The sequence below is a fragment of the Bactrocera dorsalis genome, chromosome 5 (genome assembly GCF_023373825.1).
Source record: "Bactrocera dorsalis isolate Fly_Bdor chromosome 5, ASM2337382v1, whole genome shotgun sequence".
NCBI lineage: Eukaryota > Metazoa > Arthropoda > Insecta > Diptera > Tephritidae > Bactrocera > Bactrocera dorsalis.
In genome coordinates this window covers 65,108,795-65,252,973 of record NC_064307.1, presented here as the reverse complement: position 1 = coordinate 65,252,973, position 144,179 = coordinate 65,108,795, and the positions used below count along the sequence as shown (strand labels likewise).

The 144,179-nt window shown below is 36.2% G+C and overlaps 1 long non-coding RNA gene across 1 annotated transcript; it reads left to right on the top strand.

Annotated features, from left to right (window-relative positions):
- Window positions 1-1,515: 1,515 nt before the first annotated feature.
- LOC125778716 (uncharacterized) lies at window positions 1,516-2,730 on the top strand. Its single transcript, XR_007422879.1, has 4 exons — window positions 1,516-1,643; window positions 1,704-1,805; window positions 1,865-2,346; window positions 2,487-2,730. It is a non-coding gene; the product is annotated as an uncharacterized LOC125778716 (long non-coding RNA).
- The last annotated feature ends 141,449 nt before the right edge of the window (window positions 2,731-144,179 follow it).

Below are 144,179 nucleotides of genomic sequence, written 5' to 3'. Positions count from 1 at the left end.
TGGGTATATTGGGGCTAGGTGAGGGTCTGGACGATTGCATTAACTCAATTATTTGAAGATAATTCACTCACTGATCAACATAATATTCGTTATAAAGTCAGCTAAAACCATTATGTTGTTCTCCAATTTTGCAACTATATACACAGTCACCCGGAAATTAACTCTTCTCGTTACAAACAACCGTCAGATGTATGTACCTCTGCTGCAACATGTTGCGAGAGTATAAAAAATAGAAGTATGTATATACTATCTCGTATAGACAAGTTCAGTCTATAAGAGCGTATGTACGTATTAAAATTTTTTTAATGTCAATGACCATTTTATCAGAATACTTAAGTATGTTACGTCAACGGAGAAGTCTTAGCAAATGATGATCAACATTGGAAGCAAATGGAATATAAAATTATGTTATGTATATAGGAAATAGGAGTCGTTGTAGTCAGATTTCGCCCACTTTCGCACTGTGATATAGGAATATGAGAAGAAAGCCACGTACTAAATTTAGTCCAAACCGGCCAGCCGGATTTCGAGATATGTGGTTTCACCAAAAAATGGGCGGTGCCATGCCCATCGGCCCATTTTCAAACCGGCTCCCTGATGCAATCTCGGTTGTTTTGTTTTTTCCTCAAAGCAAGTAGTAGTCTCATTGCCAGAAGTGTTACTGAACGATGTTCTCTGCGGTAATCTAACAGAAATGTTATTCAACGGTGATAGTAGCAGAAATAATGTGACTGCGCAGCTTTAAAAATGTGCGAGCGCTCTTAGCAACCTTCGATTTCGGCACATTCATACAAAGATATATACAATTACATACATAATTTATCAATTTCAGTATTTTTCAACAGCACTTACCTCACTGAATGCTCTGAAGCACACTCTGCTCCCCAGTTACATCTGAAACATATTTTATATACGACTTCTGGCATACTTTCATAATATTTAATACCATATTTAAACACTCACGCACTTTATTTCGCAATTTTCTGCAAAAAATTGATATACTTCCCTATACTAAACTCTTTTCCTTACTTCTAACAATTTATTTGGATTAACATAACATAATTAACATTAACATAACATTTTATGCACAACCACTGGCAGAGCTCTGCCTGCGCCGACGCTCTGCGCTCAGCTTCTGCACACACTTATTTTCACTTTCACTTTTAGAACACAAATAACAACGCCCGATTACTGTTTTAACTTTAAAACGATACAATTCACGAACTTCAACAATATTCTACTAAAATATACTTAATTGCAGCTTTAATTCCTAAATTAATTTCACTTTTTACACCGAGCTGCTTCATATGCGATTTACACGATTTACTTTACTTAATAAATACAAATATCAAATAATGTCTACGAATCATCTGTTAAGGTTGAAATACCGCGAACCACTTCCTGTCAGTGAAATGCGAGTTGCCAGATTATGCAACCAATGCTTACGAACTTTTCTTTAAAATAATTTCAAACACCATGATCACCCTGTTATAATCTGCATACAACAGTTTGAGCGCCTTTGTAAATAACACCGGACAGCTGCTTCGCGCATTTTTTGTGCGTCGTTCGGAAATGAGTTTACGGGTTGATTATACAAATTTGTTTGAATATACAAAAAAATAATCGAAATATAGTATAAAAATGTGAGTATTGCATAAAGTAATGTATGTAAGTTGTAAATAAACAAATGGGAGTGATTTTAGGAGCTAACCACAGGATTCAGCAGCAAATACATGCACAGCACAGGGCCTGCTGCTAAACATTGAAATATGCTTGCTATGGAGGAAGTCGTTACAGAAGGCAAGGTGGTATAGAGATATTTGCATATTACTATTTCGAAATTTACTTTGTGCTTTTATTTCAGCGAAATGACAGCTAGAACGCCACATCATTTACCGAGTGTATGTATAAAAGCTATTGCAACTCAATGTTTGTGTGCAAAACTGCCGAAAGTTGATAATTCCATACATTTTGAACTTCTTTTGTACAAATTTAATGAGGAACATTGCAAATTCAATTAATAAACGGCAAGCGGCTGGGTGACCGACCGCAGCCTGGACATCTGCAGCCTAGGGTTCGATAAAACACCATTTCAGGTTACATTTTGCTGCGGCATTTGTAATTTACATGTTAAGCATCACTCGTGCAGTGCCTGGTGATTGCAGTTTGCATAAATTAAACATCGTTATGAATTTTTATGATAATTCCTATGCACTACGCGATATATTTAAGCTGTGTTATGAAGAGCAAGTTGTTGCGGCAGTAATTAAATTGTACGGCTGGCGAAAATGTGCAATATTAAGTGCGGAATGTTTAAATTTATCGATTGCATGTGTAAATTAAAAGGTTTGTGGTTTTCATTAGTATATGGAACATAGATTCGTAAAATAGTATATTCTAACCTAAAATTTAAATTACTTAAGTTTTGTTATAGTTGTTTATTATAGTTGCAAATAAATTAATTTGAAGACACTTTTTATTTTCAGCGTAAAAATTAAACAAGAATAAATAAATGAAAAGTAAAATATTATTACCAAGGCTTTATCAGTTATACTTCAAAAAAATTACATCATATACATAGTTACATTACATCTATAAGAACATTTCATCAGCTCATAGTGTTAAGAAAATATCACGGTAAGTTTTAATGTTTGTTTTTTTTTTATAAATTTCTTCAAATATTTTGTAGTTATTGCCTAACACTCATGTAAATTTGCCACCTCACTGTTAGGCACACGTAATTCTTGAATTCGTTGAAAAGTATTTGTTTAAAGTGTTAAATTGTGTTTTAATTAATTTAATGTTAAAATCGTTAATAAATGCCAAAAATAGTGTCGTGAAAGTCGTAATGCATTAAATTCCTCGAAAGTACGAGTTTTTCTGTAAATTCCTTAAGTGCGTGTTCGGGTTTGTTCGCGGGTGTGTATATTAGTGTATGTACATATGTATGTACGATTGTAACAAACGGGATGTTACTTGAAGCGGTTCTCGGTTGCTTTACGTCGCGTGTGTCGATTTTTAAACTTATAAATCTTATAAAAAGTAGCGCGCGGTTGAATATAGCCAAGGCATGGTTAAAAAAGGTGAGTTTGTAATCAAATATTTTTGTTTATAATACATTTCTGAATGAATGTGCATTAGAGCGGGTCGTTTTTTTTTACTAAAAAATCGCACATGTAGGAAATTTTTTATGGGACATTCTGAATAATTTCGCTAAACGAATATGCGTCTAACACCGGTTTAGAACCAGCGATTTTTATGACGAATATTTTTTAGGGATTACATACCTACACCTTAAGGTGCTTTCCTGGCTTTGAATCCTGCAAGTTGCAAGACTGTAAAATGTTCGGTTGCACCCAAATTGGGCCTTCCTTACTTGTATTTTTTTTTTTAATTTTTTTTTAAATTATTATAATATTGTTTTAAATTTTTTTCTTAATTAAATTCAAATTTTTTCATAAACTTTTTTTTTATGTTAATTATGTTAATTTTTTTTTTATTTAAAACAAATGATATTTATTAATTAATTACTTAATTTAAATTAAATTTTTTTAATATTAGTTAAATGAATTTTATTTTAATTTGAACTTAATTTATTTTTAATTTAATTAATTTGATTCTTTATTGAATAATTTTTTAAATATTATTTTAATTTTTTTAATATACATATATTTATTTAAATTTAGTTTAATTTTTTTAATCTTTTTTTTTTTAATTAAACTAAATTTAATTAAAATTAAAAAAAAAAATATTTGATATTTCAAAAAATTTATTTAAAATTAATAAAATTTTTTAAATTTAATTAATTGCCTTTTTAGTTTTAATTAAATAAATGTTCTTAATTTAATTGTTTTTTTTTTATTTTAATTAAATAAATTTTTTTAAGTTTTTTTATTTTTAAATTTTTTTAAGTATTGTTTTAATTCTTTTAATATATATTTATTTAAATTTAGTTTTATTTTTTTAATTAAACTAAATTTAATTAAAATTAAAAAAAAATATTTGATATTTCAAAAAATTTATTTAAAATTAATAAAATTTTTTAAATTTAATTAACTGCTTTTTTAGTTTTAATTAAATAAATGTTCTTAATTTAATTAATTGCTTTTTTTAATTTTAATTAAATAAATTTTTTTAAGTTTTTTTATTTCTAAATTGTTTTAAGTATTATTTTAATTTTTTTAATACACATATGTATATTTATTTAAATTTAGTTTAATTTTTTTATATAAACTAAATTTAATTAAAATTAAAAAAAATATTTGATATTTCAAAAATCTTATTTAAATTAAATAAAATTTTTTTAATTTAATTAATTGCGTTTTTTTTTTGATTTTAACTACATAACATTTTTTTAAGGTTTTTATAATAATTTAATTTCTTTAAATTTAATTTAATGTTTTCTGAATAAATTTTTTTTCATTTTCTTATTTTTTAATTTTAAAATAATTTAGTTTTTTTATTTAAGCTTAATTATTTTTAATTTAATTTAATTTTGTTTTAATTACCTTTGTTTTTTTTTTGAAATTTTAATTTTTTTAATTATTTAATAATTTAATAAATTATTATTTTTAATTATTTAATGATTTAATAAATTATTTTAATTCTCTTTTAATTACAATTATTTTTTTTTAAGTTTATAAAATTTTTATTTCTAATTTTTTGAATGTGGTAGTCATATCCAAAGTTGCTTTCTCAATAAATTCTGCACTCGTTCGGCGTGTTTTTTCTATTTTTTTAGCAATAAAACGCAATCTAACAGCGTCCAACTACTTTTCGCTATGCAAAGAACTAATTAGCATGTAAATTTAAATCCGATCAGCTTTTGCAAAAGCTAAGTATGCATGCAAGTTGGGTGCCGGCGCATTAGCGCAGCAGCCAAAGGGAGTTATAAAAAATGCCAAAATAACAAAATTAATGCTCATTATCCTTTAACGTATTAGCCTTGCAGTGCACGCCCCGTGGCACATATTGTAATTGCAAGCATTAAGCGGGCTGCCACAAACATACATGCAAACACCGGGCGAGCGCATGGCAAAGCAGCCACAAGGATAACGAAATGCGCACCCACACACAAACGCATACACTTATACAAATGCATATGTATGTGTAGGTATGCGTGCATGTTTGCCAGTGTGCGTGCACTCAAGCCAAAGCGAATAATTGCCACAACCAAAGCTGCAGTCAGCGCGTTGCACACAAAGGACGCGTCGAAATGCGGTCGTAAGCGTTGCTGAGCACGCTGCCACCGCCACCGCTACCGCCCTTTTGCTGTCATTTTTTCCATGCCGCACATTTTTGCCAGTATCTGTTGGAATTTATACAAACTGCCACCGGAAGCACTTCAGCAACGCCTTTGTGAGCGCACATGGCGTGGCATGGCATAGCGCTGCATGGTGTGGCACAGCACCCACGCATGCACACATTCGAACACTTATGCGAGTTTGTGTTTTTTTTTCTTTCTTAATGTACAAATACTTATGTAATACGCATAAACGTGTGTGGGCGTAGCTGACATGCTCGCCGCTTTTGTGCGTCAGCTCATCGCTTAAGTGCATTCATTTCATTTTATTTGCGCATTTTTCTTCGCTTTGTGTTGCCATGCATTTGATCCCCATGCAATTTCCGACCCACAAATGCATGTGTTGTTGTGGCTGCGGCCCAAACACATGTGTGGATGCGTGCATATGTATGTGTGTGAATATCTAATTTCGTTTGACACGCATCAGCACCATAGTTGGTGTGGCTGTCGTTGTTGCCGCTGGAGGTGGCGTTGTGAAGGTCAGCAATGTGGAATTTAAATTGCGAAATTATATTAAAAAAAAACACGAAAATTGAAAAATAAAAATGTTGAAAACCATTTGTTAAGCTAACAAAGCTTTACAATCACTGCGTTTACTCCGTTGGAAAACTGCATTCCTTGTGACCTCTGCATTCATGCTATTAGCTCAATTTTCCAGCGCATTACACAAACGCAACGGCGCGTAACTCTAAAAATTTTGTACCATAAAACGGTTGGGTGGTGAAATATTTGTTTTTAAACAATCTTGAATATTTTTCTAAAAAAAAATAACTTTTGAATGTTTCGTATGCTTCCGAATCCGTTCTCACATCGAAAACTGCTTCGAAAACTTTATACTAAATCCCAAAGTTTTCTACATTTTGTTTCTCAGCGAACACTCTTCCAATTTACTTCGTATTCCGGCAATCTTCATGTTAGACGAAGTTTCTACGATGGCAAACGAAGCTTTTGAAGTGTTCAATTAGCTTCATTGAAGTGGTTGATACGAGGTTTGACAATTAAGTAATGAGACTGATTTGATTGCCGCGCTTGTGGTGTCCTTGAAATTCCCTTTCTCTTTTTTCGGCATCCCTCCCCTCTCCATTGATATACATATGTACCATCGCTCTAACCTGTTTAGTTCGGAACCCATTTTGAGTCGATTACGGACATCCAGGCGGCCGTGACGAGGGTACTCGCGGACATCCCAGTCCAAGCGTTTCCAGAAATGTTACGAAGCATGGAAAACGCGCTGGAATCGTTGTATAGCTGCCCAAGGGGACTACTTTGAAGGAAATGGCAGAGTTGTAGAATAATTTTAAAATATACGGTTTTTATGGAACCAGTCTCATTACTTAATTGTCATACCTCGTAACAGAATTATCAATCTTGAGATGCTGAACACTGTTTAAAATACTTTCACCTTGCTAGAGCCGATACATTTTCGTACTCAACTGGAGTTCTTCCATAATAGAAATAGAATTCCGCACATTCTTCGAGTTAAGTGAAGTTTTTGCGTCGGCAATCGAAGCTTCTAGGTGTCCAATTGGTTTCATCGAGCTGGCTGATAGCATAATTATCGATTTGAAAGTGATGTAAGTTGTTCCAAATACTTTTACCTTGCTGGTGCCAATACATTTTGGTACTCAGCTAGATTTCTTCATTATTCAGCTGCAGTTCTTCATTAATCAGAACGAATTTTGAACATTCTTCGTATTATGGGAAGTTTTTACGGCGGCATACGAAGCTTCATGGTTGAATGGTTCCTTCGAGCTGGCTGCTAAAAAAATTATCGATCTTCAATCGCTAAAGACCGTTAACGTACTTTTACCTTGCTTGGTCCGATACATTTTCGTACTTAACTAAGGCTGTTCGCTAATCGAACTCCAATTTCGAACTATCTTCATGTTACCATATGTTTTTCGTTTGTCCAACGAAGTTTCTAGGTGCCGATTTGATGTCTTTGAACTGGTTGATGACAGAATCGTCGATCTTGAAGCGCAAAGGATCGTTTTTGTCATTAGCTTTGTTGTAAGCCTCGTTCACCTGCTGTAGCCCATCGTCCATGTCTTCATTTTCATACGGAATATGTTTATCATGCCTTTTTAAGTTCAGACTTTCCGTTCAATTTTCATTTCCAGCAGCGTTTTCAATGAAAAATCTTCCAGAACTTCGCATCTAATCATTTTTGTCACTGCAGGCGTACCTCGGCTATTACCCATGTGCTATTCTATTTCCAGATCCGAAAATTTTGTTTATGATAAGAAAAACGCTACTCCATTTTAGTCAGCATTAATTCCGGAAACTATCCTTGATTTGGCTTCATTTCGAAACGAAAATACGAAAGGAGGTCCAAAACGACTTGGATGGCTGGGGTGCTAAAGAAAGACCGAAAAGTCTCAGGGATGTGCGGTACTTTTATCTCTATCGATAGTAAAAGCTTACTTCATTTAGTCTCAGTGCTCTTAACTTTATCGAAAGTTAACGCTTATGTATTTCTTTGAGGATCTTCCGCTTCGGGGAAGTCTTTATTTTTTAACAGAGCTTCCTGCAGGGACACGCGATCCACAACTGGAACTTTCAGCATCAAAAAGAACGGATCAAAATGGCTGATGGAAGAGGCGACGGGTTTTCTTGCTAAATCTTAGGCGTCCCTTCAAGTTGACCGAATACTGTAGTATCTTCCAGGTCAGCAAAGCTGTTAAGACAGCTAATAATGTAAGAACATAAATGATATCAGAATATATGACGAAAGCCAAGCGGTAATTAAAGCAATAGTCTAACATTGCATTGCAACGGAGAATGATCAAAGTGAAATGGAATCCCTTTCCCTTGTAGGATCGCCAAGATCTTGTGAACATAAGTAAAATACGCATGATTTTTACTCACAAGAATACAGGACGGTTGATTGACTAGTCATAGATTATAACTTAATTGCATCACATTCCAGACATATCTTTGTATGAACATTATTAACGATGACACATGAAGTAAAAGCCGGGAAGCACACATGAGAGAATCGCCGGGAACAATTTCTTTATTCTTTGCTAATTCGAAGTGCTTTGTAGTTCAAGAGATAGGATGAAGTATCAGAATTAGATATCAAGTCTTTATTAAACTTTGCTTCGTTGACGTCCGGGAAACCATAAACTTCAGCTAATATTAAACTGAATCTCCAAGTGGCATTACAGAGGACCTATAGGCCTATGATACGTGAGGGAAGAGCCGGGAAGCAAGCATGAGAGAACCACTGGGAACATCTTTTTTCTTTTGTTCGACCAAAACCGAGTTCTTGTTTAGATATCTAGGTGCTTTATAGTTTAAGGATTGGATGAAGTATCAGAATTAGATGTCAAGTTTCTAGTAAACTTCGTAAAAGTCCTTGAAGTTCTAGGCGACTTAAACTTCAGCTCATATTAAACTGAACCTCCATGGTATTATAGAGTACGTGTAGGTTTTTGAATAATGTGACAGCCACCAAGTATAGCCTAACCTAACTTAACCTAAACTGTGTTTGGACATTTCCACGTTTCGGTATTATTTTAATGAAAAGCTTATTATAAATGCATCCTAGATTGGCTGCAACAATTCCCTAAGCAACCAGGTACGAATGCCAATTAAGGTATACAACCAGCAAAACGTCTTTATAACAAACATAACCATTTCTATTTATAACACAATTAACTCGACACACATTAACACCAGCTCAAGCGCGAGCAAACTTAGAAGCCCTGAGATTGCTAATAGCACAAGTTCACACTGTTATTGGACAGTTAATTATAAAGTGACGGGTGTGGCAAAAACCGGTGGTATTACGTACAACAACACCAATTCGAACAGCGTGTGCTGTTAAGCGGGTGCTACGACGTCCTTGTCGAGCACATGGCACCAGAAACTTCAGAGCCAACGACAAAGCTTACGTAGAGTGAGAAACAAACGGCCAATGAGTGTGAAAAGCCAATGAAAATAACAACAAAAGTGCACTTAAAATGAAGGACATTCAAAACATCAATGATGAGGACACTTCAACACGGCGGGAGGAGGAGGTGAGCTGCGCTGTGGCTTGGCGACACTGGGGAATGAGCGGAAATATTAAATGAATTTTCCGCAGAATGCAGGATGCACAAGGTCAACAACAGACACAGTGTGCACACGCACACAAAAACCGAGATTATAAAACCGAGCAAAAGCGCAGTAACACCAACAAAGCAGAGCACAATAGCCGCCACATAGTTCAACACCCGGTTATATGTATGCTGCATGGAACGGAAACGCGGCTTGCAACATGGCGTGCCCCATGGTGTTGGTGTTGGCGGTTGGCGGTGGAGGTTGTGCGCTTCCCTTTTGTAAGCGTTGGATAAAACAATGAGCTAAAGGAAAACAAATCTTAATGACCATAAGCTCCGCAAATGGAATTACACGGGATTGGCGAAGTCAAGCGCTAAAGCATTGGCGGTTCGCCGTCGAAAAGACCACCGAGTCACCAACAAAACACAAGCAAATGTGGCAGCTACCACGCTGTCATGCGACCCAACGTCATACCAAGAGACCAACTAAAAGTGCCATGGACCAAAGACCAGCAATCTGTTTGTAGTTGAGGACAATGGGGTTTTATGCTAACACCTACTGTACACACTACACACATACAGAGAAATACACACACATGCGCTCAATGCCGTGCGCTTGCAACTGGCAGTTGGTGGCAACCGGTGGAAACAGGCCACAGCTGGTTTTACAGGATGCTACGCTATTGCCGTAATTTAAGCGTTGAAATGTGCCAAGACCCTGCAGAGCGGTGGGGAGAGCAGTTGGCTGCAAGTGTGCCCAATGGAGGCGACAGCAATGAGTCTTTAGTGAAAATAAGAGGAAATTATATTTCCTGTCATACATTTTCAATATTACGGCAAGGCTTGTGCGCAGTTAATACGTGGGGAGTCGGAGATTACGAATGGTAGAAAGCTGTGTGTTTGAGTAAAGGAAGTGTGTGAAAGACAGTTCTTAAGCGAGCGAAATTGTAATTTTCAGCGTTTTTAATTTAAGCTGCAATTGTCTACCAAACATTCAAGGTTCTGTGAGCTTTATTTTATAACAAACGTAACATTTGCGACTGCGACTGAAAATATGGATCAGAGAGAGAGAGGATCAGAAGATATGTCAAAGATTTAGCACATTCTCGAAGATTAGCTATCGAAAACTATCGATCAAATGATGGGAAACATGGAGTTCGCGTCGTGTAAGCGCTGTTTGAATTTTGAATCACGGAGAGCCGGCGCAAACGGTGAGCAAGCCAGGTTTGCGGCCCTAGCGCAACTTCGTTCTGGATACTGTAGCAGGTTAAAGTCCTACTTATTCAGAATCGACCCGACATACCTAATGTATGTCCTGCATGCAACGAGCCTCCGCATGACACTGGCCCCCTCTTTGCATGCCCAACAAACCCTCCCCATCTAACACCTTCCTCCCTTTGGTCCGACCCCGTCGAAACAGCACGTTTCTTGGGCCTACCGTTAGATGACCTCGACGACAACACAAACAAGCCTTACCATCCTAACGGGGATTAGCTAACCGTTTACAACAACAATAACAACCAGATTTGCGGATCAGCAAGATTATGCTATGTATGCTGGTAGGATTGGGAGTAGTCATCTCTTATGAGTTGGTTTTCTCTTCGGTCGAACTCCTAACTCAGACCTGAAGTTGTCAACAATTAGTCTGTCTGTTAGAAGCAATTGCCCAGACTGGTCAGTTTTGGGCTTTAGAAGCGAAATTGTGTTCCAGTAGGAACTCGGCTGAGGTACCCAGAGCTTAGTTGGGAGGATCTTAGACATCCGTCCAAAAGTCCTTCGGTCAAACTCTTAATTCAGACCTGTAGTGTCAATAACTGTTCCGTCTGTTGGAAGCAATTGCCCTGAGTTGCCAGATTGGATCTTTAGAAGCGAAATTGTGTTTCAGTAGGACAGTAGGCTGAGGCTCCTGAAGCTTAGTTGGGCGGTTCTTAGGCATCCGTGTAAAAGTCCGGACCTGGCACCAAGTGACTATTACCGGTTTCTATCTATAGTGATTTATTTTGTTGGTAAAAATTCGTCTCAAAGTAGGATTGTGAAAATTGATTGTCTCAGGTTTTAGCCAATAGAGACGAGGGCTTGTACATTGTGACAAAAAAGTAAAAGGGTATTGTAAATGAAATATTTAATTTATCAATAGTCTTCGAAACACTTTTCATAAGTACTCTTTGGGATGGTCTTCAGCTCCTGAGCTTCAACTTGATTTTTGAGCGGTTTCGGCGTGGTTTTTGAGGTTTCGGCTCGATCAAATTCGTAAGCCCTTATCCCATCGGTAGTTATAATGCTCTTCATGAATGTTGGATAGGAATACGTACGATCAAGCATGTCCAAAGAGACCTGTTTACGGCACTCTTTTTGAATAAAACTCAGCTTTATCGGGACGAGTCGAGCGAGAACGTTTTTCATACCCAAAATATCCACCAAAATCATTCGGACGGACTAGCGACAGATTTCGAGCTCTCTTGCCATCTCTTTAACACTTGCCGAACGGTTTTCAAGCACCTTCACTTTTTTAATATTTTCATCAGTTGAATATGTCGAAAGTCGTCCAGAACGAGAGATGTTTTCAAAGATCTATTGGCCGTCTTTTAGATCTTTGTACCACTCGTAGGATTGTGTTTTTGAAAGAACTGAATCACAGTAAGTCTAATCAAGCATTCGACATTTCGACACAGAATTCGATTTGGTATTTTATAGGCTCTCATAGAGAATGCTTCCTGTTTTAATAACACTTAACAACATTATTCATTTCATTCTATCCCTCCCTTTCTACACCGTGTTCAAAAAACCACAATTTATGATTTTCTTGCGTCACTGTCAACTCTTTATCACCAAACTTGCTATTCTTGCAAATACATTTCGCACAGTTGGTGGTCCCTTAATATTCTTGCACACTGTTAACTCATGATGTAAACCACTTTGCCCTGTGGCGCTACTCATGTGACCATAACTCCATCTCCTTTCACATTGTGGCTACAATTTCACAGCTTTCATAAGTCTCTTTATGCCACAATCGAAGTACTTCTGTCTCTCTTCGCTGTACGCATAGCACTGTGTCTGTCTGCTTATCGCTCGCTTCGACTATTATTTTTACAAGGACATTCACTGTTGTATGGACTCCATTTTGGCCTTTGTGCTTGTGCGGAAGATTTCATAGCATTTCCTTGGTTGCTTGACATTTCAAAAATTAATTAAAAACGATGATTGAGCCGCCACGCAAGGCTGATAGTCAAAGAAAAGAAGATAGGAACGACTTTGCTGTGGCTTACCATGAAGTCGCATTAAAGGGTTTTAGTAAATACATAATATATTGTAAGTTTGTAGAGGAATACGCCCGCGGGTGTCGTTAGCGGTTTGCTTGGTTGGCCTTCGCAGTCGCTTGTCTAAGTAATTCAATGACTGCATTGGCTTTCTGATAGTCTTTTCAACTTAAGTTCTGAAAGTTTATGACGAAATTCATGACTTAACTGATTATGTGCATTTGTTGTGGTGGAATCATTTCCTTTCATTTCTGGATACCAAATTTCCTTCTCGACTCATGTGTTTTGAGGTCCCTTTTTTGAATTATCGACCTTTCTTTGAGGTCGCATGGAAGAGTATGACTCCATCTGAAGCTTTTATATCTCGTTTGGTGTCTTTTGCCAGGATCTGATGATGTATACGGCTTTAAGTTCAAGTGTTGTTCAAGTTTCACAAAGGCTGGGTTAAGTTAGGCTAAGAAAGCGATAAAAGGGAACTCACTTGGACAGTTTCGGTTATGTCTCCTGCTTCGTCGTAGGTAAGACGGCCGAGATGTTTCAACCTCAGTCATGCAAAGGCTGAACAATGAAGGTAAAAGTGCCTGTATGTTTACAGCTTACTCTCTTCCATGCAACTTTGACAATTTGCGTACGTCAACATTTTTCTGCCTCACCGCATGAATGCCTATTGGACAATGTCCAGTAAGGGCTCCTATTATATCCGGCGTTTTATTAAAGGCCAAAAGAATCTTGAAGTGACAGAGGAGCAGATCATCGACCAGACGATTTCTTATAGAAAACTCCTCCTTCAACCTTTCCTCCTACCTTCGACCCATCAGTGAAAAAGCTCACTTCGTCTCTTCTCCTGGGATTCCTTTCCCATTCACATATTCCTCCTCAGTATGCGAGTAAACAAAAAGGCGCCAGGAATAGTCTCTGCCGGAATGCAGTTGAAGGAGGAGATAATTTCGGCATGTCTTTGTTCGCATCCCTTTTCGGTTTTATTTTTGCGATATATATGTACATTTTATCTGGCTTCCTACAGATAATTTCTCTTTGAGCTCGCCTGTTTGTTTTCCAAGATCGGTACTCTTTTTCTGCCACAACGAAACATCCCACAGTCTCCAACCGGATGGACCTCATCTGGCTACCAGGTCATAAAGGGGTAACCGGGAACGAGCCGGCTGACGAACACGCCTAAGTTCAAAAGTATCATTGGTATAACCTGTTTTGTAGACTGTCGGCCCTCGGATCTATATGTTTTGGTAGGCATTATATCTCCTAAAAAGCGCCTAACAGAATGTTGGAATTCATTAGATGATAAGGCTTTGTTAGTCTGTGTGAAAGAAGTTGGGGCACAATAGAGCTTAGGTCGCAGTTTAAACCTCAAATTATTTCTATTTTAATCTATCACTGCCATCTGCAAGATTGACCTTTTCACCAAAGGTTCCAATGGTATTATTTTACTGATTTTAGGCATGTTAATAATTACCTTATTCCTTGTTATTTCGTTCGCACATCAACAACCATCTGCACTTCTTGGAGAGTTTATGAAAGAATTAATTTAAGAGTTTTAGCTCAGCAGCTTTTCCTCTTCTACCGAAGAGATATTACATCTTTCAAAGAAGTGTTACCCTTTGGGTGAGCTCGGTTTTTATAAAACATATCATGCAAGTCTTTGGTCAATGTGATTATGTGTAGAATGGCATATAAATTAATTGCGGCTTGTGCTGCAATCTAAGGTCTACTGCGGCCTGCGCTATTTCATACGGACTCACGAAGGTCCAGTTTGATAAATTTCGGTCTACTGGGCACTATTGGGGAATGTGATCTCTATTCAGATACATATGAATATCTAAGGGCTTTGATCCTGACCTGTATATTAGATCTCCGAACTCGTTGACTTAAGCTTGGTATCCCTAGGAGTTTACTGCCTAATAATTATGAAAATAACTACCTTGAGCTAGATAGTTCAAAGAAATAATAAATAAATTTTGAACTTTACTCTCTAATAAGGTTTAAAAGTCATACGTTCCAAAAGGGCACTGTTATTGGCGTATTGTTTTTTTTCAAATATGCAAAGTAATAACTAAATTTCTTGAAAGCTTTGTTCATATCTACAACAGAAATAATTGAAAATCCTCTTTGAAATCAATTTCCAATGATTTTTACCATTTTTCAAAATACTCTTTCTGCTACAATTTCTTAATATTTCTTATTTCAGTCACGTAAGCCAATAGCTTTTAAAGGCATTTCAAATACACAGCATAACTGTAGAGAAATTGGCAGCGACTGTTGCAGGAAAATCGTTTCAGTTCTGCTTCGCTTTAGTAAATACACATTTTACAGCTATTTTACTGGTATTATGAAACAATGTGGAAAACTCAATCGACTTCATAAAAGTAAAGTGAAGTAAAGTAAACTTGATTGAGCTTTTTGCTGCTCGTCAATTCGGTTGATTTGAACTGCGAGTCGGCAACTTTTTCTATTTTTCGCTGCACAACAATGTTTTTTCTTCTTATTTTTTTCTTTTTTTCTTCTTTTTCCTTTTTCACCAAATACCCATATAAAATTGTAATGCTGCAGATTTGCTTGTTCTCGGTCGCAGCTTTCTTTTTTCCCTACCATTTTCCACTTCAAAAAATGCGCAACGCATACTTTCACTAGTTCTAATGCAATTTTTGACTTTCCTCTACACAGTTTTCAATTTTCGTACGCTTTGTGCCGTCAGCCTGTTTGATAGTTGTGTTTGTAAGTGATGTCTGTTCTTTTTTCTTTCTAAAAAAGCTATTTGATTATATCTGTGTTTATCTTCCATTCAAAAGTGAGGTTAGCTGCTGTGAGCATAGCGGCGGTTTTGCAACGCACTGCTGGCAACAGTTGGTAGTTGCCAAATAGTAAAGTTAAAAATCATAATAAAATGCAGTGTGCATTAAAAGTGCGGTCGAACTGCGAAAATATTGTTAATAAAAAACTTTCCATTGCAAGGCATGTCTGCGAAAAGTAGTCAGTTGAAAACTTGCATACAATTTCGCATTAAACGCTTGACTGTGAAGCGTATACTCGTGGTTTAAAAGCCACTTTATCTGCAATGTTATTTGAATGTGTTTTTAAATGATGCGACGTTGTGGCTCTGTAGGTGCGATATGCGTAAGCGAAATTGTGGTGTTTTGTGTGGGGTTTAACTAAAAAAAATTTGATAATGAAAGGTTGGAAAAATGTGAGCAGAATTTGCTTGGAACAACAGCTATAGGCCAATGATATCAATATCATCGACGTACGCCAGCAGCTGTGCACTCTTATAGAGGATTGGATCTTCTCTAAAAAGAACTGGAGCTCGAATTATTTTCTCTAGAAATAGATTGTGGGGTCTACCTTTTTGGATTGGGCAGAGCACACTTAAATTCCAATCGTCGGGCATGCTTTCGTCCGACCATATTCTACAAAGAAGCTGATGCATGCTGTTTTTCAGTTCTTTGGCGCCGTATTTGAATAGCATGACCGACCAAAACAAGCCAAACCATCGGACAAAAAGCTAAAGAGCTAGAAATGCCATCCCACAGTTCCCTTATACCGAGTTGCAAATGACTGCTCTCAGAGAGGAGGATCGATCGAAAATCTTTCGGTTGTCTGTTGTGAGTCAATGCTAGGACCTCGAAGTGTACGCACGTCAAAAACACTGGAGTCGTGTATTTCGTCTATCACAACGTGATTGTGGTTGTTTGGTTTAGTCATTATAGTAAGTTCACCTCGGAATTCGAGATACACAGCTGTAAGTCTGTAAGGTATAGTATGGTAGGGTATACCTACCATATGTAGGTTTTGAAACAACTTTAGGGTCTCAATATACAAGTATTTACAGACTTACAGCTGTGTATTTCGAATTCCGAGATTCTTACCTAATTTAAGCTTAAATGACTGGACTAGTTTTATTGAAAGAATTATGTCGATTTGACAGTCCTTGGCCGGATAAAAATCCGAGTCTGTTCCGGTTACGTAGACCCGATCTGGCGACAGCCAGGTAACTTGATGAATTTCCCTATGCTGGAATTTAGTAATACAGATAACCATATTTCGGGCTACGGCGTAGTCGATCGTTCTAAACCAATTTGGGATTTTTCATCGTGGAGGCTGAATTTACCGACTAGTGTGTCAAAGATAGCTTCCTTCCCACCTTGGCGTTGAAGTCGCCAAGCACGATTTTGACATAGTGGCGGGGGCAGCTGTCATAGGTGTTCATAGAAGGCATCTTTGGGCACATCGTCCTTCTCTTTCTCGGAGCGTAGGCAAAAATCAGCGATACGTTGAAGAACTTCGCTTTGATGCGGATTGTGGCTAGACGTTCATGCACCGGGGTGAATGACAGTACTCGGCGACGGAGTCTCTCTACCACCATGAATCTCACACCATCTTAATCCTTAATTCGTTTGCCATGGTCGTCATCAAAAGGGGTGTCTCTCAACCGAGGCTGATTGTTATTTTTCATTGTATGTGTTTTTTTGACGTGGCGGGTCCCAAACCCAGCGCACAACCCTGCGGAAGGGATGTTTCGCCTTCTCACTTTAGCTACTCAGAGGTTACTTGGTCTAAGGCCCGAAGTCGGGAACTGCATGAGCCATATGTAAAAAAACTACTCCCTTGCGTGAACTTCTATACATGTCTCCATCCTCCGTTGGATCATCAGTTAGATATCTCGTATCTTCGTCTACCCATTATACATATATATAATGAATGATTTTATGTAAAATCTCATTTTATTAGCAAACTAATTTCCACAATTCCTCATCAGCTCCTGGCACTCAGCTGGCCCTTAACTAAAATTGACTTCCGCAATAAACACCAACTTGAATCTATTTCCCTTTAAGTTTTATTATTTACAATAAAAAACTATTAGCTTTCCCCCATATCTCAAACGAAATCAATTTGCTCTCATTTCTCACAAAGTGTATTTACCTGCCTGTACCTTTGTGGAACATCGAAGATGCGCCCTGCTTCACTTAAATTTTTCTGCGCTAACTTTTAACTTCTTTCCTCTCAATTATTTACACATCTCGGCGCTGCTGCATTCCCTGACTAGCTGCCACAAGCCGCTGCAGCGCAAAAACCATTCCGAAAACCCATTTAAAGCCAGCCAAGCTATGTGCTCAACAACACGATTTATATTCCTAATGACTTATTTTCAACTGCCACTACCACTACATGCATATATTTTTACATACGATTACATAATCACACACTCATATAAGCACAGGGCTGAGTGTTTGCTAAGAGTCTGCCGTTTTTGCAGTTAGCTACTGCTATTATTGCTCTGCATTTCTCACTGTCTTGTGCTGCTGCTGCTTCGTCTTCGTCTTCGGCTTCTTCTTCTTATTCTTCCTCTAAGCACTAATGCTTCCGTCCGTAGTATTTGTAAACAAGTGAAGTTTTAACCCATTGACCTAATAAACCCCTATCATAACCCCGTTACGACGCCGGTGGCATAAACATTTCCTTTTCGCATAACCTCTACCACGTCTTTGCAGTGCAATCTTGCAGTCATCCTTCCTGCTTGGCGCTACTTCATCTAGCATGTGTGCGAGTGTGTGTGTGTGCATCGCTTATCCTAATTCACTAACTCTTCTTTGACTGTTGGCTTGGCGAGTAAGCAAGTAAACTAGCAGTAAGCAAACAACAAATCACTTGTAGTGTCTGCTACAACAACAACAACAACAACAATATCGGCCATCTAGCTGCATTCTCTCACAACTGGGTGTGTGTAAGTGCCAGCATGTGACCCGAAGGTGCCTTGTAGGTGTAGCAGCTTTGGGCGCAGCTGGCATCGCCTGTGCGTTCCGAGAATCCATTAATTATTTACACAACAATGTTAAAGTAGAGAATGGAAATGCAATCAACAACAACAACAGCTGCAAAGTGCATCAATTTATTCCAACACTTAAGCAAGTCGTGAGCGTGAAAAATGTGTCGCTTAGGTCGTTTAGCTGCCAGCCGGTTGTAGTGGCGGAAAATAGGATTACTAAACTATTTGCTGTAGCTTGTAGCGCTACTTTGAACTCAGTTATTTTCTTATTAAAAATTTTTAAACTATCTAATGATATCAAAGAGCCGCAAGAGTTTAAGGTCTACTCCGAAAATCTGTTGGATTTTTTGAGTGGTTTTTTCAATGAAAATGGCTTTTTCGTACCTGAGTTGCAGAAAATTGGCGTGGACAACCTTTCAAGTGGTTTAATCAATGAAACTGTGAGTTTGTTATTATCTGACGAAGTTCAGCTCTTTTGAGAATAATTTTTCGATGTTGTCCGAATCGAATTCAGGTTCTGTAGAGTGGTATGACTCACATCGAGCGTCAAATTTCTTTTCATTTTCATATCTTCTTTCGAATCAAAACTCTTACTACCGAGCGCATTTATCCGGGCTTGAAGCTGCTGCAGTTTGCTGAATCCGGTAGTAAACTGGTTGGAGTAGTAATTTGTAAGCTGAAAAATATAGACTTAGTCGATAAAGAGATTCAGTTTGAATATTTTTTTAGAATCCTTTTTCTGGATCCATTTTGACTCTTTTGAAATTGAATTAGTCGATAAAGAGATCAATCTTGGCGCTTTTAAAAGAATCCATATTTCAAAAAGCTCATCGTTTCCGAAATCCGTTGGTGTCTGTGATACTGTATCCCCGTCTACAGTCACAAAAAGCTCTCTGCCCTGCAGTTTCCCGATTTTGAGGCAGTTGCAATTTACTTAATCCGGTAATGAGCTGGTTGTAGAACTATTTTGTAAACTGAAAAACATAGTCTTTGACGCCGGAAGATTCACTTTAAACACTTTTTTGGAATCCCCTTACTGGTAATTGGCTAGTTGAACGAACAATTTTGGACTATTTAAAAAATGATTTAATCGATGGAGGGACCACTCTTTGAGGTCTTTGAATAATCTTTATTTGCGAAAATGCATTGTTTTCGAATAATGTTGATCTCTGTGCTATTGTATTGAATCCAAGTGTCTTCCACAGGCATGAAAAGCGTACTCGTCTGTCCTCTAGTTCATCGGTCGATCTTATGAAGTGATCATGGACCTTTTTGGATCATCTATGAGCAATCAGAGATTCCAGTATCCACCTAATAGTTCCTATAATTGAGACTGAGAATTGTTGTAGTACCACAGCCTCGGGCAGCTTTTAATTTTATCTTGTCTCCACCCTAAATCAAAGTGGTTACCTTACTTACTGTCATAGAGCGAAAGATGAATTTAGACGTGTTGGATGAGTATTTGTTAGTAGTTCAAAAGCCTTCAAGGATAGCCTCTGTATTGACTGGAAAACAAGATATATTGTAAGGGTGGGTTTTAGGCGTGTGGCTATTTATAATTTTTGACAGCTGTTACTTCATTTATACTCAGTTCGGCTTGATATTTCTTAATGTAAAGACGTACCCTAAAACAATGTTCGCGTATCGTGCCAATTTACTACCAAAATAATGGCTCGATTCACGCATCGCACGCTACAAATATTCGATTGTCATAACCGTCCAGCAGAGTCGGTACTTCAGGCAACCATGGATCAGTGTCACGTCACGTATACTCTAGTGAATAATACACATCCTCAGTGACGCTGTACAGTGCGAGCCGAAGACGTTATTGCCGAACCCAATGGAACCCAGCCGCAATAATTGGAGTTGTGTTCACCCGCCTTACGGCAGATTTTACGGAAGGATCTTACTCGTTCAAGAGTTGAAGAAGACAAAATTGTTGTTTGAAGTGATGATAGTCCATAAGTAATTTTTGAGACGGTGTTACATCATTATACCATCCGCCTATAGAGCACGCCATAATCACTATTTTGTGTGCCCTATAGGTAGAGGACACCACTGGTCCATATATCTTCAAAAATGAATCCGATGAGAAACGCTATAGAGTCATGACTAATGACTTTTTCATGCCTGAACTGGAGGTTGTGGACGTGGATAACCTTTGGTTATAACAAGACGGCGTTACATGCCGCATAGTCAATGAATTTGTGGAAGGAATCTTTTGGTGAGTGCATTATCTCAGGTCTGCCTGTGGCGTGGTTTCCATAATCGTGTAATTTAACACCGCTGGACTATTTTCTGTTGGATTATAAGAAACGCAGTTAAGCTTGAGACGGATATTGCCTTGGACATATGTCACCAATTCCTAAAAAGAGTGCGGAAATAGGGTCGCTCGGCTGGAATTTATAAAGTTAAAGCCTTGGCGATAACATACGGTATATATATCTTCTTGAAAACCCCATGTCTAAAAATCATTCTTTACAAATTACTCATTCACACCATCCATTTATGCAAGACTCATACTGCATGCAGTGTAAAAATCGCCCTAGGGGTTGCAGCATTTCATGCACATTAGTAATTTATGTTGCCATTAGATTGCACTGCTGGTATTTTGCACGATTGCGTTTCCGTTCTGATTAGAACGTCTAGGCCTGGCTTCCGTGTTAATGTCTGTACGGAAGTGAAGCAGTAATTCAAGACACATACTTGCGTTCACAGCAGCGTCACTCTTGCAAGTTTTGCACACTTGAGTGCAAGGGTTGAGTATTAAGGGCTAAGAAAGTTCTTGTTATAAAGAATATTGGTGAAAAGAAATAAGAAAAAAATAGTTTTTAACTAGACTAACGCAATGAAGAACCCAAAGGCATAACTGCTGCGAAAAGCTGGAAAAATTGTGATGAAAATAGTAGATTGAAGGCATCGTACAGAGCTGAGCTTAAAAGCTCTGGGTCTTAGGTGACTGCCAGCCTGTGCATTCTAAAATACTCGAAAACTTTGATTTTATTCCAAAATAAAGGGTGATTTTTTAAGAGCTTGATAACTTTTTTTTTAAAAAAAAACGCATAAAATTTGCAAAATCTCATCGGTTCTTTATTTGAAACGTTAGATTGGTTCATGACATTTACTTTTTGAAGATAATTTCATTTAAATGTTGACCGCGGCTGCGTCTTAGGTGGTCCATTCGGAAAGTCCAATTTTGGGCAACTTTTTCGAGCATTTCGGCCGGAATAGCCCGAATTTCTTCGGAAATGTTGTCTTCCAAAGCTGGAATAGTTGCTGGCTTATTTCTGTAGACTTTAGACTTGACGTAGCCCCACAAAAAATAGTCTAAAGGCGTTAAATCGCATGATCTTGGTGGCCAACTTACGGGTCCATTTCTTGAGATGAATTGTTGTCCGAAGTTTTCCCTCAAAATGGCCATAGAATCGCGAGCTGTGTGGCATGTAGCGCCATCTTGTTGAAACCACATGTCAACCAAGTTCAGTTCTTCCATTTTTGGCAACAAAAAGTTTGTTAGCATCGAACGATAGCGATCGCCATTCACCGTAACGTTGCGTCCAACAGCATCTTTGAAAAAATACGGTCCAATGATTCCACCAGCGTACAAACCACACCAAACAGTGCATTTTTCGGGATGCATGGGCAGTTCTTGAACGGCTTCTGGTTGCTCTTCACCCCAAATGCGGCAATTTTGCTTATTTACGTAGCCATTCAACCAGAAATGAGTCTCATCGCTGAACAAAATTTGTCGATAAAACACATTTCGAACCGAACACTGATTTTGGTAATAAAATTCAATGATTTGCAAGCGTTGCTCGTTAGTAAGTCTATTCATGATGAAATGTCAAAGCATACTGAGCATCTTTCTCTTTGACACCATGTCTGAAATCCCACGTGATCTGTCAAATACTAATGCATGAAAATCCTAACCTCAAAAAAATCACCCGTTACGTAGATTATCAATTCGCTGAGCCCAGTCTTGGCTGTCGCTTCTCTGCTTACACACATTCGTAAGAGGTATGGGATGGAAGCAACGCAGGAGGATAGGAAAGCGGAGCTTTTTTGTCGGGCGGATCAAAGCTTACGGGGAGTGCTGGAGGAAGAGTACACTGGCCGGGTCTTTCCACTAACTCCAGTTTTAAATTTACTGACCGCTGCGTCTTCCAAGTGGAGGTAGCTGCCGTAAGGGTAAGAGTAGATCTACAGCTCCGGAACGCAGCCTCTTTCCGAGTGATCACTATCCATCGCGATTGAGATTGTGTGTCTGGCAATGGCAGTATTTCAGGTCCGACTGCTCAACTGGTTAGGGCAGGTACTTAAGTTTCCATACCTGTGAAATGAGTATGAATAGGAGCTCCGCTGGCTTCTTTACTACTGAGCTATTTGACCTCAGAACAGCTCAGTAAGCGGTAAACTACCAGCAGCTGTGCAGTCGCAAGATCCTTCTGACCCACGGTAAATCGTAAGGGTTCTAGAGAATTTATCCCTCTTAGCTAGGTCCACTTTTCATTGGTTGTTTGAGTTCTAACTGAACACTGTTTGATCGAGATTCATGCCGTTAGATTGAACCTCTTAACGGATGGCAGTTTCATTAGGTTTTTGGAAGAAGTTGTGATCGAACCATCTCATCACTTTCACTGCCAAAAACATTTTGGATCTCATACTTCTCAATGTCCAGGTGAAATAGTGGGAATAAAAATGAAGGACCTTAAAATATTTGTGATAGGTGCAAAGCGTTTTTGCCGATAGATAGCTGATATCCGATTATAAAAGTTTTTCGTACGGCTTCACAAAGAACTGTGAATAACTGTCCAAGTGTGATCCTCCGTCTTGCCGAGGGTTCAGCCACCTAACCTAACCTGGGCTTGGGATTCTCTAATTCAAAATTACAAAGTCAAAGTCCACAATTCAAAATCCCTAAAAATGCAATACCCCAGGTCGGTCCTATAGCTGATTGTTCAAAGTTTTTTTCGCTCAAACTCTTTCTGCGATGTCGGTCCAACAGCAGGGTGTCACAATTTTTTTCGCGTTTAGCTCCAGTTACTCTAGCCCCTCAGTTTTTGAGATTTCGTTCTAACTTCTTTGAGAATTTTGGCATAGGTTAAACTCCAAGCCAGACCTAAATCTCCGAGTTTTTGAGATCGGAAAACTATAGCATATAGCTGTCATACAAACTGATCGGCAATAATCAAGATAAAATCTTTGTATACCCTTTTATGATATGAGAAGTGCACATGTGAAGGGTATTACAGTTGGGATTTCCTAACTCGAATCACCATAATCCACAATTAAATTCAAGTAAGAAAAACTTCGAGTTTTAGAAGGAAATTTTTATGAAATTTGACTTCTATTGTCAATTCAAGAGTTCAAGTTATTGAGAACTGTGAGAATAGAATAGAATAGATGTTCAAGTTATGGAAGTTCAACTGTATATCTGTAGGGTGGCAGCAGTGCTGCTGAATTATATACTGAACATTTAACGCCATTTAAATTTGCCTGCTATCACCATACAGAGTCGCAATTAATATGCTTTATAGATGTACATACATATATACATATATTATATAAATACCTTTACACCTGCATACATACATGCATGACACAGGTTAAAGCCTTTAACCCACTCATTACGGTGAGTGTCAGCACAATTGTGTTTACCTTATCGCAAACTTCAGCCAGTTGACAGGCGGCCGTGCTGAGAGCGCTCGGAAAAAAATGTGCAACTCACACACATACATGCATACATACAGCCTTCGTTTGCTTTATCGTCGGTCGTTGGCAGCAGCAACAACAGCAGCAACATGTCGTGGTAACGGATGTTGTTTTACGTTGTCATTTGCCGGTTGAATGTGCCCAGCGACAATTTCGTTGTTTTTACATATTTCGCATTTTGTTTTCATAAAGGGTTAACCCCCATTTTGTTTTGTTACTTTTTGTGCTTTCATTCCGATATATTCAAGCTGCCTTTTTGTTGTTTTGATTGCGTTGTTGTAACGTTTGACGTTGCATTGTGCTACATCTGACGGAAGCCGGAAACGGAAACAGTTGCTCATAATAATTACGTGGAAAATAAACAAAACCAGTGGAACATTAAGACAAACAAAAGCGCGGTGCTCGGTGGGTGTACCCCCACCGTAAAAAAAGTGTACAAAGTGAGCGCAAAATAATTGTGCGTATTTATGCCGGTTTAGTGGCGGCGAAAGCGGGTGAGAATGCGGTTGAGTGAATGGGTGTGGTGAGCGCAAAAGATCCCTGTATGAATTGGAGGAATTAAATGAATTTATTCTATCTACCAAACATCTGATGCAGCTGGTATCCGGTATGATATTCTTACTGCATGAATCTCGATCGGACTCTTACAACCACTGAAAGTTAGGACTTGCTGAAAGTGAAGATTTCCCTGAACCTCCTGCGATTTAAATTGGGTCAGAAGGATCATTCGACTGCATAGCTGCTGCTTATTTGACCTGAGATTCAACAGTCCAGTAGTGAACCACAGGAAGCTAAAGGAGCTCCTAACCGTTCCCATTCCGTAGTTATGGAGTCTGAAGTGGCTGTTCTAGTAAGCTCATCAGCCTTACAGCAATGCCGCTGTGTACAGGCACCCAAATCAGCCTTATCATGAAATAACTCGATGCTAGAGATACGAAGTCTAGACAACCAACTCTCACTGCCTAAGTATTATGGGATGAACGGTGTGGTTCGTAATGCATCACAAATACTGATAACAACAGTCCACTGAACACTTCCCAATTTTTTCGCGGGTATAGTGTTTTCCAGCGTCTTCCACCGAGCAAAAACTCCGTAGAACATTATAGGCTTAACTGTGGTTTCATAGAGCCAAAGAATTACCTTTTTTGATAATATCCACCTTTTTCCTATGACTCAACCGATCTTCCTTGTCCTTTCCTCGATGTTGGGTTACTACGAAAGCTTCTTGTCTGAGATGAGCCCTTGTTTCTCTGTCAGCAGGTCGAAGACCGATTCTTCCGATTGAGGGTAGATGCGCTTCCGATATTTTGTACTTCCTAGTGGTATAATCGGTTCAGTTTTGCTAGGATTTAAGTAGTCAATAGCACAGTTGCTTTCGTTGCTAAGGTACCCCTGTGTTAGCTCGTATACGGAGTGCAGAAATTTTCCTTTAACCAAGACAGCTTCATCGTCCGCGTAGACAATCACCCGGCAGCCGACTTCCTCCAGCTTTTCCACAGGATCACTGATCCAGAGGAGTGGCGAGAGAATTTTACTTGTGGGGTGGTCCTAACGACAATCCGTTGTGCACTGCCTCATTCTTCCGATCGCTCTGTCGCAGAGAAATTTGAAGTCAAGATTCAATCCCAAATCCTTCGATATCGAGGGAAGTTCCCACTGTAAACTCCTTGTGCCTTATAGACCTCTTAAGCCAAGAGACAAGAGTGTGCAAGGCAGTATCTGCTGACCTATGTACCTTTATAATAGGTATGCTGTGCCTATGGAAGGCGGTGAAAAGACTGATAGGTCTGGAATTTGTGGTCGAAACATGCGATCTCTTACCAGCCTTCGGAATGAACGAAGCTCTACCTTATCTGAAAGTTACTGTGAAACTACAGTACAATTTCAAGTGGATAGGTGCGATAGACTCCGAATCTCCGTCGTTCGATCTTTAACATGAAGTTTCGAGTAAACATTTGAAAAAAAAGTTTTCAAAACAAAATATCTACAGTAGCTAGAGTACAAGTATGGTCACACATCTTTTCTAATTTTGAAAGTGAACACATCATGAATTTTAAAACAGTCGACTCTGTATTTGAGATTAGTTAAATGCCTTTGTTTCTCTTACTTACTCACGGAAAAAATAACAATATTAACCATATTTTTGTCGAAACGTGCAGTAATGCTAGAAATTCAAACAAAATTTCGGCACTGTAAAAATTTTAACTCGATTTCCTACAGGGATGCCACAAAAAACAGTAAACGTGAGCATGAGAGAATGTGAGAGCAATGCGCTGACCGTGCGTATTTCATTATTTCATTGCATATGTGGAGGCGTTAAATGCTCTAGAATTTTTCCTGCCACAACAAGCACTTCCTTCCCGGACAGTTGCTCTGCGGTTATTTATTTTATGCGCTATGAGCACTGTTGTCGCTTTGATCTGCCGTTTATTACTCACACACACATACCCACAATTGTTGCTCTGTTTTCATATTGTAATTTGCAGTCCTTTTTCCGCCATACTCTCCAACTTTTTATTGTTGCAACTATATTTTTTCGACGGCTTTTCCTTCCGCCCCGATGCATGCCTGCCTTGGTGGTACTTTCATTTAATAATAGTACGCGGTGAAAGCATGTTCGCCCGGGGCGTATGTTGGCGTGCAATCAAATACCTTTGGCCAATGCAGAGTACGCCCCGCGCGCCACCGACATAGCTTTAGCATGCAGCACTTATCCGTTCACCCTGGTAATTAAATCGGTCACAAAGGCTACATATCAGTTACACTACGGGGGCGTGTTAACCTCTTTTACAGAATTTTTACGAGCAAATTGCTACTCTCGGCTATTGGCAAACGCCGTCGGGTTGCAGTTATTATTTTTGTATTTTTATGCTTTTTTAATAACGGCACTTGTAGTGCTATGAAAAAATTATAATGGATACTTTTAATTTGGTATTGTTTGCATTCTTTATTACGTTTAATGCCCTAAAGTGAGAAGTAATAAAAAATATACTTAATTGTATTGGATTTTCAAGGGTTAAAGTTCAACTAGCGATTATTGTATTAACTTGGTCAATGACCCACAGCGAATTTACATATTTATTGCAGCAATTACATTAAATTACTTATATCTACTTAAAAAACACACAATTGCTTCCAGGGCTGAGTGCTGTATAATAGTAAATCTATGATAGTCTCGATATCTCTTATCGATGAACAGTCTTGCAAAGCTTTAAGAGTGCGGAAATGCAATGAGTTCAATATGTGAAACCGTTTAGTCTACCTCGGTTTAACCGAGTTCTCTTTTAACCATAACGGATGTTAGCTTTCACTGTTGTATGAAAGTTCGCCCGTTATTCAAAGCTTTTATAGCAGCTGGATGGTAAATAAGAAAGCTTTACATTAAAGCTCTTTTCAAATTATTTAAAATTTGCTGAGTTTCTGCAATTCTGTATGATTCTGGATATAATGAAGCAACAGTACAATATACCTCAACAGTTTTGCAAAGCTTTCGGTATAATACAGATCAAATCAAAAACAATTTCTTTAAAATCACAGCTTTCAAGATCAAGAGTGGTCATCAGCTTACACTGCTGTGTTAAAGCTCTGCATTATTCAAAGCTTTTATAGCTGCTCGACGGTAAATGAGAAAGCTTTACGTGAAAGCTCTTTTTTTAAATTAGTTCTGGGGATCATGTAAGTAGCAGCAGCATTATTCAAAGCTTTTATAGCTGCTCGACGGTAAATGAGAAAGCTTTACGTGAAAGCTCTTTTCAAATTAGTTCTGGAGTTCATGTAAGTAGCAGCAGTTGAATTTACTTGAGCAGCTTTACAAAACTTTCGGTATAATACAGAACAAATCATCAATATCTTGTCTAAAATTACAGCTTTCAAGTCCGGGAGTGGTCCTCAGCTAACACTGCTGCATGAAAGTTCAGCAAGATTCAAAGTGGTCCTCAGCTTACACTGTTATGTTAAAGCTTTGCAATTTTCACATTTTGTAAAACTACTTCAACGTAATTGAGAAAGCTTTTCTCAAAAGCTCACCGGCAGTGAGTTAAAACATGCAAATTATCGCAGTTCTTGAGCTTATGTAGCACCAGTATAATTTTGTTATTTATACCTGAACAGATCATACTTAGTTTGCCACGATGTTTGTAAGACCCTAAAAGAAATGTAGGATCATTAAAGTATATAGAAATATATTTCTTTTGAGTCATCATGAGTCTTTTAAGCCACGTCCGTCTCTTCGTCTCTTTAAACGCGAGCTAGTCTCTCTGTTTTTGTCGACATTCAACATCTATTGCATATAGCTGCCATTTAAACTTACTCGCCTACATAAAAAATTCCATCCAACTATATTCACTGCAACCCTGTCCGCATGTCTAAACACGTCATTTTACACAAGCTCCATAAAAACTGAAGTGCATTTGATTCGAGTGGGTGTCTAATATGTTCCAACAGCTCATTCGATTTCCTTTATTTGGCTCAACAGCTGACTGAAGTCCCATACATAGCTATGCAGTGGAGTTGCTTATCTGTTAGCCTTCGCCATACTCAATGTCCATATGCACTATTAATGCATATGTTTGTAGCCATAGGCTTTGTCAAACCCTAAAACTGTCTAAAAACTCAAGTTCGTTTCCTTATCTATTGCAACTGTCTATTTGTTTGTCCGCCTGCAAGTCTATTCGTGGCCGCACAAACTTTGCTCGTATTTTTCTCTCTTTTTAAATGTTCTTTTTTGGGGGGGGTTTTGGAATTTTTCGTATTTTTTTTCTTACATCTGCTGGCTCTTGGTAAGCTATGTGCTCTCAAGCCGGATGTGACATCGGCTGGGCAATTGACCACATCGCTCTGGCGCGCCGGAGTCTTTTGAGTGCACTTCCGTGCTTAAATGCATTTATACACACACTCACTTATATCTACCATATATGTATGCATGTATCTGTGCGTCTGCATGTTTAAAGTACATACGTGTGGCTGAGTATCACCATGCGCCATATGGCAGACATTATCCTTCTGGGCATATGCTCGCCTACGTGTGTCATGTGCAGTTTATTTGTTGCTTTCGTACACTATGCAAGTTTTGCTTTGTTGTGTTCGCCGCAAGGGAAATTTTTTTAGTTTTTGCGGCTTGAAAGTTCTTGAAATTCGTAAAGTTTGCATTGTGATAGGCGAACTGAGTTTAACTTAAGTTTGACATTCATTTCTGGTGATAAAGAATTTGCTGTTTTTTTGGGTGATAAATTTGGAAATTTGTAGTACTGTTAGAGTGGAGAGGGTAGTTTTTTTCTTGAGAGGAAGAACTGCTTCAAAATCACCCATTATATGTAGATCTACTCCAGGCAACAAGTACTCCTTTGAGCAGGCTTAAAAGAGAGCAAGAAAAGCTAGCACTTTACAAATTTTCAACAGGCTTGACCCACAAGTATTATGGGGCTACTTATAGCTGATGATGGCATCATATATGATGTGTTGCATTCCAACGTAATACAGGGGAAGAGAACTTTTATGAAGAAAAAAAGAGGAAGAAGTTATGGAAATAGAAAGAGAGATAGAAATATAGAGATTTTCTAGGGTAACTTGGGAAAGAGAGAGTAGGAAAATGATCGAAGGTAAAAGAGCGAGTGGGAGACTGTTCGAAAGAATTAGAGAGAGAGATATAAATATAGTGATAAAGATATTGAGAGAACTTTGAAAAAAGAAACAGAGGGAAAAATGTAGCAACGAAAGAGTACTTCACATGCTAGGTACGCTCTCGAATATTGCACATTACTTTTCAGTAATTGATAAAGTAAAAGAGAGGAAGAAGGAGCGATAAAGCGTGGAAAGAAAGGTGGTGCTTGGAGAAAGGTCAATTGAGAACTAAATGCAAAGGCTTTGATAAAGATAGATTCGTTGATATAGAAAGGAAAGAGAAGAGGAACGAATAAGGGGAGAAAGAAAATGATATAATAATGGAAAGAGTGAAGCCTTTTAAAAAATACGTCTAATTTATTTCTTTGCTTCTTCAATATATAGAGAGAGAGAGAAAGTTGGGGAAACAAATAGAGAGAGGGGGAAAATATAAAGAATGAGACGGGCCGAACGAGTAAAGGAAACCAATTCGTAGTTTTATATATTGTATATACAGAGGGAGAGAGACACAGAGAGAGAGAGAGTTGGATATATAAAGGGAGAGAAGGAAATATAGAGAGTGAGACGGACCGACCTAGTAAAATAGAAAAACATAAGTAGAGAGATATTGTATTATAATGATGGATTAAGGAAATAAGGGAGAAAGAAGTCATCAAAAAAGTTTCTTTTGTACTAGAAAAACTCTCGGATATTGCACATTACTTTATAGAAAGTGATAAATAAAGGAGAGTCGACAAAGATGGAGAAGGAAGTGTACGCAGAGGCAAAGATCATTTGAGAACGAAAGACAAAGGTCTTGATCAAAAGAGGTAGATCAACAGCGAAGGAAAGACAACGCATTACAGGTCGAGAGAGAGAGAGAGAGAGATAGAAAAAACATTCCTTTAAAAGAAGTTAGGATTGAAAACATCGATTGAGAGATAGTTAGAGATTGATGAAGATAAAACCAGAAGGATAATGGATAAGCTGTCGAGAGACAAAGAGAGGGAGAGAATAATACATAAAGAGAAGATTAAAAAAATAATTCTTTATTGATAGTTTTAGAGAAAGAGAGAGAGGAGAGACAGTTAGGAGAGAGAGATGAGAGAGAGAAGAGAGAAATGAGAGAGAGAGGAGAGAGAGAGACAGATAGAGAGATTGACAGAAGGATTGGGGGAGAGAAAGACCGCTCTTACATATCACCGTTCTCAAAAACTAGCACGATTTCCATTTTGTTATAAGTATAAATGTATTTATAGTGTGTACGGACTTTTTTTTGTAAAATTTTAGATATTTACCGCATACTCTAAAATTTTTTTCCAGTTTCTTTATCTATGCTATCCAAATTAGTTTGGAGTATTGCCACATACCCCACTTACCATATGGCAGTTTAATTTGAGGTCAGCAACAATTATGTTTACCACTTTTTTCACATCAAACATACCATACAATATTCTTCAACCCACTCTATGGTTGCAATTAAATCCGCTTGCTCAGCTCTACAGAGCTCGAGTGGCGAAGTTCGCAACATGCAAGCAGCTTTCAAGTATCAGCTATTTGTCTACAAGATACACGCTTATGAAAGTTTAACAAAAGCCACAATTACCAGTACATACTAACCATTTGATGCTCATAACTTTGGTAGAAGCTTCTTTTTGCGGTATTTACACTGCACGAGTTGCACGTGTTATTGCAGTTGTTGTTGTTGTTCCCGGACGCTTGTAGTTTTTCGAAAACGAGCACCAGCTAATTAAAAGTTTTGAGGCACTTTTAACAACACTGACACCCGCTAAATGCCAATTCTTATATTCTACATGCACGCACAGGCAACACACTTGAGGTTTTATAAAATGGCTTAACTTTAGTTGGTATTTTTTGATAGAAAAATTATGTTATAAGTGTTTTTTGGTTTTTTTTAAGTTATTTATGTTTAATTATTGTTGTGTGTTTATATGGTTTTCTGTTTAACTTGACAAAAATCTTAAATATTCCTTTAAAATATGTTTCACCAACGGTAGTTTCTCAAAACCGCCTAAAGTGAGTTATAATATTTTTTAAATTATATGTCATGTTTAGGTGTGTTAAGGGTATATTGTAATATGCAAGTTTTCATGTTTGAGTATACGCTAGTGGTTGCCAGTATAACTAGTTAGAAAAGTAGTTGCAAAAGTAGTTCAAAAAGGTATAGTTGGAGAAACTGCCTTTCGCCACCTCAATAAATTTGTGCCAGGCTCAAAGTGCTTTATCGATTTGAGAGGATCTTATGATCAGTTATATAGTATCAGGGTTTTATGGTTCCTCAACGAACCACAACTGGACCAAGTGAGATCTCTGTATGGATCAATCTCTTAACCTTTCCTTTTAGGAAATTCTAGTTTTTGGATTAAATGGACTTTAAGATAATAATATGCAGCAACTAAATTACATCTTTCATATATCATAAAAGCTTCTTAGCTATACCGGATACATTAGGGACTTGAGAAGATCTTAGATTTATTCCTTAGCAGAGGGTTATAGATACTTCTTATACCATAAAATATTATATACTGGGTAATTATACCGGACAGCAGAGAGAGTATGTATAGATTATACGGCCAAAGAGCTTATGGTGAATCTTTGTCGAAAATGTAGCATACATCCCGGCGCCAATGTAATACATGCTGCTTTCCCACACAGAAAAGCTCTGATTATTATTGTTAAGTGGCGACTTTCGGCTTGAAAGTGTTGTTGGCCGAAAGTAACACATGTACTCTTATTTATATAAACTTGTAAATATGTATATATATAAATGTATGTATGCATTTCTACATATATATCACATAAACACTTCTAAATGTGCTAGTTTCGTGACTAACGGGTTAAGTGGCTAGCTACAAGCTAGCATGCTGCCCAATTGGGAGCAACATAAACGTAAAGCCATTAACAAAATTCCTAAATTCTTGAATGCTTAGCACTATGCCAAAGGAATTTAAAATGTAGCCAATGGACGCCGCGAGTTGTGCTAGGAATTAGGTGTGTGTCTGTGTGGCCTTCTGCGCTTGAATTAGTAGCTATTAAATATAAATGCTACCCGCTGTATATATGCTTAGGAACATCTATATGTATATATATACATATAATACACATTTATGCCAACTTTAAGTTTATTTGTGCTTTCCCGCCTGCTGTTGGTCATGGTCGCCGGCTGAAGCGCTCAAAATAGCGTTTTCGCCACAAAGTTAATGTTGATTATGGCGCCAAGCCGCTGCCAGCTCTTCGGCTGCCCGTTTGGGATTATTGAACTCGCGGGCACGTATTATGTGTGCGCACTAGCTTAATCAAGCAGCCAAGCAAGCAACCGCTATCTAGCCGAGCATAGCACCAACGCTCAGACGCATACATATGTATGTCAGACGAACTTATGTGCGCTCATAGATTTGTTTTTATGCTGAAATTCATACTAATAAGTCCACTTAAAAGTTTAGTGAAAAGTCATGAATGGCATTAAATACTTTGGTGCGTGCTTTTGTCGATTTGCCATTGGTGGATTTGTGCGGAGTACATGGGACGCACAAGTGCTATCATATCTATGCGCTGTAAAGCGTGTAAAGGGTGTTCTACTTCGAGGTTCCTACTAACACAGAAGCTTCAAATTTTATGGGAGATGTTTATTATAATTCGAAAGTATGTTCTTTGTCATTTAGTCTTTGAAGATTAGTTCTTTCAAATGTTGGCCGCGGCTACGTTTCAGATGGTCCAGCCTCTGAGTCCAATTTTCTATGACTCGTTCAAGCATTTCGACTGGTAACTGGTGAATGACAGGGGGGGATGTTTTGCTCCAAGGCCTGAATCGAAGCGGGATTGTCCGCATAGACTTTAGACTTAACATATCCCCACAGAAAAAGCCTAACGGTGTGATATCACACGATCTTGGTGGTCAATCGACCGGCCCAAAACTCGCAAGGCGTTCCATACGTCAGTCCGAAAACGTCCGATCTTCGTGGAACTTTTCAAGAGCCTATTGAGCGAAGCGATGTCGATCGGGAAGGTCTAGCGCCTTCAATTCTTGCACAAGCTGTATCTTATAAGCTTTCAATTTAAGAACTCGACGTAAAATGCGTTTAGTCTTTCCTTAGGTCAGTCCGAGTTGCTGGGAACGGCGCCGAATCGGCTCTTCACGGTCTTCAGGTACACTCTTAGCTACAGCTGCTATATTTTCTTCACTGCGTGCTGGATGTGGTCCATTCGGTCGAATATTATCCAATAATGAATGCTGGGTCTCAAAATGGGTTGCGCTTATGTGGACCATAAGTTGAGCGAAGCGTCTTGTTGGAATTAAACCTCCAATTCACGCCCGAAAAATCATTAATCCTGGCTTCATAGCGTTCCCTATAGACGGTTTCATTATGGCTGGTTTTGTTTTTGAAGAAATATGGACCAACTTTTTGACTCCAAATGCGACCACGCTGTTTAACAACGTACTTATTCAACCAAAAGTGAGCTTCATCGTTGAATAAGTTTTTCTTGTTAAAATCGGGTTTTGGGAGCATATATTGAACGTCCGATCTGCTCGTTCGGCTTCAAATATTGCACGAGTTGGAATTTGTAAGTCTGCAAACCAAGATCTTTCTGCAAAATCTTCCATAAAGTAGAGTAGCTCTCTAGCAGTCAAAAAGACCAATTTCAAAAGTATTACCTCATTGAAGACCCCTTGACTTAAAATACACCCTTTATATATAAGTATATCCATGTATTTGCTTCAGTTTTTCATCTATTCCACTGTATTACTCGGTCACGTGCTCGACATCGTAAATGTTTGGTGAAATGCGTGCGTGCGTTAAGGTGCAAAGTCAGGTATTTTTCTTACAGACATAAATTCAGTGTAAATTGTAGATTATCACGTGGTGTTGTGTTACGCTACTTATATTTGTGTGTATGTCTCTTGTATTGATTGCATTTCACCAAAAATAAAAACAAATAATTTGGACTTAAAACATTTCGAACAAGCCATATATTTAAGAGCGTTGCTTTCTTCAAAACAAATTGTGTAGATTTTTATTAAGTTTAAGTACAGGAAATTTTTGAAATCTCCGCAAATAATCATCAATAACAACAATATACTGCACTCTGCAGCATTCTATAATATATTATAGGCATATACATATATAATCATCTTGTATACCAACTTTTTAACTCATAATCTCAAGCCTAACGTCAATAGCACAGCCGATGTAGTCATACCACGTTCGCGTTTACTGAAAAAGCGTTATTCCGACTAACCTACTTTCAAATTTATTTCTATTATCGACCTCTTTTAAGCATCTATCATGCAATCGAAAGTAAAAATATGCTTACGTTTAAAAGTTTTGTGTGAGCTTTCAAAAGCTCTCTAAAGTTTACTGTTTTAACCAAGAAAGTCACCAATATCTTCGATACTTTGATCTCTCAGCTTCGCCCATGATATATTTGGTAGTTCATCATTGAAAGCTTTCGAAAGCTTAAAGCTCAGAAATATTGTCTTTTTGGGGTTTGTTTTAAGAAAATCTTAAATTTAGTAATTTTTTTCCCCAGCTTCGCCCATGAGATATTTGGTTTTTCATCATTGAAAGCTTTCGAAAGCTTAAAGCTCAGAAATATTGTCTTTTTGCGGTTTTTTTATGAAAACCTTAAATTTAGTAATTTTTTCGTTCTTTCGCTCTTTAAGCTTTACCGATCTGGTATCTAAGCCTTGAAAGCTATCGAAAACTTAAGGCGAAGTAATTTTTCTTTCGGGCTTTTACTTCGACTATATCGAAAATGAGTGAAAAAAGATAAGCAAAGTGGAACGAAGCTGCACTTCAGAGAAGGACATCTGTTGTTACCTTGATGGATTGGTTTCTATCAGAGTACAGCAACAGATGTCCTTCTCTGCTTCAAAGATACTACTGTGGTCTGGAAGTCTGAAACAAGAGTTGATTGAGAGCTCACAACAGAAGATTATCCCCCCAATTTTACACTTGAGCTTCGTTCCATCCGTGAAAAAACTCGCTGTGTCTCCTCACCGGCGACTCCGCCCCATCCAAATCTTCATCAGTGGTGTGTTCGCGGAGAAGTTGCTTCTAGAAGTTGGGGCTGCGGCGCCTTGGTTTAAGTCATCGGTGATGCAGTCGAAGCGAGAAAGGATTCCGGAACGTCCATCTCTAGCGTCTTTAAGGTGTCCAGTTTTCCGGAGTCCGCTAGCGACCTTCACAGCAACGCATCTGTCGGCTATGTCCACGGGTGCTATTTGTAGAATAGCATCAAGTGCCATCGTTTGTATTGAAGTGCCGATGGCACTGAGATTTACTCCTTGAACACTTTCTAGCTGTTTGGCGAAGTGGCTTTACCGAATGGCCTTTACCAGGCCAATATTGTATTAATATTAGCTAAACTACGGTTTGGAAAAGTTAGTGAAATACCTCACCGCTCTGAGATATGCATACTTATATCTCTTTACTTCTTGTCGCTTTAAAATGTCGAAAGCTTGTAGTCCTTGATGTCGGTTTGTCATTTTGAGCAAAGCGCTATAGAAAAGCATCATCATGACAACATTTCGTGTCACATTTCACATTCGGAGTTTGCAGAATAGAGTTGGAAAAAGCGCAGACAAACAGCGGCGACGCAATGCGCCGGCTGAATAAACATACCAGACATACATCAAAAAAAGTTTTAATGTTTACGCACTCGCATGTTTTGTGCTACACGCCCCCGTTGCACTTTTTACATGCACCCTCAAATATTGTAGTTGCATTTGTCTTATTGCCAACGCATAGTGGAAAACTCTGTCTGCGAGCGTAGAATAAATACATTAAAAACTTGCCAGTTTTTCTTTATTCTCCATCAAACTTGAGCTGCTTTTTGCTTGTGTCGACTTGCTTAACTACCTGTGTGCTTTATGGCTACTTCTTGAGCTTGTTTTCCCTTTCTTCTTTTAGTGTTCTTGCTGACCAACACGTTGCTGCAATTCGCTGTCACTCGTGCGTGTAATTTATTCTTTATTGTCCGTCCCATTGTGCGCACTTCATTCGAACAGCTCAGTCTCCCACTGGTCCATCAGCTGACCTTTCTTTTCCTTAGCTTGCATAATACTTTCGCACGCGCTTGTTGGTCGCACAATTTACTGTGATTTTAATTAAAAAGATTGTAGTTTACGCGAATCGCATGAGCGCTGCGTGCGCCTCGAGTGACCCAATTCGTGTACGGTATGACTTAAGCTGCGGTTCATCCTTGTAAGTGTTCGATTAAATATCCACATGTGGCTGAGTTACGGCGAAATCGCGCTGAGATTGCGACATTTTATCTGTGGTATTTTCTTATTTTTCTTTTGGTTGGGTTACATTATAAAATTAAGTCATAATTTATTACTTGGGATGCTAGGTTGATTTCTCGTGTTGACTGTTTGGTGTTTGGTATACGCTAAGATGATAATAAACTCGAGTTTATGATGGTTGAATCTCCATAAGCTCCCAAAAGTATTTTTTTAGTTTAGTTAAAGAAAAAGTTTTAAACTCGGTGTTCGTTAAACCCTAAAATGCCATTAAACTCGAGTTTATGAGAGTTCGGGATATTATGACGACTCTTCTTTTATTCAAAACATATCTGTACTTAGAACTTAGACTCTAAAATGACAGTAAACTCGAGTTTATGATGGTATTTTCGTTTTAGTTTAGTTAAAGGAAAAGTTTGTCGATAAACTCGAGTTTATGAGATTTCATGATTTTATCGAGATTTTTCTTCCATTCTGAACATATCTATACTTGCAACTTACACTCTAAGATGCCAATAAACTCGAGTTTATAAGACTAAGGAGATTGCACCTATGTAAACTCCCGAAAGTATTGTTTTAGTTTAGACACATTGTTAAACACCTCCGGCCTTTCTCTCTGCTTCATCGATCTAATATTTGTACATTGAAAGCTTTCGAAAGCTTAAAGCTTGGTACTTTGGCTTTTGTTTCCTCTATTTGAGTTTCTTTTTGTTTATGACTTAGTTTTGATGACTGCAACATGTCCGTCAGCTTTCTTCCTCAGCCTTGACCGATTAGGTATTTCATCATTAAGCTTTCGAAAGTACAAAGCTCAATCATTTGTATTATGCTTATACCTGAGCTTCCTTTAAGATGAAACATTTAATTGCGACCTATTGTTTATTTTATCACTAAAAGCTTTCAAAAGCTTAAAGCTCGATAATGTGGTTTTTAGAGTTTCTTTTAACAGAAAACTTTAGTTCAGTTCAGTAATAGGCTCGACCTTTTGCTCATTGGCTTGGTCTTTCTTCATGAGAAGCTTTCAAAACTTTAAAGCTCGAGAACAGGGGTTGTACTTAATATTTCTGCTTAATGAAAAGTAAATAAATAATTTTGATGGTTAAAGTCAGTAATACATCCGACCTTTTGCTTTCTCGGCTTCACCAATTGGCATTTCATCGTTGAAAGTTCTTGAAAGCTCAAAGCTAAATAATGTGGTTTTAAAGGATGTACTCCTTTCATCGAACACTCATTTTTGATAGCTAAGTTCAGTTAAATGACCGATCTTTTACTCATCGGCTCGGTATTTCTTCATGTGAAGCTTTCGAAAGCTTAAAGCTCAGTAATATAGGTTTTAAGAGGATTTCTTGATGAAAATCTTAATATCAACGGCTAAAGTTAGTTGTATTTTATTTCGCTTGCTCTTAAAATATCACTAATTTGGCATTTCATCATTTATAGCTTTGGAAAGCTTAAAGCTCAATAATATTGCCTTTTTTGTGATTTAATTTTCACTATTTCTCATCAGCTATTTGGTCAAGTGGTCGCCGAGTATTCTAAAACAAATCGGTTGAAAAGCTTTATGCTTTTATAACAAAAACAAAAACAAATTGAAGTAACATAAACGTCTGTTACCTAGATCTCTATTGTTTCAGAAAAAAATTTGCGTTAAAAAGCTATAGCTTGTTTAGTATATTATGGGGAAATGAGCGACTTTATTTTCAGTCGTCGAATTTGTCTTCTCAACAGCTGATTGTCAAAGCTTATTAGCGTCGTAACATTATTGCCCGCAGCTCTTCCAATATGGCCGCCACGCGTTTGATTGGGCTTTCGCTCTGAGCGCACAAACAAAGTTACATCTAAAAGCGATTGCTGTTAGCATAAAACTACTTTTGCCCCCACCACAAGCGCTTACATAATGTAATTGAATATTTCACTACTCTTACTCTCCATTTCTGCGTTTCATTTTATATAAGATCTACACAATTTTCATGTAACCATTTCAATTTCTTTCACTCGCTTATTATTATTTGCCAGCTTATCATTTGTACGTACGCTTACTAGTTGTTGTTTGTAATTCTCATGTACGCAATGTTTTCCTTATTTGATGAGTTTTTTGTTTATCTTTGCGCTTTAATGTTATTGCTACCTTTTCGTTAGCGCTCACAGCGTTCGCAATCTTTTTCTTCACATTATGAGTGCTATACATGCATATATAAATATACAGATATACATGTATATAGATATACGTACGTACAGCTATAAACAAGAAAACATGTTATTTCCTCATTCACCCACTGCTCGGGCACTTCAATCATGCCGGCTGTGAAAATATATCACAGCCTTTCAGTTTTCTCATTTAATTCTACCTCTATCATCCTTTTTCCTATCTATCTCTCTGTTGTTTGTTTTATTATACCCTGCATAGCGTATATTGAACTTTTTATAAATTTTTTAACCCTCAAAGGAATCGTCTGAGACCCTATATAGTAAATGATCACATTGGCGAGCTGAGTCGATTTAGCTGGGTCCGTGTGTAAATCTGTCTGAGGAACTGGAGGTTTTGAGATATCGATCTGAAATTTTGCAAAAGCACTTTTCTTCCTAAGAAGTTGCTTACTAGTCGGAACCACCGATATCGGACCACTATAGCACATAGCTGTCATACAAACTGACCGATCCATCTCAAGTCCTTGTATGGAAAACTTTTTTATTTGACAAGATATCCCTTCCAAATTTGGTACAATATATTTTCCCAGGCAACGCTATAATCTTCGTAAAAATAGTTTAGATCGGACCACTGTAGCATATAGCTGCCATACAAACTGACCGATCCATCTCAAGTCCTCGTATGGAAAACTTTTTTATTTTACGAGATATCTTCTCCAAAATTTGTACAGATTTTTCTTCCAAAAGAACGCTATGACTTCCGAATAAATTTTTCAGATCGGACCACTATAACATATAGCTGCCATACAAACTGAACGATCAAAATCAAGTTAAAGATCTTTTTATACCATTTTTGTTAAAAAAATGCTGTTTTTGTTATAAGAAATGCACCTGTGAATGGTATTATAGCAGCAGTGCAGAAAAAATCTAACGGTTTTCCTCGTTTTTCTTACTTCTCTCTAACTTGCTTGCCGTTACCTGTCTTAGATTACACATCAAATGTCAACATTAGACAGCTGCGGCAACAACAAAAACAGAAGCAAACACTAGACAGCTCAAAACCAACATCCTAAAGGATACTACGAATACAACAACAATAACAAATACAAAGTACAAATATTGTAAGCAGCACACTCAAGTGAATTGCAATTGACATTGGTTAGTTACTGACAACGAGCATTGAAATTTCTATGAGCAAATAAGCTGCGTTGTTGCTCTGTGTGTGTATGTGTGTGCAAATAACGCTGTGAAAATAAATGAAAGATGCGGGATAAGTATTGCTTGCGTTGGAGTTGTTATCGTAATGTTGAGTGCTAGAAGCTTTCTTAATATTGCTTGGCTTGTAATTCTGGAAATGAATGAAATCAGTGAAAATAAATGTAATGAGTTGATGAAATGAAATGTTGTTAGAGCATTGAAAATAATACTATCTCTGTTAATTTTATAATAAATACGAGATTTTCAGTATTTTTGCTGACAGTGAGCGTCCAAATGCGAGTTACGTATACGCAATGGTGTACTAGCCGGAGTAAAATCATATTTTTTGCAGAAATATGTGAATGTTAAACGATTTTGTAATGTTGTTGGGAGTAGAAAACATTCAACTTTTTGTTACTATAACCATGCTCTCAGCCAAAAGGCGTCAGGGGGGAAAACTATGTACATTCCATACAAATTGATTTGTTAAAAATAAGTTTTTGTATGGAAAACTTTTTTATTTCAAAAGATATCTTAACGAAATTTAGCACATATTACTTTCAGAAGCAACTATATAATCTCAGAAGAAATCGTTCAGATCAGACTATTATATCCTACAGCTGCCAAATAAACTGATTTTTCAAAATTAAGTTTTTGTATGGAAAACTTTTTTATTCAAAAAGATATCCTTACGAAATTAAGCACAGATTATCGCCGGAAGCAACGATATAATCTGCGTAGAAACCATTCAGATCGGACTATTATATCCTATAGATGTCCTACAAACTGCTTTGTCAAAAATAAGTTTTTGTATGGAAAACTTTTTTATTTAAAAAGATATCATTACGAAATTCAGCACAGATTATTGCCTAAAGAAACGGTATAATCTGCGTAGAAATCGTTCAGATCGGACTATTATATCCTATAGCTGCCATACGAACTGCTTTGTCAAAAATAAGTTTTTGTATGGAAAACTTTTTTATTTCAAAAGATATCTTCGTGAAATTTGGCCCAGATTATTGTCCAAAACAACAATATAATATCCGTAGAAATTGTGCAGATCGGACTAGTACAGCATATAGCTGCCATACAAATTGACCAATCAAACTCGATATAAAAATATTTAGAAAAGTTATTGTTTCCTTATAAAATATTCTTAATTCGACTATAAGCTTGTTTATATCAAACAAAGTTGTTTAAAATGACGTATGTTTGCGTTAATAAATGTCTATTTAATTTAATTATTTTTCTGAATTATTTTCTTAATTTAATATGTCAAATTTGTAAAAACTGCAATCCAACTCATCTACGTAAGCGTCGACAAGACAGCAGCATTTTGCAAAATCATACTTTGATCCTTCTCATGCAATGGCTTAATCTCATTAAGAACCATTTCAAATTAATTTAAAAAATCTGCATTGCAAAAAATTGTTTGGCCAACGCATTGGAAATTTCATAATTTAATCAGCTTAAATTCGTTTGGTCATTATCTGACAAAGATATGCATAAAATTAAATAAAAAATTGAGCAACGCACGCGTTATATTATTTGCACTATACTATACACGGAACTATACGAAACCGTTGGCAAGGCCGTGGACAGCAAACAAGCAACGCTGGCCGCCACTCAAACGCACCCGCATATCGGCGTATTAATTTTCACATCTCCCATGCACATATTTACACGCGCAACTACCTGCCGCGTGCATAACGCATTACCCGTTAATGTGCTGCCTGCACATGCTGCATGTCTTAAATCTGTTGTTAATTTATTTTGCTGAACGTGGGAAAAATGCATTTAAATTACATTACGTATACGCCGTGGATTACACAAAATACTCTATTGTGTGCGCTTGTGGATGTGTTTACCGTTGGTAAATATAAAAGTGTGAGCGCACGCTTAATGGCATTTCGGTATATTTATGCGTGGGCGTGGGAGTATGTGCGTGTAAATTTGTAATTTTATTTGAGGCTTTATCTGTTCGCCATCCATCAACTGTGTTCATTTGCGAGCGTATAAATTTACGTAATGATCATTGTTGCTATTTTTCATTAAAATAATCTTAACTGGTTTGGGTGGGATGGCAGAGAAGTAACGTGAAATTGGAAGACTATAAAGTATGTGTAGGAAAATAAAGAAAATAAAATAAAATGAAATAAAATAAAATTAAATTAAATTAAATTAAACTAAATTAAATAAAATAAATTAAATTAAAATAAATTAAATAAAATAAGTTAAATTAAATTAAATTAAAAATTAAATTATTTAAATTAAAATAAATTAAATTAAATTAATTTAAATTAAATAAAAAATTAAATTAAATAAATAATAAAATTAAATAAATTAAATAAATAAAATAAATAAAATAATAAAATAAAATAAATAAAATAAAATTAAAAAAATAAAATAAAATAAAATAAATAAAATTAAAAAAAAAATAGAATAAAATAAATAAATAAAATAAATAAAATTAAAAAAATAGAATAAAATAAATAAATAAAATAAAAACAAAAATAAAATAAAAAAAATAAGATAAGAAAAAATAAAAATAAAATAAAATAAAATAAAATAAAATAAAATAAAATAAAATAAAATAAAATAAAATAAAATAAAATAAAATAAAATAAAATAAAACAAAATAAATAAAATAAAACAATAAATTGAAATGAAATAAAATAAAATAAAATATACAAAATAAAAAAAATAAAAAAAAAATAAATAAAATTAAATAATAAAATGAAATGAAATAAAATAAATAAAATAAAAAATAAATTAAATTAAAAAAATAAAATATAATTAAATAAAATAAAATAAATAAAATAAAATAAAATAAAATAAAAAGAAAAACTATTACGTATACTTTTTCTCTCTAAATACCTAATTATTATTAATTGAGTCAATTAATTTTAGCTCATTTAATTTAATTTTCGATTCAAAATTTTAGAATACTTTAACATAATTTAAGTAAAATTTTTAATTGAGTCAATTAGTTAGAACTTATTTCAGTTCATTTCCGCTTCATGTCACCCCTGTACTTTTATTTCATTTTAGTTAATTATTCTTAATCCAGTTAATTTATTTTAGCTCATTTCATTTCTTGTTCGATTCATGTCATTAATTTTCGTTAATCATTCTTAATTGAGAAAAGTTAATTTTAGCTCAATTTAGCTTACTTTTGAGTAATGACGTTCCAGTACTTTAATTTCAAGTCAATTAGTTTAGCTCATGTCAATTTCTTTTACATTAAGTTCATGCGAGTACATTAATTTAATTTCAGCCAATTATTTATAATCGAGTCAATTAATTTTAGTTAATTTCGGTTCATTTTTGATATTTTAGTTCATTCTTCATAGTACTTTATTTTTAATTTAGTCAATTAATTTCAGTTCATTCTATTTTTATTTGAGTTTAATTTAATTTTAGTTAATTAATCTTAATTGAGTCAATTAATTTCAGCACATTTAATTTCATTTTAGATTCTTGTAATCGGGCGATTTAATTTAGCCTTAGATAATTGTTCTTAATTGAGTCAATTAATTTTAATTAATTCAATTTTCTTTCTTATTTATAGTGTTCGGTTACTTAAATTTTAATTTAAATAACTATTCTTAATTGAGTCAACTAATTTAAGCTTATTTCATTTAATATCTTGCGTGCACTTAAATTTAGTCTCAGTAAAATTTTTAATTGAGTCAATTAATTTTATTTTTGTATTCGAATTTTATTATGTTTTATTCTTCATTTAACGTTAGATGAAATATTTTCATATATTTATTCTTTACCATATCTAATTAGTACACAATTTTTGAAGAACTACATTCCGTTCCCCCTCTGCCGTTATGGAAATATTTCTATAAACAACCGTATATAGCCTTTGCCTCATTTTCAAATTAATTAGAAGTCTTTTATATCGAAAAATATTAAACCATGTTAACCCTTTAACCTCATTTCCACAACCTTATACAACATGACTTGATACTTTCAGTAAATTGCAATGATAATCCAACCCTTTCGCAATTTGCACACCCTCTCCATGATAGTCACATTTTGTGCGTACCCACTGGCAATGCGTTTAACTCACTCACTCTGGCATGGCGACTACAGACAGACTGCTATTAACGACATAATGCATGCTCGATTATATTAACGCACAGCAGACACACATACACATTCACACACATATATACTCACATAATATGGATGTATATTCTTGTTTATGCCATTTTACTTTAAAATCCATCACTAATGACTCAGCTGTGTGCCATTTCCAGTTAAGTACTCGTTCGTAGTCCTTTGAGTGTTGTTAACACAGCATGCTTGTATGGCCTTTGGGCTTCTATAAATGATGTCGTTAGCAGGATTATCAACAACGTTGACTCAAGCAAATCACGCCAATTACTCGTGTATCTTTAGATGTATATGTATGCTTCTGTGTGTGCGTGTGTGCGCAAAAGGCTGTAAAAAGAAAATTGAATATTTCGCGGAAATGTAATGAGTTGTTGGTAAAATGTTTGCAACCGTATTAAAAGGATATTTTGCGCTACAATAACAACAAAATATTATGCCATATTTTAAACAGGTCATAAAGTTGCAAGCATGTAAAGCGCTACCATGTGTAACTCATTATCGGCGCTTCGTGGTTCGGATAAATGACACTGCCATTGAATGCATTTTAAATTTGAGCAAAAAGTTTTCTTTGGAAAATTATTTACAATGCACAGATAATATTTCGAATGTGTATTTTGGCTACAGTAGATACTTCATTTTAGTTTAACTGTGTGATCTGACCCAGTTTCTTCTACATATCGGTCCTATATTGCTACCTAATTCATTGACCTTTGAGAGAGTACATTTCAAACTAGTCTGAAGTGAATCCAAGTGAAAGTCCCATTCTGTTGTAAAGCGGACTGCTTACGGGGCGCCTCCATTAATCTTTCGTAGTACACACGTACTGTCCTACTCCGCCACGACAGATCTGTCGCAAAGAAGACAATATATGAGCAACGTGAAGCTCGATTTGCCCTTAATTATCATGTCTCCCGGCATACTTCCCTTGTTATGCAGGTCGATAAGCTGCTTCAGCGTCTTCAATAAAATCGAGGCTGAGGCGGGATGTTGAACTCCTTGAAACTAACATGAGAGCGCTTTCTGGTCTTTGGAACCATCTCATCTTGCGTCCGCGGAAGATGCGCAGGTATAATGCCATTAGGTCCCGAGGTCTAGTATGGCTTGAACGTATTTAACAGCCATGTAATGTGGCATTCGTGCAGAAGATCAAAGTTGTCTGAAATCCTCCGAGGGGCACTTCTTCAGTGAGTTGGTTCTTAGAAAGTTAGCGACCTGGACTTAGTTTTAATGACCCATCGCTGCTCAAAGTCCAAACACCATCCTCATTTGTAAGGTAATCCAACGAAATAATGTTTTTTGTAAGAATGTGTCTAAGTCTTGAGGACTCGTGACGCCTCTCTACGTTTTTGCCGAAGCATCTCCATGAAATTCTCTGTTCTGGCGGGTTTTGTTGAATAGTCTTCAGCTTGAGGATCTGATCTCTGATGTCCATCAAAAGCCTTTGCATTTTTGAACTATCAGAGAACGTGCGCTTTCAAGGAAGGTTCTGCACGCAGCCTTAAAGACCTAAACGTACTCAGCTATCGGGGTAACTGGGAGGCCTGAGTCGCAATCTGGCGCCATCGGAGAAGCTGATCGAAACTTCTTGCACTTGAAACTATGGTGCAGATTGAATTTTAGACGCCTCTTACGGAGGGCGAGCAAATTTTGCTGTCGAAGGCGGCTTTTAGATCGAGGTGGTGTTTGTCGACCCTCCGTTCATGGGTCTTTTCCAAGATTTGACGCATGGCGAAAATCTGATATATTTTAGCTTTTCCAGGTCTAAAGCCATACTTATAAGATGCAATTAGTTTGTTGACAGTGGTCTTTAGTCTTTCACAAAGTACGCTCGAGAGAACGCGATGTTGAGGAGGCGGAACAGAACTCTCTTAAATTCCAAACGTCGGAATAAGCTGGCGTGTAAAACTTTTGATTAAAATCGTAAAATTATACGAACATGTTTTTAATCTCATTATAGTTTTACTTTTCTTCGGCCGTTGTCTTAACTTAATTTTTCTCACTTCATTTTTTTCAGAACTTTAATGAGGAGTGCAAGTATGTAAAACCAATGGCTGAAAACGAAGCAATTGCGGCAAACTTTGTCTAACAAATGTTTATATAAAAGTAAGTACAGTCAGCACTCGATATATGATTTGATGTATTTATGTATGTATAATGCAAAAAACCAAAAAAAAAATCCAGAAAAATATGGTCAAAAAAATTCGGACGGTAACATTCACATGACCGCCACTGTACACGCCCTTACACACCTTTGTTTTTACCAACCTAAACTGGGCGTGAAATTTGCATATTTTCCATTTCACCTAAGCGCCGCATTTCGGCATTGCAAGCCATAAAACTCGCCGCTTATTTGCATAAGCGTTCACCTTAACCTCACTTAGGTTTGTTAGTTTACCTTTCTGGTTGTTGTTGTTGCTGTTTGCCGCTATATTAGCTAACTGCAAATGCCTATCACCGGTGAGCGCTTGGCCTTTTAGGCATATTTGTGTTTGTATGTTTGTTTGGGACATTGCAGCAATGCAGCGCTGCAGTTGCAGCCGACGAGTCGAGGCGTTTTTCCGCTACTCAAAATTTTGCGAACCAAAATTTCCAACTCGTTTAGCAATATCAGCAAAATTTTGTAAGCGCTGGCTGTATATAACGTTGCAAGTTCTTGTATGTGTGTGTGTTTATGGGGCACTCGAAAAACTTAACTTCGTTGCAAGTCATTCGTTGCGAAAATTTTGCATTTGCCACCAACTAACCGCAAGCTGGGTGGATATACATATGTATATATATACATATACACATAAAAACACGCATACAATACATATACATACATGCTTACATACACATATAGTTAGGCTTACATATGCGTGTCAGCCGGCTCATTACGCGCATATGTGTGTGTGTGTGTGCGTCTGTACATTTGTTCGCTTATTTGTTCGGCAATTGAAAGTTGCATTAAGTGCCGTTGCGTTGCAGTTGCGGCAAATCATTGTTGCCACGTCCGTTGACCAAACCAACAAAACCGAAAGTGGCACACTCAGCTACTGGCCTACTGCCGCTCTAATAGCGAAGGTGTTAAGGACCTTTTTCCTGCCCTACTCGCACATTTGGTCGCACACACAAATACGAAAATATATAATTGTTGTTGTTGTTGTTGTAGTATTTGTGTATGGATTTAAGTGGGCCTTTAAGTGCCATTTATTGTGGTAATAGTTTTGTGGAATGCCTCATATGAGTGGTGGTTGGCATAGCTGAGAGGGGCCGCTTCTGCGGCGTATAGTCCTTGAAGTTAACGATATTATTGATGATGGCAAAAGTAGGTGGCATATTCAAGCAGTTAATGCGGTTCGTGTTGTTTCTGCTGGCAGTGTTGAGATTTCGTATATGCTTTACACGAGAGAAGGCTTAAGAGAGAGCTGAGTTACTTGGTTAATAATAAAATCTTTAAGGATTGCAGAAACAAGGAAGAAAGTTCGTTGAAGAGACCTTATACATTTCTTCCAAAAGCTAACATATCAACGATTGAATATTGGTAATAGAAGGATTGGATCGGTTAAGAATTGGGTCCAAACTCGCTAAACAGTTAGAATGCCTCCAACGAGCGGCTCTTGTAGGCATAAGTGTTGCACTACTTACAACACCAACGTTGGCACTTAACGCCATTCTTCATATAGCACTCGTGGATATAGTTGTCAGATGCGAATGCTGCTACCTCGGAGAGAAATGATGATGGGGAGGCGCCCTTGACAAAGAAGTGTAGTGAGCAGTTGGGGGAGGGTATTCGGGCGGGAGCGCTCAGTCACTTTTTGTTTCTCACTGCCAAATCAGCCTATTTACCTAACCTAACCTAAGTATTCCGAGTCTGAGGACACACTTCTTTAACTTGCTGAATGGGAGTGAAAGCACTATATATTCTTTACAAAAATACAGTGTGATACATACATATGTATGTTTATTTTTAAAAATATTAAACTTAAATATTATTATTATTATTTTTTTTTTTAATATTAAAATATTAAATATTTCAAAGTTATTGGTTTAATGGAAAGCTCAGTTATGGCTGTTTTCAAATGTAACGCAAATACAGGGTGGTTCATAATGAATTTTCAATTCAATAATTACAAACATAGTACGATATGAATATGCCCTTGTTTTCATACAAAGGAAATTAAGCAGAGAATGTTTATACAATATCTTCATGAGTTTAAAAATACTGGGTGGTTCATATTAAGTATTTTTTTTTGATGTTGAAAGATTGAAAACAAAACATTTTCTGATAAATTATTGGTTTATCGGCAGCTAAATCATGAAAATTCATGGTAAATATGAAAATACAGAGTGTTTCATAAAGTGATTTTTATTTAAGAATTACAAAACTTTATGAAAAATTATATATAAAAAGGAAAACCATAAAAAAAAATAAACAAAAATATTAAATTTTTAGCACTGGGCTGCTTTTTTGTCTCCTCATGCTCCAACAAAAATTTTTAGAACAAAAAATGTATACACAAATATTATAAAAAGAAAATTCGATACCACACATATTAAAAACTTATTGAAACAGTACACTTTATAAAAAAAAAATTCAAAATTTTAACCAAACCACTTAATCAAATTTACAAAGTCATTTTCTTTCACACAAAAAAAGTTTTTGAAGCGCAAATATTATATTTGTATACTAAATTCCATAGATTAATGTCAAAGTCAAATATTTAAGTAAAAATCAAATATTTACTAAAACCAATACTGTAAAATATTGCATTCACATATTGCATTTATTACGAATTTCGCGTTGAACCGACAAATTTTACGGTTAATAAACCAAATATGCCAAATAAATTGGCGCGACAAAATTCCAATTATTGCAAGCGATAAACTGAACCAAAGTGATGTGCAAACAAAAATTTCAATTTCATATGCAAATGCAAACAAGGAATACAATTTATTACAAAAACAACAATAAAGCTTGGGAATAAAATATGTGATACAAAGCAAAAACAGATATGAAAGAAGGGTAAAGAAAAGGATAATAAAAAGTAAGGGCGTTGAAATAAATTGCAGAATTGTGAGAGCAAGAAACTTGTAAATCAGTAATCATAAATAAAATACCGTTATATTATATTTTTATGCTGTAAGTAGCTTAGATAGCTTCCGATGAGAGTTTAAGAATTTAACAGTGTTTCTGAATAAGTTTAAACACATAAAATTGTCGTTGAAGTTAAGCTACTCACATAGGTAGCACGTGAAGAAAATCAAAGAAATAATCACATCTGGGCCCTATGATTAAAAAACAGCTCGAAAAAAAACGTAAAATTATACCAAAAATTTAATTTTTAGAAGTAATCGACTTACGAGGAACTTTCAAACTGCCAAATATATTCAGAAAGTGACAAATATTTCCAAAGAATGCTGCAAGTATATGTTTGATTGGAAAAAGCTTCGCCTAAAAACTGAGTATCTTTTCAGCATGAAAAAGATTTTATCAAAAAGCTGCAATTATATGTTTGATATAAAAAAGCTTCTCCTATGTATACATTAAAAAAAGATTGTCCTAAAAACCCTGCGTATCTGTTCAAACCGAAAAAGCTGCGCTTAAAAGCTTTGAGTATCTTTTCAAAACAAAGAAAGCTTCTCCTTCAAGCTTTGCATATATTTTCAATACAAAATATTATCCATTTGCTTTTTATTTTTTCTTCTATAATCCTTCATTTCTTTGAATAACTGACAATAGTCAGTTTCAATAATCATTATTTATTTTCAATACGAAACTGCTTCTCTGAAAAGGTTCGAGTACATTTTCCGCATTAATAAACTTCTCAAGAAAGCTTCAAGTATAAGTTTGACACAAAAAAGCTTTGACAAAAACACGGAGTATATTACGAAAATGTTACCCTAAAAGCTTTTCCTCTATAATCGTTAGAGCAACTGACTGTATTCAATAATAATATTATAATTGTACATTTTCAGTATGAGAATGCTGTTCCTAAAAGCTTCCAGTACAAGTTGGATACAAGAAAGTTTCTCAAGTATATGTTTCCTACTAGCTCCTCAAAAGCTTCGGTATATGTTTGATAAAAAAAAAACATTCGACACAAAAAAGTTTTGACTAAAAGCTCTGAATATATTTTTAATACGAAAAAATCCATTTTTCCTTAATCCTTTATTACTTAGAATAAATGGCAAATATCAAATTATATTAATTATTAACTATTTTCAAGACCAAAATGGATTTTCTAAAAGCTTCGAGTATATTTTTAATGCGAAAAAGCTTACACTTAAAGCTTCGAGGTGATACAAGATAACTGGTTGATACAAGAAGGCTTCGCCTAAAAGCTCTTAGTTTTTTTTTCAATACGAAACGATTGTTCTCTTAAAAGCTTTTAAAAGCTGTACATCATCTTACTTCATAGAACAACTCACAATAGTCAATTATAATAATTATTATCTAAATGCAATTAGAAAATGCTACTCCTAAAAGCTCCAAGTATATTTTCATCATAAAAAGCTTACCCTTAAAGCTTCGAGAATATGGTTGATACAAGAAAGCTTCGCCTAAAAGCTCTTAGTATTTTTTCAATACGAAACGATTATTATCTTAAAAGCTTTTAAAAGCTATATATTATCTTACTTCATAGAACAACTCACAATAGTCAATTATAATAATTATTATCTAAATGCAATTAGAAAATGCTTCACCTAAAAGTTCCAAGTATATTTTCATTATAAAAAGCTTACTCTTAAAGCTTCGCGAATATAGTGGATACAATAAAGATAAGCTTAAAAGCTCTAAGCATACTTTCAATACAATGATTAAAATAATTATTATCTAAATTGATTTACAAAATGATTCTCCTAAAAGGTTCGAGTATATTTTGACCATAAAAAGCTTACCCTCAGAGCTTCGAATAACTGTTCCCTTCATGAAAATTTATCCTTAAAACTCGAGTACATGATCTATACATAAAAAGTTCGCTTAAAAGCTTTAAGCATATTTACAATACGAAAAGGTTTTAATCTAAAAGCGTTTTTTCTATAATCCTTTGAGCTTCAATAAAATTTTTGCAAAATCTCATATTAAATGTTTTAGTAATTTTGATAATTTTTAAAATGTAGAAAAAATCTATATTTCGAAAAAAAACTCGCTTACTTTCCGAATTCCTCACCTCAATATGCCAGCAAAGCTCCCTGCCGCGATATGCTTAATTTCAACACATTCGCTAAAGCCGTTATTTCACTTGCCTTGGTAGCGTTTAGAAATTCGATAAATAGCACAAATTTCGGTGAAAAGTTTGGTGCACGTAACACACAAATTAGCATTTGCCAAAAAATACCAGGCAATCACCGAAAATAACGAAAGTTTAGCAGATATTAACAGCAATTGCCGCAGAGAAGTGTTATTCAACAACACTAACAACCAAAGTCAGCTAATAGAGCATGGAAATGCCGAAAGTTTAAATTATGCCACAAACACTAAGGCGAGCGAACTGATAAAAAGCACACGAGAACACACAAGGAAACCCCAAAATCGTTGAATCGAACTGATACCCAACCACCAAAGCCAACGAAGTCCAAACACGCACGCATGCCAAAGGATAATTATGAATGTGCGAGCTGTTGAGGGTGACGGGGCCAAGGCAAGGATGAAGAAGCGCAAAGTGCAAGCGGGTTCCAAATTTATTGCCGCAAAGTAATTGCTAACGAAGAGTACATATACACACACATATAGATTTACATAAGTAGGTGTATATAAATACCGCCGTATATGTGTGAAGACCACAAACCGATACCGAGTTGTGCCACCCAAACGAGATGGAGATAAGGACGAGCTGCGTAGCCTGATGACGGCAGCAGAAAATTGGAAGTCTGATTACCGGTTATAAGACAGTGTGTGCACAAAGTGCGAACCACATACGTGGCTACCTACATATATTGATATAGTAAGAGTATCTGTAGTTCATATGAATGTATGTGCATTTGTGAGAAACGCTTTCCGATTTACTCGCAGTGCCGGTTTGGCAATTAACTGCGTGCCCATTAGTGACTTCTGTGGCAAATGAAAGTACTCACTTGAGTGCCAAGCGGTAATTGAGGTACAACATGCGCAATAAAAGTGGAAATTGAAATATATATGCTTTATTGTTGTTGCATTTTAATTTTTTTTTAAATATCAGGCTTATAAGGGAGTTGAGAATTTTCGGCTTTAATACCAACTTCCAAGAGGGCAAGCTATAGAGGGAGTTTATGAAAATTTGTTCATTATGGAGAATACTAGGTCAGGACTTGGTAGGACCGGATTAGTTCAATAGTTAGTTTTATATGTATGATAAAATAATATCTAACCGAAGATATAAAAGAGCTTCTCCTAAACGCTTTTAGTACTTTTAGTATAAATTTAAAAAAACAAAGCTTTTCTTAAAAGCTCTGAGGATCTTTTCAACGCGAATATGCTTCTCGTTAAAGCTCTGAGGATCTTTTCAAATATCCTGAAAAGTTCATTGTATATGTGTGAGAAAATAATATCTAACCGAAAATATGAAAAAGCTTCTCCTAAAAGCTTTTAGTAAATACTTTTAGTATAAATTTAAGAAAACAAAGCTTTTCTTAAAAGCTCTGAGGATCTGTTCATTTCGAATACGCTTTTTGTTAAAACTCTGAGGATATTTTCAAATATCCTCCCAAAAAGCTTCAACTATATGTTTGATATAAAAAAGCTTCTTCAACAAGTATTTAGTAAACATCATATCTTTTAAATATCTTTTAAATTTCGCTCGTTAAAACATACATTACATACATATACGTACTGTGATGTAATTTTAAAGAAGAAACTCTTTATGAACCACCCTGTTTCTAATCTTTAAAAATAAACACCTTATGGACCACCCTATTTTTTAAACTCTCGAAGCAATGTGAATTCTTATAAGAATATACAAATCCTTTTTGACAGGAAGTATAAGTTTTTGTACTTATTTGTAAATTTTAAATAGAAAAGTTTTTATGAACCACCCTGTATTTATGTAATACCTGAGCACGTGTAAATTTGCGCTTTCATACATTGAATTAAATATTTTTTACAATTTTTTGTTTATCATAATTTGTTAATCTTAAAAACAGTAATCATATGGATCACCCTGTATTTTAAATTATCAAACCAATTTGAGTCCTTATAAGCATAAACAAATCTTCCTCTCCAGACGTGAAAATAAATACTTATTTGTATTGTGCTGTCATTTTTAAACAATAAACTTTTTATGAACCACCCTGTATTTATATAATTTCTGAGGCGTGTAGAATAGCGCTTTCGTACAGTGATTGAAAGATTTAGTAAAACTTTTTGTTTATTACAATTTTATAACCTTTAGATACCAAACAGTATATGGATCACCCTGTATTTGTTATCCTAAAGCAAAGGAATTTCTTGTAAAATTTATAAATCAAAATACTCTTACTTACTTACTTATTTTTATTAAGCTGTTATTCTTAAAATTAAAATTTTTATTTATGAACCACCCTGTATAAATGTAAGTATGCGAACAGCTATAATTGGGCTCTCAAATATTGAGTTTAAAGTTTTGCATAGTTTTTGTTTAAGGTAATTTTTTTAATTAAAAAAAACACCTTATGAATCACCCTGTATTTTTTAACTAACAAAACAATGCCAACTCTTATAAAGTGCATTATTCTTGCACAAAAATAAATACATATTTTTGCTCTGTGTGTATGTAATTTTTAAATAGCAAATACTTAATGTATCACCCTGTATTTATGCAAAATCTGTGAACGGCTGTAATTGGGATTTCGAATTTTGTATTTTATGTTAAGCAAAAATTTTCTTATAATATAATTTTTTTTTGACTTTTATAAAATAGGTCTTATATGGACCACCCTGTATTTTAATCGCTTCAAGCTCACATTCATATAAAGACATCAAAATCCTCTCTTGCATGTCAACAAATACTTATTCTATAAAATTATATTTGCCAGCTTCTTTCACTATTGTGCACAGGTGTGCCATGAGTTATGCCACCCTGTCGCCTTAAGCAAGATAAATATGCCAAACAACAACAAGTTGTGCGCATAAAACGGATTTCAATAGATTTAATATTTTACGTATAAATTTAAGAAAAATTTTGATTGCCATACAGTGGCTCATATTGTGGTTGTAAGCGATATATCAACACGGCAGCAGATAAGCAGACTTACCACAACAAAGGAGCAAATGATAACAATAACAACAAAAAAAATATGCCCTAAAATATCTGTAAACAACTGTAAAATGCTTGTACAAAAATGTTTAGTGGCTGTTGCCATTCACTGGCCTCGTATCAGCTTCCTGTTGAATATGAGCCGGCGTATTTGCATAAGAATGCAGATAGGAATCATGCGGGTATATGTGTGTGCATATGTATTATTTGCAATTGTGTGTGTTACACGCTTGATATTTTCTGCCTTGAGAATTTATTTCACAGCAGCGTGCATAAAATTTGCATATGAAAAAAGGCACACGCGCATGTGGCATGTAATGTATGCTAGAAAGATATGTAAATGCGTCTACATGTATGTATGTATGTAAATGTATACAAACATGTATGTGAATGTATATATATATGCATGTAAATTGTATATATATATGCATCTAAATGTACATATATACTTATGCATATATATCCCTTAGAAGTGTAAGCATATGCCTCTTTGTCAGTTTTGCTGTGGGATCCTTATACATATGTATGTAAGGCACACACATCCTCAAGCGCATTGCTTCATATTATTTGTTAGTTGTAAATATTTTTTTCACATTTCTCTTTTTTCAAATCTCTTATGCTTTTGTGTGGAAGCCTTTGCGTAAGCGTGTCCTTTCATATTTACATTTTAGATTTTTAGGTGTTTGTGATTTTCATAATTTCACCGAAATGATGTGCCGAAAATTGCACCTCATAAAAATGTCACATACAAAAACACAATGAGACACAATATGCTACGTGTATATACGTATACATATGTATATGCATTTGTTAATGTATGCACACTCACCGCTTACATTAACAAGGCAAATTCTTAAATTATTATGTTTATTGTGATTTTTCTATATTTTTTTCCAAAATTTGCATGAGAAAGCCAAGCATATTTCCTGTCGCTGTCAGTTTTGTGTTCATGAGGGAGTTTATAATAATTTTTAAACGCTTTTCGTCCTTCTGGAGCTATTCCCTCAGTTTTTGAGACATTCCTTGTATGGAAAGTTTTGTTATTTGACGAGATATCTCTACGAAATTTGGCAGCGATTATTGCCTACCATAGCGCTATAGTCTCCAAAGAAAGTTTTCAGATCGAAACACTATAGCATATGGCTGCCATACAAATCGGACCATCAAAATCAAGTCCTTGTGTGGAAAACTTTTTTATTTGATGAGATATCTTCACGAAATTGCACATATATTATTTTCAAAGACAGCTCTATAATCTCCAAAGATATTTTTCAGATCGAACAAATATAGCTTATAGCTTTCATATAAACTGAGCGTTCAAAATTAAGTTCTTGTATGGAAAACTACTTTATTTCACAAATTTTCCTTAAAAAATTTCGCACAGATTGCTATCCGGGATAGAGCTACAAGCTCCGAAGAAATTGTTCAGATCGAACCACTATAGCATATAGCTGTCATACAAACTGAACGTTCAAATTCATGCCTTTCTATGGAAAACTTTTTTGTTTCACGAGATATATCTATGAAATTTGGTGTGATTTATGCACGAAGATAACGTTACAATTTCCGGAGAAATTGTTCAGATCGGATCACTATAGCATATGGCTCCCATACAAACTGATCGATAAAAATCACATACTTATATAGAAACATTTTTTATTTCACAAGCAATCTTCACGAAATTTGGCACAATTTTAGGGTAAAAGCAACGCTTTAATCTTCTAATATATTTTTCGGATCGGAAAACTATAGCATATAGCTGCCATGCAAGTTGACCGATCAAAATCCAGAAAAACATCTTTATATACCATTCTATGTTAAAAGAAAGGTATTATAGCTTCACTCTAGCCAGAGTTAACTGTTTTTCTTGTTGTTCTTGTTTTGATTAAAATTTGAGTTATTGCTGCTTAAGCTTAAATTATAAAAATAATCGACTCCTCTCTACTAAATTAAAAGCGAAGAAAAATCGCCTCGAACTAGCATAAAATACAATAACATACTTATATCGTAACAGCAACAATGTAAGCACAAGTTTGATCTCAAATAATTGTTGCGACAAATGAAAAATCGTTACTTGCTCGCTAATACACTCGCAGTGCCATAAAGTCTATATGTTACGACTGCGGTTGCTCATACGTCATGTTGACCCACAGCTGTGGTTAACCAAGTTCGTTAGCGGCGCAGTTAATGGCAGCTAAGTTTGTTAAGTTAAGTTCAAGTAAATAAAATAAAGTAACGAGAACTTTATGAAGGGGTATAGTTGCAAGAAAAACAACAACAACAATATAAAGAAACACATTAAAAGGCAGAAATAGTAGTAACGTGCTGCCATACGCGCTGCTGAACACATGTGGCATATGTGCAAAAAAACTTAACACACGGCCTACACGCAGCACAAAACGCTTGCAAAAAAAAAAATAAATAAAAAACAAAAAAGTCGTATAGAAAAACTTAGTAGTGCCAGCAAAATTTGTGGCTTTTGCCAAACTTATTTGCGGAATTAAATGTCGACAAAGTAGCAGAAAAAGTTGCTATTATTACTTGCCACGATACACAAACTTACATTCTATATATTAATGCTGTTACACACTTGTTGAGGTGCCACGCCACGAAGCCTAAAGGATAAGCTATGAAGCGCAGGGCCAAAAAAAGTGCGAACAAATAAAACTGCTTTAAGCAGCGTGCAACAAATTTCGCAAATAGGCAAGTCAACGGCTTAAAGTGGCACATTACATGGACTTACAATGTTGTTGGCAAGCAAAGAAGTGCAGAAAGCGAAAAAGGAGAAGGAGGGAGAAAGCAACGTATTTCTTAGCTGCTTTGTAATTCTTCGGGCATTGAGTTGAGTTGCTCCGGCGTAAATAGCCTGTTGGTTGGTTGGCTTTAATGCGATTGGACGGGGCTTGTAGACGTCGTAAGCCGCACTGCTTTGGCGCTGGCAAATTTGTGTTGTTGTGCGTGTTGGCGTGCTTGAAGGGTATTTGTGTGGTGTCTACATAACTTTGCGAGAATTTACGTGGTTTGGCAATATTTTTTCTAATTTTAAATGTAGGAAATTATATAGTTTGAATTATTTTCTTGGAATTCGAGTGAAATTTGTTTTATACACGAATGTTGCTTTGCTTTGTGTGTGATAAAAGGAAGCTGTTCTTTTTCTCACATAAGTGGGGAGTTAATTTAATGGTGATTCTTCACGGTATTGAAAGAATGTGTTGTCAAATGTTGAAAAAATATTTTCGTGCATGAATTTTTAGAACTTTTACGAGATTATTTATACCTTTGTACCGTCTTTACTAGAGTTGTCGTGGCTACTTTGAAAGTGTTCTCTGTGGCAATCTACAAAATTTAAAATTTTTCTTTTCAATTATACTTAATTAGACTAAAATAAAATAAAACATTGCATTAAATTCAAAGATTTAAATATATTGTTTTTTTTCTTAAAATTCAATTTTATAGTAATTTAAAATTATTTTTTTGATGCAAAAATTTTTTGAATTGAAAGCTCTGTACTAATTAGTTATCTCAGATTTCATTACTTTATCCTCCTCTAAACTTCAGAAAACTGTTTACTAAAAATTTTTACTTTTTATGTTTACTGATTTTTTAACTAGTTTTATTCCTTAAAAAATCACCAAAAAACATGGCTTCAAAAATGTTAGCTTTTTTGTAGTTTTAGATTTTATTAGTGTATTTTTGTCACTGTAAAATTCAGCACAATATATACATATATATACATATGCATAGTCTTTGTGATTTCAGATTTTTAAACTATATTTTTTTCATTTAAAAAACAAAATAAAAATCTGGAATAAAAAATTTTAATTTTTGGTATTTTAGATTTTTTTTAAATAATTTTTCCCTGTAAAATTGAAAAAAAAAATATCGATTTTGAAAACGAAAATTTTTATGATTTTCATGATTTCAGAATTTTAAACAATATATTTTATCATTTAAAAATCAAAATAAAAATCTGGAATAAAAAAATTAAATTTTTTGTATTTTAGTTTTTTTTTTAAATAATTTTTTTCCTATAGAATTGAAAAAAATTATGGAATTTGAAAACGAAAATTTTTATGATTTTTGTGATTTTCATGATTTCAGATTTTTAAACTATATTTTTTTCATTTAAAAATTAAAATAAAAATCTGGAATAAAAAATTTTAATTTTTGTTATTTTAGTGTTTTTTTTTAATAATTTTTTCCTTATAGAATTGAAAAAATATTATGGATTTTAAAAACAAGAATTTTTATGATTTTTGTGATTTTCATGATTTTTGATTTGATTTTTAAACTATATATTTTTTCATTTGAAATCAAAAAAATTTTGTAATATAAAATGTCAACTTTTATTTAAAAATTCCCTGTAAAATTTTAATTTTTCACTGTAATAATGAAAAAAAATTATGGATTTTAAAAACGATAATTTTTATGATTTTTTTGAGTTTTTGATTTTCATGATTTCAGATTATTAAACTATATTTTTTTCATTTAAAATCAAAAAAATTATTTAAAATTTTTATTTTAAAATTCCCTGTAAAATTTTTAATTTTTCACTTTATGACAAAAAAAAATTTATGGATTTTGGAAAAGAAAATTTTTATTATTTTTGTGATTTTACTTTTTTTAACCAAAAAAATTATGGCATTCATTTAACATATTTGTAATTTCAGTTTTTTTTATTATAATGCTTTTTACAGAAAAAGTAATCTGAAATTAAAAATTTTTATTTTTAGTAATTTTAGATTTTTTTGCTATAATTGTATTTTTTTTTAAATCAAAAAAATTTTGGACTAAAAATTTAATCTTCAGATTTATTTGTTATAGTCTTCTCCTGTAAAATTAAAAAAAAAAAATCGAACTAAAAACGTACAATTTTCAGTAATTACAGATTTTTTGTACAATATTTCCTTTTAAAATGGAAAATTTTTCGCAAATAAATTATTTTTGTTTTGGGAAATTTTAAATTATTTTATTAAAATTTTTTTCCTGTAAAATGGAAAAAATGTTGGGATTTCAAATTTAAACTTTTTATTAATTGCAGAATTTTTATCCTCTTTCAATATATTATACTCGACTAAAAAGTTCTTTTAAGCCCATTGGTACCGAATATGTGGACCTCAGTACCTATAGTTCACATTTTACGACAAATATCGGTCAGTGTGTGCGATATATACAATTGAAATTAAGAGATAAATTTGTTTTCTTTCAATGGTATGTCTGTGTGCCAAAAATGGGTTGAATCGTGTCAATACTTTCCATATACCTAACGCAACGATTTTCGAACTTCCAGGTGACTTTACTTCATTTGATTGGTGACGTAACTTATTGAACCCAAGCGTACATTTTATTAGTATGTGGCATATTAATAGTATGTAGTTATGGCAAAAATAGATAAAATAAAAATCTTAGCCTTTCCTTATTTGTTTAGCATCATTTTTACCTTTAAAAATAAAAAATTGTGTACTTAAAAACTTAAACTTTTTAGTAATTTCAGGCTAGTTTAGAAAATTTGTACGCCTTAAAATATAAATGTCCACATTTCTCCATATCTCGGTTATAGACATAATTTTACAATTCAGTTTGTGCTATCCGGTTTTATTTATTGCAAAATTAAAGCAGACTTTTCAAGCAAATCCACATAAATGTGCAACGAGCAAAGTACTTTGTGTGCCAAAATGCCCTTCCAAGCAGGAGTAGTCGCCTGCAGTCGCCCATTTCTGTGTAAACCTACCTAACTACATACATCTAATATGTATGAGCATAAGTGTGTGCAAACACATATACAGGTTCTAAAATATTTAAACAGCAGCATTTACTGCCTTTCGTTCGCTTTTTTCGGTTTACATTCGTTAGCCATTTGTTTGCATTTGCTGCTTTTTAACATTGCGCTTTTATTTTGTTTATTTATTGTGGCTGCTTACGGTTTGCTGGGGTCACACGATATGCATACGTGCTGGTTGATTTGAAAGGCAGCGAAAAATCAAAGATAAAATAATAAAAAGTGAAGAAAAAGTAGAGAAAATGAAAAAAAATAGAAAAAAAGGAAAATGAAGAAAAAAAGGAGGAAATGGAGAACAAAATATAAAGAAGAGAAAAAATAATTCCTTATAAAATTTATAGCTAGACGGTGCGGCTTAAATTACTATACCAAAAGAGCTTAGAAGTAGAAAAAATATTTGAAATTTTCAAGTAATCATATTTAGTTTCCTTTTTTTTCATTTGGAATCGAAACACTTTAATAATCGGCGATTCATTTGGAAAAAATTTGCATTGCCTTGATATCATTTAGGATGAGCTCAAAAAAAAAGGTGTCTGGCGCTGACGCGCATTTTACTACTTAAAATGATCTCTAATACAAAAACCATTATACATTTTTATTAGAATGGTTAAATCGAAGAACTGGTCGAATTTTTAATTTTTGACATAATGGCGGCTTTCCAAAAAATAGTCTTTTTTGTGAAAAAATGTACTTTTCTTTTACTTGAAGAATCATATTCCTACCATTATTACTTGGCAAATATATCTAAGATCTTTCTGCTTTAGTGGCGTTGACAACTCCTACTTACCGCATATATGTATATCTAGGATGGTCATATAAAAACTTCAATCCGATCGATCTAGGCAGTTCGGATACATTTTCTCACCGATTCTGAAAACAGCGTTTCGAGAAAAACGCTCTTAAAGTTTTGGTAATCGATTCCACCAAGTTAAAAAATTCATTCAAATATGGTCATATCTCCGAAACTATGTGCGTGTCAACTTAAATTTTTTGGGGGAATATATTTTCAACTATATTTGCATTAGATATGTAAGCAAAAAAGTTTTTTATTTTCAAATCACAATAGAATTTTATATAAGCTAAAAACTTTTTATTTGTTATTCACAAGATGATTTTACCTCTCAAATAACATTTCATAGCAGTCACTGCGTATGAGTAACATTTTTTTCAACGAGCGTCATTGCGTATGAGTAACAATACTTCTTCCATTTATATCATTGAAGAAAAAACCTGTCAAAGCACATCTTCAGCTCAAAACGATGAAGTTCTTCGGCAAAATTTATATTCAAACTACAAAAAAAGCGTCTTGTATCTATTTGGAATTAACATTCTTCAGAAAATGCTTTCAAAAAGATGTGTTTCAAATAATTTCTATTAGCTTGTACTACGTAGAAGAAACTCCAGAAGTAAAGCTAACCACTGCGTAGCGGTAATTTGCAGCCGTTGCCAAGATAGTTGGGTCTAAGTAACCGGTATGGACCGAGTTTTAACTGACCAAGAACTGTTAACTCCACAAAATTCTTTCAAATTATTTCAAAAATGTTTGCTGTAGCTACAACAACAACAGAAATTTACAATTAATCTGGCATTAATGTCAAGAAAAAAAATCTTCAAATTAAGTCTTCAGCTCTAAGCGATAAATTTTTTCGAAAAAAAGGAAAATTATAAAACTAAAAGTGTTATTTTCTTTCGTTTTCTTTTACTAACTGGAATCTAAAATCTTCGAAAAAGGCATTTACAAACTTCAATTTTAAACGCTTTAAACTATTTTCAGTAATTGGCCACTGCGTATGAGTAACATTAAAACCAAAGGCAAACACTGCCTATGAGGCATACAATTCTTAAAATAATTTTAATATTTAGCAATATCACAATACGTGAATTTTATGTTCAGCTACCAATTAAAAGCGCTGTGGCGTTAAATAACAACAATCAGCCTAAGCGCCAAGCCTTAAATGAATTATCGCACCACACTCAGAAGGCACACTACAAAAAAATAATTATTGATGACAAACTGTGTATGTGTTTGTTGTATTGCTAGTGGAATTCAATAAATTTAGTAGAACTTATAAAAACGCTTAATGATACACAATTGTCTACACTCACTCACTTCATTGGTAAAGTGGTTGCCAGGGCGTATGAGTGACCTGCTTCAAAGCTGCTGCACTGGAATTGTTATTATATTATATCAATTGTTGCTGTTGTTATTATTGTAGCCGCGTTCAATATTGTTGCCAATCGCTTATTATTGTTGTTGTTGTGTCATACACTGGTTACCCACAGGTACATAAATAATGTGGACCACATCAAAACCGCCGCCAATAATAACCGACAATCACACGGTGTGCAACCGAATGACGTTGGTCAAATGAATACAAATGTTGTGCATGTTAAGTGGAAACAGATATGTGCATATATATTATTAAATAAGCATGCCGAGCAGCAGCGTTGTGTGTAGTTATTGTAGCAACAACAGCAACTACAAGTCAATTGGTATTGTTTGTGGCACAATAGCGCCAATATGCCAATATGTAGCATACAAGTAATGGGCTAAGCCGCTATTGTATACGCGCCACTAAGCGCTAAGCGTGACTACAACCGAAGCTAACTGTGCGCTTATGCATTATGTAAGGCTAATAATAGCGCGGTGCCCACATCGGGTAGCTCGTAAATCACAGGCAAAGCAATATTTGTGCGTCCTTGAGGAGTTTGCGTGCGTCGCGCGTGTGTGTGTTTGAGTGTACAAGCGACTATATTGCTGTGGAAAACTAAATTATAAGCATACAGTCTTATTGCCTATATTTAGGCTTTCAGTCTGCGTGTCTGTCTGTCATGCTGGGCGTGAATAAGCTGCCCATATGTAGCTCATTTCAACACTTACGCTGCGCACTTAAGTAACACCCACCAGCATATTGCTGGCAGCATAAACTGCTCAACTTAAAAAGAAATTCTTTCGTTGGTAGCGTAAAGCAAAAACAAAAACTCGTTTCGGGCACAAAAGCCAAGCGGTCACTTGGCCAACGCTCTGAAGCACAGCACACACACACTGTCTATTTATTATAACACTTTATTTGCTAACTTGACACGACTACAAATACGCACTTCCTTTTGCTGTGTCCTATACTTGCCGTTGTCTCCTGCTCATATTTGAATTTAGTTGGCGTTCTTTGGACCTGCTTGTGCTAAATGAAAAAGTATGGCTGGCAATATTTGTGCGTTTATTGTCGCCCATAAATTACAATCATCACATTTTAACACAATTTCTGATATTTTTTCGTTTTTGTCTTGTTTTTTTTGTAATATATTCGTTTGCCTGTGGAGTCTCTGAGGACTTATATATGTACATATGTATGCTAAGAAAGAGCTAACATGGCGTATAAGTAACTAAATAAGGAGGTGAAGAAAAGTGGCTTGATTTTTCTCTTTTATAATTTTGAGTATTGTTCCGCTTCTTTCGCAGCCATACACCGCTGTTGAAGTGGAACTTAGTGCACCACACATGCTGATGAGCACTGCCCGTTGAACGCTTTCGAGTTTTTTTTTGCAAGTGTTGTCTCTTCTAGAGCCTTCCACCACAAAAAGGCTTTATAGAACATAATTGGCTTGTCTATAGTGCCGTGGAGCCAGCGGACCACTTTCGGTTAGAGACCCCATCTTTTGCCAATGGCTCCTCTACAGCAGTACAAGGCAGTCGAAGCCTTTGCATCCAGGATGAGCTATAGATACAATATTTCACAGTTCACAGCTGGTTTTAAAAGTAGCGAAAAATTCTAAATTTGGTGAAACTGATTCTCGAGACATAGTCATACATATAAAGAGATTGTTTATACTAAGGTTGTTATAAGTTGATTTAAAATGTTATGTGATGTGACTATGATACAATGTGATGTTATTCTAAATTAGCTGATATGGTGTTGTGACTAGTTGTGATTTGTTATGGGTTGATTTAAGTTGTCATAAAATGTTTTAACATAGTACCATGTGTCCTTTTTACATAAGCTCTGATTTGGCTACATATTATATGATTTGATGTAAGAAGATGATAATGTAAGATGCGATATAGACTTATTTTGATATTATATGAGATTTTTTGTTTGATATGATATGATGTCTTGTAAGCTAATTTGATACAATGTGATCTGAATGATGTGATGTGATGTCATGTAACATAATTTGATATGATGTGATCTGAATGATGTGATGTAATCTAATACGACTACACGTAAAACATACGGTTTGATATGTGATATCTTATTCGATATGAAGTGACATGATATCACACAGATCTGATGTGATGTGGTAAAATTTTATAATAATACTATGATATGCTTCGATATCTATCTGACCTGATTACAATTACAAATATGGTAAAGACGATGCGATATATTATATATATTATATTGATATATAATGTAATATAATTTAAATGTGAGTTGATTGACGAATTGATATGATGTGATATGATGATGTGAAATTATGTGATTCGATATGAAGCGACATGATATCATACAGATCTGTGATGTGATGTGATGTGATGTGGTGACATTTTATAATAATAATATGACATGTTTCGATATGATATTTATCTATCTGACCTGATTACAATCTGAATGTGAGTTGATTGACGACTTGAATTGATATGATGTGTTATAAAGTAATGATGTGATGTGACACAATGCGATAAGTTATGATGTGATATAATGTGATACGCTAGCTTGAATCTGATATGATGTAATTTGATATGATGTGATGAGATATCCTATGATTTAATATGATTTGATGTGATATTTTTGGATATGATGACATTTGACGATTCGATGTGATATGACGATGTCAAGTGATATCAACTTGTATAATTTGAGGTAACATGCTCTGATTTTTTGATGTCAGATGATTTTATTTGAGTGGATGCGATGAGATTTGGTAAATTGTAATGCCTACTTGTGAAATATGTACATGTAGTGTGATTTGATAAAATTAGATTCGATTGATTCGATATGCCTTGACAAGGTGAAAAGTGGCTTGCAGTGAAGTGATATCGCTTTATGCGAAGAGAAGAGGTAATAAGATGTGACTTTTTTATATTATACACCTAAAGTAATTCATGTGATATATTGAAGTGATGATGTGCTGCCTTAAACTGACGTGGGGATCATTATATAAAACTGTTATGATAAATGCTTACTTGCTTCTAAGCTACTATTTTCTATATTTCAATTCATTTAACGCGACAATAGCAAATGCGATATGATGTAAAATGGATGAGATGTAAATGGAGATACGATTATAAAATTTTATTATAAGAAGTTGTTTAATATGCTTATGTAACTCACATGATTCAATGTATTTCACTTAGTTAAGCACTTTCCAAAGCTTTCTCCAAATTCGTCAATAAAACCAATGGTAATGGCTTACGACTCCACTTCAACTTTAAGCTCCTAATATATTGGTATTATCAAGATAAACAATTTTAAGTCGATTTCCAACGCCAAGCAAGGCAATCAGCGTAAATTTGGCTTGAAATTTCTACAAATTATTTGAATTGCTCTATTGAATGAAAGCCTGGCTCTAAACATCTTCATAGAAATGCCAAATGCGAAGGAATTAAAAAGTAAAGCAGCTTAATCACCAAATTGGCATAATTGCAAAGACGATTACGTCGCTGCCTCCACTCTTGGGTATTTTTTTTCTGCTCCCACTTGCCAATGACACGCAGTATAACGTAACAACACACAGACAAGGCAACATGTACGAGTACATAAATCCAATAAATGATGTTGTGAGTTGCTACTACGCATTTAACTAACGGCATCAGCTATCAGGTGACTACTGCTGCGATTTCGAATGTGCCATTGATATTCGTGCAGATATCTGCACATATAATTGTAGCAGTCTCATGCTCGCCATGCGTTTACGTCTGAGTATTTATCAGCTAAATACCGGCCTACAATAAACACATGGCAATGTAAGCAGCTGCAACAACTCGAAATGCTGAAGTTTACAATGGCGATAATGAAATCGCAGTTAAGCCATTCAAATGGCACGAAAACACGTCGCCAAAAGTGACTGCTGCCGGCTTTAGCGGGCTTAATACGCGGGCATACGTTGCGTATACGCAACATTTTGCACGTCGTCCACGCAAGCATACGGCGCGCCAGATAGGCACGCAGACAATTGCTTACAGTGAAAGTGCGGCGGTGTAAATGCACGTTAGCCGCCCGGAGCGTTTAGCGAGCGATTTAAGCCGACACTGTTGGCTTCGCTTGCCAATAAGAGCAACAACCACAACAGTGGGTGTAGTATTTAGAGATTACATATACCACCATTGCCACAGCCTGTTGCGACACACTCAAAAGTCAACAAATTTGAACCTAATCACAAAGGATTTTATTGCTATCATTACGTATTGAGCTGTTACGTGGCATACGAATGCGCCGAGATAAGGGACAGACATAAACAAACATATATACATATTTATATATATACAGACATTCATACAGTTCTATATACCAAGCAGCTTAAGTGCGTGCGTTTAGCCAGCGTCAGCGCCAGCCTGTTTGTATGTATGTATATTTGCAATGCTACGGCTATGTTAATTTTACTGGCATACAGTTGCTCTTACACCAACACACCATAAGCCGCTGGCTGCATACAAACACGCGCAGTGAAACACATAAATATGCCTTAGGAAATAGCAATATACTCGTATATGTGTGTGCTTTAGTAGTGTTGGTAGTGTGCTCTCAAGCGTGCTATGAGTTGGCTTAGTTAGCATCAGCGCCAATATTATAGCTGCTCTGCGCTTTAAATGCTATTTTCGCTGGCAATTTGGTGGCGCACATAGTCTGATGTACCTTCGTAGCCATGCTTGGTAACGAAATTCAATGAAACTGCCACAATTCGACACATTTAGCGCTGTTGGTGTGGAATTTCTGTGGCCAGCAGGTGAATTTCTGGACTAAGCATTGGTGTTTGATGTTGGGATGGAAGTGTTGACTATAGGGGCGCAAACCTGAGAGGAGCTACGTTGCATTGTAGATACTCTCTAATCTAATTTTTTATGTGATCTCAATATATATCGGTTTTGCAAGAATTTTGGTCTTCTTTTTGACACTGCGTGAAGTTATTAAGAGTTTTGGATTTATAGTATAAATTTTCTATTAATCAAGTTTATGATAAGCAAATATTAAAGCTATGTGAATATTATAGTTTTTTGTAATTATATTGCGGTTCTTCGGCCTGAAACAGCTTGCGGAAGATCTAAGAAAGTATACTCGGCACTTTTCATCGAGATAAATGTCGCTATTAATTGCGGCCATTTATTTAGATGGAAGCTTGATACGAATTTGTTAGAAATTACGACTAAAGCAAAGACAATTTTGCCAGAAAATACTACCTCTTATCAAGTCAAATATGAATCTAATCATTTAACTAAATACTCGCGCTCTTTATAGGTTTTACATTGTAATCTAGAGATGGTGAATAACTTGATAGAAATTTCTTATAGTCCAGTCATTATAGTAAGTTCACCTCGGAATTCGATATACCCATTTATATGTCTGTAAATACTTGTAGGTATACCCTACCATATGTAGGTTTTGAGACAACTTTAGGGTGTCAATTTACAAGTATTTACAGACATATAAATGGGTATATCGAATTCCGAGATTCTTACCTAATTTAAGCTTAAATGACTGGGCTATTAGAAAATATCACTGAAAGGACATATTTAACCAGAAAATACTTCCTCTAACCAAATAGAAACTCGAGTTAATTATTTTAGTTTATAGCGTCCTCTACAGGAAGCTTTCATTTTGAAATATGATTCTGTGATATGATTCTGAATTTTCATATTTGAGCTAAGCGATTTTAATTTAACTATAGAAAATAATGAAAGCTTGAATTTAGCCTTTGTCTGACGCTATAGGGGTAAATCACCAAAATGTCAGAACGCTGAAGTCTCCACTTATCATTTGCTCTGCTCTTCTAATATAAGAAAACTGAAATCTTTGATTATATATTAATTATGTTAACATCTGCGCAAACATACAGTCTATCAAGTAAGAGCGTGGTCGACTTTACCGACAGTTAATGAAGGATTTCGGTCTAATTCTTTCGCGAGCCGATAGAGGGAAGCTTTGTCCGTGAGACATTGTCAACAAAGGTTCAGTTATCGTTAAACGCCATGAGTGCTAAGTACGAGTTGCGTTACGAAACTGTATTCCTTTGCATCCACCCGAAAGGTCCCAAAATGTCGCAATCAGCGGCTGCTAAATATATGAGAAAGTCGAAGGCATTTGTACAGAAGTTGATACAGCGCTATATAGTGGCTGAAAATGTTGATGATTTACCAGAACGTGGTTCGATAGGAAAAGTGAACAAAAAAGTTGGAAAAATAATAGTGAATCTGTTTTCGCAGAATTGTGCTTTAACACTGTGGCAAGAACAAGCAAAATTAATGGCAAAAGGTTTAGATATATCCTACGAAACTATCCGAACCCTTCTTCATACTCATGATCTGAAATGGCGCAATACAATAAAGAAGCCTCTGTTCACTGAAAAACTTGTGACAAAGCAACTCGCTTGGGCGCATCAGAATATTGATAGAGATTTTGAAAATGTCATTTTTACTGATGAATATTCCATATGGGACCGTTCTGTCCTCACGCGAATCTGGTCAACTTCCACCAATAAGCTTGTTCAGTGGACCGTAAAACATGGAATAAAGGTGCGTCTTTGGGGCTGCTTCTCAAAGCAGTAATTTGGCACTTTGTACCTCTTTACTGACAACCTAAATGCCGATAAAATGATAAAAATCTACAAAAAAGCTTTTCTGATATCTTCCAAACGATGATTCATCAGAAAAAATGAAGATTGGATTCTGCAGGAGGACAACGATCCTAAACTCAACCTGGCATCGTTACATTGGATTGGCCGTCGCCCGATGCAAACCGTATTGAAAATGTGAGGGCATATATTAAACAGAATCTTCGTGGAAGACGCACATACACTTTGAAGCAGTTGTCTTACGAAATTCGTCGGATCTGGAGATTCTTGCCACTAGAATACGCTGTCAAATTAGTAGAAACATGCCTCGGAGATGCCAGGCAAGTCACGCCGGTGGTGACTGGACATATTATTGACCAAATTGCATAATTGTTTGGGCCAGACCTGCTGAAGCGATTCGAAGCCCAATTCATGGATTTTTGTCATCATTTTTACTGACTTGTGATACGCCTTGGTCAACTTCTTTTTCCTCAAATGAGGTGATTTCGTCCCTCAAATGCTCCAATAACGCTATGTAATTATCGCTGTTGATGGTCCTTCCATTTTCATGCATTCCAAAATGCAGACGCCATAACCTTGCCAGCCGACTGTTTGGTTTGTCCACGCTTTGGTGCAGGTTCAACGTGTGCAGTCCACTTGAATGAGTATTGATTGCACTTTGGAGTGAAGTGATAGAGCCATATTTCATCGATTGTGACATATCGATGCAAAAACTTGAATTTATTTCACTTGAACATCTCCAAATTCTGCTCCGATTCGTCAACTCGGGTTTTTTCTTTTAAAAATCAAGGCTTTATTAACACGCGAAACACCTTTTTATCGATTTTTTTTCACAATAATAAAAGTTACTTCACTCAGTATGATAAAATTCTGAAACTAATAATCAGACAGTAGTCAAGTTTATACACACGCCTTTTGAAGGTTCGGGCTAACTAAAAATCATGTGGATTTCATACTAGTAGCGCCATCCATGTGCCAGACTGGGGAGTTTTCAGTTGACCTATTAGCTGCCATACAAATTTATCCATTAAAATCAAGTTTGAAAAAAAATTTTCTTTGACCAACTTCTTTTCACGAAATGAGGTAGGACTTATTTGCCAAGTCAACGTTACGGTATTCGAATATATTGTTCAGATGGGGCCACCATTGCGTATAGCTGCCTTATAAACTACCCGACTATAATCAAAATGAATGCCTTCGTTAATCCTTTTATGCCGGAAGAAAGGTCCCTTTGAAGGATGTTATAGCTTCAGTGTGGCCCTAGTTAACGTATTTTCTTGTTTTATACTTATTTTTGACCTAATTTGTGAATTTTGTGATTTTATAATGTTAATTAATACCTTATTTAATACCCTAAACTCTAATTTAAAATTTACTAAAATCAGTGGAAAATATTTATGATTATGCTGTTAAAAGTGAAACCTAATATAATTTTATTAAACCTGTTATATTCTACCTTAAAAATTTCGCTATCAAAAACAGAACTCCAAATTTTATATTTCATGCCATATTTTATGACATCGTGCCAACAAATTCAATATATAGCCTTGTATATATGCATTTATATATAAATAGTTGTCGTGCGCCGCTTTGTTGTTTCATTTTAGTTAACAAACTGCCGTTACTCGCCAAACGCATGAATGCTTTAAATCCGGCGGCTTTATTTATTTGCAGTTATTCGTCGAATGCTTTGCGCATCGCGCAGCTTTGCTGCGAACCACTGCCATTGGTATTCGGCTGACTGATGCAGATTGGAGAGATTATAGGGATTTGTGCTGCCAAATTGTCGCTGCGCAAGAAAAATAGAACAGGAAGCGCTAATACTAATACGAAAACAGCAAAAATTGGCTATAAATGTAAAAAAAAAACCCACACATGTCTGTGTGTGCGAGTGTAGGTGTGTGTGCATGAACTCACAACTGTGCTACGCATATTCGGTTTTATCGCTTTTGGCAGCGAATTTTTTAGTCGTTTGCTAAGATGCTTATCGGCAAATGACTTTTTTGTTCACTACCAGCGCCATCACTCGAAATTGCATTCCCGCTGAACAATAACAATTGAACTCGAATTGCCTGCGTTCCGGTTTAGTATTAGCTGTGGCAGCAGTGTTTTGGGGGGGCTATAAACAGTTGCACATTTCTGGTCCAAAATAGACTTATGACTGTCTTTTTCTGTGTCGACGTGTGGGTGTGTATGTTTGTGTACGGCGTAGTGGTAACAAGTGGGCAGCTTATGTTAAAGCAATAAGGGCATTTAGGAAACAAAAGCCATTTTCAGCAATTTCCAGATGACTTCAATTCAAACGGTTTTTAAATGATACTATTATATAATTCGCTTTGGAAAAGTGGAAAATAAAATTGTCTATGCATTATTTGCCAAATTGATGGATTTCATAAATTGAGCGCAGATTGAAATCAAAGAAAAATTCTCCAATATTTGTCATTTATAAAAATTATTTGAATTTTGAATATTTATAAAATTAAGCTTATTCAAAATATTTTTTTTTGTCTGGAAATGAAAACCCTTGCATTTTGACGAAACGTTATATCTTAGGTTAGGTATCTGTTAGGTTCGATTAAAGGCTTTAGAAAATACTCAAAAAATGTTAAAATCTGATCCTTAAAAAAATCTGATCATTAAAAAAATCGATAATTTTCGATAGTTTTACAAATATTTATCGATTCTTAACGTTTTCTAAGAAGAGCTTTCATTAAGTTAGTTTGTGTGAATATTTTTTTTCTATAAAATCGATAATTATCGATATTTTAATGTATTGATCAATTTTTAATGCTTTCGTAGTAGAGTTTGTATTAAACTATAGTGTATAAAGAACTATTTTTTGAGAAAATCGATAACTATCGATACTTTAAAAATATTTATCGAATGTTATCATAGATCGATATATATCGATATTTTTTAAAAATAGTTATCGATTTTTAACATTTTCTAAGTAAAGCTTTTTTTAAGTTAATTTGTGTGAATATTTCTTTTCTGTAAAATCAGTAATTATCGATTATTTTAAAATATATATCGTTTTTTTAATGCTTTTATAGTTGAGTTTTTATTAAGTTATCTCGTGTGAATAACTCTTTTCTGAAAAAATTTATAATTGTCCGTAATTTATCGATTTTTATAGTTTTTGAAGTAAAGTTATTCTTAAAAGTTATTTTGTGTGCAGAACTTTTTTATGTAAAAATTTATAATTATCGATATTTTAAATACATTTATCGATATTTGACGGTTTTCAATGCTACTTTTTGGGTATAATTTTTTTTTAAATAAATTTGTATTAACAATTTTCGATAATTAGAAATATATCGATTTTAGTCGATACTTTATTTATTACTATTAATTTCGATTATATTTGTGTTAACGCCTCGAAACTTTTTGAAACAGTTGTAATTTTAAAAGAAGTCATGAAAATTTGTCGAAGACTTCTAACCTTATTTTCAGATAGTTCGATAATTATCGATTTTTGCCGATACTATGCTAAAAAAATATTTTTTAACTTTAAAAAGTTCGAATTTGAAATGGAAAGCCCAAAAAAATTTTACAGCGATTTAACTTCATTTTTTATATAATTCGATAATTGTCGATTATAGTCATTATTTTGGCATGGAAATATTTTTGTACTGAATTTATCTGCAGCACTATAATAGAAATTTTTTTACTTCGAAAACTTGCTAAACATTGTTATTTTCGTTTGTTTTTGTGTCTTTACTAATTCTATGAGGCCTTGGTACTTACGATTATAAATCGATAGATAATATGAAAGAAAAACACAAGAACAGTTACTTTAACTCACTATAAGCTAGTCGTAAGTCACGTTATCATTTTCTTCAAATTCATTGCTCACATCCGATATAAGCAGACAAAACTTTAAACGATTCTTTTTAGAGATGCCTGCGCAATAAAATTTGTTACGTATACGCCATGGTATGCCAAATAGGAGTTTACTACCTATACGTCGCTGCAAGCTTGCTGAGCGCAGGTGTTTACGAATTTCGTACACATTTTGTGCATCAAAACTTGAGAGTAAGCAATAAAAACGGGTTATAAATGAAATGCCAACAAAGAAAGGGGAAAAGACGCCAGCTATAAAGAGGACATATTTGCAGGTGTCAGCGGCAGAGCGCCGTTTTTCGAGACTACACAACAACAAGGTGGCACAAAAAGTATAAATGCTGTCTGTGATTTATTTTGCAGCAGCCATGAAAAACATTTCAAACCAGGTAGACGCAAAAAATACAAGAAAAACATTGAAGATATATGTATAGAGGGCGTTAGAGAGTGAGACAGACATGTAAAGAAAAAGAAGAGTATACTTAGCTGAGCAGACAGCAAAATAGTTACATATATAATTTGACATATGCATATGTGTGTTTGGCTGTGTAGTTGTGTGTGCGTGCATATAAAACGACTTTTGACTCACATAAACAAGACAGCTGGCTTTAGATGAATTGCCGTGCCGAAAGAATGGTGTTGAGAATCGCACGTCACAAAAGTCACACGAAGATAATAATGAGATTACTTGCTACACAATGATGATGACGTAAAGAATGATAACGAAGAACATGATAACGAAGTTACTCTTAAGTACAAAGGTGTTAAAGCAGGTATGTGTTCGTATGTGCACTTTTAACTTCGCCTGATTCTTCGTTTATTGCCTTCAGCTGCGCTTGGCATGCCTGGTTGAGCATATTCCAACACTTAAGGGCTGCTGAAAAGTGTGGAAATTATTTTGAGCACAGCCACAGGATATTACAAAGTTATGTGTGGAAGCGCAAGTGGCGCATAAGTGCGACAGCAGAGGAGCTACAGCAGAGATAACTGCCATGGCAAATAGATGATTGCAGAAATCGAAAATTGTTATTACTTTGTGATTGGCATACATATGTACACACATACATACACAAGCATGTAATCACATTTCGTGGGATCTAAAATAAAATATCGCAAATAAATTTTATCTATTGCCACGTTTGCAAAATGCAGACATACAATAAAACGTGCTCAATGACATTTGAAGCGCTGTAGGGTTTAGCTGCCGCGGGGAGCTGGAAATAGTAAGCGAAATTTTGGGCAGATTTTTTGCATGTAACCTGTAGTAGTATTTTTTGAGCACACTTGGGTGGGTCTTAATGTGTTTTTATGTGAAAAGAAATTTCGAACTTGATTTCGAAAAATTTTTTGAGCAAATTTTTTGCATATAACTATGTAGGTGTATGTTTTTTCTCATCTTAGGGTGGTATTTATTAGTTTTTTATGAAAAATAAAATTCGAATTCGATTTCGATAAAAAAAAATTCGAACTTCATTTCGAACAATTTTTTGGAAAAATTTTTGCGCACATAGGGGTTACCAAATAGTTTGTTTTTTAATAAATTTCGAACTTGAAAAGATACCGAAAGATTTTTTAGCAAATGTTTGCATAAAACTGTGTAGCTTTATATATTTTCGCACATTAGGAGGGTATCAAATAGTTTTTCTTTTAGTAAATTTCGAACTTAAAAAAATTTCGAAAGACTTTTTAGCAGATGTTTTCATATAACATTGTAGTTGAATGTTTTTGCGCATATGAAGGTGGGTCTAAATATTTTTTATAAAAAATAAATTTCGAACTAGTTTTCGAAAATTTTTTTTAACAGAGTTTGACATATAACTGCGTAGTAGTAAATCATAGCGTTAAATGGGTGGGTCTATTCGTGATTTTTTATGAAAATAGAAATTTCAAACTAGATTTCGAAGGCTTTTTAAGCAGATTTTTTCCATATAGTAACTGTGAAAGTAGTAGTACATCTTTGTTCACATTTGGGTATGTTGAATTAGGTTTTTTATGACAAAAAGAGTTTCAAACTTGATTTCGAAATTTTTTTTTAGCAGATTTAAAATTTCGAATTTATTTTGTAATTTTAATATAATTTTGTTAAATTTTAACCAAACACTTTTTAATCTTATTAATATTTGTTTAATTTTTTTTAACCATTTAAATTTTTTTTAAATTTTTTTTTCATATTAAATATTAAAAATTTTTTTTTTCCTTTTTTAAATTTCTTTTAAGCTGTTTTTAAGTTTGAAATACCATTTTTTCGAATGTAAAAATCGCATATAACTTTTTAACTTTAAATGTGTTTTAAGCGTTTTTAATTATTTTTAATTCTTTGTACAGTTTGTTTTTGTATATTTTTTGTCAATTAGTTTTTTTATTTTTTTTTTGTCAATTAATTTTTTTTATTTTTTTTATATTTTTTTTTTCAATTAATTTTTTTTAATTTTTTTTCTTTTTTTAATTTTTTATATTTTTTTATTTTTTTTATTTTTTTTTTATTTTTTATATTTTTTTATTTTTTTTTAATTTTTTTTTAATTTTTTTAATATATTTTTATTTTTTTTATTTTTTATTTATTTAATTTTTTTATTTATTTTTTATTTTTAATTCAGTTGTATATTTCCTTCAGCAGCCGCAGAGATAATTTAGCTCCTCCGAACTATCTAAATTTAAATTGTTTGTTTTTGCTGGCACTTCACTTTAAACCCTCGAAGAAAATTTAATTTTTCAATTGATTTTTTTTTTTTTGTAATGAATGCATAGAGGCTTTGCAAAAATATGAGTAAATGTCTTGTTAGTATTGTCAGTATGCAGTAAAAGCTCTACCCCAGCAATATGTAAAATACATGTACATATGTATATATGAAAATGAAGAGCAGTCAAGCCAACAGAGTTGCTTACATAAATTAAAGCATTTTTCTGACAGGCTATCAAAACTGATAGGAAAGCAACGTTGCTGCCTAGAAAATGAATGAAAAGATAGAAAAGTAAAATGCATTGAAATTTTGCGAAATTGTAAGACTGATGAAAAAGCACAAGAACATATTTTAGTAAACAAAATATCTAATTGCTTGCTAGTGGCTGAAAAAGTAATTAAATGCTGTTCAAATAACCTTTTTACATATTTTTACTTTTAATAATTTTTAATCCATAAAATACCAGATACCAAGAAAAAAATTGTTTGGCAAATGTTGCAACATTTTGTTTAGAGTTTGTGAGCTAGAAATTTATAGCTTCATAAGACAATCGGTTGGTTGGAAAAATAAGCATATTTTTCGCTCGAATTTAATTTTTCTTGATAAAAAAACTTTAGTCACATTTCGACAAACATTTAATCCGACTTTATCACTCATCAATTTATATCAATTGTTTCAAAGTTCTATAATCTAAAGCTTACTCTTTAAAAACTAAAAATTGACTGCCGAACTTTATCCTACCAAAGTAAATCCACTATTTTTTTATTATGATTTCCACATGCTAATAACTCGCAACCGAAATTCAATCACCATACTAAATTGCTGCCAACGATATGCTCCCACACTTGGCTTAACCAAAAGCGCGCATCATGCAAATCACGCGCTCAAACTTACACACCTATCTCCACGCTTATTGTGTATGGCTCTAAGTGATTTGAGTAAATCGTTTGTACGCAAGCGGCGTGGAACTTTGCCAATTCAGGCAAAAAATAAAAATAAAAAATGAAAATCAAAAAGCTGCTGATTTTTCACATTAAATAAATCCATTGAGTAAGCTGGCAAGCATAAAATTGATGAGAGAAATATTTGAGAAAATAGTTACACGAGTAGATAAGCAAACGAGCAAAAATAACAGCGAGCCAAAACGGGGTGAGTTAAAAACAAAAATAAATGCAAAATAGAATTCCTCCACTTTTGGCAGCAGTTATCGCAGGAAGAGTAACACAGGCAACAACAACATATTTTGGCAAGTCAGCGCGCTGCTAACTGGTTGAAGCGTTGCCGAAAAATATTGGCACGTGTTTGGCATTGGGCAAGCAGGATTTCACGCAAATTCGTAGATATAAAGTTTTCATAACTTTAATTTCTTATTTTTGTGGCAGGCACCTTGAATAATCGGTGTTGAATACGGAATTGAAAATAAACTGAAGTCTTGAAAATCCCGAGCTCAGTATTTTCTTTGTCTTTTTTTGTCTTTGTCTTTGGCTTTATTTTTATCTTTATCTTTATCTTTATCTTTATCTTTATCTTTATCTTTATCTTTATCTTTATCTTTATCTTTATCTTTATCTTTATCTTTATCTTTATCTTTATCTTTATCTTTATCTTTATCTTTATCTTTATCTTTATCTTTATCTTTATCTTTATCTTTATCTTTATCTTTATCTTTATCTTTATCTTTATCTTTATCTTTATCTTTATCTTTATCTTTATCTTTATCTTTATCTTTATCTTTATCTTTATCTTTATCTTTATCTTTATCTTTATCTTTATCTTTATCTTTATCTTTATCTTTATCTTTATCTTTATATTTATCTTTATCTTTATCTTTATCTTTATCTTTATCTTTATCTTTATCTTTATCTTTATCTTTATCTTCATTCTTATCTTTATCTTTATCTTTATCTTTATCTTTATCTTTATCTTTATCTTTATCTTTATCTTTATCTTTATCTTTATCTTTATCTTTATCTTTATCTTTATCTTTATCTTTATCTTTATCTTTATCTTTATCTTTATCTTTATCTTTATCTTTATCTTTATCTTTATCTTTATCTTTATCTTTATCTTTATCTTTATCTTTAACTTTAACTTTAACTTTAACTTTAACTTTAACTTTAACTTTAACTTAACTTTCTTAAACTTCTTAACTTTAAACTTAGACTTAACTTAAACTTAAACTTAAATTTAAACTTAAACTTAAAAATAAACTTAACTCAAACTTAAACTTAGCGTAAACTTAGACTTAAGCTCGAACATAAATTTAGACTTAGACTTAAACTTAGACTTAAACTTAGACTTAAACTTAGACTTTATCTTAGACTTAAACTTAAACTTAAACTTAGACTTAAACTTAAACTTAACTTAAACTTAAATTTAAATTTAAACTTAGACTTTATCTTAGACTTAAACTTAACTTAAACTTAAATTTAAATTTAAACTTAGACTTTATCTTAGACTTAAACTTAAACTAAGACTTAAACTTAAACTTAGACTTAAACTTAAACTTAAACTTAGACTTAAACTTAAACATAAACATAAACTTTAACATAAACTTAAACATAAACTTAAACTTAGACTTAAACTTAAACATAAACTTAAACTTGGACTTACACTTAGACTTAAACTTAAACTTAACGTAAACTTAAAATTCAACTTAAACTTAACTTTTGCATTACCTTAGCAGATACACATATGGATATACATATAATAGGTATACATTGTCAACACCAAACCCCTGCAGTTGCAATAAACTTAGCAAGTCGTCGAGAAATTCTCGTAAAAATACAATTTAACGACAGTTGGAAGTCGTTGCACTTGACGCATAGATTCAGCGTTTGCGGAGATACTTAAGCATTTGAGTGCTTCCACATGGCACCTTAAGCGTGGCAGGTGAATCTCTCACACGTCTCGGTTGTGTCTTTATGGCAATGTGACTGCGTCGGTGGTAAATTGCTCGCTATTAACGGATAGTTGTGACTCGAATGTTTTGCTGAGATCAGCTTATTGACTTTTTAGTTAGAGCCAATAGATTATTTATATGACTTTATTTAATAATACGAATGTGGGCTCCAGGTACCTTACTCTTTTGGTCGCCAGCACTTCATGCTGATCGCTCGAAGTAAAGAGTTAAGGGTTGGAATTGCAGTTCGGCCAAATTTATCCTTGCACTTCAAAGATCTTGACTTCAATTCAGACGGGTATCATCAATTCTCCTGTTACAAATTATCATGCTGAGGACAACTCAGTACCTTTAGTTTATTATATGTAGACATTTTCTCGTTATTCTTAGTGTAGAGTGGTCCCACAAATGGATTATCGATACTCAGCATTTAAAAGGTCCGCCAATAAACGGTACTTTTTTGTGAACACTGGTTCATTGTAAAACCTAAATACTTCTAAGTACTATATGCATAGGAGAGTCTTCAATAATCGACGTCACCGCTTTGAGGTTGCCATCTCGCCAATCATATAATCGGCGAACTTGGCGAATAAGCCTGAAACACAGCTTTGCTGAGGCAGTTGCTAGCAATTCGGACTATTTCGCCATGTTCGCCAAAGATAAGACTGCCGATGTAATAAGGACAAGATGTCCTCTGTTGTTGTTTTTGTAACAGTTATCTAATGCCTGTTAGGATGGTAAAGTTCAGATAAGTTGTTATCGAGGTCATCCAAGTGTAGTCTCAGGAAACTGTTTCGACGGGGTCGGACCATAGAGAGAGTAGTTCAGAAAGGACCGTTTGTTATTCTTAGGAGGTGATTTTGCCTTTCTACGAAAGCACCCCAGCAGAAACTGGTTGCAGAGGAGTTCATTATGTCGCTTAACTGGGAGTATACGGTCCTTACTGTATAGTTGTTCGATGGGAGACATCAAGAGGTATCCGGTTGTAGTCCGGAGTGCAGATCTAGATTTTTTAGGGTGCCCTCTCTTGCGAGCTCATCCGCTTTGTAATTTTCAGCGGTGAGGGTGACGTAACTTTGTCGTAGTTTCTAAACCATAGTAAAAAATATTTCCCTATTAACGTAAGGGCAACTCCATGAGTATTGATAATCTTCAGCAGGCAAAGGTGCCGTCCGCCACATCGAGGGTTGTGAAAGCTTCAGGTCATTTATCGTAATATAGGATGCTAAAATGCTTTATGTTCCATATGGTCCATGGACGAGTAGAAACCGGGTTTTTTTCGGTTACGTGGATCCGACTATCGCATTCCTGTACTTTGAATTGCTACCCTCTAGCGCTCGGCGAATGCCAGCTATTTTAGATTCTCCAGTTAGATCGGCCTTGAGTAGACCCGGATTTTTATACAGCTAAGGACTGTCCCAACGGCAGCGGTCCTTCAAAATGCTTCAAGGATGTTTGTTAGCGCCACAACAACAACGATAGAGAGAAGAGAAACAAGAGATCAGCCGTCCAAGCTATCGAGCATAAAAATGGCGAATCAATAAGGTCTACTGATACGTCTTCTCCAATATGGATTACACGCTGCTTTGCTACACATTTGTTGCTTTACCACATTTTGTTTTTGCTTTTATTATGTTTTTCTCATTTTAAAAAATGTACTCTCAAATCGCTTGCACTTTTCCATCAATTCAACGCCACTTGACTTTCCTCTCGGCAACGAATGGCACACGAGCGAATATTAAACACTATTTTGTAGCATACTTTCAGGATTTAAATTACTGTGAAATATCACGTACTGTTTGATGGACTTCCAGGAATATACGCTGTAGTTTATTGCTCGCTATGCGCCAGCATGCTTACGCCAAAGGACACTTACGCTCGTACATTGTACCCAACGCTCGCTCCCTAATATGCCGTATTTATTGGAACTGCCACACTCAGCATTTTGCTCGAACACATTCTTACCAAATGCATTATTTGCTTGTGTTAGTGGCTGCAACAGGAAGTTGCAGCTATAAAATATCCTGCACGTGCTTGGCTTACAAAAATCGCACCACTTTTGTGGCTCTGTTGGAAATTGTCTTGCTGCAATGCTGCTGCTTGTTGTTGCTGTTATACTGTTTGTTTGTTGGTTTGTTGCATGGCAGAGTTAGTAAAATTTATTATTATTAATTAGGGTGTTGAGTGCCATACCGTTGCAACGGCAGCCACAATAATTCCGTAGCGGATGCGAGACTCAAACGTACGCAGCTTATCTTCTTCTTCTTCTTCTCCAGCGCCAAGCGGGAGTTGGAGGGTGTGTGTCAAATAGTAGGGATTAAAATTGCAAGTGGAAGTTTCAAAGAAATGCATGAAACGTGCTTGCTTGAGTTTGTGGCATGTGGTATTGGCTGTAAGCGTATTTACTTAGTTACAAGAATGAAGTTGGATGTTGTTGTTGCTTCTTCATTTAGACGCTGTTAATGAACCTTTAGAGCTTTTTAGCACCTTACGTAGCTACTGCTTAAGTCAGTGAGTGCATAGAGATGTGTAAGCGAAAGTAAATAAACGGGGCAAAAGGAGGCTCACATTCAACATAATTACTTGTTAGCTTTGCTATTGAACTGACAGGGTTAATTATAAGATTATAGGGTCCTTTAAAGTCCATGATTTTTAGTTCTCTCAAAGCTGTATGAACCTTTTGGTAAGAACTCATGATGCACGACGCCCTTGTAAGCGAAGAAGACTTTATGGAAAACCTTCACATGCGATCTAATTTGGCGCGTTCATTTCGGTCTTGGCACATGCAGCAGTTTCCATTGGTTGATCTTTGGTTTCAACGTTATAACCATAAACCCATGATTCGTCACCACTTATGATCCTTTGGAACAGACTTAGATCGTCGCGTATAGAATTTTTCCCGGCTTTGGCTCATTCAGCAGCTTCCATTGGAATGTTTGAGCTTTGCTTTCGTCACCACTTATGAACCTATGGATCAGATCTGGAACATCGCGGATTGAGGTTTTTCGGTCTTGGCCCATTCAGCAACTTTCATTGGGATGATTGAGCTTTATTTTCTACGTCATAAGCATAAACCCATGATTCGTCATCACTTATAATCCTCTGGAGCAGATCTGGATCGTCACGAATTGAATCCAATATCTACTGAGCAACGAGTCCAAGCAACACAGCTGTCAAAAATTAACTAAACACTCAAAACGGCCAACCTTGACTAATCGATTTTCGGCCTCATTCGTGACAGAAAGCTACCATGGGAGTCCAATGTGGAGTACAGGGTGAGGAAGGCATTGAATGTCTTGCATTGTTGTGAAAGAGCTGGAGCTGTTGTTCTTTGTGCTTTGGCTCTACGAAACCGTCTTTAAGCCAATGCTGTTCTGTGGTGTATTTGTCTGGTGGAGCCATACTCACTAAGCAGCTAGAATATGTTCACCGAATGGCTTTGATTGACATTAGCGGTGCGCTAATTACAATACCAACGATGCCACTTAATGTCATTCTTCATATACCACCCGTGGACACAGCCGGTAAATGCATTGCTGTGAAGATTGCTAGCAGAATCCGAGACCTCGGACAGATTAAGGATCTCAAAGACGGACATTCCGAAATCCTCTCTTACTTCGCTTACATCCCTGATAATTTCACCTCTGCTCCGCGGAGAAGTGGCGAGGTCTGGGAAGCGGGACATATTTTGGGTTCCAGAGATGGATATTTCGAAGTCCTCTCTCATTTCGATTCTTTTAGAAAGCTATACATTCCTACCGATAGCAGTGCTGCTAAACAGGTATTGATCTCGCTGACAGTGTGCTCAAAGCTGGTCACGGATTGCATAAACTCAGTAGATATGTTATAGCTAAACTTGTCTGGGTGCCTGGCCGGAGCGGAATTGTCGGAAACTGTAACACCGAAGAAGAAAGTATGTACATTCTTACCCAAATACCATTAGTATAAGAATGAGAAGGTATTCCCCTGCCTTCGTACACTTGGGCGCTGGAGCTATGGGTCTCGCGCGAGCTCAGTAAGTGTTGATTAGAGATGAGCACTTGTGAGGTTGCGAAAACCTTCTGGCAGAGTGTGGAACGTAAAAAGTTCATAGAACTACTAGCTCTGGAAAAGGATATCTCGTTCTAACTGAATGCTATCTATTGGCACTCATGGGGTGATTTCGGGGGACGCAAAGTTTTAGGGAGGAAGTTGAGGTGGAAATATCTATACACTTTCTCCATTACTGCTCAGCTTTCGCCTGTCTAAAGTTAAAGCATCTTAGTTGCCATATTTTCTACGAATCCGGTGAATTGGATGGAAAAGATACTATTCGCCTCAACAAATTTGTGGCCGAGTTTCAATTTCAGGCATCAAATAGACGGTTATCGTCTTGAATATCTTCAAATTGCACTTCCTTCCAAATGTGGCAATCTTACTTGTTTACATAGCCTCATGAAATGGGCCTCATCGCTAAACAAAATTTGGCTTGAAAACGTTCGATCTTCTTGGTACTTTTCCATAGCCCATAGAGCGAAGCGATGTCGTTTGGGAAGGTCAAGCGGTCCTGTCAGTTCCTGCAAAAGCTGAATTTTGTGCCCTTTCATTTTAAGTCCGAGTTGTCTGTCAAAAAAAGTCTGTTGAAAAAACTACCTCCATTTGGATCAAACGTAATATGATTTTTAGCTGAAATACATTATAGCATATTGACCGAAGACTCGCCTATCAAAGTGTCAAGTGTCCATTTGGGCTGTCTTTTTCAAAGTAGCGCAGTAAAAACGTGTCGTGTGCGCCTCTCCAAAAATAGTAAAGTAATGAAAATTGCAAAAGAATAAACTTCTTGCAAAGGAAAATAGAAAAAAGTATTTGATTTTCCCCAAAGGCGGCAAATGTGACAGTTGCTATTTGAAAACGGCACTTCCCCTCGCTAAATACACATACACACATACCATACCATATGCATATATGAATATCCCTTCGGACTGCGCACATATTGCCCACGGGCGTTTCGTAAATTGCAAAAATCGTTTGAGAGAAAAGCGATTTTTTAGCTACAGTTTAGCGATGCGCTGCTCACCAACTCACTCATGCAGTTTTCCTCAGGAGAGCGCAAGCAAAAGTCAAAATAAAACCGTAACCAACAAGTGAAATGAATGCCGAAGTTTTATGCCTGCCGCTTGAAATCTGATATATGGCCTGAGTTTGAACAATTTTCATCATTTCAAAAGAGCGTGAAGGCAACTCGAGAAAATAGAGCTTCGAATATTTGTCGGAACCAAATTCGATTTTTTCGCTCAATTTGCATTTTACGGTCATACTTGGTATGCTGCATTTGTGCTGCTCACTGCTGTCGTTGCCAATTGAAAATTAACTTAGCCGGCTGAAGAAACGCTTGATTTTATGCAGCAGCACGTAGTTGTAGGCTTACAAAATGCCGAATTTGGCATGAAGTAGCGATTTGAATGCGTAAATCAGCTAGCTTGTTTTCGACGTTCCGTGAGTGAAGACCCACTAGGAATTGTCAAGTAGAAAAGTTGTCTTTTGAGAAAAGTTGCTGGAAGTTGGCTGAGTATTTGCCGATGATTCATGAGGTATTATTTGGTCTCATAAAATTGGCGCAATAAAGTTGGTGTGATTTTTCGAATGCAACGCTGAATATTGTCGGAGGGAAAAAAGAGTTCTACTATTATAGATTGAAGCTAGTTCGACTAAATGTATAATCGATAGTACAAAGTAAACTGCTGGGCTTTAAATATAGGCTTAAGAGTTTCACTGTTTGTGTCGGAATCAAAGAAAAGAGCTCAAATAAAGATTCCCTAAGCTTAAGGCCTGAGATAAGGCCTTGTAGGAAATCTGAAATCCTTTCGAAATTAAAACTGTTGATCTCGGATTCTCTCTGAATAGAATTATTGCAAAAAATCAGTTGATTTCGGTAATACCAAAATTATTTTTACCTCTATTCCCTTTCATTTCCTACAAGGCATGCGATTAACAACTCTTTCTTTCAACCGAAAGCGTTATAAAGCGAAACCTGAACAAAATTCTATTTTCCGTCATTCTTTGTTGACTTTTCCTGGCAGCATCTGCATTTTTTATGCGACAGCTATAACCAGATTCTCTTTTTTTCTTGTCATTGCCTACTGGGAACTTAGTGTGTGCAAGTTCTGTAAGTCCTGTGTATTGTTTACACACAGGAAATAGAACTCAGTGTATGTAGCGAAATTGAGCTATTTGAAGTGAGAAGACGGCACAATAGATACGACGTGAAATAAGCATCATACAGACACTGAAACGTGTGTGGTTTTTGGCAGGGATTAAAAATCGGAGTGGCAAGAACTGAAAATAGGTGAAATAATGCTTGTGAAATTGTGACCTGTGTGTGATTTGAATGACAAGTATTTTTTGCGAGAAAAGACAATTTTTGAATATTAAAAGCCTTGGCGTTCATTACAGTTTCTGATTTACAATCTAAGATTAAATAAGTCAGCTAAAAAATTCACCTCATTCAGAGAATTTGTTTAGAAAATTTTAGTTGGGCGGTTCCACATCATGTTGAAAAGTTGCCTATTGTCACACCCTACATTGTAGATTTTGTTAGAAACTTAATTGAGAGAAATTGATTTCCCAAAATAACCAGTTTTTTTAAAAAAGTCAATAAGAAAATTCCCCTCGTAGTCCAGTATTTTGTCGAGGAAATTATACATGGCGGTGTTTTCATTTTCGTCTGTTGTTTGAGGTTCACTTAATGTCTCACCTGCTATTGTAAATCTTCTTAAATTCAGTTTGTCTCTTGAATGGTTTATAAGAACCTTCACCACACCTGCTTACTGTATGGTCTTTATGCTTAAGAATTTCGCATTCACTTATCCCTTTCAAAAATCATAACAATAGTGAGGGGAACAACTAGAAAACAAAATTCACCACACCTGATTAAACTTCAAATTTGCTTAGAAAGGTGTAGTTGAACTTTCATCTTTTGCTTGAAAGTCACTTAATGTCTCTGCTTAGATTGAATATCGTCCGAAGTTTCAGAACGGAGCTAAAATGGCGCAATTAAAAAATTCACCACACCTGCCTAAAGCATTGCATTTTTTTTCAAAGAATTTGTTTTTCTCTTTAACTAATTTTATAAATTCGATTTATAATGGAATTAAAACTTCCGACGAAGAAGTCGTGTCTAAAGTTATGGAGACAACTGGAAAATTCACCACTTGTCAAAATCAGAAATTTGGTCCAAAAAATTATATTCGAAAGGGTTTGTATTTTCAGATAAAAATCAATTCATGTCCCAGCTTAGATTGAAAACTTCAAAAAGTTCAATTAGAAAATTCACCACACATGTTTAAGATTGGATTTTCTATTTAGTTTGACTCTAAGTCGATTTTTAAATATCAATTTTTAATGAAATTAGAACTTCCGTCGTGGTAGCAGTGATAGAATTAACTAGAAATTCACCGCACATCACAATCAGAAATTTTTTCAGATCTTCAGTCACTTCAAGTCCCAGCTTCGAATTGAAACCTCTCGAAGTTTCAGAGAGTCGCTAAAATGGCTCAGTTACTAAATTCATCACACCTGTTTAAGGCACGGTATTTTTTCCTAAAAGTTTTATTTATTCACTTGCTGCATATAAGTTACTTAAAATTTCAATTTATATTGGTATCAGAACTTACCATGAAGTAGCCGTGGCAACAGTGTTGAGAAAAACTGGGAAATTCATTACCTTCAAGAACTGGAATTTTGTTGAGGAATTTGTATTCGGTGGTGCTTGGACTTTCTTGAAAGCCACTTAATGTCTCACCTAACATTGAAATTTTAGATATTCCCTTAGATGATTTAATAAAACAATTCACCACTCTTCATATCTTTGTTTTTATTTTTTTTGAAGGAATTTTATTCGGTGGGGCTTGGACTTTCTTTTCTTGTTTGAAAGCCATTTAATGTCTCAGCTTAGATTGAAAATGTTCTAAAATTTTAGATATTTCCTTAGTTGATTTAATTGGAAAATTCACCACACTTGCTTAAAGTATAGTATTTGTTCCAAAGAAATTTGATTTCACATTCGCTTGACTTTAAGTTACTTAAAACATTGATTTTTAATGGAATCAGAAGTTAATTCCAAAAAGCCTTTTCATTAGTGACGAGAACAAGAACTTTCAACTCATCTCATTACAACATCGTATGATCTCTGATACAGTTATAGTTAAATGTATCTTATTCTTTATTTTCACATAGCTTACACTTAAATGCCCGAGGACCCGATTGCTTATTCTCTATATGCTCATATTTATTGAACTCTTTCTTTCCAGCTCTATTTTTCTCTATTTAATCTTATATCTGAATATTGGTTTCGAATTTGAATATGATTGACGAAATTAGATTTTTTTAAACCAAATTTTTTTTTTATTTATTTGTTGTATAAAACTTGTGTGCACATACGTATGTATTGCTGCCATCTCTTTGACCACATTCGGAAACTCGATTTAAGTGGTCAGCCAAAAACTCCAAAGAGTTCTATATTTTGTTGCTACTTCTTACACTATTTGCCAACATTGCAAACAGAGATTTAAAAATCTGTAAATTCGTTGAAGAATGCACACATACACATTTGCTCCAATAGCAGTGGTAAGCAAATAAGATGTGTTGTAAGTTGACTGCAGTGGCAGAGTGAGCAAAGAAGTGGTAATGCTATATATTTAGCTACGGTCAGACGCAAAATTGCATTGCTTTTATACTATATGGAATAAGTATATGGTGACGAAGGAAGCTCACTATTTGTGTTCAGCATGTGATTTGATTTTATTTACATGCTTGTTTTCTTTATACTTTGGAAAAATGTTTACCGAAATGCTTAAGTGTGAAATCGGATTAAATTGACAGATCGAAAATGTGACCTTACAAGCACTCAAGTGAAGCCAATGGGGGTTCGCAATGCACAAATATTTACCAAGCAGGGATAATATGTGCAATAAGCGTTAAATGGCAGCTTATGCGTATGTACCATATATCTAGTTAAATGTGTATGTGTGTGTGTGCCTGCAAACAAATTTGTCTAGTTTAGTTATCTGAAATTTATACGCTTGTAAGCTGCGCAATATTTTTTCCTTTCACTGTTGCAGTTACGCTATTGACAAGGCGGTATTGCTTGCTTGCGATGAGTGATGATACTTTAGACTGCAAACTATTGGGTTTCGATTTCTTAAGAGTAGGGATAAAAGTGAAACTTTGGCCGGATTTGAATAACTCGGCCGGCAATCCATCGCTTTGTTGTTCTTCAGACGGGTAATTGCTATTCAAACTTCTTCATGGTCGGGGTATTGAACGTCTGCTCCATCGTCATCGATTGGGTAATCGGGTTCACCATCTCCAGGTGTTAGCTTTCACTGCCATTCAGCAGGCTGAAGAAGTGTTCCTTTTATAATTTTAGTATGCTCTGGGCACCAGTCACTAGATGACCTCTGGGTGGTTCTACAAGAGTATGCTCCGGTTTTGAAACCATCTGTTAGTCTCCGCTTCGTTTCTCTTCGTAAGGAGCTTGAAATGACGTCCCACAGTTCCCTTATACTGAGTTGCTGGTGAGTGCTTGGAAGAGAGCGGGATTGCAAGTCGAGTAAAAAATCTTTTGACTGTCTGTTGTGATTGCAGCTTCTCGACGTCGAATCTGGATACATGTCTTCCGTCTATCACAACATGATCAACTTGGTTGGTTGCTCTTCGATCCGGAGACAGCCAGGTAGCTTGATGAATTTTTCTGTGCAGTACTACAGATAACCATATTTCGTCTCCCGGCAAAATCGATCAGCTTCAACATATTAGGGAATGTCTCCTCATGGAAGCTGAATTTACCGACCGTAGTGCCAAAGAAACCTTCTTTGCCCACCCTCGCGTTCAAGTCGCCAAGCAGAAGTTTTAGATCCTTGCTGGGGCAACTGTCACAGGTGAGCTCCAAACGTTCGTGGTCACATTGTCCTTCTCTTTAGACTGGACGTTGGCGCAAATCAGAGATATGTTGAAAAACTTCGCTTTGATCCGGATTGTGGCTTGACGTGCATCCTCCGGGGTGAATTCCAAGACTAGGCAACGGAGTCTCTCTGCCACCACGAATCCCACAAAGAATTTGCGCTCTTTTACATGGCCACTGCAGTAAATGCTACAAGGACCTTGGCCCGTCCATCGCATATCTTGGACGGTAGTGATGTCAGCTTTCACTCTAATGAGAACACCAACCAACTGGGCACCTTCCTAATTATGGGACCGGACATTCCAGGTGCATGCCCTCAAATCGTAATCCTTAATGCGTTTGGATGGCCGTCATCAAAAATGGGGTGTCTGTCGTCAAAGGCTGTTGTAATATATTTTCAATTTAATATTCGCAATAATTCAATATTCATGGCAACTGACAGCAAATAAAATGTTTGTTTGCGCAAATCGTTCCGACCTAATGAAAACAGCACGTCTTTCACTTAGTTATAACACACCTCTAATACCTGCTCGCCTGTCTATCCATTAAATAACAAAATATTAACATAAGCACTAAATTTATTATTATTTTGTATGTGCTTTGCTGCTTTATTACTCGCAAATATTTGTGCCTTACTTAACCAGGATTAAGCTAGTTCACGACAAGTCAGAAGTCAATTGTCCGACACGTATTTATGTATGTGTGCATAAGTAAGTGTGCACACACAGGATTATTGTTAATAAAAATTATAACGGTCCGCATAACAACGAAATCATTTTGTTATATGTATGTATGTATGCTTGTATCAAAGTCCAGTTGGTAGGCTTAGCGTCCGATTTGCACCTGATTTGCTTTATAAATAATTCATGCAACTTTTATGTGTGGCACGTGAGTGATAAAACTCACGAGGACTACAAACGCTCGCTCTCCATTACGATTTCGGCTTATATGCACGAAGTGTGTGTGTGTTGACGTTCATACAATGGCTGAAGTCCGACACACAATTGCTAATTGTGGTAATTAAAATTATCGCTAGTTTGTTTAATATTTGTTGTCGGCTGTTATTTTGATTTGGTCAACTGTTAAGCTCGTAAAACTCACTCACGCATGAAGACATGCGGAAGTGCGTCAAGCACAAGCCCTCTAGGAAAATATTTTGCTTATTAACTGTATTTATAATTATAATGCTATAACACAAAAGCTCATTATTTGGGTTCAGTAGGCTTGAGTTTCTTGTGAAACAATTATGGTAGCGTAGGAAATTTTTCTGATAATGTAATGAGTCATAACGCTGGTGGTTGAACCGTATATGAATCTCTCGAACAGTTCATTAAGAATTAGGGAAAAAGCTTAAACTCTCGAAAAACTTAATTAAGAAGATTATTTGTCCAAAGAAAGATAAAAAACTATTATTTACTATCGATTGTTCATTGCATTAGTTATCGATTTTTTTAACTGAATTAAAATTATAAAAGCATACAGTTTTTCAAATATATCGAAAATAAAAAAAATATATAGTTTGTTATCGATTATTCGCCGGACTAATCGATTTAGAAAATTTTTAAATACCTCATAATTTTTAAAAATCTTCCTAAATTATTGTTATGCGGCATACACGACTTTTCGATTCAATAAAAAAAAAATCGATTTTTTTACACCTCTACCTATTCATGGAAACATTGATTCATTTTAAATCGGTTAAATATATAACGAGAAATGCATTTTTGTCACTTCTACCTAATAATCAATTTTCGATAATTTTTCTATCAGCTAATCGATTTTTATATTTTTCGATAAATATATTATTGTCACTACTATCACCTACAAAGTTTCCAAAAGACTTTTCAACTTATTTTCGTTCTATGTAGAATTTCAGTTAACTTAAAATCGATTAATAATTTTATCGATCACTACCTTATGTTTAAATTTTCGATCAACATGCAAACGATTAATCGATTACTGAATTTTTTCATTCCGACTTCATGGAAAAGCCTAAAAGTTTTCTATTATACTATTTGCATTAATTTTTTAATAAATATACTATTTTATCGATTATTAAATTTCAAAATATTAATAAAATTGTTCATCGCTACCTCATAAAAAACTGTTAAAAATCTTCCTAAATTATTGTTATGCGGAACCAGGGACTCTTCGATTCAATTTCAAAATATTAATCGATCTTTTTACCACCTCTACCTATTCATGGAAATATTGATTCATTTTAAGTCGGTTAAATGATAAAATGAGAAATGCATTTTTGTCACTTCTACCTAATAATCAATTTTCGATAATTTTTCTATCAGCTAATCGATTTTTATATTTTTCGATAAATAGATTTTTGTCACTACTATCACCTACAAATTTTCCAAAAGACTTTTCAACTTATTTTCGTTCTATGTAAAATTTCAGTTAACTTTCAATCGGTTAATCGATTAATAATTTTATGCCATCACTACCTAATGATCAAATTTTCGATCAACATGCAAACGATTAATCGATTACTGAATTTTTTCATCCCTACTTCATGGAAAAGCCTAAAAGTTTTCTTTACTTATACTAATGCCTGGGATCATTGAATTTTCGATTAAATTTCAAACGATTAATTGATTATTAAATGTGCGCATCGCTATTTTATCACCGAACTTGCGACTAAATTTCAAAATATTAATATTTTATTGAATTTTTTCCATCATAACCTAATAATTAAATTTTCGATAAAGTTTCCATCGATTAATCTATTTTTATTTTTCGATAAACACATTTTTGCCACTACTACTTTTTGGAGCATTTCCAAAAGGGTGTTCAACTTATTTTCATTCAATGCGGAATCATGGAGTTTGCGATTCACTGTTAATCGGTATTCGATTAATACTGTTTTGCCGTACGAAATAATCAAACCTCAGAGCAGCCGACTAATCGATTATTAGAATAATAATTTTTTGCCTGCTCTAAATAATAATCAAACTTCCGATAAACCAATTAATCGATTATTAAATTTTTTTATCGATACTTCGATTTGATATCGATTATAATATTTATTTTCCTAAATAAGAATATCATCGCATTTTTGTTTCAATTTTAAACGAATAATCGACTCGGCTATAATCGCGTAAGCGGTGTTACGCCAGTAAAGAAGAAGAATCGAATAATAGATTGTTCCCATCCCTTCTTTATCGGATTTCATTAATCGATTATTAAATCTTGCGTTAGCTAATAATCAAATTTCGATAAACTTTAAATCGATTATTAGATTTCAACTCAATATTCTGGAAGCCTTCTATGCGGTATTATTTATTCTGTATAAAATTTTCTGAAGTTTATTAAGAATATAAAGAAATAATATCGCAGAATAATCCATCAGTTAATTTTAATCAAACTTCCAATACTCCTTTAGGTAGCTAATTATCTGAAGGCCGTGCAATTCTATCACTTAGTTAAGCGATCCTTTCTCTACTGGGCTTTCCACCCTACGAAACAAAAAGTGGCATACTTTGACTACCCCTTCCCTTCCACTTGTTTTGTTAGCTTTTATTGCGCCCACTATGTGTTGGCTTATGTAATTAGCGTGACAATGTGCTGGATTATAATGTGTTTGTTGCCTTTTCTAATAGCGCTAATAAAATACAGGACACGACATGTTAGCTATATATAAATTGCTAATTGGCTTAGATTGTGTATCGAAAGTATTATGCATATTTTGTTGCTATAAATTAGCTTTGTTGTTAATTAGAGTTTCATTACTTTGTAATCAAATGTCAAAATAAATAATAATTTATGAGCTGCTAGTTAAAATCTACTTAGGGAATTGGAAAGGTGGGTTTGCTATGTGTGATAGGATTGACAAATTAATAATGGTGCTTATATATAATGATATAGTGCTTGGATTGACAAATTATAGTGATCGGTTTGACAAATTACCAGTGCGGATTATGGTTACGTGTGTACAATTATAGCTACAATTTCGTCATATGATTCGAAGTCAAACTAGTTGTTGTTGAGTGGCCAGCTATTAGAAATTATCAGCACAAAAAAATCAGTACAAAATTGTTGTTGAAACTAATAACGCGTATCACAGGCTTATAACAATACGCAATATAATTTGAAAAAGCTTTGAATTTTTAACATAAATCATACAGTAATGTGCCTACAATTATTAGCATAAATTATATGCTTTCTCACCACACAACACAATCAGTACCTTCCAACTTCTTTCCTCACCTATGAGTACCCTCCAAATTTTAACTTCATTCATTTCTTGACTTCATAAAACATAAATTTGTTTGACAACGCTTTTGTCTTTGCAATAATTCAGCATTTATGTCAGACCTCTCGGAGGATAATCACTGTTCAAGTAGCTATAAATAATGCTAACAAAGCTAAAAATTATACCCTTTATCGGCTGTCTTTTGTTTGGTAATTCTGTAGTTATTTACGACTATGATTGAATGAATAAATTTAGTAATTTGAATAGCAAAGACATTTAGAGAAGCGTCATAAAGGATAAAGAGTTAACAAAAAATATGGATTTATGTAAATATTGTAATCAGTTTAGCACAGTACTGATACAAACATATGTAGGTTCCATATACATACTTATGTTAATATCATCACCTAAAATGGAAAACAAGGTATCATCAAAATAATCGAAACTGATTTTTTATTGTTATTGATTTAGGGGTATGTCTTCTCCTAAGTCCTTTATTTGTTGATATGACATTATCTTCCCTTTCCCAAAACTCTCTGCTGCTATGAGCAGTGCGGTGTGTTTCGCTGTTTGTTTGATCACTAGGAGCAGAAGTGACAAGTTCAGCATGACTTCAAGTGCTGCGGTTGGACAAGCGCGCATTGCCACTAAAGCGCAGACGCAGGCGAGTCTTTTCAGCTTCGATAGTTGAAGGCATACCGAAGACTGCGTTGCCCTCGATGCCCAAGCGACCGCACCATAAGTGACAATAGGCCTTACGATTATGGTATACAGCCACCTGATGATCCCTGCCAGGGATTCCCTGGCTTGCAGCCCCAGGATCTACCGCCTATCGTATGCATATCATGAATGCTTTGGTGTTGTCCGCGTGTCCATTCCACCTTAAGGTTGAGTCTAATGTCCATGCCACCAGGTGTTAGAGGCCTCAAACTCGGAAGAGATATTCGCTTTGTAAAAGGGTTGACGGTTGTTATAGACGGGTTGATATATAACCCTACCGTATTCCACCAACCCTTTATTAGAATTAAGCCCCTTTGAACTATGTTGTAGAGAAGGTTCTAAAATTTACTTCGTGCTATTATGACAATGTTATCGGTATACACCTGGCACCGAATTCCACTGTTTATGTGCAACTCAAGGAGGTCATTTACTACTAGAATCCATAGTAGGAGGATAGTTTCTTAGGTACTAGGATAGAACTCCACCTTGTTAGCTGCCCCTTGTAGGACCAAGACGAATCTTGTTCTCCCCACAGTGATTTCAGTTATTCTAGGTCGAAGTACAGCCTCTATTCATCTGCATATTGGAGCTGTCACGTTCCCTTTCTCCAGTGTCTTGATGACACTTGGGTGGAATGCATTATCAAAAGCACCCTCGATGTCAGAAAAGGCACTTATCGCAACCTTGACATTTTCCAGCTATTTCTGAAGTTCAACCATGAGTTGCCGTACAGCTGCCATATAAACTGAAGAATTGAAACCAAGAAAAAAAATTTTTGTATCCTCTTATGATACAAAAAATGCACCTGTGGAGTGTATTATACTTTTGCAGCCCAAGAAAACGGGGTTTCTGCTTTCAATTTTAAATTAAAAAAAATTCAAATTTCATCTAAGCCGTTCCCTATATTATTTTTGAGTGTATAATTGTGGTTTGATACCGTGGAAATTATTTCAACTTGCACCAACACAGCCTTATCATACTGTACTCTTTTCGTATTATAATATCAAATCATTTGGCCCTTAGGTTTATGACCGCCATTTTGTTTGTTTTAACGAGTTAAGGGCTCAGCTAGTTTTATCTTATTGCAGTCTTTATGATGTGTGTACGTTTGCCAAATACGCACATAAATTCAAATTTATAAACATTTGTACACATACATACGTTTATCTGCCTATAATTTTATGAGCCGGCAACGCCTCGGGTGTATTATTTATTGTTGTTTTTATGGCACAATTCATTGCCTTAGCTGCGAGCGAACTATTTAGAAATACAGCACTGGATATAAACTTATAAATACAGGTTAGACAGATATATACTTATACTTATACTTACATAGACACATATATATATACTTACGTACACATATATATATACTTATATGCCCATAGTGCGAACTTTTCTCTCACAACTTCAACCATTTGCCCTTTCAACTTATCAACTACGCTCTATCGGCTACACTGTTTATTACAGTATTTCCTTAGCTGCCACATCCCTAATACCCGTCGATAAAGTTGCACGGAAGTATTGTCAGTTTATTAGTTTTTATCACCCACTCAACGCCATTCGCCTCCACCCATTTCCTGTCAGCATCCAAACCAATCACCAAACATCATACCAACTGCGAGTGCGCTGCCAACTTGCTATCGCACCGCTGCTGCGGCCATCGTTGGCTTGCTATGCTCGCCAATAGCTATTTGCTGCTTTTTATTAGTTCGCTTGACGTTTTGCTGCACATTTTTATGACCATCTGTTTTGCTAGCGGAGAGTGGATAATCGGATTTATTTTATGCGATTTATGACAGCGATAAATACACAGATGCACACATACATAAATGTATATTCATACACATATATATAAATATATATTCATACACACATTTATATACAAATATATAAGCATATAAATATGTATGCTTAACGCTTAGTTTATATAAGCTAGTGCCGCAACTCGTATTTCTTAATTTGCCTCGCGGGCACACTCTACTTAAGCTGCTCGCGCTCTGAGTTTAATAAATATTTATGTAAAGCATTATGTACTTCATTAAGTGTTGATATAAAATAATATAATAGCTTGCTAACACGCGTGTGTTGCTTGAATGTCGTTTTCAAATATTTCTTTAGTGAAGTTTGATATTTTAGTAGAGTTGTTAACGAAGGGCTAGTCGAATTTTTAATATCAAAATAATCCTCTGAGTAATAAATGAAGCAAAGCTTTAGTTATTAACTCTTTTTTGCAAAATTCGGCGTTAATATAGTAACACGCACCTATAAAATATTACTTTTAAAGACAGTTTCGTGAAGGCATAAAAAATCACTAGCATACTTTTAGGCGTTTTTTAGTTTTGCTTCTGTGTGCTTTTATATTTGTTGTAGATAATTCCCTTCAAAGCAGACCCATTATGAAATTTACGGCTAATAATTCTCTAGTGCCTTTCAACACTCTCGCAGCTATGGAAATACATTTTTTGGCATTGGTTGTGGAAAAGGAGCTTAAAGCTTCTCATATTATTAAAAATTTTCTTATAAAATTTGACAATATTGATCTATGTAACTGCAAAAATATTGCGTTAATGTATAAAGTTTGAATTATTTCAGTTATTATCAAAAATTTGAGTTCGGCGACCCTATAAAACATTTATATATAAATGATCAGCGTGACTTGATTTAGCCATGCTAATAAATTAGTGCCTTAGTTTCTGAGATATTGGTCTGTAATTTTGCATACGTCATTTTTACTTCAAGAAGCTGCTAATTTGTTAAAATTGCCGATAATGGATTACTATAGCGTATAGCTGCCATACAAACTTATCGAATAAAGTCAAGTTCTTGTATAGAAATTTTATTATTTGCAAAGATATCATCACCAAATTCGGCATGAGGTATTTCCTTAGATAACCCTACCATATCGGAAGAAATTGTTTTGATCGGACTATTAAAAGATATAGCTGCCATACAAACTAACCGATCAGAATCATGACATTATATGGAAAACTTTTTTATTTGAAGATATATCAACACGAAATTCGGCAGGAAGTATTTCCTTAGATAACCCTACCACATCCGAAGAAATTGTTCAGATCAGAACACTAGAGCGTAGAGCTGCCCTACAAGCTGAGCGATGGGAATAAGGTTCTTGTATAGAAAACTTTTTTATTTGACGAGATATCTTCATGAAATTTGGCATGGATTATTGTCTGAAATAATGATGCAATTTCTGAAGAAATTGTTCAGATCGGATAACTATATAATACAGCTGCCATACAAAATGAACTTGAAAATTTCATTCTGGTATGCAGAACTTTTTTGTTTGACAAGACATCTGCTTGAAATTATTGCCTAATGCAACGTTAACATATCAGCAGAAATTTTCAAGATCGGATCAATATTTAATATAGTAATAATATAGTGATACAATATTCATATTTTTTTGCCATGAACTCTCTAGTCAAAAAATAAACATTATTTAGATAAATAATGTGTTAAATAATGTAAAAAATAATGTTGTGGAATCATTGAACATTAGGCTACAATACACTAAAACAGAGCCTATTATAAATAAATAAAAATTAAAATAAAAAATAAATTTTGTAATTAATTTTTATATTTACGCCAATTAAAAAAACAAATATACAAAATGATATCTAATTTTGTAAAAAATGCAAAAATTCGCTATAGAATAATTATACTAGTTTCCAGCCATCTTGCTAATTTTGGGTTGCTTAAACCAAAAATAAAATTTTTGAACTCAAATTCATAATCAGGACACCTCAAATACCCCACAGAGCTCTTAGCACATCATTCGCAAATTTTGCTTTCAGATTGTTTGAGTTGTGTCATCAGCAAGCTTCACTTTTAAAGTGGTAACTGTTTTACTCTTTTTTTACGAAAATGTTGCTTTGTAAGATCTTGTTAGGGAGGATCTTTAAAATTTGTGCCTAATATAAATAGCTTCTTTCTATATATTTTCTTTAAAAATTTGAATTTTCAAAACTTTAGGGTGTTATTCAAAGTTTCAGTTCAGTTCAGGAACAGTAGTCACTCTCATTCCATCCACCATGTAAAATGCTATCAACGAGGTAGGCAGATATAATTAATTGGTAACTCATACGCCGTGTTGGTCATAAATCACTCTATTACCCTTACTTGTCATTAAGTTACTCATACGCCACGTTGATCACATGACACTATCACCTTTAGTTATATTGTAGTTACTTATACGTCATGTTGACCAAATACAATATCTCTCTATTACTCTTCCTTGTAATTTAGTTGCTCATACGCCGCGTCGGTGACAATGTGATCCTGTTCGTGTTAAGTAGATCACTCGTACACCATGTGTGTACATTATGTTAAGTATACGAGCATGTGCATAGATGGGAAATATTAACATTTTCGTCTTTCCAAGTTAATTATTTTTTCTTTTATTTAATTAATTTTTCTTGTATTCCTCTTTAGTGATAAAACATATACATATACATATATATCCTTTCAGCACAAACTCTCTGCAGCTTATGTAAATATATTTTCTAGGCCTCCATACAATAACTCCTCAAATCTTACGTTAATTTAATAATAACATTTCCACCAGCTACTTTACGATATTTAACCATAAAAACCAAAATTATTATTTGAAATATGCCTTATTATGCCTGCAATGCGCGCTAATGAAGTGATCACCGGAATAGCTGCAGTTTATGGCCTTAAAAATAATTTCGCCTGCCACTCTAATGATATCTTTATAATTATATAGTTTTCATCTTGCATTCGCGCAAAAGTTCTGCTCATTTGCCCTGCGCCAGTTTAAGAGCTTAATTAATTTGAATGCAAGAATTCGCTCTACTTCAATTAAATAACTTTTATTTGTGTTTTGTAATTTCGGTGAAAGCTTGTCTCGCTTAAATAGAGAACGCACAAAGGCACGGCATAAGCGGAATGCGAAGGTAAATAACTTCTTAGAGAACGCACAGTGAAGGTATGATAATTATAAATGAGCTGACAAACTTGCGGAAATTTCGCAATTTAATGAAAATGTTTATTTTTGCAGTTTAAAAAGAAAAGGAGGGGAAGAAGTGCTAACTATGAAATGAAACTATTATACACTTCACGGGTGCACTTTTTATTGCTTAAAGGTGTATAAAAATGTCTTAATTTTGTGTTTGATCGGTCAGTTTGTATGACAGCTATAAGATATAGTAGCTCGATCTGAAAAATTTTCACGGAGATTGTAGCGCGGTTTTATGTTATGGATCATGCCAAATTTCGTGAAGATATCTTCTTAAATAAAAAAGTTTTCCATACAAAAACTAGATTCTGATCGATCAGTTTGTATGACAGCTATATCTTATAGTGGTCCGATTTGAATAATTTCTTGTGGGACTGTACCGTTGCTTTAGACAATGACTCATGTCAAATTTTGTGAAGATATCTTTTTAAATAGAAAAGTTTTCCATACAAGGTCTGGATTTTGAACGTTCAGTTTGTATGGCAGCTATATGCTATAGTGATCCGATGTGAATAATTTTCACGGAGATTGTAGCGGTGTTCAATAGAGTAACCCTTGCCAAATTTCGTGAAGATATCTTTTCAAATTGAAAAGTTTTCCATACAAGGTCTGGACTTTGAACGTTCAGTTTGTATGGCAGCATTATCTTATAGTCGTCCGATTTGAACTATTTCTTCGGAGATTGTACCGTTGCTTTAAATAATTCGAAACACAAAATTTCGTGAAAATAACTTGTCAAATAAAAAACTTTTTTGTACTACATTTTAATTTTTGTCAGTCAGTTTGTATGGTAGCTATATCCTATAGTGGCCCAATATCGGCGATGCCGACAAATGAGCAGCTTCAAGGAGCAAAAAATATATGTACAAAGTTTCAGACAAGTAAATTCTGTTCATGGTATAAATGTTGCAGTTTCACATTGATATATTAAGCAGCTGTGGTTCAGTTAAACTTTCAGTTAATTATTATGTAGTTTTCCAAATTGGATTCGTTCTTTAACGTTTGGGAAAGTATTTATGTGAAGAATGTGTTATTGTTATTGGAATAACTTAAATTCAGCTCTTTGATTTTTGGAAGCCGCACTTTTTTTCTGAATGCTTATAGCCAAATTAGACAACGAAAGGCGCACTACAATAGCGTACGACTGAACAGCTGCTGAAGTAACTTCCTCTAAATTTGTTGCACAATTTCGGGTAACTGTTCAATAGGTTACTAGGATCTTGACTTTATAGATTGTGTGGTATGCTTATTATAGAGAAGACACTTAAAAATATTGAGTGTAAAAAATTTATGTATGTCATTTCCGGTAAATTGTTATCTAATATATCTGGCTTGTGACCAAAACTAGACAAAAGTACTCGAGTTTTTAGTCTATTAAATCAGGCTTTAAGTCAAAAGTAAACAAAATACTCAATTGTTTTTGTGTTGTGGAGAAACTACCAGAACTTTTTTGTAGCTAAACCTAAACCTGCATTCTTGTATACCTTTCGTCATAATTATTTTTTCTGTCAATTTGTTGATATTTCTATTAGCTTGACTAATTATATATTGCATATACTTTATTGCTCACATAAGTAAGTTATACTCATTTATAACCGAAGTTATGAAGTAACTCAGTGTTGATTTGCGACAATTCACGCGAATCGCTTAAGACCGCATAGCTTACCTTACAGTAATAAGGCAGGAACTGGCATAAATGAAGGCTTTAAAGCTTTATGTGTGAGCCAAAATGTATGCTACGTGATATATAAATACACCCTAAATGTATGCTACGTGGTATATAAACAACCCTAAATGTATGCTAGGTGCGGTGCGCAATTAAGTCACAGCCCAAAAGTAGGCAGTACACGCAAATAGGCAATTTATTTGATTTGCCTGGCGGAATGCGCGACATAGATCATTTTAATTTATTTTTTACTCGCTTTTTATTGTTAATACGACTTTTATTTGCTTTTTTATTTTGTTTTGCCTTTGTATTAATATTTTTTTTATTTTTTCATTTTTTTTTTTATATTTTTGTTTATATTTTTTTACTTTTTTTTATATTTTTTTACTTTTTTTTTATATTTTTTTTTATTATTTTAGTATATTTTTTCACTTTTTTATTTTTTTTTTATTGCCTTCTTTTATTCTTTCCAGGCAGAAATTGCAAATTTGTACTTTGCTTTACGAGCTGCCATTTCTGATGACGGAAACGCTGCGTACAGCGCACGCAATTCAAAGCGAAATGTGCCTTACATCAAAAAAAGTACCGTTAGAACATGTTTGATATGTAAAAAAATCATATTAATGCCGGCATGTCGGATTGCTGTGAAAATGTGGAAATCATTAAAGGCAGCTTTGATTGCCACAACTGGCGTCAGTTGTTTTGGCCTACGCGGAGACCCCTGCAGCGTGCTCAGGTAGCTGTTGGCAGTTGTCTTTGCCGCAATAAATTGCGTGTTGAGTTCAAAGTGAGTAGTCAATGAAAAATTTAGATTAATAAATATTATGTATTCACAGACAAATATATTATTTATACGAGTACATTCTCATGTCTCATCTCCCAAAGAAAAGCTTAAAGACAAAATATTTAAATTTTTGTAGAAACAATTTTTTTTTTTTATTTTTAAGAACATAAAATGTTTAATGCCAATATTTTTACTTGCCATCAACAATATTTCAAAAGATTAACAAATCACGCGCCTGCAAGTATGCTACGCCATTAATTGTATTATAAAAAGCAGTTCATACATTTTCACGACAATGTTAAAAGCAAATGGCTTTTACAGCCCATAAACAACTTTGCTTGTAAATCATAATAAACAAAATGCCAGGAAATCGGCGTTTTATGCTTTGAAGGCGCAATGATTTGTTGTGTGAGTAAATATTTGACAAAAACGCTCTTAATTGTTAGATAAGAAGCATAAAAGTGAAAAATATGGCGGAAAAGTTGTTTAAGTCGTTATACCTTTTAGTACTTGCATATATGTATGTTTGTTTGTTCATATTTCTTCAAAAAAAGTTTTGCATACATTTATGGCGCACAAAAGTATGCTAATAAAATGCATTTGTGAGAATTTGACTCTTCTCTATACTTACTATTGCTATTTAACGATCCAAAAGGCGTTAGTTTGTCAAAATTCTTTTTCTCGATTCTCTTTATTTAAATTTGTTTGAATTATAAGATGATTTACAAAAAATTAAAATTTAATTTTAATTTAATTAAATTTTTAAAATCTAATTTTTGATCTAATTAAATTTTAACTACAAATCTTATTTTTAATCCTATTGAAGTTTTAATCCCAAAATCTAATTTTTAATCCCAACTTGGAATTCCATTTATTTATATTTAATCCAAAAATCTTATTTTTAATCAAAACATTGGACTTAGAAAACTAAAATTTAACTATTAATCCAAAAATCTAACTTTTAGTCCTTACTTAGAATCCTAATTAAATTTTAGTCCCAAAACGTAATTTTTCAGCCCTTTTAACTTTTGGCTCAAAAATCTGATTCTTAATCTCAAAGCCGAATGTTTAATCCCGACTTGGAATCTTGTTTAATTTTTTGTCCCAAAATGTAATTTTTAATCCCTTTTATCTTTTAGTCCCAAAATCTATTATATAATCCCAAAGTCTAATTTTTAATCTCAAAACCAAATGCTTAATCCCGACTCTGAATCTTATTTAAACTTTAGTCCCCAAATGTAATTTTTAATCTCTTTTAACTTTTAGTCCCAAAATCTAATATTTAGTCCCTAAATCTAATATTTAATCCCAAAATGGAATTCTTAATCCCAAAACCGAATGTTTAATCCCGACTCGGAATCCTATTTAAACTTTAGTCCCAAAATGTAATTTTTAATCTCTTTAAAATTGAGTTCCAAAATTTATTATATAATCCCAAAACCGAATTTTAATCTCAAATCTAATCAAGTCTAATCCAAACATCGGAATAAAAAATTAGAATTTGTATTTTAATCTCACTAAATTTTAGTTTAACTAAATTTTTAATTTAATTTTTAATCTTAATCAAGTCTAATTTTTAATCCCAACATCGGAAATAAAAAATGATTAATTAATTTTTAGTCCCAATTAATTTTTAATCTCAATTAACTTTAAATCTCGAATTAGACTTTCAATGTTTAATCTCAAAATCTTTGATTAAAAATTAAGTTTTAATTTTTTAATTCCTTGGTTGTGATTAAAAATGAGGTTTTTTAAATTAAAATTATTTGATCTAAATATAAAGATTTAATTAAAATTAAATTTTAAATCAATTCCAAAATTCACAATCATGGTCCCAATATATATATCGCAATTTTTCTCAAGCATTTTCCCGGTACTACAAAACTCGTCTATTCTCATATCAGCGCAAGAGTATTCCATTAAAATCCGTTACTTAACTAATTCTTCGTCGCTTTTGTAGGAATTTACCATTGCTTTCCATTTCTGTAACTCTTAAAACTCGTCTCATAGCTGCCTAAAGTCAACTTAAGCTCAGCTATGTTAAATTCCGTTACTGGGTTTCATTTCGAACATTTTCGTGCAGCTTGAACGTTACGCACCGGCTACTAACGCTATATTGGTTCTCCTCAGTGTATTAGCATCAGTATATGATAAGCACTCAGCCCTATGTATGTACCTCATACATACTAATGCTTATCAATTGGGTGCCACATTTTTAATTTCATCCTCGCCCTTGTGAATCACGTCGACATACATGTACCAGAAATGCTATCAGAAATGTGTTGACTAGCGCAGCTAGCACGTTGCGGTGAAAGAAGCAACACCAACTGCTTCTTCAAAAGCATCATCAGCCATATTATCGGCAAATACCATCTTTTTGTTGCCTAGTTTTAGGCGCAATTTCAACTCTATGCTGCTGTGGTCTGCAGCGCGCCATTTTGTAGCCGTTTACTCGGCACTGCATACTAGCCATCGCTCGTGCTAATGCTACAACTGTTCATTATTGTTGTTGTGTTTGTTGTGCGAGTGTTGTTTATGCCTTCTAATCTCGCAAATTGAAAACACATCTCGGTGAGTGTTGCCCGAGTGTGTGTTGAGATTGTATGGTCATCTGCTCGGTGTGCAATGGCATTGCTACAACGGCATTTGTAGCCTTTTCACCTCTTCGTTGCTGAGTTCCTTTTTCATTGTCATCCTTCATGCTACTTTACATTTGTATGGAGGCGCAAATAGCTTTGGTTGGATGTGTGTGCGCATTTGTGTAAGGTAGATCAGTGTATCTACATCAAGCTTTCGGTTTGCTCTCCATTAATCTAGCGGTAGTTCATTGGCCTGCCTATGAATGGCCGTCGCATTTTCTCATTCAGTTTTTATGCTGGAGTATTTTTTTCTCCTCTAAGGTCCTAACTTAATGGAAAAGTAATATACTTGTAGCTGAATGGTAAGCTATTTTTTAGCATGTTGTTATATGACTGAATTTGTTGCCTTTTTATTTCCGTCTGACTTACATAATTTAATGTGTAGCTATTGCTTCGTGTCTTTTAAATCACTCGTGTTGTAGACCAGCCCAGCAGTTTAAAGCGCAATAACTAAATACGCAAAGGCAGTACCAAAGTTATCTAGTATAAATCAACAATAGAGAGTTAAATCTGTTGAAATTTATACCAGTTTCTAAGTTTACCAAACCCAATAATTTATACCGGTTTTGTTTATTTAATTTTACCAGTTTTTTATGTTTTTTGCCAGTTTTGTATTTTATGCCACTTGCTGAAGTTAATACTAGTTCGTTGATTACAACCAGTCGCTTACCAGTTTATAAATATACAGCAGTTGCTAAGCAGTATACCTGTTCCATAATTTATGCAAGTTGTTAAGGTTTATACCAGTTAAGCTAATTTATACCAGTTTTGTTTTCTCTGTTAAGTCATTACAGTAAGTACAATAATCGCTTGCTATTCTTACCGCTGTTCGATTATATCTGTTTATTTGATTGAAGCCGGTATTTTTTTAATACCAGTTGCTAATTAACTAAAACCACTCTACGTCTTATATGAGTTCAATATTTTCTACCAGTTGCTAAGTTTTATACCAGTTTCATAATCTACACCGGTTGTTGAGATTATACCAGTTACAATAATTTATACTAGTGTGTTTTATTTTATATCTCATTAAAGTGAGAATAATAACCGCTTGTTGTTCGTATCGCCGTTCAATTAGATCTGTTTTTTTTATGGAAACCGGTCTTTTATAATTTATACCAGTTCCTATGTTTTAGTTTGTTTTACCAATTTCAATGATTAAACCTTTTCGTAGGTTTATGCTGGTTTTATCAATTTACACTTTGTTGTTTTTCAGTGTTATACCAGTTCACTAATTTATACCAGTTGGTAAATACTAGTGTTTTGTTTTATACTAGTCGAATTGATATATAATAATGTATTGTATTTGTACAAGACTTTTTGTCTATCCCAGTATGTTTGATTTATACCAGTTTCTTCTATTTATACAGTCTTTTCGTTTTGTACTAGTCCGTTTTATTTATATCTGTTAATTTTGATTGATTTACACTGGTATCTTTTATGTGTTACAGTCTCCTTAATTTATACCAATTTCTGTGAATCAGTTTCTCAAACACAATTACTTCAGTAATTTTTATTAGTTTCTCAGACTTATATTAGTTCACTAATTTATACCATGTTTGGTTTATACCGTTTCAATTGATTTGTAACATTGTGTTTAGTTTGAACTAGGCTATTCTATTTATTGTATTTATAGCTGTTAAATGATTTATACCAGTAATTTTATTTTATACTTTTTTTGTTTTAAACCAGACATTTTTGCCTTTATAAATTTCGTAGACTTCCACTAGCATGATTTACTAATTTCTCAAGTACATATCGGTTTCTTAGCTTTATACCAGTTTCTCAAACATATCAATTCTTAAATCTATATCAGTTTTTCAAATACAAACAGTTTTTTTAGATTTATACCAGTTGGACAAACATATACCAGTTTCTCAATCATATACCGGTTTTACAGATTTATACCAGTTTCTCAAACCAGTTTCTTTCATTTACACTAATGTCTTTATACTCTTCATATCCGTCTCTTTGAAAAATACAATAGCTTTGTTCGATTCGCCTATATCGAACATCATTCTCTCGATGCTGGAAATGGTGAAGGGTTTGACAGATGAAGTCACGTAAAGTCCATAAGTGGATTAAGATAAAATAATAATTTTTGGTTTCCACTGGACTGGTATAGATAAGCTTAAGCACACTAGTACCAATATGAGTACCAGTTCGAGTAGTACGAATCACACTAGTTCCACTGATTCTTTTTCTGTTTTCGTAATATTTAAATCTCTCATTTAAAACCATTCATTTTCTCCTACATTTCCTACCTATCCTTTCCAATCTCTACAAATCTACTTCTGGGTGGTTGAAATTTAAATAATAATAAACTCATGTTATGTCCAATTATAACTTCATTTAAATGTTTATGTATATGTACGTGGGTGCAGGTCCTTGTGTGAATCCAACAGAACGCAGTTGTGCACTTTATTACATGTGTGTTTCGGTGCGTGGCGCCGGCTGAAAGTGAGCATGTATATAGTATATCCTAAGGTAAAGGACAGCATAGTGGCCTTGCGATATACGGGATTTGAGGGAAATGTGTGCACCTTTTCGTTTTTCTTTGTCACTGCAGATAAGCTCGTAGTAAATTTAATTGTAATTTAAATTGTGTATTTGTAATCTAAAGGTTAAAAGGTATTCTATGTAAAGGAAACTGTGGGAATTTTCTCAAGCTGTGGCAGGTGACTAACTACTTTATTAGAATATGCAAATTAAAATAAATGAGTTGGCCTTGCTTCGAACGGAAAGGCTTTTATAGATTTCAGAAAATGTGACTTTTGGAGTTGTTTTTTTGAATCGAATATATAAATCTGTTCTATATTTTTTTTGTGAATTGTAATCAAAATGTTTTAAAAGGATTTTGTAATACAAGAACGGCTCGAAAAGTACTTTGGCTCACCGACCAGTGGCGACAGACCTGTTAATGCCTGTGTAAGTGAACTTGTCCCCAGATTTCGGAACAGTGGAGAGAGATCAGATGTGCAGAAAACGGCTCTTACAGCAGATAAAGTGTCCAAGGTCCACGATCCCATATTTGCAGAGCCATCCAATCTACCAGTTAAAGGTGCGCTAAAGAGCTAAGACATCTTTAAATATTTTGTATGAAAAAAATGTATGCATGTGTCGTCGCCATGCCGTAATTTTGAGACCGTGTGAGTAAACAGTATACAATTTTTCCTTCGGAGATCTTACACGTGATCTTGGTGAATCCCTTAAGGCATTCTGTCTCACGCTGATCCGAATATCAGCATTTTCGGAGATTGCATTGTATACGAACGGCACTTTTGGCAATCTCATGCGCTATTTCGCTTCGTAGAATTCCTTGGTAGCTACGATCTATAAAGTACTTGGTGGAATAAGATTACTAAGACCTTAATGTTGCGAAATCTGAAAGCCATGTAAACTAAATGTAATGCTTTGGGTTTGGTTTGCCATGTTTTATACCAGTTCATATAAATTTTGTTAACTAAGGCCACTTTTGTGTTTTAAACCAGTTTAGCGTTTTATACCAGTTTTATGTTTTATACCAGTTTAGTGTTTTATACCATTTAGTGATGTTAATGCCAGTTCATTAATAAAAATCGGTCGCTATATTTTATACCAGTTTAGAAATGTATGTAACTGTTATAAGTTTTATACCAGTAGTTTCGGGTCTCTATAATTGGAGACAAAAACTAAAGCTTAGTTGTTTAGTTTTTGGTGAGATCAGAAATTGTACATTCGGGAATTTAAAAGCTTTGCAGCTTTGCTGGATGCTGGACCAGTCTTCTTACTTCATTATTGATACACGTTTATTCAAAGAATGTAGTGTTATCTATATTAAAAGTCGGTCTCCAACGCTTGATGTTTTTTTTGTAAGAAAGTGTTACTTCTAAGAAATTCACTGACTAGTCAGCTTTGGCTTTTCAAACTGCTACTCCTGGAACTTTAGCTACTAACTACCACTTCACCGCCAGGGCTAACACTGCTTTCTCTCTCTTCCCTCATTTATTCACTATAATTTAGTTGCATGTAGTGCCGCATCACTTTAGCAAATTCCATGCTTTATTATCCATAATCAAGTGCTATTCATATGCGGCGTCCTGACATTCATGTGAGCATGATTTCCCCGCTCCCACCCGCTCTCGCGCGTCAATTGACTAATAACACTAATGACACAACTCATAATCAACGGGGCAGAGTTGCATTTCAGGCAAGTTAATAGACAAACAGCGCACAAAAGCAAATGCAGTCAACTGGCAGCTAACCAACAACGACAGCAACAACAATAAGGTATTCAGACAGCCGCCTAGCCATATTGGCTACTCTCAATCAACCTTATGCATTCATTCAACCTTCCAATCATCCATTAGCTACAGCGCATTTCATTACAAAGCCATTAAATGGGCTGACTAGCAGCGATATCCTCGAGAAGCAGCAATATACTGTAAACAAAAGTACACAAACGCACATCTACAAACATATATGTATATTGCATATGTGTATAGTATGTGCTGGTGGACAGCAGAGTCATACTTTAATCACTTTTACGAGCTGTTGTTGTTGCAACAAGCGCTGTGGCGGCACTATGAAAGAAACTTGCAGCAATTTGTTGTTGTTGCAATTTTTATTGTTATTGTTTTTGTGGTGGCTTTTTAATCAGCCAAACAAGAGCTATCAACGCAACGGGTTTAGTTAACTAATACCCAGTCGCAGCCACAAGCGATGAGAGCACAAGCGAAGCAGCTGAAGGAGCTGTTGACATGCTTGTTGATATCTATGCATGTGTATGTGTGTTTGTTTTGCAAGTAAAGCAAAGAACCGCTCAGACGCTAGCTAGTTGTTGCATATTAAGTTTATAGCGCTTGTGTAAGCATATAAGCAAACAACGAGCAACGCTGGCGAAGACGTTAACAACATTGATGCCAACTTGAGTGTTAGGTCCTGTCTGCAAGGGCTTAGTTTATGGCTTAGCGAACCTTACATTTTATTTTCATTAATATGAACTTACAGCCGAGCAGTTGCACTAAAGAGTTGTTTGTGTATGCATAAGTAGTGTATATAACAAGGGAAATAGTGAACTACGGTTGCATCCAAGTTAAAATACCCTTCACAAATTAAAAAGTTGTGTTTGTAGGTTGTTAATTTTGGTCGGTCTGTATGATCGGTTTGTATCATAGCCATTTGAGGATATATATTGTCAAATAAAAAAGTTTTCCTTACAAGGCATTGATTTTGAGCGGTAAGTTTGTATGACAGCTATATGCTATAGTAATCCGATATGATCCATTTCTTCGGAGATTATAACGTTGCCTTAAACAATAGTAAATGCCAGTTTTCGTCAAGATATCTCTACAAATAAAAATGTTTTCCATACTCGGACTTGGTTTTGAACGTTCAGTTTGTACGGCAGCTATAAGCTATAGTAGTCCGATTTGAAAATTTTTTTCAGAGCTTATAGTTATAGCTATGAAAATAATTCATGCTGAATTTCGTGAAGATACCTTGTCAAATAAAACATTTTTCCATACTCGGGCTTGGTTTTGAACGTTCAGTTTGTATGGCAGCTATATCTTATAGTATTCTGATCTGGACAATTTCTTCGGAGCTTATAGCTATAGCTATGAAAATAATTTATACCGAATTTCATGAATATACCTCGTCAAATAAAACATTTTTCAATACTCAGACTTGGTTTTGAACGTTCAGTTTGTATGGTAGCTATATGCTATGGACGTCCGATCTAAACAATTTCTTCAGAGCTTATAGTTATAGCTATGAAAATAATTCATGCTAAGTTTCGTGAATATACCTTGCCTAATTAAACATTTTTCGATACTCGGACTTGGTTTTGAACGTTCAGTTTGTATGGCAGCTATATCTTATAGTATTCTGATCTGGACAATTTCTTCGGAGCTTATAGCTATAGCTATGAAAATAACTTATGCCGAATTTCATGAATATATCTTGTAAAATAAAACATTTTTCCATACTTGGACTTGGTTTTGAACGTTCAGTTTGTATGGCAGCTATATGCTATAGTGATCCAATCTGTACAATTTCTTCAGAGCTTATAGCTATAGCTATGCAAATAATTCATGCCGAATTTCGTGAAGATACCTTGCAAAATAAAACATTTTTCCATACTCGGACTTGGTTTTGAACGCTCAGTTTGTATGGCAGCTATATGTTATAATGGTCCGATATCGTCGTTTCCGTTATATAAGCAACTTCTTAAGAAGAAAAGAACGTAGGCAAAATTTCTGATCGATATCTCAAAACCTCAGGGACTAGCTTGCGTATACAATGACAGCTGGATGGGCACACAGAAGAACATGACTAAATCGAGCTCGTCGTCCCGATTATTTATGTATATGTGTATGCGTCTTCTTAACTTCGTGGCATACTTAATATACCCCGTTCAGGGCATAAATATCTAACTCCGCCTTCCATTTGTTGCTCGCTTCTTGTTCTCGCTGTTTATCTTATGTTGGCAATGTTGTCAAGTTCCATATTACCAACTTTTTGTTGTACTTTTTGTGTTGATTGCAAGTCTTGCATTACTTACTTGTTAGTTGTTTGTTGTGTTTGCTTTTGTTGTTATATTAAAGTGCCACTCAATGCAGTTCGCTGTCAACAATAATGCTCAAGTCGGCAACTGTGCAAGTGGCTTAGATATCCTTATGATACGCATAGTCATAGTAAGTAGGCTTGCTAGCTAGTTGGGGAAAACAAAAACAAACAATAACAACAATAATAATAGTCAGTAAAGGAGCGAGGCTTTGCTTACATACAGTCTGCGTCATAATGTTGTAGAAGGTCAAAGTGGAGAGGTTTGAATTTCGAGCATTTGAGAGGCAGGAAAAATTAGTGATACATTTTTTCGGTTCAAGGATACTTAAGAAGACCCAGAATATATAGAAAGATTCAGTATAATTCAGAAAAATGTATTCTTAAGAAGCTATAGAAAGCTTAAATTGGATATAATGTTAAAATTTGTTTCGCGCTTTCTGTAACCTCCCGTACTTATTGAATAGAACTGCACAGGCCTTCTCTATACCTACAACTTCCGCTTCGACGATGCAGGCTGAGTTTGGTAGTCGGATATAGAGAGAGCTTCCGAGATCAATGGAGCATACACTCGTTTCTACTCCGCAGTCCATTCTCGACCCTTCAATATATTGTAGATAAAGGTTGCATCATCCTCTAATTTTTGAGCCAAGGCTGACCTAAATACCATAAATATTTTCTAAATATATATCATCCTTCGACCAAAAAGTAATGTAACCTATACTCTCCGATCTGGAATATCCCTCATAAATGTATAAGTTTTACACACTCCAGCATTCTAAGTCCTAACGCCAATCCTATTATCCTTTCAAGTACCTCTCTCTATGCATATTTCTTTATTTTTACTAACATTACTGCGACTACATTGTTGTAAGCCGGCGAGTATATAAATTTTATGCTGTTAATCCCATTAAGTGTATTGCTGTTCAACACACAACACAAGGCACTCGGCATATGCTTGAAATTCTACATACATACATAGATATATAAACATATACACTGTGCTCCACTGCGGCCTATCATGCCACGTCAGCAACATATTGCCGCAACTTAATAGCTCGCCAGCCACAAAGGCAGCGCGGCATGCTGCAAGTACGCATTGTGCAACATGTCGCCATTTGGCTAATAAGTTACGAGCCGCAGTTGTAGGTTTGCTTGAATATGCTTGCAACGTCTGCCAGCTGCCACACCATGCCCGCCACTCCAGCTTTCAATGCATATTTGTTGTTGTTTGCCTTTATTTTTAATGTTGGTTTTGCATCCATTCATTCCTTTACGTCACAATTGTTGCTGCTGTAGCTCGTTGTGGCTTGCCACAAGACATACACGAAGCAAACGGTCGGCCACATGCATCTCGCGCTCATCAGTGGTCGATATCAATTCGAACAGTTGCCAGTCATTCGGCGTCTATCTAAGTAAGTGAGGAAAGTAGGCTGCGTCTTGGTAGTTGGAGTGGCATATAGCCTGCGGGTTTCTGGGTGAGCTGTCTGAGTGTCATTACTTATCGCCTGTCTGCATTGCCAATGATATTGGTGGTTCTTTTGCTTGCGGCATCGCTGAGATCGTGGCGGTTATATGTGAGTGCGTCTCTACCAGTCGTTGGATCTACATAATACTCATTGGGGAAAAAAACGTGTGTAATATGATGATAATTTGGTAATTTTAATAAAATTACTTCCAAGGCCACTGTCTAAAGTCTAAGTTTTTAAGATAATCATCATTGAGCATTAGTAGGACCAAGATTTTCAGTTTCTCCGACATGCTTTCCTGTACTAAGACCGGCTGGAAACTAATAGCATCTGTATGACTTCTGCAGCTCGAAGATCTCGGTCAGTTTTGATTATTCCCAAAATTCCAGCCTAAAAGTTCTGCTGGCATCGATAGAAAGGAAGCTGGTTTCTCACTACATTACTGTTCAGTTTTTACGTCCTAATTGGTGCCCTCGGTATGACACTGAATATCATAGCACTAAATATCACACATAATATATTCCAGAACGTTTTCGCTGCACGACTACATCACCATTTATTCCGAATTATTTAAGCGATCTCCTATGGTCACTAAAGGCTACAAGTTTAATCCTAGTGCGTTTAGATGGTACTGACAACTGCATCAAGCAGATAGTTGAGTCTACTCCATAAAATCTGAGTAGCTTCAGCAGTCCGAAGATCTTCTGTTGGGGTCGATAGAAAGGAAGTTGGTTTCTCACTTCAGAAGCTCAGCTAAACTTTTCTGTTTCAGTTGATACTTCCTATTTGAAGCCCACGGTATGACACTGAACTTCACATGACAAATATAATATTTTCCAGACCATCTTCATCACCATTTATCCTGAATTATATTAAGTGCTTTAGCATGGTCTCCAGAAGACTACAAGTTTGATCCCAGTTCGTTGAGTTGGTATCCACAAATCTCACTAAGCACATAGTTGAATATATTCCATCTGCTTGATATGCAAAGATATAATTACATTAAATAATAAACTTTGTCCTTCCGGGACTTGTTGTGATTAGTAATTCAATAGCCATCTGTCCGAATATTTTGTTCGCGGCTATGGACTGTAATTACAGAGAATTTACCGGTTGTCGATTAAGTTTTATACTCCATTTGTTCCAAGAACCCTAAGGAAGCTACGAATCTACCGGTAGTATTGACTTCAGACATTTATTTCTGACGATAGGTTAAAAACTAGATTTCAAGAATCATAGAGACCAAAGCTTATTTATTTTGAAAGAGAATGAGTGGGAAGAATAGAAAAGGAACCTCTAGAACTCACTTAATCCCCGCTCGGGTGGTAAGGTTCGGGTTGTCATCGAAGTCATTTCACGGTAGGCTCAGAAAACGTGCTATTTGTACGGAAAAAAAGGTGTTAGATGAGTGGGGTTTGTTGGGCATGCAAGGAAGAGATTAGAGTCATGTAGCGATTCATTGCATGTTGTACATACATTTGGTATGTCGCGGAGATGGTAAATAAGTAGGACTTTAGCCTGCTACAGGATCCAGAGCGAAGTTGCGCAAAGGTTACTCTAGGGGCTCGCAGCAACTCGAGCTCCACGTCTGCAATGATTGGTGGTCTGATTCCAAGTACGCCATTTACTGATAGGGATTCGGTAAAGTTATTGATGGCTTCACTGTGAATGGCAGTCAGTGCGTTTCTAGCTTTCTTCCGTACGAAGTCGGCTTACTGGCATCATGTAATCCTTCGGAGTGATGTATTACGACACGTCTGCAGGCGACTATATCGATGCAGCGTAGTTTACGACCTGCCGGCTGATTACCTTGTATGTTTCTTTGTCCGATCTTGTGCTTACTTCGTGATTTGACTTCTACTTTTTTGGGCCTTAGACTCTTCGATGTCCAAATTTCTTCTCCAGGTTAGAGCGGGTCGACTTTTTCGTCGGCTGCATTGTGGATTTTCTTTTGAAATCTTTTGCTCGCAGAAATGTTTGGTTTGTGTGAGACCATAAGTCTGCTTCTGCTTCACCTGATCTCTCCAACGAAGTGGAGGTCTTCCGCTTCCTCTGCTGCCCCCAAGCCAAGCAGAAAACAGCCGTGTTATTTGTCGGACCTCTTTTCACGGGTCTTGTTCAAGTTTTTTCGCATGATGAATATCTGGTCATATGTTGATTTTCTAGACCTAAGGCACACTGATAAGGTCAAAATAGTTTGGTGTCGATGGGCTTCAATCTTCAGTACCAAACGGTCGATATAACCTTAAATGCGATGCTGAGGAGGCTTATCTTACGGTAGTTGGCGCAGGTTGTGGAGATTGAGCAGGACACACTTAAGTTCCAATCATCGGGCATGGTTTCATCCGGCCACATTCTACAAAGAAGCTGATGCCCTCTCTTTATCAGTTCTTCGCCCCCGTATTTAAATAGCTCGACTGGCAATCCATCGGCCCCCGCCGCTTTGTTCTTCTTGAGACGGGTAATTGCTATTCGACCTTCTTCATGGTCGGAGAGTGGCATGTCTGCTTCATCGTTATCTACTGGGGACTCGGGTTCACCATCTCCTGGTCTTATGCTTTCATTGCCATTCAACAGGCTGGAGAAGGGTTCCCTCCATATTTTTGGTATGCTCTGAGCATCAACTATTTATTATTACCTAACTTTAAAATATGTGATAAAAATGTCGGAAGCCCTTTTCAGCTCTACAGCTTTGCAATTAACCTGTTTAAACACCTAAATTTCCTCGCAATTAGTAAGAGTTCCACTTGCTCACGATCTTTTGCACAACCAACTGAATGAAAACATTTTCGCACCGTAAATTTTCTTACCGCTGCCGTGTCAAAGAGGTTACTTTTGATTAAAAGCTGTCATATGACACTTCTGACTTTTCGCAATCGTTCAACAACTGTATTCCGTGCTACAACTGTGCGTTAGCCAAAAGTTTTAACGGCTAGCCAACATATTTGCTTTTCGTCAGTACAGCAATGCTATGCAAACACATCCTAATCACAACGCCCAAACGAAGACGCAGTCTTTGGCACCTCTGACCCAAAGGAAAATATGCGCAAACCACAAGTCCAACAAACTGGCTAGGCGGTCGGCGCACTGGCTTTGACGCTGGTTGCATGCTGATAGCTGGATAGAGCAGTTAAAGGCCGCAGTGGCTGGTGTTGGTCTTACTACAACCTGAGCTGTAGCGCAGTCTGCGTATGTGCGGTTGCAATGAAGACTGCTACAGGTAGATATCTCACAAATACCGACAGTAACCGACAATGCCGCACCCAGTTGGCAGTTGGGTACGGAAGCGTAGATGTGTTAGCAGTTGGAAGCAACGGAGGAACCGCAGTTAATGGAGGAGGCACAGGTTGGGGAGGCGTTGAGACGTCGTGTGGCAGGTGCAATCAAGGCAACATGGCCAAGGTGCAATGAAAGACAAACTCGTTAAGCAGCAGCAGCAGCAGCAGCGGTGGCATATCAAACTTAAACTCTGACCGCAAAAGTCGTCGTCTCATCAACGACGCAGAGCGCTGTGTGCTGTGACCAGGTCACAAGCAGGAAAATCAAAGAAAAAAATGGCACACAAGCGTAAAACCACAAGCGCAAGTCCACTCGCCATTAGATACCCCACGGCTGTTGTGGCGCTGCTACAATGGTAGTGGTGGCAGAGCACCAGCTCGCAATGACGACAATGACGTCCATGACCTCTACCGCCTCGGGTGCAGGTAGGTTGTACCAACAATCAATTACAATTGCGCGCTGCATCTCTCGCCTGCTGTGTGTGAGTGTGCAACAGTAAGTGCCGCAGCAGCAACAAAAGCAAAAACGCAACCGCAGCCAGTAGCTTTAATAGCAGACCAGCAAAGAAGTGTGGGGAAAAACGCAAAGACGAAAAAAAATTGTGAAAAAAATCTGGCAGCAATTTTTATGCAAACGCCAGTCGGTCGTTCGCAGCGCGTGCACCCTCCGCGCCAGCTGGTGTTAATGCTACATCACGGCGCTGGTAGCCGTGCAGCGCCTAGCAGCTGGAAGCATAGGTCGTCGGCGAGGTTAATTTCACTCGCTGCAGCGCGGCATGTCGTCCATACTCGTGTAAATGCAACGTGCCACAATTGCTAGAAACACAAAAAAAAAAAATAAATATATATTTATGGCGTGTTTGTGGGTTCAGCCACGTTGTCCAGACAGCAGACAGCCGCAAGCTATACATGGAAAAAATTGGTTGGGGGAAAAACGAGATACATAATAAGTAAAAAATATGTGTAGTATAAAGAGGAAATGTTGATAACCTAAGCCAACACAATCAGCGCAGGTAAGACTGCAGCAACAATGCGTGACAGTCAACAGCCGATAGTAGCCCAAGGCAGATAGTAGTAATTGTCTAACAGTGGGATGACAGAAGTTAAAATATAAATATAATTTGTATTGTGCCATATGTGAAAATATGTGGCAACTACTTTTAAACGAACTGAAGACGAAGTCTTGCATCGCAGAGCCTTCTTTCAATTACCTATATCAACGAAGTTAGATTATTACTCAAATCAGTTCGGATTGCTACGACTTCAATTACCTATCCAAACGGGGTTAGTTAGTTCTTAAAATCCGGTTCAATGCCGGTAACGTAGGTTCAGCTGTGGTGGAAATTCGTCTACTCTCGTGAATAGAAGGTCCATGGCGAAGCCGTGCCTCGCAGTTTCCTTTTAATTACCCATATCACCAGGGACTTCAGTTAGTTAGTTCTTAAAATCCGGTAACGTAAGACCTGTGGTGGAAATTCCTCTACTTTCGAGAATAAGTAGTCCATGAAATACTTTTGCATCAGGAGATAAGTCTCAGAAATCGCAGCCGTCGGTTTCTAATAGTGGAACCTATCTCAAATCGAGGAGACTACAGGAAATATATAGAGCAGGGAAACAATGGATCTCTTGTGCATTTGTCCCGCATTGGCAAGACTACGCTGTAAGCCTCTGGAGTTCCCATGGTATGATACACCGAAGGAGGTATCGATAGTGAGGCCGCAGGATGTCTACTCCTCTTGGACCTAGCGCCTGAACTCCATCTGGTATCGCGATGGAGCAATACTGGTGTATGCGTGGCATATTTGTCTACCAGGTTGACCTTACCTTACCGAACCTAACCTATTGCAGCTCCTCTTGAAGCTACTTATTTCAATCGTTGGTGCTTACGCCGGTGCCAACGCTCAAAAGTTCATTGAACCTTATCAAAATATAGCCTTCCGATATCCGATTAACGACCTGTTTACCTTTTTTCATCGTCCATGCATCTTCATTCAAATTTATTCCAAGAATCATAAAAGTACTCTAGTCGGATTTTGATGTTCTGGTGGTATAATACCGCCGAGTTGTCAGCCCTTTGCCAAAGAAATTTCTGGTGTCGTTCCGGTTTGGCTTAGAAAAACGTGGGTATCTTCATCGCCCTATCTAGTTTATAAAGAAAGTATCCGGATTATGGGATAGCACCGGTTTAGTCCAGAATGAAATGGCTTGATTTTCGTTGATTGCTTGGTCGAAAAAAGAAGCGAAGGAGTGTCAGACCGCAAGCGGCCGCACTTAGGCCGATATTAGATCCAATGTGTTCCCAGATGGTAATCAAATTAAACCTTTTCCAACACCTCAGTAAATTTGGTAAAGTATCCCAACTGTCTAATGGCTCTTAAGTGGAAGCATTGATAGCCATAAAATATACTATATTCCACTGAAGGCTGGGCATTCAAAAAAATAATGTTCCAGCGTCTCATCAACCTCCAAATATGTTATATCAAAAGTAGGCACCCTGCGATGACTCCCACAACGTAACTAAGCTCCCTTTTGCTTAGAAATAGAAGCTTTTTGGTCTGTCCACTATCAAAACTACCGCAAAGTAACCTAACCTTGAAGAAGCTGAGTGATCTGCACAGCTTAGAAGAATTGTGTACCCATCTGCACCCGAGCGGGTTTATTCGGCTGCCTTTCCTTCTAATCCCTTATGACCGGCTATTAAGATGCTATTAACCGGTCTATCTACTGAGAGTCTAGTTAGTTTTCTGCTTGCATACTTAACTTAACGTAGTGAGACTTTGTCTCAGCGCTACGTACTATATATTCTTAATGGATCTCTTTTCTTGGTCGCATTGCCGATTTAGTCTTAGTGCCTTAATACGTTGACTATGAGACCATGTCCGTAGTGAATCCGACTCTGGTTCTAATAAAATCATGAGGCCCCTGTCCGAATAGCATTTTACTTTATTTGAAATGCATTGGCTGGATTGCGGGTCGTAAACCTCACTTTGAGACAATTGCTCTTTTGCAGGAATTCCACGTTCTTGAGGCCCTACTCTCAATGTGTTCCCTCCAGCTTGGCATCCACTCACTCTTCTTTTTTTATTGATGTGGAGGCAAGTCCTTCTCCAATTTGTCTTTCCAACGGAGTTGAGGTCTTCCTCTTTCTGAGACGCGGTTGTTGAGGCCAATGATATCTTTATCTTCGGATAGATTGAAAAAGACATACTGTGTCGAACGGTTCGAACAGTTCCTTCCTGATCCCGACTGAGCTTTTGGTGTTGCTCAACGTCAGCTTACCTTAGTTTTGTGGGTATAACTCACTTTTCATATTTTTATTCGGAGCGAAAACTAGAGTGTCTGCCATTCCATCTCTTTATGAACGATTTTTGTAAAAACTCAATATTTTCCTTCACTTCGAGACACTGTATGCTCCTATGATGTGTAAATTAATTTGGAGAGCTTAGACTGAAGACTGTTTGCCGACCGTGGAGTAGGTAAATGCAGTAATTTCAAATTAGCACTACTGCAGAGAACACACTCTCTCACATTTCATACTTGTTTGATCATACATAGGAAGCTTGGTTGAAGGAAGAGGAAAAACGGAAGCTTCTTTGCTAAGGAAACTTTATGAATTGTTTGTTCTAGATTCAGAAATTTCTTCCTCTAGTCTTAGAAAAATTCTTTAGTCTGGAACAATATTTCATATAGAGAAAGGCTGATATAATGTCCGTAGTTGTTCAGTGTTTAAGAAAAAATGTATTTTCTGTGATTTTCGTGATAATATTCTTTTCCCGAGATATGCCACGATTGCTCCTGTATAACTAAACTCACATTATACACATTAAATGCACATATTATTTTCAACCTTCACCAAAGAAATTTTAACCACATTCAAAGCTTTCCTTCGTCTTTGCATTTAGCCGCCGTCGGCTGTGGCAGCCGCGCTGCAAGTACCAGTGCCGGCTGTTGAATTTAATGTTGCAGACAAGTTTTTGTTCGCATATGTGCCTGCAACCAGCACACCTTCGACACACTTACTAACAGTTATGTGCTTATGCGCTTATGATCTGCAGGCATATCTCTATATCTCTTAAGTTTCACCGCAGTAAGGTCAAGTTCAGTTGCTTTTGGGTTGCAGCGAGTGAAATTCATATGCACGAACGCATTTGTATATGTGTGTGTGTTTACGACTGGCTTGTCGGCCTCCACTGTCTTAGAGTGCTTTGCGTGACACTTGAAAATATTTATTATTTAATCTTGAGGCACGTCTTCTGTTTCTCAAAAGTTTAATACATACTTACTCTTTACTTATACGCGTACTTGCGGCAGCACGATGCGCTCATGCATATTTATAATGGCTGTAAGAATGGCTAATTCAGGTCGTAGAGGTCTGCAAGCAAATTTATGCTTGAGAATACTTACGTATGTGTGTACGTAGCCTAAATTTTTACAATAGTTAAAGTGCATTATTTTCTTGGGAAATGCTTTGTGTGAACTTTATAGTTTGACGAGCTTTTAAAGAGTGTCAGAAAGTCTATTTAATACTTGTACAATGGTATGGGAAATATTCAGGTTATTACTATATATGTATGTATGTGTAATTCTGGTCTATGTATGAGTATGTTCTGACATCTGTGTTATTGTTTAGCGGCTTCTGTTGTTTTCATTGCCGTGAATTTGAGACTTTACCATAAATTTTCTTAGAGCTTTTAGACGAAAAGTCCATTCGCACTTGAAGTAGAAGCCTCTGAATATTATTTGTGTTAATAAAGTGTTTCACAAGTTCATAGAGTCGTCCTTTCTAGACAGTTATACTTGTTAATGTCTAAGATTATCGGATTGATTTTAAGACGATATAGGTATTCGCATTTTTTGTGGAACCCTCTGATTATCAACTTAGTCATGAAGTGTTCCACAAGTTCATAGAGTTGTATTTTCAAGTCTGTAAGATTGTCAATCTCAAAGATTATAGCGTTGATTTCGAAGTTTTGAAAAATTCATGTATAATTTTTTCAATTCTTCATATTGATCATTCTTAATAAAGCCAATGAGAATTTTGTGTGATTTTGATGAACAGTATTGCTACTAATAAAGGAATTTAAAATCGATTGAGCATACCTCTCAGTATGATGGTCTTTGCTTCTAGCCGATCCCACTGACGGACTTCAATATTCTAGTTACTACCTTATGGGATGGAGATCAGTAAAGGATCCATTGTTGGTCAGGGATATTTGTAGAAAGCTCTAGAATTTTTGTTGGTTCCTTTAGTGGCCAAGGATATTTTGAGAAAGCTCTGGAAATGTCAAAGGGTTTTTGTGATGATTTAATGAAAACAGTGAATTCTATTAGCTTACCGACAAATATGTTGCCTTTATATACTGCCGTCTAATGATCCTTAGCTTTTCAAGTACACCAGCAAGCTTCCTTGGTTTGTTGAATGACCAAAGAAAGAAAGAGAAGAGCTCAAAATAAACTTCTGCATGGTTTTTTCGAATTATGGCAGATAAAACTGTTGTTGTTGTCCTTGGTTTGGGCCAACGGTCTAAGCGGACTTATAGGAAATACTTTTTGAAGTCCAGAATAAGTTTCTTCTTACTTTTTTCGAATTATGGAAGATAAAAGTCTGTTGAGCATAAACCTTGGCTATGAAGTTTGGCGCTACGCTCCTACCGGATTTAAAGAGAAAATAACTTGATGGCTACAAGTCACCACTTTGCTTACTGTTTTTTATACAAAAAAACACCGGAAGTGTGATATGCTGTTTCATCGTGCTACAACCAGCAATTTACACACGACTAACTCCTGTTGCTGATAAAGCCATCTAAACTAAGGGGACTAGCTTATGTTTTCTTAGGATCTATAGCTTATCTTCAAGGTATCTCACATGCACTGAAAAGAAGGAATTTTTGACATATCTTAACTCCTGATAGTCAAAGCATTTTCTTCAACTGACAGCAGGTCAGTTTTCTAACCCGAGCGCATGGACACCGTTTGAGAAAAGTCCAGTTAAGTCGCTTATAAATGAAGAATGTGAACTTGGCTGAAGACTAAGATGTCATATGGTTCAGTACCTTGAGCTAGTAAGATCTTGAGGCTGCGAAGGTGCGAATAAACCTCATGGACACCATTACAGAGCAACTGGCAGCGAAGTCAGCCATTAGACTGAGGGAATCTTCCCTACTTGTTTGTAATAAGCGGTCCCAAATTGTGTTTTCTTCCAGAAAGGAATGGGAAATGGTGAGGTCGGCAGGGGCGCAGGGATAAGCAGCTTTACGTATGGGTCCAAATTAGCTAATCGAGTGGAAGGTGGTGTCTTTTCAGCGAAATTAGATACCAGAATTGCTTTCCGTCCACCAGACCACTACAGAGTCATACAAATGGAATTCAAAGCAATTAAAGAAAGCCTTCTTGTTCTGACAAGCAGTGTGCTGACAACAAGGAATATATTTATACATACAACGGCTTTGAAATCACTAAAGTTTTTTAGGGCTTCATCGAAAATAGTGGAAGAATGCCTCCAATGCCTTGATTTCTTAGTGGATCTATCTTCCTGTTTCATGATTAAGCTGCAATGGGTTCAAGGATATAGTGATATATACATGGTAATTGTGAAGAAGGTGAACTAACCAGATCAGGCACCGCCCTACAGCTAGAATCCGAAAAAGAGAAATATCCAAAGAGTATACCGAGGTGCTGACCCAAGTGTAACAAAATGCCGTGATTGCTACCGTCGCTTCAAAGACGCGATTTCGATATTAACAGCAATCCGCGTGAAGAAAGACCAAAGAACGGTGAATTGCAAAGGTTGCCCTAAGAAGACTCATGCCAAAGGCAAGAAGAGCTCGCATCAGCATTGGAAATCAACGAACAAGCCATTTAAAGGCGGCTACATGCGCTGAGAATGATTCAGCAACAAGGAAATTGGGTTCCTTAAGATTTGGAACCAAGGGAGGTTGAGCGCCAAAACAACAAAGTAATGGGGACTGTTTGGTCATGCTTCAAAGTGACTCACGCTGTTATGTTATGTATTTGGTGGGACCAACTGGCGTGATTTATTATGAGAAACCAAACAAAACTATCAATCGGGGACGGTATCGACTGCAATAACAGGAGAGACACGAAAAAGTGATTCGGCTGTAGGTCAACGATAGGCCTCACGTTGCCAAACTCGTTGAAACCTACCTGGGAACGCTTTGATAAGAAATCCTACCTAAACCCGTCATATTTCCGAGAAATCGCACCTTCCGATTTTTATTTTTTCCGTTCGATGACACTTGGTCTGGCTCAGCAGCAGTTCCACCCACAGGACGACATTGAAAAATGGCTTGATTTTTGTATAACATAACAAGATGAACAGATTTACCGTAATGGTATTCGAGCTTTGCCAGTTAGATGAGAAAGAGTTGTGAGTAGTAATGTGCGAAACATCGAATACATCGTTTGTAGTCATTTTCTAGCAATAAAATTGCATTTTCATTACAAAAATTGCTTTCAAAATAAATTAGGTATGATACTTGTTACAATAGCTCTTCATAGCAATAAATGAAAAAGTTTGATCCTCGTAAGTACAGTTATTACTTACTGTTGTCTACATACATATTTAAAACTGTTTGATGTGCACCGAAGCACGAAGTTGATTTACCATTTGTTCGAATTGGCAAAACCGAAATGTACATAATTCACAAGTCAAGCGCGCCGCGAAGACGGAAGTACTTTACCTCGGCATGAACCCAACGCCGGCAAAACATTTTCTTACATAGTGCAATAATGTGCGATATTTTAGCACATTTCTTGAGCAAGCGCGCATTGTTGTTGCAAATTAGCTTGCTTTTGTTGTTGTTGTTGTTGTTTTGCAAATTTTCATCTTTTGTTGTTGTTGTTGTTGTTGCAAAATTTCTTCTTTATTGGTGTTGTTGTTGTAACATTTTCTTCCTTTCATTGGTGTTGTTGCTTTTGTTGTTGTAATTGTTGTTGCTGCTGTCGTTGTATAAGTTTTCTTCCTTTTGTTGTTGTGCAAATTTTATTCCCTTTGTTGCTGTTGTGCAAATTTTCTTACTTTTGTTGTTGTTGTTGAGCAAACTTTCTTCCTTTTGTTGTTGTTCTTGTTGGTGTTGTGCATTATTGTTGTTGTTGTGAAAATTTGCTTCAATTGTAGTTTTGTGTAAATTCTATTTTCTCGTTGTTGTTGTTGTTGTTTTGCAAATTTCCTTGCTTTTGTTGTTGCTGCAAATTTTCTTCTTTATTGTTGTTGCTTAAAATTTTCTTCCTTTTATTGGTGTTGTTGTTCTCATTTTCTTACTGCCATTGTTGTTGTTGTGTAAGTTTTCTTCCTTTTGTTGCTGTTATTGTTATTGTATAAAATTTCTTAATTTTGTTGTTGTTGTTGTGTAAATTTACTTCCTTTTGTTGTTGTTTTGTAAATTTTTATGTTGTTGTAGAAATTTTCCTAATTGTTGCTGTTGTTGTTGTGGCGCAAAATTTCTTCAATTCCTTGTTGTTCTTGTTATTGTGCAAAATTTCTTCATTTTGTTGTTGTTGTTGCTGTGGTTGTGCAAATTTTCTCTCTTTTGCTCTTGTTGTTGTTCTTGTTGCATAAATTTTATCACCCCCAACAAATCGACAGCAGGTAATAAAGCGCCAACACCAGCGCCAACGCGCGCCAAGCAGAGTCATCAATACCTTCGATTTGCCTTGCTAAACGAGCTCAGCGCGCTGGCGTCTCAGCCAGCAACGGCTTAAGGGCCAGACGGTGGGGGCTAAGATATACATAGATAGATGTACAAGCATGCAGCTGGTGCGCTGGTGTTGGCAATAACTAAGCTGCAGCAATTTATAACGCTTCACTGCACCGCCGGTGCTGATGGCGCTGATGATGCTGCCGGCTCCCGATTCCCGGCTGCTATGCTGGGTTGTGGATTCAACGATGTTTATGTATGTTTCTCTGTGTGTGTGTGTGTGTGTGAGCACACCTGGCGCACACGAAATTTGTAACAAATTTCCAAGATACAATGAAATTGATAAGCAAATTGCAATAACAAAAACAAATCGTTTAAGAGGCAACATGAAAAAGGTATAGCTGCGGCAACAACAAAAGCAAAAAAGCGCAAAAAAAAAACACAACAGCAGCGCCAGCATATCTGATTAGGAAGTGCACCGAGCGTTTATAGCAGCAGTTGGCGCACATGCACGCCCTAGCGTCGTTCCCCTGCAGGCGCCACACAGCAACGATTTATTGTTTGTGCATTCGTTTGCTGCATGCAACTTGTGCTTGCAACAGCGCATGCTTTATTCTGTGTGGTTTATGCAAATGCAACAAAATGCTGTGGCGGCCACAACACACACACACAACAACAGCATGTTTGGCAGCGTTGTTGTTGTGGCCTCGATTGCTGTGACCTTTTTGGTGGGTAGTTTGTTAAAATTTCGTATTTGTTTTTGTATTTTTTTGTTATTTTTTTTTGTTATTTTTTATGAGTTTCATTGCTTGACTTGGCAGCAATGATTTATTTGCTTTGCTATATTTATTTTTTATTTTATTTTTTTTTTTGTATTATTTATTTGCTTGCATGCGCTCTTCGTCGCTGTGTTCCAACGAATTTGTGAAAGTGTAATTTGGCTGAAAAAGTGTTTGGTGTTTGCAAAGTTTTTTCTCGTCGGTTTCGCACCTTTCTGCCGCCAAGTGTGCTTAGTTTAACTGCTAACACTTTTATTCGCCGAGTTCATGAAGTATGATTGAAGACATGCTTGAAGCAAGCTTTCGTAGTTGTTTGCAAGCAGTTGTTTTGCCAAGGGTCGGTGGTAGCCAGTGTTGGTCAGATATATATTTTGGCTTAACTAACCTCTTAGTAACCTCTTTACTCATAAAACTGCGCACTTGAGCTCACTTTGCGTTCTACGCTTAATTAGTGGGGCTTTTGGGGGTCATTCTGTATTATAAACTACTAGTTACACATTTTTTCGTTTGGAACATTCGCCGAGTTACATGTTTCCTGAATAAAAATCACTAAATCAGTATACGCGGGTCGCAAACCCAGCGCACAAGCTTGTGAAGGTATGAGGTCCAAGCGGTCATAGAAGATATCTCTGGTCACATCGTTCTTCTCTTCACTCTGATACGGATTGTAGCTAGCCGTTCATCCACCAGGGTGAACGTCAAGACTCTGCGACGGAGCCTCTCCCCCAACTCGAATCCCACACCGAATTTGCGCTTCTTTATATGGCCACTGTAGTAATTGCAACAAGGACCTACTCATTTCAGTTCTTGTCCCGTCCATCGCACTTTTTAGACGGCGGTGATATCAGCCTTTACGTTCATGAGAACATCATCCAGCTGACCAACGGGGGTCTCTCATCCGAAGCTGTTTGAACCTTTCATTGGGGATGTTCTTAACCCACTTCAGGTCTGAGGGTATTCGATGCACTACCCGCCGGGGGAAGTAAAAGAAGAGGAACTCCGTTGTAAAAACCAGATTGGAAAGGAGCTGGAAAGATAACTGCTATTCCGACAAATAAGTAGCTTCTTAGGAAGAAAAGAGTGTGTACAGATTCAGATCCATATCTTAAAAACTGTGGAACTTATGCGCATTTGTACAGACCTATCAAACCTAGCATTTAGAGTTTTAGTCAGTGGGATCCTTTGTTATTATTGTGCTAAAAATAAGATATTCGGAAAATCTCTAAGTCTCGATGGTACACCATTCAACCTTTTTCTTAGTTAAGGTTATCTATGGGCACTGAAGACAGGTTATAATCCAAAAAGTTAACATCTTTTTAACAAATTCCATTTTGTTTCCATCGACCCAAATTTCGACAAATCGTCTTGCAGCTCTTGGGTGAAAATCGAAAACACAAGTGAAATGCCCGACGATTCCGTTTTTTGCACCAAAATTGTGTTAAAAGTGAGATCTTACCAAAAATCTCAGAGTATCGGCTGTCCAGCATTGGGGCATGTTACTTTTTTATACTGTAACGGATAAAAATAAAAGAAACAGACTCTGGAATCCAGTAATCATTCCAAAAGCGACAGATGTTTTCATAAAAGTCAAACTGCTGTAAAGCAGTAATTTGTTGAACTTGTGGAATGGTTGCTTTGTGTTTGAATCCTTAGGCATTGCTTGGATATCTCTCTTTCAACCGTTAAAAGAAGACTGTGGGATGCGATAAACGTGCCTAAAAATAAAGATTCTCTTTTAAAAATCGAAAGAATGCAGACCAGTAATTCGTTGAACTTGTGGAACGGTTACCTTGAGTTTGATACCTTACGAATTGTTTGGATATTTTTTTGAAACGGATAAAGGAAGAACGTGAGATGCGATTATAGTGCCTGAAATACATAATAAATTCTCATAAAACTCGAAATAATGTAGGTCAGTAATTCGTTGAACTTGTGGAACAGTTGGTTAAAGTTAGATACCTTAGAAGTTGTTCGGAAATCTCTCTTGCAACAGATAAAAAAATATCGCGAGATGCGTTTATAGTGCCTGAAACACAGATTTTTTTTTAAAAATCAAAAGAATGCGGGCCAACAATTTGTTGAGCTTGTGGAACGGTTACTTTGACTTTGAATCCTTAGGTATTGCTTTGATATCTCTTTTGAAACGGATTAAAGAAGACTATGGTATGCGATAAACGTGCCTAAAAATAAAAGCTCTCTCTTAATAATCGAAAGAATGCAGACCAGTAATTCGTTGAACTTGTGGAACGGTTACTTTGAGTTTGATATCTTAGGAATTGTTTGGATATTCTTTTGCAACTCATAAAAGAAGACCGTGAGATGCGCTAATTGTGTCTAAAGAGCAGATTTTTTTATAAAACTCGAAATAATGCATACCTGAACTTGTGGAACACTTAGTTTGAAGGTGATGCCTTAGGGTTTTAAGGATGTGATATAATTGTTTTTTTTTCAAAAGTTTTCTTAACTTCTTTGCGGTTTTTGAAGGTTTGGACCACTTGCTCACATATATAAGAACACATTTTGGTCATAAAGAGACGACGATATCTTTAAGGTTAACTCAAATACATATTTTTCCACACACATACATGCATTATAAACCTTAAGTCTGTCTTTTCATGGACACGTATGAACTTGAAAAATTCGCAAAATATTAATTATGGCAACAGTTTGGCCCTAACCGGTCAACATAACTCATGGCACATGACAGCCACAAACCCACAAACCATATGTAACTCCATATTACTCGTGTCTGTCTGACAGCACTGGGTTGGGTCGACGTTTCAATGTGTCGGCGGTTGGGGAACGCCTTTCTGACAGCAGCTAAATTTAACTTCCATAACTTAGCATGCCACATGTGACCATTATTATACTCGTGCGCGCACAATTATGCATGTTGACACACAAGTGAGCATGTCACGTGCAGAGCGAATTCATGCTGAGCGCCTCGCTACAAGCGCACCTTGGCATAACAACAACACAACATAGCATAACATAACGTTTAACTATCATTACGAGCCGGCAAGCCGTTGCGTGGCGCTCATTATGGCTAGAGACCGGCGTACATGGCTTGTTGAGTGGCGTCTTGTAATGACTTCGGGTACGGACAACTTGTGGCTATGCACCGCAGGCATATATTCCATGTATCTATATTTTATTTATATTTATATTGCAATCCATTATGTGTGTGTTGGCTTGGCAAGCTGCCCTGTCGGCTTGTCAATTGACATGTGCCATCAGCATTTCTCACTAAACTATACTATAAGTGTGGTGTGTATAAAAATGAAATTCCCAAAAATGCGTAACTCAGCTCATTTTCAGCTCACGTGCTTGCCATAATATTTAATTTCATTTTTAATATCTTCTCACTTTTGCGTATTTTCACTTTTCGCACAGCTTTTCCAACAATTCTTTCTAGTTTTTCGCCTTTTTTCCTTTATCTATTTTGGTATAACTTTCAACACTTTAGCGATAAAAGGCGTTTTAAGTGTCGACCATTAAATAACTAAAAGTGTGAAAAAGAAATGAGTCGGTAGCTGCAATAGATATAATTGCATGCCATTGTTGTCACCTTCCAGTATGGGCTAAATGCTCTTTGTTAGCGGAAAAAAGGTGTCGCCTAATTGCTTTCAGCGCGTGCGTGTCAAAATGTAATATCATAAACGTGCTTAGCCAGGTGTGTTCGCTTATAGACTAGTGTGATAATATTTTAGGAGGCGTGTAGTGTTGGGTACTCTTCTAGCTGTATATGTTTTCGGTTTCTTCACATTACTTTCGCATACGTATTTAATACAAAAAAGTTGCTTGGAATTGCATAACAAAAAAAAAAAATAACAATTAAAAAAATTTTGAACTAGTTACAAACTAGTTGTTTTTGGACCAACCGTTTGTAATGCATTTTATGCGAAATACTCAAACTTTTTTGAACTAGTTACGGACTAGTTGTTTTTGGAACAGTCTTTTATAGCGAATTCCAGCAAAATATTACTTTTTTTTTTTAATTGACTACGAACTAGTTGCATATGACTGTCAATTATAAGTTATTTGCGGAAAATTCTTTACTCTTCTGCAAGGGTACACCTGATATGAGATATTTATGAGAACCCCAAGTGTTTAACCATTGAGTCTGAAAACGCGATACAATCAAGAAAGAAGTGTTGAGTGTCATTTTCAACCATACAGTTTCTGCAGCTGGCGTCCGGCAAGAATGCCTACCCTACAGCATGGACGACGATAGGGCAATGTCCTGGAAGAACACCACAACTAGAGAGATGCGAGCAAAGAGATCACTGGATCTCCTACGATCCTACCTATCACAGTGGATAGTCTCTTTTCTGAAAGAAATTGCACTCCCGCCCAGTAAATCTACTGCTACCTAAATGGCAGCAATCTCGGCTTGAAAAACTTTGCAATTGTCAGGTGGTCTGAAACTGAACAATACTTGGCAATATATCGGTCCATCAACATCCCCCCAAGCTTTGACCCATCCGCAAATGAACTCATTGCCCCTCTCTCCAAACTTCTTCACACGTATACGAACAGTGTTGGGTTTAACGACTCCATGATCCAAAGGTCAGAGCGTATGAGGATTTCCAAGTCTTCAGACATGTGTTCGTTTAGAAACCTTGATTATTTAAGTACGATAGCAACTTTCAAATTTTAAGGTTTCAAGACTGAGTTCGGAACTTTATATTTTTCCAAAGTATAGATAAATCGGAAAATCAGCTGACTATCGCCAGAGCATTTCCTGTAGTCTTCATTGGCCTCAAAAATGAACTAATATACTTTTTAATTACCGAATATTTTCAGTCAAAAATCCATTTATATATGCCCACACTAATAATCATCATCCATAGAAAATTTTCAAAACAATTTCAGGCAATTAAAAGCTGCAGTGAGCGCGCTCCCACACCCTAATTGAGTCATTTGTTGTTTTTGCATTTATTTTTTTTTGCAAAATTCATCACTACTTGTTTGCGCAGTACTTTTAAGTGGCTGCTGTTGCTGTTGTTGGTCGCTGCGTGCTGCTTGTCAACAAAATTAATTAATCTTGCGTTGTTTTGACAGGCGGGAGATACACTTTGACTGCAGTCGCTTTCATTTATTTTGACTTGCGGTCCAAAAATAATGTCATTCTCCAAAAGGGCTAAAGAAAGTAAAGCCAAAGCGATGTGCCATTGCCGATAAGCTGACAGGAAAAGTTGAAGTTTTCGAAAGAAGACAGAAGCAAGTTGAGTGGAAGTAAAGGAGAGCAGCAGTAAGGGTTGAGGAAGAAGATATTTTGAAGTGAAAATTCTGAAGAAAATTCGATAGTTCTTTATTTGGTATTTGTTTGAGGGCAAGGATGTTGAAGTAGAAGAATTTAGAGTGAAAATTCTGAAGAAAAATTGATAGTTACTCATTTGGTATCTGGCTTGATAATATAAGTTCGGGAGGAAATTGATAGTAATGTTTTTTTGTGTTTTGACTAACTGCTTCTTGAGCTCATAACCCGTGTAGAATGCGACAAGTAGCCGGAATTTGTTTCTTGGCACATGGATTAAATTTTTAAACCAGCTGAAGCTGTAACCACTCAATAGTAATGTGGCCCATGCTTTAGAGCTCTTGCCAATACTTCTTTTGCCTGCTCTTTCCTCTTTGCGGAGCAGCTACTGTATGCTATGATGACCAACCGCAATATATGGTTCCGGTCCTACCATTATGGTGGAAGCTTCAGAGCAGGCAAGCTCGTCAGGCAGTTTATTCCTGGCCTTATGACCCTTGGCACCCAGATAAGGTGAACTTGGTTACGACCAGAAAGGCTGTTTTGCTTTTCAATTGCGATTTAATCTCAAAAGCAAAGATCGCTTTAATTGCCGCTTGACTGTCGCTGAGTAAGGCGATATTACTTTCGTTGCCATAGTTGAGTTAGAGGTTTATCTCAACACACTGACTTAATGCAAATATTTCTACTTTGAAGATGCTCGGAAAACATAGGTATGGATTTGGAAGTGGGTCCAGCGACTCCTGCATCAATTCCCTCCAAAAGCTTCGAGTCATTCATTGTTCTATTTCTTAGCAGTGAGCTGAGCGTGGAATCAATCCATTCCGCTTTAGTACCAAGAGTAACTTTAATCTTTCTGGTAAAGTTTACCATTTTAGTAATGCTGTTATTTGGGAAAAAAAGCCAGTGTCAGTTCATCTTCCCTCTGCCGAACCCTTTCGCTGAGCAATCTTCAGCGTTTTCGATCTTATTTCATGATCTCTGCTATTTATCATACCCTTTAGTAAGAACGAGGTTAGATTATTTGCTCCAAAGAATTTCGAGAATGAATAGTTTTTCCTTCCGACTTTGGATATGAAGATGACTTTTGCAGTTCACCATGGTTCCGGGATATACGTTTAGTAATAAATAAAATAGTGTTCCCCCTTTAAAATGTGGTCAACATTTAGTTTATGCCTTGTTAATACGACAGTTCATGAAGCGAGGGACATTTCCGGTATCACCATTCATAGTAGTATCGTGGAATTCACCTTCATTTAAGTATGACCCAAAAAGTTGCTGGTAAAATGCGTCTCCCTAACCTTATTATATACCAGCTCTGCTGCTTCGGTTTCATCATTTCGTGCCATATTCTCGCTTTAGAGCTATCTTTATCGTCTTGTAAAGATACATTGTATATTGTAAGGCCTTTTGATCCAATATCTAGTTGTAGCCATGTCTGAATTATTCTGTCATTCTTTTATGCCCACTTTCCTTGCTGAAACACCTTTAGCTTCGCAACAAGAGCTTAACAACTTCTTCCGGTAAGGAATCTTTAAATTTTTGTTGAGGTTTTTAGATTCGACCAAGAACTCAATATCATCTTATAAGGTTTATTTACTTTATTTACTTTACTACGCAGCTTAGGAAGTTTATATAAATATGTTTCAAAGCACTGTTTTGAAGTAAGCTGAGTAGTTGTTCTTAATGAGAATTGACAACCTAATGACTAATAGTCAGCTGGAGTTCTTAAAATCAGTCAGCCATTGACCATATGATCAGTCAAGAGATGATCATCAGTCAAGCGATGATTATACTGAAGCAGATTTTGGAGCAACTTATTATGGTCGGAAAGACATCACTACACCCTAAGTCACAGTCTATTTAGCGTTTTCCGTTGGTTTGACTGCAGTTCTTGAGATATCGAATTTTGCACACGTCACTTTCTCCACAAAAAGTTGGTGATTTGGCGTGGGTTGTTGTTCCATGCGATAGTTCAATCTCCGAAAATATTGTTCAAATCAGATCACCATAGCATATAGCTGTTTTAGAAACTAAACGATCGGAATCAAGTTCTTGTTTTATAGCTTCGGTGAAACCGAAATTAAAGTTTTTTCTGGTTTTTGCCTTACCCAAATCTCTTGTAATATTGCCCCGGAGTATATGGTACTGTTAATAGAGGATATGTTTAGTTTTATCAGATAAAAGTAGTAGTAAACTATATTTTTTCACATCAAGAAATATTTTTACTTAATTTACCGAGTTGAGTGTTCTTTTGCACCATTTAACTCTCAATACATAAAAATTCACTGAAAGCCATAAGATAAGACACTAGACATAACTGCTGCAGTCTTCTTCAATGTATATTCTTATGCACTCACATGTATATGATACGATTAAAATTTATATAATATTATTCCTTTTACTCAACGTGCATTCGTCACTACTCACCGCCACTGACTGCGAGCAATGTCGCTGTCAATCACCCCGTAATGTCGTGATTTGTGTTGCCGATCGCTATGATAAGCATTGACAACAACTGGCAAGTTGTGTGCTCGGCTGTATTGTATATGTAGATATGGTAGTATAGGAAGGTCTGGTACTATAGGTATGCGTAGGTGCACTACGTGAATGACACATGTGCCACCATGCCACCAACAGCTGTGCTATGCGCGACAGTCCATCAGATATTGAAGGCACTTGTTTTCAATTACGGCGACGCTTTTAAACGATTTTCGCTACTCAACTTGTGGGTGGGGTACAACTGGTACCCCGCGGAGCCAGCTGGTAAACGACGCCACGCATTTGTTGCCAATTGCAGTGAAGGACTCAATTTCGTTAACTCTGTCGAAAATAAATAAATGAAATATAGAAATTTCGTGTCACAATATATACATACATATATATATATGTATGTAAGTATATATATTTGCATATAAAAATATTTTTGCATGTCCGCGTTGATTTATTTCGCATTTAAATGTGTCTTGCGTGTTGCAATTTCTACATTTTTGCCTTTTACATTTATTTTACTCGCATTTATTTGCATATTTTCATTGCTTTTTTCGGGTGAAAATTCGCGCTTGTCCTTTCTGACATTTCATCATAGTCGCGCGTACACCGCGTTGCATGTTGAAAAGTCAACAAACATTTGTGATTTATAGCAAAGTGAAATGACAAATGTCCTATAAAAAGCCAAAAGGGAGCTGTGTGAGTAATAATTGGTTTTCAAAACGTGCAAAAATGTAGCGAAATATTATTTAAAGTGATATGAGGCCAAATATGAAATTCGTAAGGAAAAAAGCGGTAAACAATTTCCGAAAAAATATTTGCAAACTTTGCGGTTGACGTGTGTTTCATTTTAAATCCAATATATTTTTTGTCTTAATTTTGTTTTCTTATTTATAATGAATCAGACAGTGAAATAAAGTGGTCATTGATTATATGAACAGCGCAGTCATTTTATAGTTTCTTCACGAAATATGGCAACCCTGCGCACATTGTCTAAAATGACCGGTTGAGGTCATAGTCCTAGATCAGATTAGGTCGTAGAACTGAGCCTCGCTCCAAAGGTAATGAAGACTTTGACAGCTGTGAACGTAAGAGCTTCGGTTCCTTGTGAATCCCAAAACTCCTGGTAATGATTCTCCAGTTCCTTATAGTACATATAACGATGAAGCGCTTGGAGCTTACCACAAATTTGTACAGTACTTAGGTTATGTTAGGTTAATCTGGTAGGCCAATGAGCCACGTATAGACCAATTTTGGTCCTTGTCGACATCAGATGAAGTTCAGTTCCTAAGTCGATGAGAAGTATTCATCTTTTAGGCTGTCTGTGCTTAACGCGAATTTTAACAGACTCTGTGGCATTACTATCGATAGCTCTTCCAGTGTATCATACCACAGATGCTTACAGCGTAGTCTTGCCAATGAGGGGCAAGTACACAAGAGACGCTCCATTGTTTCCCTGGTACCTTGCTCTAAACATTTCCAGCAGTCTTTTTGATCTGTCAGTCTCATTCTGCTGGCATGTGTCTTCAGCAGACAGTGACCAGTTAGTATTCGAACCATGTTTCTATAGTGTCTTATATCGAGTGCCAATAGAAATCTGCGGTTTTGCAGATGACTTTTGCAAATTTGACCTCAGGTAGCACGTTCCATAGGGTTCGGGACCGTGCTTCTATTCAGATCGTTGTATAGATCACGTTTTCGACTGTTAGCCGTACACCATTCTTGGCAATCTCGTCCACTGTTTCATTGCCTCTCGATACTTCTCTGGCCTGATATTCAGCAGAAGTGAAGTTTCTTGCTTCTGGCTACACTTTCCATTGCTGTCTTGTTTCCCAAGATACTTCTGGTCAATATGCGCTACTAGGTTACTGCTTTGAGTACTGCTTGGCTGTCTACGTAGATGTTGACTCTGGCATTGCCTGCAAGCGCATTAGAGGCCAGATCCACGACTTTCACAATAGCAAAGACCTCAGCTTGAAACATATTGCAGTGGTCCGGCAACTTAAAATACTGCCTTATGCCTAACTCTGGATAGTATATCTCCGCATCAACTCCATCGTCCATTTTCGAGCGATCCATATAAATGTTTAGAGTGTTTCGTATACACCAACCATCTTACGTTACCTCCCACCATCGTTTTCTATGTTTACTTTGAACCTTCATTCCCTGTTGAAAACTATTTTCATGTGGTCGGTGTTTGCTAAACCGTCATTAGCCACCGAGCTTTGGCCAAAGGTTCTATATGTAAATTCTCCTGCAGCCAGTAGTCGTCCCGCCGATTTTGCCGCGCAGTTGTTAGCGAAGAGATCTATAGGAGGCAGTTCAATTGCCGCCGTTGAAAGTCGATACTTACCGCGCCAAGTTCACCGAAAGTGTGTCTACGGAGTTGCTGCGACTCAGCCTGACAAAAGCTGAAAAGTTGATTAGAAGTACTTAGTTGATTTCACCACGCCTTCTTGCATATAGTTTTCCCAATTTGCGATCGAAAAGATATGTAATCTCACCGCTTGTGAAACTATTGAACAGTGTCCAGTTAGAATATCTATCAAGGCGACCTAATGAATGTTGTTTTGTTCAGAGAACCCGCGTGCGTTCTCCTTTGAGCCAGAAATATCTCGCATCCGTACCAGTTTTTGTTGTTGACCAGCGCTTGCCAAGCACACGGGAGGTCTATAAAGTTAGATCTACCTGTTGGTTGATATTCTCCAGCGCATATACTATGATTATGGTACTATCTATCTTGCAATCAGAGGAATGACAGTATGTGATCATAGGAGGTCTACTGAAAGGTTTGACTGCCAGACCAACATCCTCTGCGACTACCTCTTCGTTAATGACAGATAATATAATTCTGTCTCTCAGTTGAAGCTCAAGAACCTCCGGTTAGTAGCACTAATCGATATCTTGCCAATGCAGTCGTTTTTCAGCTTTCAGGGCTATGAATTTTAGGTTCCAAACTCTTTCCTTTGTTAAAAGTCCGAATTCTTTCATTCGAACAAAGAAAGCTTGCTGAGGTGGTATCTGCTCTGTTATAGTTCTAGCTTCGGCTAACAGTTCTTTCTACTTATTGTCAACCGATCCTTAACATTTTTTATCATTGATCATTCATTTGATTAGGACTTACGTATCATCTTCAGAGCACAAAATCAAACATAAAGATGTTATAGCAGCGGCACAAAACATTCCCGAAAACGTGTCTGTTCCTGTGACTTAGACTCAACAGTCGTGGGATGGGTTAGTTAGTCTTTCGTCGAGGATTTGGAAGGAGAATTTCGAGTTCCAAGAAGATGTTCTTTATATTGTTGTAGATATATGCGTTTCGAAACAGTCAAAATATACATGATATCAAAAGTGTATATTCCAATACCATAAAACCGTTCTTGGCGTCGAACTTTGTTCTTGGAAACAGTCTTTGTGATACGAATCTAAAAAATGTTCTGGACTTAGATCTTTGTTCTTCGAAGCAGTTTTTATAATATGAAAAGAATATATAAGAGTCGAAACTTTATTAAACTCTTCTTGATCGCAGGGGATCTCCAAAAGATCGCAGGTATTGATATCTCTAACGCGGTTGATGAGTCCACTTTTCGATATATCTTGACCAGTTCGTAAGTTTTTAGTTTGCTGAAGTTCTTTTAGTTAGCTAAGCGCTAGAATATCATGGTCACTATTCATAACCTTTACTTTTACTCTATAATTTGAGACAACCTATCTAAAAGACTACTCTGCCGGGTATAGTGCAGGCCTTGAACTTACCTAACAAATCTGAGATCCGAGTAGTTTCGTACTTATTTCAGCGAGCTAATGTTCACAAAATCAAATATTAAGCTTTGACAACTGAGTGGAGTATGTAAAAACCGGACCCCATTTATATACAAGTAACTCTCATCTGTATGGGTCATACATCGCATAACAATCAAACATTTTGAACGGCTACTAACCCACAACGCCGAGTCGAAATCGCTGATTATATGGCTAACGAGACTGACTGACAGGCCAAGCGCTGCCTTATCATTCGATTACATCGCAGAATTTGTAAATTATGCAAATTGCTTTTCACATTTTGTTGTTCGGTTAGTCGGTCGCCTGGTTGACTGGTCACTTGGCCGACTTTTTGGTTGCTCTGGCAAGTTGGTGCGATGGCCGGTGGCGGCTCGCGGTGCGCGGTTAACGGTCGATGATTGGTCATTATCGCCTGCTGTTTTGCTTATAATTAAGGCTTTGACGTTGGTGAAATTTAAATCGGCGCACAGCAGTGAGTCGCATCACAATAAAATTATCACTGAATCCAGTTTGTATGTGGGTGGCACCGGGGAATTATTACATTCACACGCCGCATGTGGTGTCATTAATAAAACTGGCACCAAAGCAAGCATTAATAAAGGAGGAAGTGTAAAAAACATGTCACATGAATTGTATGGCCAAATGGCTTTTTGAGGTTATGCGAGTCGCACAAATTAAGGTAAACCGAAGGAATCCAAAATAAAAGTTGAAAAAGTAAACACAAGATTAAGAGACATTAAATTTAGTACTGAATAAAATGACATAAAAGAAGAAATGAAGGCACTGTTCGTTTTGGGTGCTTAAGTATTAGAGCGGGACGTTCTGCTGGAAGATAAGACTGAATGATTGACACAAAACGGAGTCAGTTCACGTTGAACTTGTATATAATATATGAGCTTCCCTTCTTGAAGAGCTCTAAGAAGATCCGACGGTTCTGAAAAGATTCAAGAGCTGCTATTTCGTTCAGAAAAAACAACGGTTTGTTGTGGATTGTGGGCCGGTGGAATCAGCGGTCCATATCACTTCAAAAATGATGCCGGTGAGAAGGTAGACGTCAATGGTGACCTTTATTGCTTCATGATAACGCACTATTTGATGCCTGAAATTGAAGCTCGTGATCTCGGCAAAATTTGGTCTCAATTAGACTGCGCCACTTCTCAACCAACCGATTAATCAATTGATTTATTTAGAGAGCACTTCGGCGAACAGATAATTTAACGTTCTGAGCAGGTGGATTGGCTACCAAGATCATGTGATATCACAGCGTTAGTGTAAAGTCTAAAGTCTATGCGTACAATCCCGCTTTGATTCAGGTCTTGGGAGCAAAACATCACACGTATCATCGAGTAAACGAAAATAGGACTCAACGGTTGAACTATCTGCATTAGGAGCTGAAAAAATTTAACTATGTCCGACGGTCTGTTCGCCTATGCGTCTCTCTGACTATAACCTGAGATATCTATCTGAACTCTTTCCCATATAGGACCTCTATAACATATAGCTGCCATACAAACTGGCCGATCAGAATCTTTTTTATTTGTGATTTGCTCACTCGGGCGACCTTCGACCTCCTCAGCTGATGGAAATATTAAAAAAGTGAAGGATATGGTGCTTGAAAATCGTCAGGCAAGTGTTAGAGAGATGACAAGAGAGCTCGACATCTCTCGCGAGTACGTTTGAATGATTTTGGTGAATGATTTGGGTATGAAACGCGTCTTTGCTCGTCTTGTCCCGATAAAGTTGATTTTTTTTTTTTCAAAAGGATTATTTGGACATTTGCGAATTCTGAACCCACATTCAGTATAGCTGTCGAAGGAAAATGGGTTTATGAGTTTGACATGCAAACTAGTCAATAATCATCGGAATGAAACCCGTTTCGTGCGATCGAAGAGATTAAAAAAAAATACGCTGAAGGAGCTGAACTGTGTTGGCTCTTATGAAGCCCTTCGAGCTTTACGACTGTAATAGTAAAAATATAACTTATTTCAAAGCTTGATAGAGGAAATTGAGATAGTTTTATTGGTCTTCTGAGATACAATTCTTATAGGAGGGATCAAATTGTACGCTTTAGGTTAGGTTTAGTAACGAAAGCCTAACGAAGTTCATAAACTGGCGATGAAAAAATTAACTATTTTTCGGTCCATAAAATCTTTTCGCGACAGTTGTGGCGATCAATTTCATAGTAGGATCTGCCTGGTCCGCTCTTTCTGTAAATTCCCAGTAAATTTTCTTTCATGCCGATATCTGTAAAAGTTTAAAAGTCCTGCAAGATAATAGAAACCGTCCATTTATCGAGTGTTTAGGCTTAGTTCTTCATAAAAAATTGTTTATAATAAAAATAGTCAGAAAAGATAGGGTGGTTTTAAGAGAGAATCCTTCGAGTTCGTTTAACCTCCAGCTGTGGAAGGCGGCTTTCTTAGTAAATGAAGCTCCAGGAGCCTACTAAGTCTCAAACCGAGTCAAGAACAAAAGCGTCTCATTACTTTGGAGCTAGAGCATATTTTTTTGTTTGTATAATATAAGGATTTACGAATAAAGCTCAAATAGCATATTTATTTACTCGACTCTAAGCCTTTTTTGCACATATTACCTTCTGTTCATTTAAAACCTGTTAAATTTACCACAGATTGTGTCAATTACTTAGCTTCACACGAATGGCATATGAAATTTGCGTTAAATTTTTCAAATCCGATTAAAATCTAAACCAATTACTTTTGTCTCTCTGTTATGGGGGAGGCGATTTGGTTGGGTCAGCAAAGAAATAATGAAACAAAATCACGAACAAATGCATATCGAATTAATGGTTGAATGAATGACAGTAAAAACGTGCAATGATTGCCAAAATCTCTATTGACGAGCCAAATACAATTCATATATTCAAATGTAAATTTATAGCCTCGATTGTTGGTTAAATAACAACAAAAATCAAATGCATCAAAAATAACGAAAAAAAGGTGAAAATAAAACAAAACATCTTTGCTGAGGGAAATGGGAGCAGTGGTGAGTTGCGATGAGATCACAGATCTAATAGACGACTTCGTTAGATCGTTCGATAGATTGAATTGCATGATTCGTAGAGCTCTATAGTTAATAATACATAAATATCTCGTGGCTGAAAAGTCCTCTTGTAAGAACGTGTTCAACGAAGTGTTCTCTCAATAAATCCATTGATTTATGCGGATTTTCTTGGAACTTTTCAAGAACCCATAGAGCGAAACGATGTTCCGTGGGAAGGCTGAGCGGGTCGGCTAATTGTTTCACACCAGGTTTGCTCTAGTGGATAATTCACATCCTAAGAGACTCTGTCTAGTGTGCAGCGATGACGCTCTTGCTGCTGCTTTGAAGCAGATTATCCAAGCAGACCCGAATGTGTTCTTCCGCCAACGCGCGCAACATATGAAGCTGTGTCCATCCACTTTATAAAATATTTTGTGGTATGATGTTGATTTGGGGACTTACAAAATCCAAGTCGTGCCAGAGATCAAGCAGAGTGGTCCTCAAGTGCGTCGCATGTTCGATGATAGGTCCAATATGAGATGATCAGCAGTTCCGTCATACGCAAGGAATTAATGAAGCTCACTTTTAGTGATTTTACGCTGAGTGAAATTGTTGAACGTGTCGCGAACAATTGTTGTCTTTCCGACTAGCAGGATTTCATGAAACGTATTTTACTGACGATGAGTCTTGGATCTATGCCTATTCTTCTTCTTTATTTTTGCTATCTGGCGACAATTGGAGGGTCCAAGCGAAGCCAGGTCCTTTTCCACCTGGTCTTTCAAACGAAGTGGAAGTCTTCCTCTTCCTTTCCAGCGGGTACTGCTGGACAACATGACCTAGCCAGCGTAGCCGCTGTCTTTTAATTCGCTCTACTATGTCAATGTCGTCGCACACCACATACAGATTTCATCGAATGTCATCAGATGTTGTCATCGTCCATGCCTCTGCACCGTATAGCAGGACGGGAATAATGAGTGACTTAAAACCCGGAAATAGACGATCAATCGGCCGAATATCGTGTCAAAGATGAGCCAAAACCGAGGAAACCACGACAAAGCAGGTCAAAAATCAAGGTTATGTTAATAGTATTCTTGAATTGTCGAGGTGATCCACTCCGAATTCCTTCCAACCGGCCAAGCTGTCAACATAAGCTAAACGTAAAAAGAGGACGAAATTATTGGCCGACAACTCATGGTTTCTGGACCACCATAATCATTCGTGTCTTAATTTGAGGATATTGATCTGGACGACCTTAAGTTCCAACAACAGATGACGGTACATGCTACACATCCAACGAAATAATCAGTTTATTAAAGAAAACTTTTAGTGAGCGCTTTATTCCGCGTCGTGGGTCTGAGGCGTGGCTTGAAAGACCATATTATTTAACAACAGTGGACTATTTTTAGTGGGTTTATGTGAAGCCGCTTGTTTATATAGATAAGCACGAGCCAGTTAACGCATTGGAAGATAATGTGTGGCATGTTATTGCAGACTTGAGGCCATGTTGTTGCAAAAAGTGGTGGAAAATTGGACCACTCTTTTGTAAGTGATTCGAGCCAGCATCAATAGATCCTTATCTTCATAAATAATATGACAGCTTGACACGACTCACGAGTGATCTGTCAAAGAAAGGCTATTGAAAAAAAGTACCTCTACTTGAATCACCCATTAATAAAGCTAAATTCTTAACCATAACTTTACAATTATTTATTTATTATTTCTACTTGAAAAGCACATGCCTAAAAAAGACCCTTTACGTATGAATGATTTATGATTGAAAGCTTTACTTCCAGCTCCAAAAATTTTCTATGCAAGACTGCAACCATTTTGCGCTTAATTAACAATTAAATACATTTTATGTGTTTAAATGTATTTTACGAATTCAAATATTTTTCGTTTGTTTTGTATAATATATACATTTTTCAATACCAAGGGTACTCATTTGGTATTCTTCGCTGATTTAGGGGCTTAAAAATATTTGAAATTGAAAAAAAATCGACAAAAATAATTTTCGTGGCGCACAAAATCACGTCTGCTCAAAATTCCAGCAAAAAATGCCATGTACGCATATTAAACACATGGACCGGACCCCTCCTATCCTACCATGCTTCCCCCTCCGCAAGTAAGCCAGCAAATTTATGGCGTGCATTTGTTGACGCGCACAAGCGAATTGCATGCTAACTAAGCGCTTTTGATGTGCATCACCGCCATTTGACAGCTGCTGTCAAAATTTATGCCGAACACGCTGTGTGTGCAGAGCGCTGCTCGGCTGCGAAGGCGCGTCGAGCGTGCATAAAATTTTCAGCAACCTGAACGCGGAGTGGGTAATTGAGAGGCGGGTGGCTTGGCGGTTTTCGGTTTTTACTTGGTTAGCTGGTTAGCGCAAGTGCTGGCAGTGTACTTGAGTGTTGAGCCGCTGACTGCTGAGCCCTGCACCGCCTCGTTAGTGGATTAATTTGCCAAATTGAAAGTATTTTAGGGTATTTTGAGTGGTTAAAGCTGCCGCAGTAAAGGGAAGTGGCGCGCCAACTGGGTTTGCTAAGCGCTTAGGCGGCATAGTTTTCACATTTCACTTGCACTTTTACTAGCAAGTGGCTGTTGGTGCGTGAGTGGGTACTTGTTTTGTACAGTACAACACTATTTTGGCACACTTAAATTGAGGTTGTGTTTTTTTCGAAACCACAAGTGCGACCTTTCGGACAGCGCTATAAATGGCGCATATCATCATATGATGCTTCAAGCTTGTTTTCAGTTTATTTCCAAATTTACGCGCTTCCAAAGTAGTAGCTGTGCCACAGTTTATGCCGCAACACATCATTTCATGCAGCACATGTACAGTTATATGTGCGTCCTTCTGTTTTATGCCACACTGCCGCATGTTATTATGCCACTGACAAATGCTGTTGCATGCGCCGTTAATTTTGGGTGTGACCCAATTGTGGTGCAACTGCGTGCAACACCACCAACTAATGAGATCGTTATTGACAGCTGGAAGCAACTGTTAAATTAAAGCGCGTGGAAAAAGGTGGTAAGGGCGCGGCGTAACGAAAGTTATGTACCATATGTGCGACTGTTCGATATAACAATTTAACCCTTGAATTTTGTTTTATATTTCTTCGGAGTAAGACTCTGTTTGAACATTCTTCATTGATCGATGAAGGTTATGCTCTTGTTATACTCCGAGACCATAAAATTATATAAATGATCACCATGACGAGCTGAACCGATTTAGCCATGTCCGTTGGTCTGTATGTGAGCAAACTAGTCCCTTCTTCTTCTTCTTCTTTATTGGAGTAGACACCTCTTACGCGGTTATAGTCGAGTTGTTCTTCCTTTTCGCTGTTTGGCGACAATTGGAGATTCCAAGTTTAGCCAGGTCCCTCTCCAATTGGTCTATCCCACGGAATGGAGGTCTTCCTCTTATTTTACTCTTAGAGGTGGAGTGTTTTCATTCATTTGGACGACATGGAAATATCGTCCTATGTCTTGTAAAGCTAATTGTTCCATCGACTACATATTCGCCGTAGCTAATGTGAAAATGACCATAATCATCATCGACTCATAAGGTTGGGGATGATGAGGGATTTGTAGAATTCAGTCCTCGTTCGTCGTTCCCAATTCCTTACTCAGTCTGCAGTAGCACCTATTGGCAAGAGTTATTCCGCGTCCGACATACATGTATATTAACCTTCCTTATGTTGTTTCCTGCATTATTAGCTATCTCAGCCGCTTGGGGGATACTGCACTACTCCGGAAGCTTAAAGGGTCGCCTGAGATCCAACTCCGAGCAACAGATTTCGGCTTCCATTCAATTAGTTACGATCATTCTTTGTTCAATAGAAATAGGAAGCTACTAACGGTTCTTCTTATATTCTTACCTAGTAATATTGCACACATCGGGAACGTTATGTGCTGAGATTCCTATTAGGATCCCACATTTAACTCAACCTAACCAAAGACTGAATCTTACGGATATCGCACAGAAGTTGGTTGTTGACCAACGTCTGCTAAGCGTGCGCATGGTCCATAGGTTCAGTGCTAGAACGCAAGATGGCAAAGGAGGTCCAAATGGTTCCCACTTGGATGGGAACGGGGTACGGGTGTTCCTTTTGCTAGCTCATCGACTTTGCAGTTTCCAGCAATCTAGTTAAGCGCGCTTGTGGTCCAGAGATCTAGGGACAAAATTTGAGATGATAACACAGTTGCTACTTGTTCCCATTCTGATGTGAGGCTATGGTAGTTTCCGCTATGACCACGCATCTAAGCTAGTCTGATAATTATGCTATTCCTTGACTAATTTGGACGCACAGTTTTCGAACTCAACTCTAGTTTCGGCGCTCTGCTGTCGAAAATAATGCTCTCCTCTTTGAAGGAAACTAAAGCACAGAGCAGTAAGTCAACCGATATCTTAAAAACAGCTACTTCTGCTAGTCCGGTTGTATAAAGCTAAGCCTGAGCCTGAAGAGCTCCTTAGAGAAGGCTCTGCCTTTAATCTTCTCTTTTAGCTTTTACCCGTCCGTGAAAATGCTTATTGTTCTTCTTATCCAGCGACTTTTCTCCGTCGGTATCTGATCAGAGAAATACTTATCTATCTGCAGTAGCCTTTCTGACGCGGTGTTCCAAGTTCTCAGGTATGCAATTGGAGTAGGAGAAAATTTCAGCGTCACCCTTTTTTGGAATCCTTCATATACCCAATTTATCTGAGCATTCACAGCAATTCACCTGCCAGCGATATTCACGGGTGCTATGGTCTTTGTGGAATATTTTTGTGTAGATCGTCTGGTAGATCTGCTGTTACAACGTCTGACATATATTTTTTTTAGGAAGTATTTCGATACACATACCTATACCCCTCCGAATTAATGCAAATTTGGTAAGATTAAAAATTTTATGAATAAAATTCCCAGACTTACCAGCCGCTACCTACTCATTATCAATCAATCACAATAACATGATTTATTTACTCCGATATTGAAAAGTCAACGTACTTAAGCCACAACTTTGAGCTGCCATTTTTGGCAAAAAATCGAACCGACGACGTTAGCCAAAAAAATCCTTTAAACACATATCAAAATGAGTCAGTTGATCGGCAAACAGGCTAAATGATTGTTTGACTAACTGCTTGAGGGCATTAATTACAGGCAAAAAATACAAAACGAATTTGAAGAGATATGTGATGTGATTGCAATTAATTTGCATACAATTAAAATGCGCCTGGGTGCCGTATAAAATGAGTACAAAAATCGATTGGCATGAAAGTAATGCAAGGTGACTAAAAACGAAATGCACTGCAACTTGCCTACAACAACAAAAAAAACGTAGATGAAAATTAAATTAAAACAAAATCACTGATAT